General features: G+C 37.1%; 13 protein-coding genes, 1 non-coding gene and 3 pseudogenes across 21 annotated transcripts; 9 read left to right on the forward strand and 8 right to left on the reverse strand.

Annotated features, from left to right (window-relative positions):
* Nucleotides 1-8,741: 8,741 nt before the first annotated feature.
* Nucleotides 8,742-15,298, forward strand: LOC103999157 (probable glucomannan 4-beta-mannosyltransferase 3). 3 transcript variants are annotated; one of them, XM_018818473.2, is made up of 10 exons: nucleotides 8,742-8,969; nucleotides 9,034-9,365; nucleotides 9,449-9,547; nucleotides 11,452-11,704; nucleotides 13,052-13,162; nucleotides 13,413-13,549; nucleotides 13,958-14,071; nucleotides 14,154-14,353; nucleotides 14,524-14,718; nucleotides 14,807-15,298. In XM_018818473.2, the coding sequence occupies exons 1-10, from the start codon at nucleotides 8,876-8,878 to the stop codon at nucleotides 14,967-14,969; spliced, it is 1,698 nt and encodes a 565-aa protein (XP_018674018.2). In that variant the 5' UTR covers nucleotides 8,742-8,875; the 3' UTR covers nucleotides 14,970-15,298. The 3 variants fall into 3 exon arrangements, with proteins under 3 accessions (XP_018674018.2, XP_064940250.1, XP_064940251.1); XM_065084178.1 differs by lacking the exons at nucleotides 8,742-8,969; nucleotides 9,034-9,365 and adding exons at nucleotides 10,018-10,277; nucleotides 10,384-10,490 and having other exon boundaries at nucleotides 9,466-9,547; XM_065084179.1 differs by lacking the exons at nucleotides 8,742-8,969; nucleotides 9,034-9,365 and adding an exon at nucleotides 10,018-10,277 and having other exon boundaries at nucleotides 9,466-9,547.
* A 2,096-nt stretch (nucleotides 15,299-17,394) lies between these two features.
* On the forward strand, nucleotides 17,395-19,871 carry LOC103999158 (uncharacterized protein At5g39570). Of its 2 annotated transcripts, none has more exons than XM_009420820.3 (2): nucleotides 17,395-18,017; nucleotides 19,568-19,871. In XM_009420820.3, the coding sequence occupies exons 1-2, from the start codon at nucleotides 17,439-17,441 to the stop codon at nucleotides 19,646-19,648; spliced, it is 660 nt and encodes a 219-aa protein (XP_009419095.2). In that variant the 5' UTR covers nucleotides 17,395-17,438; the 3' UTR covers nucleotides 19,649-19,871. The 2 variants fall into 2 exon arrangements, with proteins under 2 accessions (XP_009419095.2, XP_009419097.2); XM_009420822.3 differs by having other exon boundaries at nucleotides 17,396-18,017; nucleotides 19,571-19,871.
* Nucleotides 19,872-25,598: 5,727 nt separating this feature from the next.
* LOC135594409 (patatin-like protein 2) lies at nucleotides 25,599-27,717 on the reverse strand. The gene is made up of 6 exons (XM_065084785.1): nucleotides 27,422-27,717; nucleotides 27,144-27,325; nucleotides 26,873-27,059; nucleotides 26,439-26,600; nucleotides 26,056-26,358; nucleotides 25,599-25,978 (listed from the first exon to the last, which is right to left on the reverse strand). Exons 1-6 carry the CDS (start codon nucleotides 27,701-27,703, stop codon nucleotides 25,730-25,732), a joined length of 1,365 nt encoding a protein of 454 aa, XP_064940857.1. The 5' UTR covers nucleotides 27,704-27,717; the 3' UTR covers nucleotides 25,599-25,729.
* Nucleotides 27,718-29,195: 1,478 nt separating this feature from the next.
* On the forward strand, nucleotides 29,196-29,302 carry LOC135594548 (U6 spliceosomal RNA). Its single transcript, XR_010480102.1, has one exon. It is a non-coding gene; the product is annotated as a U6 spliceosomal RNA (small nuclear RNA).
* A 277-nt stretch (nucleotides 29,303-29,579) lies between these two features.
* On the reverse strand, nucleotides 29,580-37,312 carry LOC103999160 (uncharacterized). Its single transcript, XM_009420824.3, has 8 exons — nucleotides 37,164-37,312; nucleotides 36,637-36,725; nucleotides 35,547-35,610; nucleotides 32,038-32,115; nucleotides 30,585-30,661; nucleotides 30,438-30,504; nucleotides 30,237-30,344; nucleotides 29,580-29,793 (listed from the first exon to the last, which is right to left on the reverse strand). Exons 1-8 carry the CDS (start codon nucleotides 37,233-37,235, stop codon nucleotides 29,764-29,766), a joined length of 585 nt encoding a protein of 194 aa, XP_009419099.1. The 5' UTR covers nucleotides 37,236-37,312; the 3' UTR covers nucleotides 29,580-29,763.
* LOC135594543 (U2 spliceosomal RNA) lies at nucleotides 34,744-34,863 on the forward strand (annotated as a pseudogene).
* A 5,988-nt stretch (nucleotides 37,313-43,300) lies between the features above and the next one.
* LOC103999161 (cyclin-dependent kinase inhibitor 1) lies at nucleotides 43,301-44,424 on the forward strand. Its single transcript, XM_009420825.3, has 4 exons — nucleotides 43,301-43,696; nucleotides 43,774-43,826; nucleotides 43,897-44,064; nucleotides 44,175-44,424. Exons 1-4 carry the CDS (start codon nucleotides 43,358-43,360, stop codon nucleotides 44,239-44,241), a joined length of 627 nt encoding a protein of 208 aa, XP_009419100.2. The 5' UTR covers nucleotides 43,301-43,357; the 3' UTR covers nucleotides 44,242-44,424.
* An 8,538-nt stretch (nucleotides 44,425-52,962) lies between these two features.
* Nucleotides 52,963-53,556, reverse strand: LOC103999420 (calmodulin-like protein 30). Its single transcript, XM_009421178.2, has one exon. The coding sequence runs from the start codon at nucleotides 53,554-53,556 to the stop codon at nucleotides 52,963-52,965; it is 594 nt and encodes a 197-aa protein (XP_009419453.2).
* A 1,348-nt stretch (nucleotides 53,557-54,904) lies between these two features.
* LOC135593866 (protein TIC 22, chloroplastic-like) lies at nucleotides 54,905-64,290 on the forward strand (annotated as a pseudogene).
* A 1,491-nt stretch (nucleotides 64,291-65,781) lies between these two features.
* Nucleotides 65,782-69,590, forward strand: LOC135593867 (galactoside 2-alpha-L-fucosyltransferase-like). Its single transcript, XM_065084180.1, has 2 exons — nucleotides 65,782-66,190; nucleotides 67,961-69,590. Exons 1-2 carry the CDS (start codon nucleotides 66,040-66,042, stop codon nucleotides 69,418-69,420), a joined length of 1,611 nt encoding a protein of 536 aa, XP_064940252.1. The 5' UTR covers nucleotides 65,782-66,039; the 3' UTR covers nucleotides 69,421-69,590.
* A 4,842-nt stretch (nucleotides 69,591-74,432) lies between these two features.
* LOC135593868 (galactoside 2-alpha-L-fucosyltransferase-like) lies at nucleotides 74,433-79,264 on the forward strand. Its single transcript, XM_065084181.1, has 2 exons — nucleotides 74,433-74,888; nucleotides 77,701-79,264. The coding sequence occupies exons 1-2, from the start codon at nucleotides 74,606-74,608 to the stop codon at nucleotides 79,155-79,157; spliced, it is 1,740 nt and encodes a 579-aa protein (XP_064940253.1). The 5' UTR covers nucleotides 74,433-74,605; the 3' UTR covers nucleotides 79,158-79,264.
* Nucleotides 79,265-81,215: 1,951 nt separating this feature from the next.
* LOC103999164 (protein WEAK CHLOROPLAST MOVEMENT UNDER BLUE LIGHT 1-like) lies at nucleotides 81,216-86,653 on the reverse strand. Of its 2 annotated transcripts, none has more exons than XM_018818624.2 (3): nucleotides 85,813-86,653; nucleotides 83,813-84,335; nucleotides 81,216-83,271 (listed from the first exon to the last, which is right to left on the reverse strand). In XM_018818624.2, the coding sequence occupies exons 1-3, from the start codon at nucleotides 85,977-85,979 to the stop codon at nucleotides 81,439-81,441; spliced, it is 2,523 nt and encodes an 840-aa protein (XP_018674169.2). In that variant the 5' UTR covers nucleotides 85,980-86,653; the 3' UTR covers nucleotides 81,216-81,438. The 2 variants fall into 2 exon arrangements, with proteins under 2 accessions (XP_018674169.2, XP_009419104.2); XM_009420829.3 differs by having other exon boundaries at nucleotides 83,813-84,299; nucleotides 85,813-86,638.
* A 683-nt stretch (nucleotides 86,654-87,336) lies between these two features.
* LOC135593870 (sterol carrier protein 2-like) lies at nucleotides 87,337-91,533 on the reverse strand. 3 transcript variants are annotated; one of them, XR_010479860.1, is made up of 5 exons: nucleotides 91,170-91,533; nucleotides 91,014-91,074; nucleotides 90,812-90,911; nucleotides 90,521-90,699; nucleotides 87,337-87,453 (listed from the first exon to the last, which is right to left on the reverse strand). XR_010479860.1 is itself a non-coding variant. In XM_065084184.1 (4 exons), the coding sequence occupies exons 1-4, from the start codon at nucleotides 91,290-91,292 to the stop codon at nucleotides 90,618-90,620; spliced, it is 366 nt and encodes a 121-aa protein (XP_064940256.1). In that variant the 5' UTR covers nucleotides 91,293-91,533; the 3' UTR covers nucleotides 90,427-90,617. The 3 variants fall into 3 exon arrangements, 1 of the variants encoding a protein (XP_064940256.1); XR_010479859.1 differs by having other exon boundaries at nucleotides 90,507-90,699; XM_065084184.1 differs by lacking the exon at nucleotides 87,337-87,453 and having other exon boundaries at nucleotides 90,427-90,699.
* A 658-nt stretch (nucleotides 91,534-92,191) lies between these two features.
* On the reverse strand, nucleotides 92,192-98,989 carry LOC135580777 (bZIP transcription factor TRAB1-like). 2 transcript variants are annotated; one of them, XM_065084183.1, is made up of 5 exons: nucleotides 98,832-98,989; nucleotides 97,480-98,534; nucleotides 96,313-96,384; nucleotides 95,677-95,706; nucleotides 92,192-92,498 (listed from the first exon to the last, which is right to left on the reverse strand). In XM_065084183.1, the coding sequence occupies exons 2-5, from the start codon at nucleotides 98,512-98,514 to the stop codon at nucleotides 92,424-92,426; spliced, it is 1,212 nt and encodes a 403-aa protein (XP_064940255.1). In that variant the 5' UTR covers nucleotides 98,515-98,534; nucleotides 98,832-98,989; the 3' UTR covers nucleotides 92,192-92,423. The 2 variants fall into 2 exon arrangements, with proteins under 2 accessions (XP_064940255.1, XP_064940254.1); XM_065084182.1 differs by having other exon boundaries at nucleotides 97,480-98,871.
* A 9,097-nt stretch (nucleotides 98,990-108,086) lies between these two features.
* On the forward strand, nucleotides 108,087-111,095 carry LOC103999168 (G-type lectin S-receptor-like serine/threonine-protein kinase At5g35370). The gene has a single exon (XM_009420835.3). It carries the CDS (start codon nucleotides 108,194-108,196, stop codon nucleotides 110,906-110,908), a length of 2,715 nt encoding a protein of 904 aa, XP_009419110.1. The 5' UTR covers nucleotides 108,087-108,193; the 3' UTR covers nucleotides 110,909-111,095.
* A 1,909-nt stretch (nucleotides 111,096-113,004) lies between these two features.
* Nucleotides 113,005-114,694, reverse strand: LOC103999422 (mitochondrial phosphate carrier protein 3, mitochondrial-like; annotated as a pseudogene).
* A 4,767-nt stretch (nucleotides 114,695-119,461) lies between these two features.
* Nucleotides 119,462-122,118, reverse strand: LOC135593871 (probable auxin efflux carrier component 1c). The gene is made up of 6 exons (XM_065084185.1): nucleotides 120,798-122,118; nucleotides 120,457-120,730; nucleotides 120,275-120,360; nucleotides 120,020-120,177; nucleotides 119,859-119,935; nucleotides 119,462-119,773 (listed from the first exon to the last, which is right to left on the reverse strand). Exons 1-6 carry the CDS (start codon nucleotides 122,020-122,022, stop codon nucleotides 119,707-119,709), a joined length of 1,887 nt encoding a protein of 628 aa, XP_064940257.1. The 5' UTR covers nucleotides 122,023-122,118; the 3' UTR covers nucleotides 119,462-119,706.
* Between the last annotated feature and the right edge of the window lie 6,230 nt (nucleotides 122,119-128,348).

The following is a 128,348-nucleotide window of genomic DNA, read 5'->3' on the forward strand; positions in this document are numbered from 1 at the left end:
AACCTTCTTATGGGTTGTCATCGCCATGTTGGACAAATGTACACCGCATTGAAGAACACAAGTCCAATTAAAATGTGAAGGTATTAATGAGACGTCAGTTTAGGATATTTTCTATAATTGTTGTTCTTTATGATCGACTCTTAAATTCGGCTACATCCAACTCCTCCACTCTTCCAATATCGTTAGCTTTTAATCTATTTATTAGTGTATTCATTTTCAATGGTTGGTCATTTTTCTTTATGTTTAGTACCATATATGTTTAAAATATAAATAATTGGATCCAAATGCCAAAGAGGTGTATGTAATTATTAATAGAAAATAAGTAGTTGGAGTGTTTATCTTAAGAAGAAGCATTTTGACAATTAACAAATAGTTTCAAGTCATTATGGAAATATTAGTTTATTAGGATATTAGTTTAGTGTAAACATGAGAGAATTAGCAAAATTTAATTTTGACATTTAACAACCTTCAATATATCCTAAAAAGTGGAGTTTGTATTGGCTTTTATATGAAAAATGACAGAAAAAAAGGGACAACAACACCTTAATTTCATTCAACTCAAATCCAAATTGACTAATTATTTAGATTCAAACATGAGTTCAAATATCTAATTATTTAGAATAATTTCATTCTACTTTTGAACTGAGATCATTGTAAGTCCCTGAAAAGAATGCTTGGATCTGCTTAAATATCTAATTCCTAATGAACCCATTCTAAACCTTATTAAAATATAGTTTCACCTTATTTATTTGAATCTGAATATAACTCAAATATCTATTTTCCTATTCAAATTCATATCAAATCCCATTAAAATATGTTTTGCTCAATTTAATCCTCCACAAGCAATTAGTAACAAGTAAGATTGAACATGAAAAAGGTTTATATATTTACATACATACATACATACACATGTATATATATATATATATATATATATATATATATATATATATATATATATATATATATATATATATATATATATATATATATATCTCGTATACCCCTAATATTGTACTAAAATAGGAAAACTTTGACTTGAATATCTTTTATGAAGTATATATATATATATATATATATATATATATATATATATATATATATATATATATATATATATATATACTTCATAAAAGATATTCAAGTCAAAGTTTTCCTATTTTAGTACAATATTAGGGGTATACGAGATATATATATATATATATCTCGTATACCCCTAATATTGTACTAAAATAGGAAAACTTTGACTTGAATATCTTTTATGAAGTATATATATATATATATATATATATATATATATATATATATATATATATACCCCTAATAAGTTGCACAAGAATAGGAAAGCTTTGACTATAATATCTTTGCAAGGATGGTAGCAGAAGTCAAGTCACTTGAATCACTTTGTTGACGGCATCAAATGATACAAATTGCATTAACACGGAGGAAGCGACATGTAGAAGAGAGAACCGCAAGAAACAAACGCAGGACCGGAGATTTCGGTCATCCAGACGAAAACATACCGTTGAATCCAATTCGATCCATAATGTCATAAACTATAAATTAATCTTAGATTTGTATTTTTTATTGAAAATAATAAACTATAAATTAAATAATATTGAGAAAAGGAATCTCATTTACCTCTTAACGCTTAGCGAAACATTTCACGTTGTGAACTAAATGACACACTGACACAGCCACAGTTATTTAAGTCGAGGTTCCATTTCACGTGCATGGATGGATGCATGCATGTGGAAAACTAGTCACCGTACTTACGTTTATTGCTGTTATTATTACTTCGGATGACTGGCTGTGTCAAGGTTGTGGAAAGACTCATGTTCGCAAGAGTCAAATGTCTCTTACGAGCTCCAAAAGACGAATCAAATCGGTTTCACAATTCATTTTCAATTTGGAAATACACATAATGTCGAGTGAAAACCTATAATTAATTTATTAACCTGTTAGTGTCTCTGGGGAGTCAGCATGGCTAGGTTCAACTCTCGACGAGTAAGATTGTTCGGTCTAGCACTCGGGTCTCAGGGGTGGGCGTCGATCTTCACAGTCCGACATAGCCTTTTGTCTTCGAGTCCTCTATGCACAAGGTCTCCCACGTCGACGCTCGAGCGTCGGGTCGAGTTAGTTTCAAGCCTCATCCCCCGAGCGCGGTGTTCTCTCTTAGCAAGTGCCCCGCTTCTCCATTGTTGAGCTCCTGCACGTAGGTCCAGATCGGGAGGGAAATTTTCGAACTCAACCCTCTGAAGATTAAATTAGCTTTATATGGAATGAAAAAGAATTGAGTGTTCGAGAGGAAAAGCCTTGCAAGCGATGAGTTTTTATACCTACACATAGGGGTCGATTGTATCTAGCTTGTTAATAGCCACCGACCTCTTAAGCAGCGAACCCATACTCTTCATGCACATATCGATAGACCTGCAAGGATGTGATAGGTTAGGTTTGCACTGGGAAATATGTCATATTTGATCCTATTGTTCGGTGGAAATCTAATCAATCAAATCGTGTTTGTCTTTAAGATTGGGTTTGGCTGGGATAGCCTGGCCCAAGCTAGTATTAGCATCACATTTGAGCAGTTCGTGCACCTGTCAACGTTGAAGTACGTATATCGAACTAATCCACACATCAAACACAAGTCTTTCAATCAAGTTAATGCAGTGCCATAAGGGTAATGCAACGTAAGAATTCATGCGATCAAGGAAGAGTAGAGTAGTGATGGTCTGCGAGACAGCGAGCCAGAGAACACCGAAACCGAAGAAGCAACAACAGCCATGGGGGGAAGAGATCGCAGGCGATCAACACCAAGTGTTCGCCAATGGTTGTATCCCAGCACAGATTTCAGCGCAGGCGAGTAGAGTGGGAAGCTATAGGCACTGTTCTCGGCCTTCGATGTCATCGTACCAAGAAGGAAGGAGTCAGGGGTTTGATAACACAGAGAAGTGGACGAGGCTAGGTTGTGTTGCGCCCTCTCGACTCCTAACGATGTGCGTAAATGATCTATTCGAGTATTGATTCTGGAAGAACTTTCTTTGGAATATTTGTGCCTAATTTTGTTCGAGTTGAGATGGTATCTCCTTAAAAGAGTGGGCTGCGTTTGGGTGTCTATGAACTTTGATCACCATGGCAGTAGCTTATATGCTGGTATTGTTGATATTAATGTGTTGGTATTTTATGAAGCGTTAGAGACAATTTAAAAAATAAATTATTAATTAGTTTTTAATTAATGGGTTATGGAGAAAATATTTAGAAGCATTGTTGTAATTTTATATTGAATGAGAATAATTACGTAATTTGTTTGCCTCCTTTTATCTTATAATCCAAATCTAGTTCTATAAATCCAATATTCTTCATCATATAGTATCAGAGCCAAAGTCATTCTCGAAGACTCAAGTTACTAGGAAGAAAAAGGTTCATGGAAGATCAACCCTTTCCGCAAATGATAGCAACTCAAATATCAACATAAGACTCCGATGTACTAATTCGTAATGATGAGAACTATGATTTCTGATTCGTGATGATGAGAACCACATTTCTTTTACTTGATTTATGATATTTGACTGAGAATTTTTATAATGATTCTGATAATATGAGAACCACAATAAGAGATCAAATAATTAGATTAAAAGAAAATTAATAAAGAGATGTAATGACTCTCAGTAAGATTCAATAGGGTCTGTCTTTCAGATGTAATCTTTCCTAAGATTATGAGATCTTTTGTAAAAAAATTCAAGAAGATATAAAAGTTACAGTTATCAAACTTCAAACCTTAAAAAGAGAGTTAGAGAACATGGAATGAAAAAGAAAGAATGAGATATTGAATGACTTCTACACAAAGCATTGTTGGCTACTTCATTACAAAAAGCTTCATGAAAAATAAGAGTAAACCTACTTTATACACTAAAATAGGAAAAGATTTAGGTATAAGTACTGTTGCACTTTATATTGATGATTATAGGAAACAGTACAAAAATGATATGGTGAATAAATATGAAATGAGTGATAAGGGAATGCTAAGTCACTTTCTTGGCATTGAGATATATCAAGAGAAAAATGATGTATTTATTTCTCAAAAGAATTATGTGGATAAGATTATGTAGAACTTTAATATATCTGAATGTTATATTGTCACAACACCATTAGTAGTTGATGAAAACCTAAAGATTGATGCTACTCTTTATGTTTTCTAGATCCTAATAATTTATTTTGGAGCTGTTATGCATATTTGATTGTAGGTTATAATTTTGCCATCAATGTCAACAGCTAATCTTTGTGAAGTAACAGTAGTTAGAGAGAGATTGTGCAAGGTTTTGCAGGAGTGCATTCTAATTATTTAAGTTGAGGTTGACTCCACTCATCGCTTGGTGGACATCCTCAATCGCAAGTGTACTCTTTCTTGATAGTTCTTAATGTAATTAGAAGATATTTTTAATTTATTATCTTCTTTCGATGATGTTTATGTTACTATATAAATAAAAATTTATATAGTATACTCATCAGACTCATATAAATCAATTATATATTTTTTTTTTTAATGTAGAACTAATTTAGGTGTTACAAAAACTTATCTTTATTTGAACAATAAAAACACTTTTTTCCTAAACAGCTGTGGAATTCCAACTGAACTGAACCCACCTGCAAAATAGAAGACAAATTAACACTAATTTGGGTCACCAGAAAGCATATATATATGCAATATCTCATTCTTTCTTTTTCATTCCATGTTTCTAAGAACAATCTGAAGCCAAAACCAGAAAGCATTAATGTTTCTAAGAACAATCTGAAGCCAAAGGCTTTCGCCACTGCCAATAATCAATTAGTTTCTTCACCATCTCTCCTCAGTAGGATTGCATCAAGTTGATCCCACGTTATTTAAGGATCTTTGACAGAAGGAGACAAAGAGGACTCGATCCTCCATGAACTCAACATAGTTACATGAAAGCATCACCGCTTTCCTGTTCAGAAAACAAAGGCTTCAAAAAACAGCTACGAAAGGATCACGATCGAACACCTTCCAGTGCTCGCCCATCTCCATTCATCAGCTGAAACCTCGAGGGCTTGGGCTGGAAGTTCCTTCGCCGCCGGAGGTCGTGACTCGAGGGGTTGATGATCTTTAACAGCACAGCCCTCACTGACCTCGCCTTCGCTTTCGCTGCTCCTTTCAGCTCCTTCACAGAATGAGCCGTCGACTGGCTCGATATCTTCCGAGTGCTTCTATGGAGGTTGCACCTGAATGACCCCGGATGCGTGGTCGGAGCGCAAAGGCAGGTCCGGGTAGAGGAAGAGGTACTGCGAGGTGGTCTGGAGGAAGGGGATGAGTAAACCGAAGCCATAGGCAGATTTCTAGAGCTTGTAGTCATTTATGTGGCGTGAAAAGCAAACTCCGTGGGCTTGGTTTGGGGTGATATATATATGAAACTTCCATGGATGGGCATGACGACGAAAATTAGAGCCGCCGCCATGACTTTTTGTAAAGGAAGGTGAATCGACTATGACAGGAAATGAGTCACTTGGCACACTTTCTTTGTTGGCAGATGACGAAGACTCGGCCTAATCATTTGTCCTTTGCAAAGATCCACTGTTATCCATGACATCAGAGTTATCTAAAGATGTTTCTAGTGGATGAGGACGAATCGAATCAGACAAAGAGCAACATGAAGATTTCATATACGGAAAATTCACCTCCCAACAAGTGGAGGCCCAAAGCTATCCATATATGTGAGACGATCAAGTGCCTCCAACTTGTGGAACTATCATAACACCTTCAGCTCGTGACCGAAAGTGACGACGCCTTGAGCATTATCCCTTGGCTTAGCAAGCAGCGAGACTACATGTTCATCCTCCCTCTCTAGGACAAAAGAAACAACAAATTAGCAGGCTCAGGTCCGATTGACATGAGCTTCCTTCTACAACTCTCTCGGGAGGGTAACACACAGTCGTCTCCTTCATGTGATGGGCTGCGCAACACATTGGATCTTGACCGGTCCGCGGTCAAACGCCAACTGATGCAATGCACCATACGGTCGAGAAGCTGCTCGTTAGGACGGACGCATTAGAAGCTTAAACGTATGGCGACGTGACGGCCATTTGATAAAGACCGATCGTTGGCACGATCAATACGTATAATATTCGTCGACCCTAACTAGTCTTCGGAGATTACGTGTCTTGATAGAGCTGATTGAGACAGCATCCACGAGTACCACATGGATGGCTATAGTATTATATTCTATAACGAAGGTCTGGATGTGGTGGCTGCCGTTCCAATAGTAGCAAAGAAGAGAGAGAGAGAGAGAGCATGTGTTACGATCAAATTAAGCTACCTAAGTCAATGCATGGGTAGCAGCACATGATTATGATGAGTTGGTTTGGAGATCCATTTTGTTATATATATATATATATACATATATATATATATATATGTATATATATATGTGTATATATATATATATACACATATATATACACATATATATATATACATATATATATATATATAAATATATGATTCGGCTATTAATTCGATAATTTTTAAGTTGGTTTATATGAGGAAAGAAAAAGATAACTATCTCACATTCAATCAAGGATTTAAATCTCAAATAATATAACTTTTTAACAATCAATATATCTATAATTAGAGTATCAAAATATGGAATGACATATAATAAGTTAGATTTGGATTCCTCAAGATATAGAAACTTAGATTTGGATTAAACTCTTGATATTATCACAAGTTTGGATGTTAGGAAGATAAAAGGGTTTGACATATGACTAAAATTATATCAATTCATTGATATGCTTGATAAAGGTTCATTCGATGTTTAAGTTAGTAATAAGTTAAGAGGAGTCGAAAATTACGAGAGGATATTTTCTTAAACAAGATCAAGGATGGATCATTAGGTTTAGAAAGTGTTAATTCTATAAAATGATTAAGTAGAATAGTCAACCGTCATTCAATCATAATATCACGATCCAAATCATAAAGTAACTATTCTCGTTAGCACTAGGTTACATTAACATTAGGGATCGACTAAATGAACCATTCTATTGGTATATGACTCGTCATCTCAATCAGATTATGATTCAACTAATTAGTAAGGTTGTTTATATGTTAGAGACTTATGTATAATATCATCAATAATATAAATAGAAAATAAATAATAGTTGAATCTGAATGGCATTGATAAATATCAATTTTGGATAGCATCGATAAATATTGGTTGATACATATTACTTCGATCATATTTAATATCTTAAAGATTAGGGTGAAATGCCACAATTACCCTTACCAAAGCACTTGTCAAAATTTTGGTAATTCACCTACAAACCCATGAAAGAAAATTATAAGATATTTATTTAAGAGGGAAAACACACATGTCTTTAGAAGAAATCAAAAATTAAAACACAAAAGTGGTTGTGTTCTTGAGAACATGCAAGATTGTAAGGAATTGGAAGCCATCTACTAACTCGATGGTGGGACTTTAGTGAAATGACATCAAAGATTTGGGTTCATAAAGAAAGAAGTGGCAATTCAATTTCTAAGCAATTTCCTGAACATAATGGAATTATATAATGTGCATAATTTTTCCTCTTTTTTTGTCCAAAAGAAAAAGTAGAATATATTAGCTCAAGTCATGAATATTTTTGTATTATTTTTTACATGTATGAATAAAAAAATAAATAGTTACTAGTTTTTTATTTTTCATGATAAAAGATAAATGATGAAGACTGAATTCGAGGTCGAAAACTTATGATATAATATCAAATCTTTATCGGTCATACTAGTTAATATTTTAATTTTATAATTCTGCACGACCTAAGATAAGCAAATTAAGCACACCATTACCAGATTAATCATACTATTATATTTCATTAAAATAAATTAATTGCATAATCACTGCCAACCATAAGAAGAAGATTTTGATTTCAAGTACTGCAGAATTTGCATAGCTAATAATATGAGATCAATGTGTACAAACTCAATTGAAAATTCTTTTATGGTAGGTAGGTTTGATATTTTTCATAGAGACTGGATGTTGATGTCAATTCAAAAGTAGCATACTTCAGTTACACATATTATAAGCTTATTTAAATGTTTGAATAGATATAATGAAATAATTCATTTGGGTACCTCACTACTTAAATGGTGCCATGGAGAAATATTTGATACATGATCATCATGTAAGCCTTTTTTAGTAATAGTACGGAGAGGCCATTAAATATTTTGGGTTTTTCATATCAAAGTTACTCATGACAGTCACTGCAATGACCTATTTGTGGTCATCACATATTCTTCATGAAGACTGCATTAGACAACTCTTGCTTTATTCCACTTGAGAACATCCAAACAATATAAATAACATGTACAGAAAAAGAACATATATATACTTTGAATTCATTTTATTCAGCTTGGGTGGAAGTCTCTTCACCTCACAAAAATGCAAATGCTGAATAATGTCAGCTTGGGTGATGGAGACTTATATAAGTAAGAGGCAATAGCGGAATAGGCCACCGCGGGAAAGAGGCAAAGTTGGTTCGACCACACCGTCGCTTTCGGGTCAAATGCAATCGTATGGGTTCAATCCAAGCCCAACTCATTTCATGGCATTGTGGTCTCTTTCGGGTGCCTCCGATCCTTGAATCGACCACACCGTCGTGTTGCTTTGCTTATGAGTTCGGTTCGGAATGTGGCGCTGCCGCCACCATCTATTTATTTATCCGTTTATTGGTTTCTGAGGAGAAGAGAAAAAAGGCGCCCTCTCCTCTCCGCTTCTCTCTTACCCCTTTTTAAGGTTTCCCAGCTTCCTTTACCTTTGGATCATTATCTAGGGCCAGAGCCAGAACAAGACCCAGAACGAGAGGAAGATTAATGGAACCTACGGCCGCTGCCGCCCCCTCCTTTGCCGCTGATCTCTACCTCCGCAACATCTCGTTTCTCCTCTCCAACATACTGCTACCCTCAGGTAGGTGATCTACAGCAATGTTCCTCCCGTTATGCTCGAGTAATGTTTGGTGTAACAAACTCAGACGGCGTTACCGTTCCCGGCGTGCTCGAGTTCCTCAAATGGCGCGAGGGCGGCGAGTTCCTGCGCTGGATTGGGGGCATCTGGCGGGAGGTGCGGCCGCGGGCGGTCGCGCCGGCGCTGCGGGTCGCCGTGGCCGTGTGCTTGGCGATGTCGGTGATGCTACTTGTCGAGGTGGTCTCCATGGCCGCCGTCAGCCTCGCCATCAAGCTCCTCCGCCGCAGCCCAGAGAGGCGCTACCGCTGGGAACCAATCGCGGCCAGGGATGACCCGGAGGCGGCCAGCCTCGCATTCCCCTTGGTGCTCGTCCAGATTCCCATGTACAACGAGAGAGAGGTAGGCCGGTGATGCAAACGGGCTCGTACGAATTTAAATTCGTTTGTAGTTTAATGGGATTGACGGTGTGAAGAAATCCGCAGGTTTACAAGCTCTCAATCGGGGCCGCCTGCGCGCTCTCCTGGCCGTCCGATCGGATCATTATCCAAGTGCTAGACGATTCCACAGACCCTACCGTCAAGGTATTGTTACTGTTTGTAACAGTTTATAACGCTTTCAGTCTCTTCCTGTGGTGATTATTCATGTACGGGCATGGGTGTCTCGGTTCGCCGGTAAGGGACGGTCCATCGTGTTACACATGTCAGCATGGACAAAAAGATACAAGACAACAAATAAGAAAATATTCATAATGGCTATTACTAAATATACTTTTGACTTTTAGTTTGACAGTTTTAATAAAAATAAACAAATTTTAATTTTGGTATAACCAAATTTCACGAACATATCTCTGAATCTTTATTGTTCTGATTAATAATTAATGTTTTTAGTTGCTACGATGTTAGGTTTCGCAAAGAATGATTATTATTTTCCAGTTTTATAACTGTTATAATGGTAAGCTATGAAAGGTTCTATTTGGTATTTAAAACTATACTTTGGCAACCCTACGGACGGTATGGGGAATATTAATTTATCGAGTGGCTGTGGATCGAAGGCCAAAGTAAATACTGTTGTGCTGTTTCACATGGAAAGCGTTACTGCTACACTGATCGGTCATTCCACGTGAGGCTGGTGGCCCATTCACGTACAGGCTGTGTCTTGGAGCGGAGAATACTCTAGTTTTTGGACTTCGGTGTTCGTGCACATAATATAAAGTAGGAGTGGATTGGCGAGCTCTGGCACCTTCTACCATAGTTTTTGGACTGTCTTCGCAGTCAATTATCATACGATTTGGCGAGATCTATCAGATAACTGGTGCGAATTACGAGACATTCTACTTCATTCTTATTAACTGTTAGTTAATTATTATAGATGAATAACTGATGCATGCGGCGGTTGTTATTTTCATATATGCATTTAGTAACGCGGACACGAGGGAATACTCTGGATGTCGCCACGTTGATCAGCACTTGAAACAATCTTCCATTGTATGAAGTCTTTAGAAGATGTATGCTATTGGCGTACCGGGTAGTAAGCTGAATTTTCTTAGTATTAAAAATAATAAAAGAAAATACTATCAGTCTTTAGTGGGGTTGATAAATTCTGATCTGTAACCGTGCAAATGATGTTTGTAACCATAGTCATCAGCAGCATATTGATTCATGAACCATGACTATATTAGATAGTAAGCCTAATGTATACTTGATCATTTAGTTGCTTGGATAATATCCTTGCTTTTGTTTTGCTTGAAATTTTGCTATATATTATGCTTTCTACATATAATATATATTGGATTTGGATTAATCAGTTTCATTAGGTCATAGAATTGGAATTGTAACTAGGAGTGGTCAGCGATGAATGATTGGTAATTATCGGATCCATGGTATCGAATTAGATGAGAAAAATAATTTAAAATTCAAAAATATAAAATTACAAAATTAAAAAAAAGAAATTATAAATTGTAAATTTTTTTTTTATAAATATGTAAAAGCACTAAAATAGAACATGTAGAAATATTAGTACTATGTTAAATTTTCATGATCATTTATTTGAACTATATCACATAGCATATTTGTAAACAAGTTGATAGATTGAATCAAATTATAAAGCATAATATTGGACAGACTTAAATGCCACAAAAATCAAACTGTTTGCAATTTTAAAAATAATTTAAACATTTTTTATTTTGTTCTTTAACAATAAAATATTTAATACAGTATTTTTAAGATTATATAATTTTTTATAGTAAAATATTCTATTTAGTCGTTTTAACAATTTATGTACCTTATAGTATTTCTAATGATATAACTATTCTTATAAATGTTTTATATGTTTTATATATTAAATTGTAGTTTTTGAATCTTCGTTTGTTTACCTTCTACTATTTTTAATGCCCAAGAATGGTATTGCTGCACCAAGTTATCTTATGTTGCTGCCATTTATTTTCACTAGTATTCCTACATTTATTTTTGCTAAATTTTCATTTCAGGACATGGTGGAGGTTGAATGCAGCCTTTGGGCAAACAAAGGAATCAATATAAACTATGAGGTTAGGGAGAACCGGAGAGGGTATAAAGCTGGTGCCTTGAAAGAAGGAATGGAACATAGCTATGTCCAACAATGTGAATTTGTTGCTATCTTTGATTCTGATTTCCAACCAGAACCTGACTTTCTTATGAGGACTGTTCCTTTCATGGTGCATAATTCAAAGATTGCACTTGTTCAAGCACGGTGGCAGTTTGGTAAGCCTGTATTCGATTTAAATATATTTAAATAAGAGGTTGTTTTACGTTCTAGGGCTTTCAACAATTTTAATTTATTTCACATCTTTTTAGATGTATTCACCTTGGGTAACTCGGCACATTCAGTCTAGATATTTTACTGGTCAAAATGAATGGTTCCTATATAAAATTGGGCTAGAAGACAAGGTAGAAGATACTTCCAGCAAATTTGCTCCTTTAGATCAACCTTGGTTTGTATAGTCAAATCTGTACTAGATTCAAGCAAATTCAGTCAAAAGAAGTTTAATCCATATCCGTAGAAGCATGGATGCGTTGACAGCATATGATATAGCTTAGAAGACCTCCCCCAAGTTGAACTAGGGATCCCACATGGGGTGTTTGATCATTTCGAGTAGAAGGGGACTGAAGCAAGGTTGCGATTGATAGACAAGAGTGATACTATCACTACCTTGCACGGTTCCTGTGATGAGCCCTTGAGTCTCCTTTACCAGTTTAGTAGAGTAATGAAGTGGGCAGCGGAAACACCACATATTAGGTCTATTTGATTGTTTTTCCATTAATATTATGTTATTTAATGGATTATTCTAAGCCAGTTGACATTCCTAATTAGATTAAGAGATTTACGTAAATAGACAAGCATGTAAGCTATTAAAGTCCATGTCTTGGATTGTTTTCTACTTTATTACAGTAGAAGTATCATTATCTAGAAGTTATCTGTTCAGGTTTTTTTAACTACAATGAAAGATTGGCAATCTTTGCTAATGTTGGAAAAATAGTTGTTTAACACGTGGCTAGTTCATTTTACCTAAGTTGATTCTTTCATTTTTTAGATGCTATAAATATCTGAAATGTGTGATGATATATCTTATACCATACAGAATCCAATTAAGATAAAAAATAACTTATAAAATGCTATTTGGTTTTAGATTGTCAGTGATTAGCACAGATAAGAAACTTAAGCTATTTATATATAACAAAGTCGTATATATTTGGCAAACTTATTGGCTGTTCATACTGAAGGATGATATTATCTGCTTGATGACACTATTATTTAATTGAGCATAGAGTGTAGTCCTTATGTGGACAATCGATGTTAACACTGGTAGCCAGATAAACAGGATTGGAAAAAATCATTATAAAAAACTGAGCTGCCTATCAAAGAGCAAAAAAGTAAAAACAAAATTTGATATAACAGAAAAGAAAAAAACTGCGATTATTTCAGATGATAAGCTGGAATGCTATGCTTTAAAACTTTCTATTAGAAAATATAAGTCTATTTATTCTGATATGTCCTCTTCCATAATGACAGGAAGTTGCTGACGTGGCATTTCATGGACGATTTTGCAGTGAATTTCAGTGACTGTCTTATGACAAGGATACAAAAGATGACCTTGGATTACCACTTTAAAGTGGAGCAAGAAGCAGGATCATCCACATTTGCATTCTTTGGCTTCAATGGTAAAGCACATAAACCCATGACACCAAAAATATCAATTGTCATGTCATCATCCTAAAGATTCTCTTCGATCTATTTATCAATTTAAATTACACCACGAGTTTGATTCGAAATTTTCTGGCTAGTGTATATCAAGGGAAGTTATTCATTCTAATAAAAAAGTACTATTAGCTAGTATTTGTTTTACTTTTCTAAAAGGCAGTAGCACAACCTTGTTTTCATTCTCATGTTCATTAAAACACAATTTGATAGGGACTGCTGGTGTTTGGCGAATATCAGCAATTAATGAAGTTGGAGGTTGGAAAGATAGAACCACTGTCGAGGACATGGACTTGGCCGTACGAGCAAGTCTGAAAGGCTGGAAACTATTGTATGTGGGTGATCTAAAGGTATTCAGTGGTCACCTTTAATGGCCATTCAGATCTTATCTATGCTGCAGAAAATTTAAATGAACTTTTCTGGATTGTAAACATTGATGTATTCATGCCTGCATAAAGTGCTTCACAAAATCATCTACAACCAGATAAAAAAATGAGACCAATAAAGGCCTCCTAGTTTACTACATGAAGCTTTTAATGGTAGCCTATTGTTGCTATTGTTGTTGAAATAAGATGGTTTCAGAAGTTCCTACTTGGGATATCACTCATTGTTGTACCAGGATGGCCATAAATGAGCTTCCTTTAATCCAATCTTACCTTTAAACAAACCATTTGTTATATTGAAAATCATCTCAAGTATGCTTACCATGATTAGATCCTGACTACAGGATAACTTGTTGATTCTTCAATCTATTATAGGTCAAAAGTGAATTGCCAAGTACTCTCAAGGCATACCGGCACCAGCAGCATCGTTGGACTTGTGGAGCTGCACACTTATTCCGAAAAATCATAGTTGAAATTTCAATGGCCAAGGTAGTATTTATTTGAGGCAGTGTAAGAGAACCATTATGGAAGCGTGCACTCTCTATCTAACGTTTTCCTTTATGTCAAGCAGGAGGTATCATTTTGGAAGAAGTGTTATCTGATCTACAGTTTTTTCTTTGTGAGGAAGATTGTGGCCCACACAGTCACCTTCTTTCTATATTGTATTGTGATCCCAACATCTGTTCTGGTTCCAGAAGTCATCATCCCAACATGGGGAGTTGTGTACATTCCAACAACAATTACTCTTTTGAATGCCATAAGAAATCCTAGGTTAGATACTGTTTAAATTTCTTCAGATCCTTGCCTGTCATTCTTGTTTTTCTTCTCATTAACTAGTCTTCATTAGTTGCTTTTGGAAAACATCATTCGAGTTACGTAAATATAGCCATTCAAATACTATCATGCTTTCCTAACTACTCAAATTTATATGCTTGTCACAGCTCTATACATCTTATGCCATTCTGGATTCTGTTTGAGAATGTCATGTCTATGCACCGGATGAAAGCAACAATGATTGGTCTATTTGAGGCAGGAAGTGTAAATGAGTGGGTCGTGACTGAGAAGCTGGGTGATACTCTCCTGGAAAAAACTAAAATCCCGATACTTGAAAAGCCATCGTCCGGGCTAAGGGAGAGGTAACAACAAAAGCTTGTTTGACGTGCACTTCTGGTTTACATAGAGCTAATATCAGTGTTATTGATAGTCTTTGTTTCCTTTCCTCAGAATACACTTACCAGAAATTGGATTTGCTGTCTTCCTCTTTCTTTGTGCAAGCTACAATCTTGCCTACGGAAAGAATTCCTTTTATGTTTACATCTATCTCCAGGCTGTTGCATTTTTGGTAGTTGGTTTGGGTTATGTCGGCTGCTTCATCTCCAACACATAATGATTTTGATGCAATTTGCTGTGCTTCTCTAACCATCAACTAACTTGCTTTTTCATGTGAATTCAAGGCGCGATGATAAAAAAAAAGCTGCTGTCCTCGAACAGGTTTCATAGGAAATTCTCACCCAAATCCTTTTTAGAAATATGTATTATGTCACATTATGATGGCCAAGGTTTTGTAGAGGTCTCATTGTATCAATTGTACTCAAATATTGAATTACAAGATTTTACTGATTTCATGGGACCCTAAATTTGGATCAAGCGCCAGAAAAGTCTACGTTGAATTGAAATTTGGTATTCCTGTTAAAAGTATCTTTCATTCATCTCTCATATTGCCTGACTTGGTAGCTTATTCATGTTGGATTTTTTAACTGCAGCTCGTTTAGTAATACCACAATTTCAGCTGATCTTTGTAAAACATGCTTTTGTGGTTTGCCTTATTATTTGCATGAAAAAATTAGTCTCATTTTTAACTATTTGTATTATCACTGTTTGGCAAAAACAGTAAGATAAATTTTGAGCTGGCTGGAAGTCTTCCGAGGTTAAGCGAGAGTAATACTCCTTGAGAAATTGGGAAGTAGATGCAAAATAAGAAATACTCCATGGACTCGATATAAATGCTTGGAAGGTTTGACGATTGCGAACAAGCTGCCAATATTAATATTATATTGTAACATTGTATTCGGTATTGGATAAAAAGTTGAAAGAACATATGTACTAATTGTAGGATAGTTTCTGTCATGTGTTGGAATTTTTTTTTTCCACATGATCACATTATCCTAGAGTCAAATAAATAAATATTTTTTTTATTTTATATATATTATAAATATATATTATAAGTTAATTATTTATCAAAAATAAAAGTAAATAGATAGTTATAAACTTTATTCAGAAATATAGTACTAAAAACTTAAAAATAAAATTCAATCGATTATACCTAGTGATAGAGAAAAGTCTACTCTCTATTAAAATTTGATTTAGTACTATTAAAAAATTATTTCAAAAAATAAAAAAAAATAAAAATTTTCAGTAATATGAATCTTTATAAATCAATTATAAAATAAATATATATCCAAAAGTTAATTATCCTACTAGTGTATATTAAATACCCGAGGAGCATTAGAACGAAGACAAATCCATATCATACTTGTAACGATGGATAAGTGGTGTTTCTCATTTACCAATGTAGAGATATGTTTCTGGCGTAGAGGAACTATTCAGTCGTTATGTCGTTACATTTGACGGCTCGTTAATCTATAAACAAAATCACCTTTGCCAAAAAAATAAAATCATCACATACTAGTCATATCTATATCAAGATGAAATAAATATTGAAACATCTCAATTTATCTTTCAAGCATCATTAATGTCAAACATTTAACTGGTTAAAACCACTTGACTGGTATAATTTAGATTATATTGGGATGCTTGCCCCATTTAGGGGCTGAGTTGAGCTAGTCTATGAGCTTGAGTATTGGACTTGACTTGAATTATAATCAAAACATCTAATCATTAGCATTGAGTAATTAAAATATAATAAATAATAATAGATTAAAAATATAAAATTACATAAAGAAAGAAATAATATTTTTAATCAATTATTGTATAAGTCTAATAGAAATCAAGTATTAGTAAGCTGAAAATTTTAGAAACTACATATAAGATGAATAATTATAATATATTTTATTTAAAAATAAAATTTTAAATACTTGAACGAATAAAAGAAAATTTTAAAAATTACATATAGCATGAATAATTATAACATATTTTAATCCAAAAATAAAATTTTAATTACTTGAAGGATTAGAAAAAACTACATATAGCATGAATAATTATGATATATCTTAATCTAAAAATAAAATTTTAAATAAAAATATTTATTTTTAGGAAAGATAAAATAATTATCTCTCCTCAATTTTTTGTTGGCTTGATTTGGTAAGAAATGAAGAATAGAAAGAGGTGAGCCATCTACCTAAGATAATAATTTTTTTATTTTTATTTTTATATTTATTTAATTTATTAAAAAATAATATCACTCAATTTAAAATATTAAATATTTATTTTTTCAATTTTTATTAATAATAAAATAAAAAAATAAATATATTTAAATTGGAGGATTTGATTACGATTTTAGTATATTAATAGCTAAACTTAAATCGAATGTTTCCATAACTTGTCTGGGCTAAGATCTTCTTTGGATTTGCTTGAACGATTCTAATAGTAGAGACAAACCAATTACCTTCTACCTAATTAATTCTAATCTTCAAGCAGTGGATGATCTATTTTTTATTTTTGTCGTAATTATGACTTGGATTACGTCAGCAACTGCGCGACGCGCACCTGTTACGAAGAGAGACAGGGTCCACCCTCACGTGTTGGGGCCCGCAGCGTAGCAACCCACCCAATTCTTTAACCGTTCCTGTCCAGACTTCCGATTACTCGCTGAGAATTTTGCTTGACGAGACGTGAGATGGCGGCCGCCTGGAGAGGACGCGATGAAGCGGTGGACGACTTCGACGAGTACGATCCGACGCCGTACGGCGGAGGATACGATCTCAGCCTCACCTTCGGGCGCCCCCTCCCGCCGTCAGAGGAGATCTGCTATCCCATCTCCTCTGGTGCCTCCGGCGTCGACTACGAGAGACCTCACTACTCCTCCGGCTCCGTCCCCTCCGCCTATGAAGCTGACTACGGGGACCCCTACGGTCGCTCGAGGCCCAAGCCGCAGCCGGCTTACGGCTTCCGACCCCAGCAGGAGGTCGAGGAAGGAGGAGTAGGCGATTTCGGCGCCTACGGTGGTGGCAGGCGCCCCCAGCCTAGACCTGAGTATGGCGACTACGGATCCGAGTATGGTGGGAGGCCCAAGCGCGACGAAGAACCTTCATACGGATACGAGGGCTACGGATCTTACCAGACCGACGAGTATGGCTGCGGGGCGCAACCAACATATGAGAGGCCCGTTTACGGCGGCGAAGAGGAGACCGGAGGGTATAGTAGGCCGAGCAGATATGACCCAGATCAAGGTGAAGGATATCGCCGCCCTAATTATGTAAGTCCTGCTCTTACCTTGTTCGGTCCTGGAGAAGTAACCTATATATATAGTTCCACTGTTTTGTGCTCACATGTTCATATGCTCTTTTGTGATAGTTTCTGTTCAATGATTGCTCATGGATTCTTGAAGTTTTCTGCACGACCCTCCCGATCGACACTCTTGCTATAACTTTGACTTCCCTTTCTACCTGTCCTCGTAACCACTGTTTTCATGGATCATCTTCATATGCAACCTTTTCATATAATTTCCATCATATGAAATCTTTTCATAGTGATTTCTTCGTCTGTAAGAAATTGGCCTTGATAGGGAGGGGTAAAGGATGAGTGAAAGAATCGAAATCTTAGTTACTCATTAAGGTTTAATTTGCTTCGATAATTAGAGTTAGATGGGAATATATAGTTCGGAGGCATCAAACAAAAATTTGTTTATTTGCTTCAACCTTTAGAGGAGCTCATTCAAGACTTAGTCGAACAATTACTCAATAGAAATGAGAGTTTTGGCTTCCTCTCATCGAGATAGAGGAACATAAAAGCAGCTGAAATCAGCCTTCGTGAGCTGATCTCCAATTAAAATGGCTGATCCGAGTGGAGGAGGTGAATAGGGGAAGCACAAAGAAGGTTGATGACTAATAAAACATTTACAGGTCATAGTTTTTTGGTTGGTCAACAAATGCTAGTTGATTGTTTGCCAATCATTCCTTCACAAATGGTTTGTCATCAATAGGTCCATCGATGTCATCGATTAATTAGTTACCACCAACATATTCAAATGATCATAGCGTGTTGGTGGCAGCTTCATGCTTGAGGTTCATTCTATTGCTACCATATCTGATAGTTGACTAAACAGGGGTGTCTGCCTCGGTTGACCTAAGCTCTCAAATCGCTTGAAAACTGATCAAAGGTTGGTTGATTCTTGGCGACTTTTGACACTCTTTTACATGGATTATACTAATAACAATTCTTACATCTTTGGCATGTTCATCAAGCCAACAAAGTGAACACTGCAAAAAACAGACTCTAGTTATTTGAAATCTGAAAATTTTGAGACTCAAATTCGTACCAGCAAAAAAATGTATCGATGCTTCAATGACATTACTTACACGATAAATGCTTTATAGGCAAGGTGTCTTCAATTTTTTTCTTTTTATTTTAAACCTCATAATTATTTCAAATCATAATGAAGTTATTTTATTATTGTTTAAACTAAAAACTGTTCATTCATTCATTCATTAGGAAAGATGGTTAAGAAAAACAGGTACAGAAGGTACAAAAATCGGTAGGTAGAGAGATCATTTCTGTAGGAATGACAAGTACCCTAAGCAGAACAAAATGAACCAAAACATGAGCCTCCATGTTAGCCTTATGTATAAATGGCCAGCCGATTACATTTGTAGGAGACATTTTATGATTCGTTGTTGTCACTGTATTTAACTTATATTTGATAGAATTAAGGTTTTGTAGCTGTTTTTATTTGTTATGGATGAAACTTCGTTTGCATCGCAACTCCGGCGTAAGGTAAATTTAACACTTGAATTTTGGATCCTTAAGCAGGGTGATGATTCTGATGAGGAAAAGAATCACAACTATGGTAAGCATCACCATCACCGCAACTATGCTGATGATGAATGAACGGTTAATACTGTTCGCTTCGACGTCCTCAACACTTAATAGTAATAAAATGAAGTTGAAAAATCTGATGTGTTAAATGGTTCTTATTGTGAGACGTTGGGACCAATGTCTTCTCTAATATATGTATGTTCTGTGGAGGCACTCCTCATATTTGCTAAGGTGATTGGACTTAATATTTACTTGAACATGCTTCATGTTGCTGTTATATATTTGCGTTTGGTCATATTCCGTCTATTGTGATTGGTCTTAAATAGATGTGAACACATCTAAAATGTTCGTCAACGTTTCATTTTGTCTTATAGTGTTTCAGTTTTTTTTACTTTAAACTTAATGCTGAATTGCGAATTTCTATGGTTTTAGTTAGTTAAACCGACATCAAAGTTCTGAGAACTCTAAATTTAATGGATTGTTCAAACAGTTGACCACAAGCAACACGTCAAACTTCTATGGTTGACCAAACGTGCCACAAATCTCTTTCGCAACCAAGACAGGAGGATTGCACAAAAGATTGGTCAACCACACCCATACGGTTCAACACGATAACTTATATGAAATGAGTATATCTTCTTTTTTATTTGAAAAATATGTTTAAGAATATTAGAAGACAAATTCTAGCGTCAAATAGTTACAGAGAGAGTATAAAGGATTTTTCTGTTTCTTTATTTTTTTTATTAGAAAAATTCTTTATAAACATATCAAAATTTTGTGTTTTACTAACTCCCCATTCTAGTTTATTTATGTAGAGCCCCTGATACTAAATTAATTGCTCTAATCCCACCACCTCCCAGTACCTCCGCCCCACCATCACAATTCTTCTCTCTCCATGCATCTTTCTCCTTGATCGAATCTTAGCACCATTGGCTCCCCTTCGTGAGTCCTCCCCCTCCATCAGATCTTAGCACCACCAGCTCCCCTCCTCACGTCCTCCCCCTTCGTCGTATCTCGACACCATGGGCTTCCCATCGAGCTCGCAACTTTGTCTCTACCATTGCGACAGGAGCAGCGTCGCCATTGTCCATGGGCCTCACCGCACAGTCTTCGACTATTAGGGTAGCTTTGAGAGGCATGATGGTGAGGGATATGATGGAAAAATGGACATAGTGGGGGGAAAGAGGAGGACAACATGGGGTTTGCAAATGATAAGGGGAGGGGAGGGCAGTGGCTATCATGGCGATACAGAGAAAAGAGTCGATTGACGATGGAGAGGTTGCTCCTACTGTTATGGTGAAAACGTGACTACCAACTCCATGGGGAGCCAATGCTGCAAGAGTCGATAGAAAGGGAGGACACGTGAAGGGCCTCCTTAAAGAGTCAATTAGATAAGATTATGTGAAGGACCATAGACGAGGTATTAGATTAGATAAGATATATTATAAATCAAATGATATTCTAATTATGGTTATCAATTAACAGAATGGAAGTCAATAAGATTCCTTAGGAGATGACTTGATATAAAGGACTTTCTCAATTATTTATTTAGACTTTCTGCTTTTGCTTATAAAAGGACAGCACCTCCTAGGAACTTAGTATAAATATATGAATATGTGATATTATTGACAGATTATAGATCTATCTTCTCTTATCTCCCCTTACTCATATGAACCGGTTATTGAGATATTATAGATATTCTCTCATCTCTCCTTTATCCCTAATCTATCGAGGAGAATGCGAGTCTAGTTATTCTTATAGATCGACATCACACTATAGCTTTTAGATCGGATGACGATACACTCGCATATCAAATAAAAGCTTTTGTATCAAAAGATAAATATTATAAATTTGATCTATTGTTATTTGACTTTAGACTTTGACATTATTTAACATCTATTTGTTAGTATCTTTTGCCAACTAAAAGGTGTTATTCAGTTTTTTATTTATGATCCATTTTTTATCTGTTTTTCTATCCAATCTATCCTATCGTCTACTTACAAGCAATGTGAGGTTCCTTATGCTTTATTGATAGACTACTGATAATATCTTACTGTTGGCAATAGTATTATTAAGGGCGATAACATTTGGTGGTCACCAACCTAATCGTGGGCAATGATTGTGTACCTAGTGAAAGTACTATAGGGTTCAGCAGCCTTGCGGTGGCTACGCAGCGCCACCATGTGCGATGGTTATAGGAATCACAATGATCCGTTATTGTTTTCACAAGCTATAATAATTCTAAAAAGTGATGATGTAATAAAAAAAGTTAAAATCAATACGTCAGAATAGTATTTAAGAACTCATTGGATTGCCTAATAATTATAAAAGAGTCTATTATATAAACATACCTACAATTATAATATCAAACGATATAACGAATTCATAAAGAATTCATCGATTATAACAAGATATTTAAAAAAAAAAATTAAATGAATTCATTAAAAATCATTGTGATATTAGTGGCTCATTATGATTTTGAGTTAATCATATGATATGTAAACAAGTTTTTTTAATGGGGCCTTAGATTTATATGGCTTAACCTAATATATTTATAGAGAAAATAAAAGAAATATAGAATTTGATATATAAATTTAATAAATCTATTTATGACCTTAAATAAGCTTCTAGATAATGGTATATAAAATATCTTGATATCATTACTTTCTTTAGATTTAAAATAAATACTATTGATTAGTATTTATATTTAAAGATTAGTGAAAGTAAATTTATTATATTAGTCTTATATATAGATAATATTTTGTTTACCAATAGTGGTCTTAGTTTATTATACTAGATAAAAAAATTTCTCATTAAGAATTTTAAGATGGTTGATATGAATGAGATATATTATGTTATTGGCATTGAGATATTCAAGAATAGATCTTAGGATTATCTTATAAAAGATATATTAACTAAGTCTTGGAGAGATATAGTATACAAATTTGTTCAATAAATAATAAAAGTAAAAAATTTTAATCAATACAAGTATTTTTAAATTAAGTTAAAAAAGAATCAAATTAAAAAATATTATTTGTGTATGTGTAGTTTAAAGTCTATTATATGCTCAAACTTATATTAGATCAAATATCAGTTTTATAATTAAAATACTATGTTGATATTAGAGTTATTTAGAAATAAAAATACTAAATGACTATAAAGAAATTAATAAGATATTTAGAAGGGACAAAAGATTATATGCTCATATATATGAAATTATATCACCTTAAAATTATAATATTTTCATGCATTGATTCTATAAATTACCTTAATAATAGGAAAACCACTTTACGGTTTATATATATATTAATTGGAGGGATAATTTATAAAAATAATATATTATTATATTATTAACAATAGAAGTTGATTTTGTAAAGGTTTCTAATTAAGCTTTATGAATGTAAAATTTTATCTCTGAGCTTAATATAGTCATACTTAAGTATTAAGTCGCTGAAGATATTTTGTGATATATTATAGTAGTGTTTTTTTTTAAGAAATCTTACACAAAATACTTAAGTATTCTGTGAGGTCACTGATATATTATAGTACTATTGAAACCTTATATATTATGAGATAAAGTACCTTATGATTAGATAAAAAGAGTCCAGATATAATTAATATCAATTAAATTTTTTAATTCTATTGTATTGATTGTTGACCCATTCACTTAGAACTTATAGCCTAAAGTATTTGAACAAACATATTTTTATGATTGGGTTTGTGAGCAATGATGAAGTATGTTTGAGTGAACATTATAATTAACATTATTATTTATATAATTAAAATTATTTATTTTTACTATCTAGTATTATGGTTGAATATGAATAATATGATTATTTTGATAAGATAGTCATTTTGGACTATTTTAGAAAATACTAATAATATTGTATAATATACAAGGAAGTATAACATTGATGACATACGATCGACTCGTATTGCTAATAAGATTTATTACTATTACATTTATTAGACTTATTGGCCCTTTTTTTAAAAATTCATGTATGTATAAATTATTTTCAAAATTTTAAAATTTATTTGGGTAAAATTATTTTTAAATAAATTTATTTTATTTATTATTTATTTTGAACCCTTTTATATTTTATCAATTAATAGATAAAGTGGAAGAATATTATATTATGTGATTCTATCTAATTTGGTACGATATATTATAAATCTGATTGGATTTTAATTATGATTATCGATCAATAGAAAGAAAGTTCAATTATGATAAATTTTCTTAGGAGATAATCTTGATTGGAGGAACTCTCTTAATTACTTATCCTAGACCCTATACTTTGTCTATAGAAAGTAGAACCTACTCATCTTCCATTTATATATATATATATCTAGAGACGTGATATTATTAAAATATTATATATCTTTTCTCATCTTCGCTTAATCATGTGAACCAATATTATAAATCTACTCTCATCTTCCATTTGTTCCTAATCTATCGTTCATAATGGCTCTATGAAAAATAGAAATATAGAAAAAGACGAGTTTAGTTTACCTCAAATTAGATAAAAGCTTTCTGAATTACGTGGAAAGATACGCATTATAAATTTGATTTATTATTATTTGATTTGAGATATTAATATTAAAATTTTGTATATAGCAATAGCATAAGGATGATTTTTATGCTAATACTAAAAGTTAAGGATGATTTTTATGCTAATACTAAAATATATTAAGAACAAGATGGACAAAGATGTGGCAATAGTGATTGATGAGAGGAGAAGGCCATTGGGCAACAAGACAGATGTAGTGACCTACAAGATGTATGTAGGTTAATGATAATTTCATCTTTTATAAAATAAGAAACATTATGTATGAAGAAAATAAAAAAGAAATATTTTATCAAAATAAGTGAAAAATTAAAGTTTTTTGGAAATTTATCCTATTTTATTTACATGATATTTATTGCTTACATTTGATATCTACATAAACCATTTTAGTCATAAAGAAATTTAAAGATCTTTCTCATATTAACCTTAATATTGTATATTTAGTATCTTGATATTTTAAAACTTTAAACCCAAGAGAGTTGAATTGAGTCCAAGTAGAGTTTGACTAGTTGGTACATTTACATATCAAGTTCCACAAACTGACCATATAGAATACAACCGTGTTGGAATTCTATCTTACATACCTATCTTGTCACCTAAGATCATAAATACACATGTGGTCTTAATAGCTTCATAAAAATAGAACAATGTAAACATGATGGCTGCTCGCCAACACGGACAAAATATTATTATGGCGGCTCGTCAACAAAATTACCCTGTTTGACCTTCCAAAGGTCAAGTCAAGAGACTTACTCTTTGTAGAATGGTTGTTTTGATTAATTTGGTTGATTGTTAGGTGACACTGTTACTGTAACTTAGTAGACTTAGTAAATGTTGACTAAAGTTTATCATATCAGTAAAATATAACATAAAATTAGGAGTAAATCATGCTCGGCATAGATATGAATGCATGCAGCAAAACATGTACATCTATCGTATGTGTATGTTGAGTAGTAAAATTGGTGATGTGATCGATTAATTAGAACTTGGATATTATGGTCACTTACATGCAAATTAAGAACTAATATAACAGGTGATTAATTAGGTAGGTCTTGGGTTCCTATATGCACACTGTACAGAGGTCTTCAAATATGTATCATACGTATGTTCATAGTTCAACCTTTAATTGTCTCTTCTATAATAGATTACCACTTTTCACAGTGAACTAAAATGAGTTTTTTGACCACCCTCAGTATCTTTATCTGAATTCTTTTGTTGACAACATAGGCGAAAAGATCATTTCTCTCTTTAATAACCTTCACAAAAATAGTAGAATCAGTATGTCCATAAGACTCATTAATTTCTTCCAACAGTTGATGATTCTTATTGATTCCACTGTCTACATATGTATCCATGTCAGGAAAGTAGAGGGAGTGATACAACAAATCTATGTAATAAAAGAATACATTAATTTCCTAAAGTACATGAATCTACAAGAAATCAATAAACCATTCCCGAATTTGATTTCTGATCTGTTCATCACGATTTCATGTGAACTGCGGACAGGAAGAAGTGATCAAAGTTTCAGCTGATTTGATGCCACCCACACACATCCAACTTTGTCACAGAGAACGGCGCCAATATGATTTCAAGGCGATTTCACGCTTGGAGATCGTAATTCACGGAGCCGTCTCTCATCTGACAGAATCGTAGCAAACCTTTTGAGTGCATCTTCGTTTGTTCCTTCTCCGTTTCCCACTGGCTCATAGATGCCCGTCTCTAAGTTCACCCTTGAGACCGGCTTCTTCAAGAGCTGCTCTCCTATGTTCACGAGATCCGCAAGGTTCTCTTTTGTGGAGATATCAACGGACGACACTGTCCCAGATAAGGTGTCATCCTACGAAGAAGAACATCATCATCAGTAGTGTCAGGTATACCAGATTGAATTCAGACAACACCAAGAACAGCTCATACCTCGATGCGAAGGTAATTCGATTTTGATTGGAGAGCTTGAAAGACGACCGAGAGATGTATGTCAACCATGTCAGCACTCGATTGCATGAACACATCAAACAAAGGATTCGATCCACTACTAAGCAGCCAACCCAAAACTCCCCACTTGCTCGCGCGTTTCGCGCTAAACTTCCCTTCGACCTTGGCCGATCCCGTACCTAACGATATCAGCAGAATCTTGCGGTAATCCATGGGCTTGTAGGGGAAGTAATCCGGGTTCTTCTTGTGTAGCTCCTTCGTCACTTCTCCGACAGCAACCAGTGCCTAGAAAATCCAGTTTGGAGTGATTAGCACTAGTAATTTCTACGCGGATGAATGTCGAATGATTCAGGAGGAGCTCTTACAGGATTGTTAGCGGCCACTCCACCGTCAACCAGGTGGAACTCCCTAGAGCTTCCTTTAGAACATTTGGTTTCGAAATAATGGGCTGGGAGGTAAGTAGGAGCTGCAGTTGTGCCGATACAGATGTCGGAAAGGCGAGCATCCAAAATTCTATTACGCTTCACCTGCAAGAGATTCAGGACTTCAGATCTCCGGCGAAGGTTGCCGACGAAGTGCACATCCATGCACATTCTAACCTTTGTTTTGTGTTGTTGCAGCATGCATAGACTGGTAGTTAAGATTGCGGCTGCGGTTTGCAGCAACTGTAGTTTTATTTATTATACATTCATTGTCACCATATAAGCTATCTTAAATAAAGAATAGCAATATATATATATATATATATATATATATATATATATATATATATATATATATATGAATCTAGAGTTCATACCTCGTAGCTAGAGAAGATGATTGGGTGGAGCTGCTTGATATCGAAAGTTGGAATTATCACGTTGGTTAGGGTTTGATGCAACCTTACACCTCCTAGTTTTTCCTTGATAAGCGAGTGCAAATACTTCCCATTGTACTTTGGTCCCCATACAGCTTGAAACATCCTTCTGACTCCAGCCAGTAATCCTCTGAAAACGAAACATAAAATAGTGAGATTTGTGATCAGAACCACACACACAATCGAATTCATTCGTTTGAGATAATTCAAGTACCCAATCTGGGGAAAAATTTTCGAGCTGTGTTCCAAGTAAAACGATTTTATGTCTTTGGCTGCGAAGAGCGGTCGATTGTTGTCATCAGGTGCAGTTAACATTGCCGTAACGAGACCTCCAGTGCTTGTTCCGGAAATCACGTCAAAGTAGTCTGCAATCCTTGCATCCTCGCCATCAAGTTTCTGCATCGGTTATTGAGCGAGTTGTTCATGGTAATCAAGATTACAGTAATTGAATTTGGAATCGATATGTCGACTGATGTTTGATGCGTTTCATACCTGAAGCTCGGACTCCAAGAAGCTGAGGATGGTGGCAGGGATGATTCCTCTTATGCCTCCTCCATCTATGCTTAGAATGGTGATCAGGTTCCCGAAAGTAGGGGCCTGTATCTGGTTGATCTTTGATTTTGATTTCTCCATGAACACTGAAAGCTGTTGATGAGCAAAGATCTGGATCGACTCCGCGAACCTGCAATTTGTTCCAATCGCTGCAAGGCTTTTTCTTGCAGTGATAGATTTACTTTTTTTTTTCTTGTTATCAGAGAAGAACAAGATGAGCATTTATATAGGGGAGAGGGGAATCGTCCATCAGGCTCCTTTAGGAGTTCCAGCTGAGGCAAACTATGAGCTAGTACGAAATTGACTTGTCGAGATTTCGATGAACCTTCATGTAAACGTGTAGTCATCGCCGCCAATTCATGATCATTCCAATGTAGCACATCCACATCCAAAATGATTTCAATGATTCTGAGAGGTAGAACGAAGACCAAAGAAAGTGCTGGACTTGCAGGTAGATAAGACATTGCTGGACGTTAGGTGGCCTGCATGATGTTGATTTGGGTCTTCAAATGATAACGTATGCGGTTCCTCCCTCATCTGAAGTTAGAAGAGTCATTGCGCAACTTGTGCAATACCCCCAATCTCTTTGCTGCCTTTGATCATGCTTATTCAAATCAAGCAACCACAGCTGAAGCCACCCATGCGTGCAAGGCGAAAGAAATCATAAAACACATTCACACATCAGTATTGTTTTGAGATTTAAAAGAAGGACTCTTCTTTTAATTCCAGGATGAAACTGTCCTAAGCATTTTGAAAGCTTATTCTGAAGATAATGTTCTGAAAATAATATGGGAATTATCTGTAAGAAGAATAATAAGTTCTATGTTTCCTCTTGGAAGTTTATAGCACGGCTTCTGGAACAAAAGAAGAAAGGTCGACAGTCTTGTGGGAGATTCTGTAGATGTTACTGCTAAGCTACATGACAACGAAGAAGACCAGAAGTTGGATCGGGTCTTTCTATGATTTTTCTCATCGATATTTCCTTTGGTTTATTTCAGTGTCTTCTGAGGACCGGCATGAACAGTTGATTTTGGGTTGATGTTTGTGGATGCATGTTGGTGTTAGGGTTTTAGTGTGACTTGTACGGGTGCTGAAGATATTTAGTTGTGTTAGTGAACCTTTACATCGTGGTATCGTGGTCGAGGTGTCAGCACAGCTTAGTCCGATTCCAGATGTGCAAGATTACTCACACAAGGTCACTCACTTTCTTCGTAAGAACGAAAAAAGTGAGATATAAGATACACGAGTGTTTTTTGTTTCATGCTAAATATTCTTCCACTCACAAGTCATATTCTCCATTAATTTTTTAATAATTATAAAAGATTTTGATCGCCGTTGTCTATTTATCCGTATCTATGGTCAATAATATATAGCTGTATACCTATTTATTCCGCGTTATTTATCACGTGGACGTGTCATGGCTCGATGAGTTCTGATACAAGATTTCTTTTTCCTTATTAGCCACGAAGGAGAGATCGGTCAAATAAAAGAATAAGATTTAGATACAAGCTGTTCATCGTCAGCGGATGGATCTATCTCATACGTATCTTTGATCGGCCACACCATCTACGGCCGACGTACGAAGGCAAGCACGACCCATGCATGGCAACCATGACAGTGCCTAATCATACCCTTCGATCTAAGATATCAATAAAATAATTGATCCACCCAATGCACCATTTAGACTATGCTTGTTGTAACATTAAAATCATGAGTCTCTTTCGAGACATCCTATATAAACTTGAAACGATATATATAGAAGATTAGCATAACCGTACACAAATATGACATGCACAAATCAAAAAAATGATCTAAAATTTTAGTAGGTATTAGCTTGCTTGATCATTGTAAGAAAAACATTATGTTGTTAACACAACGACCGACATGTTTAGGAATGTTGTATGGTCATATTTGCTAAGATGCTGATACATATACTTTAGTCACCAAATAGGAAGTCAGAAGACTCTTTCCATGGGCAAACAAAGAGCCTACTGACACACTTCCTGAGATGCCACTGACCGATGTAAGTCATTAGAATCATGAAGAATAGGTGAAGACACACCAGTTCATGAAAAGAACCAACGGTTCTTTACAAGAATTCAGATGAAATCGGAGTTTCATAATTGCATCATACGATCAACGTCAGCTTACACACAAAGAAAGACATCAACTTTTGGAAAGTCATCGAGAATATCGTCATACATTTAGTGCTGCTGTCCAAGTATTGAAAAAGTGCATCAGGATTGCCCCACTTGATAGATAACATTAGCTAGCAGACGACATCAGCCTAGTCTTGCTTCTCTACGGAGTACCTGAAAGAACACGGAGAAGTATGGCTGATATCCATTCAGCTGAAACTTTAACGTGTAGCACAGTCTAGCCATCTTGGTTCAACCTTCAAATAGATTCACACATTCTCCGTAGTCACATGATATCTTATAGCCATTGACATTCTTAATTTCGTACTACCATAATTATGATACATCTTGTTGATTTCTAGGAACTGTGTTATTTGTTAATATTTTGGTATATAAATTTCTTGCTTGCAAATGATATGTAGTATTGGGCTTTCTTTTTTCTCATTTCCATTATTTACAAGAGCTTTTGTTGGTAGCTTTAGATTTTTCATTTTTTTCATTTCTCTGATTATGCATTCAGAACATCTAAATGAGCCTTCAGTGCTATACGGAAATGAAGACTATAGGCATCACATTCTGATGAAAGGAAGTTCATAGCAAAAGAATGTGTAACTGACCTCTTCTGCAAACTTTATCAAAATTGTAGTTCGTGGTCGCTGTTGGCCCTCCATAGGGACAAAGTGCGCCGTCACGACAGCAGGAAAACCTGCATTATCTAAGACACCCTTCGTAACAATCAAAAAAAGAATAACAGATAATTAGTCACTGCTTACAATTTAGTAAACTAAAATAAAATACTATTCAGCAGGGTATCATACCTTGACAATTCCAGCAACAAATGCCCCACAATTGAATGCTCCCATGTCCTTTGGTATGGATATAAATCTTATAAACCAGTACAAAATTCGGTTTAGTTTTCTGTACTGATGGCAGGCAGCAAAAGAGCCACAATAGTGATTCATTACCGGTTGACCAGAAGCTCCTTTTCGCTTATCATGTACTCATCTTCGTGTTCAGTTCCTTTCTCAAGCGAATCAGCCACCTAGTTGCATGATATAGGAATTATTATGTAAATAAAACAGTGAAATTTCTCGCTCAAAGCCCAAACAAAAAGATTTAATATGTTATTCTGAAACCTTCATAATCACCTCATCATTTTATGATAAGTCAATTTAACAATTTAAAAACATGTAATAGGAGGATGCAGCTTTTTGATAAAACCAAGGAATACCCTGGGGTAATCACTCAATCATTTTATGATTATGTCATCCATCTTGTCAAATAGAAACTCCAGTTACATATCAATATTTTCCTTTTTTCTCTTTCTTTGTTCTATCCTAATGCTTATTTTTCTCACTATATGTTTTTTTATTTATTTTTAAAAGGAATTATTATTTAGGTCATATGGTTGTCCACATATGTGCCTTTATATATTTGGGCATCATTTATCTACAGATACCTACCTCTATCGATACCAGTTTCATGGTGAAAATTAAAGCAGCGATGCAACACAAAAAAATTTAAAAAACTTAGGTAAAAGATAAGTTTTGGGAAGGATTTTAGGATGATTTGGAAAACTTAAAAAAAAATTAAGCCTACCCACCTATGTCAGTACTCTAGGCATATGGTTAAGATTGAATGGTGCACTAATATTAATTAGACAACTGTCATATGTTAAGCAATTAATCCAAGAGTTAACAATGATATCATAAAGCATTCTATACATAATCAATAGAAAAATGGCATCTTAAGTATAATTATGTAAAATTTTTCATGATGGAATTACAAAAAAAAAAAGGTATATCTTAAACCTAGATTATCTTTCAATAAACAGACATTTAAGAATATTTAAATTTGTCCACCGTTTTTAATGTATTCTAGATTTTGCATAACGCTTCTTTATACTTATAAACCACCACTAACTCTGTGATTTAACCTGTGGCTATTGCAAGCACCATGTTGGCTGGTTAGAGTTCATTCTACTTTTAAGTATTTTTAATGGTTTCTCATATCCTCATCCATAAGCCCTCAAAGATATATACATGAGTGTGTTTACGAGTCAGCATGTCAGACACCCTATCAGCTTTATAAAAATACTATTTCTATAATTTTTTATTCTAAGCTTTTATGAATAGAACTTCCATTGTTTCACATACAACTTTAGGTCATCATATTGCTGTCTATTTAAATTATTCTCCATCCAAGTGTTTCCATATGTCCCTTCTGTCTCCTTGTAGAATAACTGTGCATTTGTATGAGATCCCCCATGTCCTCATCCATGCAACAGCGGTGAAGTGTGCTTCTAAAGCTCTAATCACCATAACTCAAATTTCAAAAAATTTCTTTGCATAACTATATCAAAAAATCTCTTCAGAGAACAACAGTCATTAAACAAATAAAAAAGGTTGATATAGCTACCTTTCCGAAAAGCACCTTCCAAACTGTGCTATGCACAAAAGATAAAATCCCAAGTAATCGTGTCTCCCTTCTGTTACCCTATATTCAAGGTTAATACATAGTCAATAAGATTACTTGTACCAAGTAGTCATACAACAGAAACAAAAAGTCAGTATGTCCCAATCAGTCATACATTACCGAATTGCTAAAGTTATATTTAATATCTCAAAATGAAAATCAAAAGATGAGAGTAAATAATAGTCCAAGATCAGATTATTTTCAGAAAATTTGCAGAAAACCTTTTTGCAGAAAATTTGCTAAGTGTACCTTCAGTTATTAAAGACTTTGCTAGTAGTGTATACCAAATTATTGTCATGGACAACTGCTTCATTGCCTAGGCTAATATCTAGGCAATAGGCACGTCCCAGGTAAATACCATGATTCATATTTACATTATCTTATTCGTTAATTAATAGCTTCTGCAAGCTACAATATATGGTGAAAATGCTAATTTTCCAAAATCCTAGAACACGCTCATGACAGCATGTATTGACTAATCAAGACGATGATGAAGTGACTGCTCCTTGATTATTTATTTCCTTCACTGCATTTACTGCCTACACGATCACTTGAACGTTAGATCATTGCCTAGGTTCATCTAGGTTATTTGACTACTAAGGAAAAAATATGGCCGAGATAATGGTTGCATATATAAAATATTTAATTGCACAATCACACAAATTATATTGCAGGTGAAGGGTCTTTAACATAATATGTTGTATATTGCCTGCTGCAAAATAATACAAAGCTCTGCCTGAAACTAAAGGAGAAGTTTCTTGCTTTTCCAATTCATAGAAGGTTCAATATGATGGAAGTATTCAAAACATCACAATTTCGTTTACACGGAGCCCACTGAGAATGAAATATTAGGATTATGAAAAAATCATAAACTATCTTTTATGTAGGTTAAAAAGATAAGGGTGAAGAATAACTTCAAGTGATGCTATAGTATTATATCAGACAATGAAGAATTTGGTGAGTTACAAAAAAAGCAGATGTATAGAAGACATTGGGATGGAAAAAATCTCATGAAACATCAGAATGCTTAAACTTCAAGATTTGTAATAACTGATGACAAAATTAGCATGAAATCCAAGATATCATGGTTCACTGGATGTGCCAGATCTAAATAAAAAAAAGCCGAATATTGGGGAATTGGCCAAATCAGAAAGTTTTGTTAGGTAATAACTCAATGAATGAGGTGGTGGACTGGAACTAAAACACAAAGGTTCAATAAAATTTAAACAAACTTAAAATATAGCAGCTTATCATATTCACATGTACTGATGTGAATGAATTCTTCAGTTGTTCTTTTATTGGCCCATACATGGTTTCTATTATTGACAGAAGAACCCATCCACGTCGGTCAAATTCAACTTAAAGGGCCAGTCCACCTGATCCTGCAGGTTCCAAGTATTTCTAGCTGCTTCTAGTTGATTCCAACTGATTCTAAATGGTCAAGGAGCATCTGTGGGCTACTGTTGTTGCTCTTCAGATTCTAACATAATTTTTCTGATTTCCTCAATTTTTATCAATTTTAGCAGTTCATATAAAATTTCGGCCAGTTTCATGCATATTCTGTCCATTTCAGGGCCAATTTCTGCCAATATAATGTCAACTTATAATAAATGAAAATTAGCCTTCAATATCTGAATCGAACAGTTAGATCAATCTGATTAAGCCTAAACTAATATGTCTATTTCCAATCCACTTCTGATTAGTGACACTTGCAATGTACAAACAAGGAATAGTTGTTCAAACTTGCATCATGTAAGACAGAGGTTTTCATTGCTAAAACTGAAGAGAGATCTTACGGCTTGATGAAGACCAAATAGAAACCCCAAATCAAGCCTACTTTTTTTTTAAAAAAAATATTACTATCTTGATCATCAAAAGGTATTGATACTATGATAGTAAGATCGCAGACCTAGGGTCACTAGTAGTTTGTTGGGAACCTCATTACTGAGTTTCTATAGCGATTGAACAATGTTGGAATTAGCAAACTTGAGGTTCTCTCGTTTGTATTTTTATCATTAGACAATTACAATGCTGATGGTTGCTTGATGAATCTCGTTTATCTACATTACTTTCATGGTCCACTTAGATGCTAAACAAAGGCAGGTCAATAAGACAAATAAGGTTATAATGATTGTACTCATAGAGGCAAACATTGATAACCTAAATTTGATAAATCGAAATTGTACGGTCGAAGTGCTTTCTGGTTAGTTTCTGAAGCTGATAATGGTCTACGTGATGTGTAGAGAAAAGTTGAAAGTTGTTAATTGCCGGTAATGACGGGTAAAGGGGGAACAGGTAAGAGCCAATCAGCATAACTAGCACTATTGAATCTACAGTGTAGCTTAAAGTGGGAACAGGTTTGGTTCTTGATGGGCATTTTAATAGCCTAAGGATAATGTCAAGACAAAAGGGAGACCAACAAAAAAGCCTTCACTGTTGTTAACAACAAAAACTGGAGAAAGAATTACAAATTCAAGTTGGTGCAAAAACTCAGTTGGGGAACTTACAACTGTGAGAGAACACCAAACATCTAAATCTACAACTGCAGAACTGCTATAAAATGGTTGCTTTTAGTCAATATTTTTTTAATAGAAATCACACCTTAAATTCTTATCAGTTTAACACCTTAAATTCTTATCAGTTTAATAAAAACTTTCTCGGCCTTTTGGCTAAGATCAAGTGTAGTATCTGTTCTTATCAGTTTAACACCTTAAATTCTTGCATGCCCTAAAAGAAATCATGGTGTTGCTAATGGAACACAAAATATTTCATAACACCAGCAAATCTAAAGTCATCTGTAGATGTAATACATGAGATTTCAAAACAGTTCAGCTGAAGACAATTTTACTTTTGGGGGTCTTACAACTTACAAGCAAAAAGAAACAAGCACATTATCGATATAACAGATCAGTTTCATTTTCATTTCCAGGGCTGTTTTAAATGCTTCTAAGAGATCCTAAGCAACTCTTCTAGTTAAAGGAAACACATCGTTTTTTATGTCATTGTTATGATCATATAAGAACTAAAATTTAAAACTAAATCTAATCATCAGAGGCACCGACAAGAAAATGTTGGAAGTTTCAAACAATTTCATAATAATAGGAATAACAAGATAAATCAAACACTGATGGTCCTTTCTCATATCTATATGGTTATTACAAATTAAACAGAGGGAAGAGTTCACAAATTCAGAAGAAAGAAAAAAGAAAAACACTCACAAAAAACCATTTGCAGACAAGCTTTTATCTGTGAAAAATATGCTTTTCTGAAGTCATATTAATCATGACAATCAGCAAAGTTTGTCACTCATCAGCATGAAGTTATGCTTTTATGTCCCAAACAGTTTGAGCAGAAAAGAAGTTTATATTCAACAATCTGAACATAATCGTCAAAATTACACATAACTCCTCTGAAACGGAGCATCTGTACAGGCACAAGGGCACAACTCATACCTTCTCTCTATGGCAAAGAAGCTCAAGAACTCTTGCACCAACAGCATAGCCTGCATCCTCAAGCCTGCAACATTTAGTGAAGTTCTTTAAGGATCACACATGATAACTGAAATTGACCAAAAAGAAATAACCACAAATGTCTAAAGAATAGCAAACAAGAATAGCTCGAAAATAAAGAATGTCCATATAGAAAGGTATAAAGAATATACTAATGGTGAGTGTTCTGTAGATTTTAAAACAATTATTCATCCATTCCATATAGTTTTGTTGTGTCCGTTCACCATTGTTTTCATATTGTTAAGGACACGAATTCTTAGTTTTTAATTTATCAACGAGATCATAATAAAAGGTAGCGTGGTTAAAAATATGAACCACTTCCATATATCTTGAGATTTTACTTTAGCATATGATTTGATTTTGTTCCTATTCATAACAAGATGTGGCTGAGAGATTATGGAAACGTTGTTAATGAATGACAGCAAAAGAGAAATAGAAGAGAAGAAAAAGAAAATATTTAGGTAACAACTTCTTGTGTGGGGTAATCGAGTCAAGTTACAGGTGAAACTGGAAAACTTCAAATGACATTCCTGTTGCAGAAAACTTGTATTCTGCAGAATCAGTCATTGAATATATTTTTATTCAACATTTTGCCCACTTTCCTGCATCAGTTTATTCTGTCAATTTTAGGGAAAATTTTGAACTCAGTCCTCTACTGCTATGTTTTGTAGCACTTGCAGATCATGGTAAACAAAAGTCACACATGGATGGTAAACAAAAGCTAATTTTCTTCTCCATGAATGATTACTTCTAGAGGATGTGTAGGATCACTAACTCGTTAAACTGTTGAGCCTAAACCATTGGCCCAAAATGTCTAAGTTATCTCCCACTTCTTATGTGGGTATAAATCAGGATATTGCACCTACAATTCATAAAAAAATTTAGCCTTTATTTTTAGAGACACTTCAAACAACAAATTGCTTGTACCGAATGTCACAATTGAGTTGACCACAACACATGAAGATCAGAAGTATCGTGCCTTAAAACTTATATAACCAATTTGTTACCAGCAGCAACTTCAAGTAGCATTTACCTTCTCTCTAGCTCTGCAATATTATCAACTTGAGTCTGGTTGTACTGAACTAACTCTGAGAACAAGAATGCAAACGCACTCAAGCTGACCTGCAAGAAACATATTTGGCTTAACAATCACAATAAATCACACCATACGCGTGCATTTCCACGGCATAGCGTTCGTTGAATCACAGTAGCTGCCCTAAGTTCAGTTGAATATTGGCTAACAACAAATGAAAAAAAAAAAGAAGCCAAATCTCTTCAGAAACTATTAACATCTTCCAGCACGAACTATGCCACACTCCTAGATCGTGCACTTTAACTTGCAAAATCACAAAATATCTATCTTGCGGAACTAATTGATCATAAGGAAATGAAATATTTAATGATCAAAGAAGACCCTTGAGTTCTTGAACTTCGAAGACGAGATCTGGATATAAGAGGGACCATTTCGAGGGTAGCTCGAGAAGAATCGACCAATGGTGACTAATCAATCAAAGACGAAATGAGGGCGAAAAAGATCAGGGGTCGAGAAGCGAATCTAACCTCCTGACGGCCTCTGCTAAGAGGCTTTTCGAGCACGTTGGCGTACTGCTTGATCTTTCCTACGCCGATCATGGCTCTTCGCCCTCTCTCTCTCCCCCTCGATTTCGTCTTCCAAGCACACAGAGAACACCGCCTCCTTTTGTATATGATCCCAACATGATCGACCCGGTGAAGGGTCCTTAACGAATAGGTTCACCTCCCGCTAGTTTCGGGTCGGATTGGTAGATTCGGATCTAACGTTAATCTTGGAACGATTCGATCTCGGGCCTAGAATCCGACCCATTACAGATATATTGCCTAGCAATCGAGTCCAAACGCAAGATGCTTTATTGCTATTATACACTTAATCGTAATGGACTATAAACGGGTCTGAATTGAGGTTGACCCGCCACTCCAAACCTCCGAACCTCTTTCTGATCGTGACAGGGGTAATAATATATGTTCAATTTTGAAGTGAAAATTTGAATAATTTTTTATAAGTAGGAATAAGATTTCATAATTATATATCTTTAGAATTTTTTAAAAAAAATTAAATTATTAATTTTTTAATAAAATATTTAGATCTCAAATATTTTCTAATAATATTACTTATTTTGGTGTTTCCCAAATAGTATCTTAATTCAAAAAATATATATTTAACTATCCACTTTTCACCATTGTCCCTCGATCATCATCGTCACTCCAATTATTCTTTATTCTCATTATAAGATTTCATTACCGATATAGAGAGGAGGACAAGGAAAGAGAAAAAAATGATACTATAAGAAATAATGAAAGAGAAGCGATGAAAAAAAAAAGAGAAAATAATTGATGAGAAGGAGGGGAGAGAGGGGGGAACGATGGGCTATAACGGAGGAGGCAACGAAAAAGGAGGGTAGTATGAGAGTTTTTGAATTAGGATATTGTTTTGAGAAATACCTAAAATATAGGTATTTTATTAAAAAAATTATTTTTTTATTTTCTTTCATTATTCATTAGTTTTCTTAATGGAATCCATATAATTTTATTACTGCATATTGGCAATGTAAGGTGATATCATTGAATTTTAAATGAGGAACTAATAAGCAATGAATCTGTTCAAAAATTATTTATTTTTATAAGATCTGGATTTTTTTGTATTTCTTATAAATTTAATGTTTATTTTTGCATGAAGGTAATATACTTTTGCAACTTTTTTGAAAATGTTTAATTATTCACTATTCTTTTAGAACAACTCTATTTCAATATCAAAAATTGAAGAGTGGCAAATATGATAAAGGATCCTATACAAATTTCTTAGATGGTTAAAATTATCATTTTATTGTTTTTAAGTTTTATATTAAAACAAATAAAATTTTAGTTGAATGTCTTACTAAATATTTAAATAAGACTAAGGTGAGACATTGGGGTATAGACTTTATCTTAAAATGAGTCATCCAACAATCAGAGTGCATATATAAATATAAAATAGGATAAATTTCATAAACATAACCTAAAGTTATGAAAGAATTGGGTTGCTTTCATATCCAACCTCATATGTGTTTCCTCTTACTAATTTGACTCACATTCATCTGATTTAAAAAGTTTAATGTCATATTGTAGCTAAGGTTCACCAAAAAAAATCATAAAATCTTAAAAAGTAAATTATCGTTTAGTTTATCCTTATGGATAAGATGGGGATGATTGAGTCATAAATGAATGTGGTCTTATAAGTACGGTATTGACAATTTAGTTGCATAGAAAATATTAAGAAAATATTCATGAGGGATATGATGGGGATATAAAGAGGAATAACCTTTGTATATGAACAAATACTAGAAGACCATAATACGCAGCGGAATAAAATGGAAACACAATCAAACAAAATACCAAGATATACGTGAAAACCCCTTCAATGTGAAGGGTAAAAACCACAGGCAAACTAGAGATAATCTACTATGAGAATAATGAATATACAAATCTCAATCTCTTGCCCAAAACCCTAGCAACAACCACAAGAGAATAACTAGGATATAAGGATTACGTCACTACCCACAATATCTAAAACCTCCCTAAGTAATCACAGCAAGAGTCTACTGTAGATTTGATCTAACCTGAGATGAGAACACTGCTAGATGATTGAGAACAGTCTCTCTGCGTTGTCCTTGTCTTCTTCCCTTTCTTCTCTCTTTATTGCTACGAGGATGTCAACGTTGTTGCCCACGTTGCTATCTTTTTCTGCCTATTTTCTGCTTCTAAAACGTAACCCCCACACCCCCCTTATATTCTTATATTGATCTAGGGTTAGGTCAAAGGGGTGTGGATTGTGGGCTGATAAAGCCCACCATGGGCTGAACCCACTTTGGGCTGCCAGCCCAACATGATGAAGCTTAAAGAGATAACTAACAAACGTCTTATATTACTTAAACACTATAAGAATTGACATATATTAGGAGATTAATGTCCAATGTGATATAATTCTAATTTTTTTACTCAAAAAAACTTTACTTATATGTTCTATACATGGTTACTTTTATAAGAATAAAAAATAAACAAGAGAAAGCTAAACTCAGAAATGGAATAGCATAGAACTCTTCATGGAACCTCAATTCTGCTGAGAAATTGAGAAGAAACTATGTTATTGGGTATAGTAAAATGTCTAGATCTAAAAGAAAGAAATGAAACCCAAAAACCATGAATATTGTTTTTACTATTTCTCTTCATGTTATTTTTTATCTTGTATTTTTTAAATATATTTTTATCTAGGGCTATTTCCCTAGAAAATAGCCATATTTTGGGTATTTCTCAAAAGCTACCACCTCTTTTATTTTTTCTTAAATAGTACCCATAATTTAAAAAAAAAACCCAAAATATCCCTATTTTTTTCATCAATTTTTTTATCCATTTTTATCAGTTTTAAATTACTAAAATATTTTTATTTGACTCATTACAGTATTTTAAATAATATTTATATTTTTTATTAAGGTATTGAAAATAATGTAAATGCCATTGAAGAACACTATTTATATTTTTCATCGTAGACCATTAAGGTATTACATTTTTAGGCTTATATAGTTGGTTTGATTAAGGTTAAGAGTCAATTTAGATCATTTATAATATCTTCGAGTAGAGATTATAGTATTTTTATTGTGGTGGCTAAAACATCGTAATAAGTTAATTTTTATTTTATTTTTTTTAGGTTCTGTTTTTTTCTAAACTATTATAAATAACTATTTGAATCGTAGTATGATATATCAAATAGTTTTTAGTATGTTTTTTATTTCATTTGACTTATTTATAATATTTGTAAGTATGTTTCATAGTATTTTTGTTATGGTAGTTAGAACATTGGACTAAAACATTGTAACAAGTGAAAAAAATTTTAAGGATGGTTTAGATTTTTTTAAAATTAGAGGTACTATTTAAAATAAAATAAAATATCAATTGAAAATTTATCTAAAATATAAATATTTTATGGATAAATCGCCCCTTTTATCTACAAGTAAAACAAGTAATATAAGGTAGAATACAATTAAGGTGCTGTCACACTCAACAGGACCGAACACAAAAATGGACTGAGTGCAGGTACTTCTCTCGGACATCAAAGGGTCTCCACCCCTACCTTTTTACCGTCCCATATTTTTCATCGTCATGCATGCATGAACGTACGTGATTTCTTCGTCATCTTTTTCTTTGCATGGAATCAGGCCATGGAAAGCCTTTCACATGAAAGGAAAAGAGACTCGATAGTGCATCATTGATGACTTCTCTTCCCTAAAAACAGCTCAGAAAAATTTGGAACTTCTTTTTGGTGAGGACCACGTACTCTTTTCGTGCTAAAAGAAGCACATCAGAAGGAAGTCACTGAGCTTAATGACTGAACTACAAGTCTGTCAAAGAACCAGTTTAAGTTACTATTGTAGCAGGCGTTGTGGAAATCACACTGATTTTTTCCTTTGTATGAGTGTTAAAATTTATATTCATTATAAAAACTTATATATGTGATGCATAAAACATTATGGTAGATCAGTAAAACCCATGGAACCAACTCGAACTTGTGTTGTTCCAAGGCATTTAGTTCGACAGAAATGAGTCCTGTTGGGAGAGGAAATGTCATGTGATTGCAACAGTACAAAGCTTTACAAAAATCCAAATGACTGGCGATCATTCTCAGCTGTAGGAAGACAAGATATGTAGCAGTCTAGCATTCATCAAGAAGTGTAGGAGGTTCAGCGAAAGAGGGATAAGATATTGACTGGTCGGAGCTGACCAGCGAAAGGATCACATGCATGCTACAGCATGTTGAGTGCCCAACTCATTAAGCTTTTACCAATGGAGGTACACTCTCGAAAGTGAGATTAAATGTCAGCTACTAGATTGTTTCGGACTCTCAGTGACAACCAGTACTCTTCTAGTAAATCTCCAAGTCACTCCACAACACCATCAGTACATTAGAAGACAGAGAATGATGTCTTTTACACCAAGAACATGGGTTGCATGGAAGCTTTGTACCTCCTCCACATACACTACATTTTATCTCTCCGGCGTATCCTGAATGACGTTGTGGGTAAGTAACTACAATTCTTGAGAGAGAGAGAGAGAGATAGAGAGAGAGAGAGAGACACACAAACCTTTTTACCTGGGGCAAGGATACACGGCACCTTTTGTAAGCCTGTGCATGGAAACAGGAACCTATTCATGGACAAGGATTTCCGTCCCCGCCGGTGCAGTGTCTATGTGCGCTCCTAGTTGCACCAACCAACCTTTATTCCTTGGTCGACTCTTCAAGTGTGGGAGTGTCATTTTATCTACTTGTTGTCTCGCATGGGGCCATTGTAAATAATGAAAGTTCATGTTCTTAATATGTATCAAACTCTGAGAAAATTGGTGAAAAATAATAATAATAATAATAATTTATAGGCACAAATTATTTAACGAACGTTACGTAAGCGGAATTTAGATCGAGTCGACCATTTCATGGCTACTTGGATAAGGTTGAAGGAGCCCCAACTTTGCTTCTGCGCTGCGCTGAGCTCGTACTTCCATGGCAGGAGAGAGCTTTTATTGTCAGGTTGTAACCGTCATCGCAGGGGAAGCAGCCATTTTTTCACCACGGTAAGAGACCACGGGAGAACGTTGCCGTTGTACTCTGCAGCATGGAACAATCCGTCCTCTTCCTGCACAACAAACACATCCGTCCATGGTAAGTGACCGCGGACACCCATGCGAGAGGCCAACCGGCTAGTGTTTGCCCCTCCTCACTCACCCCTCATTTTCTCAACTCCATTCGTTAATTATTGGATTATTTTCAGAATTTACATGCACATTTGATATATATATATATATATATATATATATATATATATATATATATATATATATATATATATATATATATATATATATATATACTGCTCTGACCTCCCCCAAATTAACCGACGGTTCTTTCCAATCGTACGGTCCGAGTTGTTGCTATTCGAAACAGGAATGTGGGGCCTACAGAATGGCCACTCGGTGGCCCCCACTGTCAGGTACCCGGAACGCCGGGACCACCAGGGCCGTGGTCCCCAGTGGACGGCTGGTGTGGATTCCCCCCAACCACCACGAATCGCGTCGCGACCTTTTTAAAGCAAAGGCCAAGCTTCGTCATGATTACGCCTCTAATCCATCTGGGCCGTACGATCATCTAGACGGACGGACACGTAACGCACCTAACGGCTAGCGGGTGTGAAAAATGTCCTTAAAGCGGAACGACGTTAAGTATGCAATTATGTAACATCAATGCAAGCCGTTAATGTCGGTTTAAGTTCTTTTTTTCTTATGTTATTGTCGTCGTTTTAAATCGAATCAAAGTATGTCACAGGAAAAGAAGGGCACTTAGCGGTCGCGAACGTGTTGTAGCCGTTTGATGTGGGTTAGACGGAAGGAATTGCGCGAGTTCACTTGACCGGTTTAATCCCGCCCGATCCATACCATTCGCACGGGACTCTATGCGAATCTCGAATCAGCCGATGGACCAGAAATGGGCACTGACCCGCACACACGTCGCGTTCCACTTGTCTCAAAATCCCAACGGCAAGATCCTCCTAACGGTGCCGTAGCGCTACAATTAACGGGATGAGCATTCAAAAGTAACGGAAACCCAGCGGGAAGCAAACCTAACCGTCAAGTCGGATCAGAACACCTACTTCTTCGCCATAGTCCTCATTTTCAGTGTCAGAAAATTAGGGTGAGGGATGGGGAGGTACACGACGAAGTGCAGTAGAGCAGTCGATGAACTCGCGGTTATGGAGGTGACCCAGGATGTGGGAGCGAGGACGAGAGCGAGGACCCTGGCCCTCGCCTCCGCCGCGGCTGTAGCTGGGTCGAAGCGGAGAAATGCGGCTGCGCCGCCCCCAGAGGTGGTGCAGACGTCGACCTACCTCCAGCTCCGTAGCCGTCACCTCGTCATGATGACCCGGGGGAAGACGCAGCGACCGGCGAACTCTTCTGCCTCTTCAAATCCCGACCCCTCGGTGGAGAGGGTCTCCCGTTGCTGCAGCAACGCTTCCAGCGAGGTGGTGTTCAACGAGCAGGCAAGTCGGAAACGTAAATTATGGTGTAATTCAAACTCGTCGTCTCGAATTGGCTCAGTGCTCGTTTCTTGTTTTAGGATGGCGAGGTTTTGGATAGCTCGACGTGCAACTTCGATTCCAGACGAGCGAGGTTGGTGGCTTCCAATTCTTCAAAATTCCCCACCCCTGCTTCGGTTTACGCCATACTGCCTCGATTTCAGGAGGGAGATGCCCCCCTCGAACGAGGCGCAATGCGAAGCGGGTGATCTGGAATCGATGACGGAGGCGTGTTCGAGTTGGAGGAAGGCAGAGGCGACGCCGACGCAGGCAGAGATCGAGGAGTTCTTCGCTGCAGCGGAGAAAGAGCAGGCGCAGCAGTTCGCCGACAAGTAAGCTCCTCTCACTACAGCGCACGTTAGCAGGGCGGGACTCTCCGTTCGTCGTCATAAAATTGAAGCCTTATGATGCTTATTACTTTGCCCGTTCCGTTTCGCCGCAGGTACAACTACGACGTCGTCCACGACGTTCCGTTCGACGGCCGCTTCGAGTGGGTTCGAATCAACTAACCAAGGGAAGCAGAAAAATAAGGAAAAAGGAAAAGAACTTTTATCATTTTATCTCTCTTTTATCTGCTTTTTGTATAGCATCGCGAGCTCCACCTCCTGTGCGACGAGGCACACGGAGCGGAAGAAAACGAAGCTTCCATATTCTCTTGACAGACCTAATAAATTCTCTTCTCCACTGCCCCATCTTATTTCCATCGTCTGATCTCGATCGCACGGCCCTTTATGGCCGATTATTTTCGATAAAGGGCGGAGAAACCGAAGGAGGCACGGAAAGGGGTAGCAGCTCTCGGCGGGTGGTGGCGTGCCTGATCGTTGTGGGGCGAAGGGTGCGATGCACATTGTACGAGCTCTCAAGAAGACCTCCGCCGAGCGCCGCGTTCCGCCACGTGACGGCGATCCTCGTGGTGGAAGGCTTGGTAGAGCGCCGCGATGCACGTGGTGAGCGCTCCTTCCCCTAATCCTCTCGTCGCCTGCCTTTTCTTGTTTGTTTTCTCTTTCCGCTGGTTTTATGGCGACCGATTTAGCCGGATCTTTGAACCACTCGTTCCTTTGTTGATTTGCTATTCTTGGGGGTGCATCGGATCCGGTGCATGGGTCATCATGAGGTAGAAGAATGGCGGCCAGGATGGAAAGAGAGGGGTGGACGGGAGTGGAATGTTAACATCTTTGAAATTAGTGCGCGTCGCGTCCACCGAAGAATGAGATAGAAAGTGATGATTAAAATACAGAAAGATAGAGGTTTATCAAAGCAGAGAGAGAATCATGGAGAAGAAGACTGAGATCCGTGCTTTGCGGCGGGATATACCGCATCCGAGGTGATGAAACAACTTTGAGTTGCGGCATGGAGTTTGCCGTTGGACTTTTGGGTAGAGGCAGGGGACGACGATGATCCCTAAGACGCGTAACATTCCATGAATAGCACAGGATAGAATAGTAGCCTATATCTTCTTCGACGTGTTGACTCTGTACGCTGCTTCTCGATCCGCCAGGGGCCTCGAAAAAGGGTTCATTTCTCGTGTCAGTGGTGGTGACTGTAGCTTGATGCGTACAAATGGAGAATGAGAGCATCAGCAAGTTTACTGTGTGAGACAGGTTAGTTTGTCTATATCAATGGAAAATATATGACGATTGGGGGTGGGGTTGGGGGATGGTAACGCTGAGCAAGTTTTGATCAAATGAGTTGATTTGGACATTGTCGAGATGGAACTCATTATTCCTATAAATAATTGCGAGGTGGGGATTGTTACTTGTGGTAGTAAGTTAGATTTGATGGTCACTGATTAGCATATAGAGGAAAGAAAGTATTTAAAATAGGAAAAAAGAAAATAATAATCAAAGAAGCTGCATCTACTAAATGCATTCTAATTAGTAAGAAAGTTATGTAAAGGTTTTCTCCATTCATCAAATTAGTGTTACGTTTGGTTGAAGATTCCTTGGTGTTATGAAACAAAACAAAGATGATACACTCTTGCAAAGAACAACAAAGGTTTAGAGAGAATACAAAGATTGAGGAGTAAACAAGGATAAGATATTGAGATATGAATGGTAATGTTTAAGTGCCAATAAGAATCATGAATGTTCTATTTGTTGAATCCACAAATGTGGGAGAGGGCATCAATCTTCGTTGAATCCACTTAATTATCAAATTAAAAATAAAGGTCGAGTGGATTTTATCCTACTCATATCTATCCCAAATTTTATCTATGAAAGTCCTATTACGGCTTAAAGGAGTTGGATGACTAAGGTCTAGAAGAAACATGTTAAATAGTTCATCACATTTAGAAATAACAATAGAATTCTTCCAAATATTTGTAATTCATGGATGCGTACATGTTGCTTTATGGGCTCGTACAATGGGTTCCCAAGGAAAATTCCGTTAGGAATTATACATGAGCATCGTATACTATAGAATAGAGCACCTATCCACCCTGCCCAGATTAGGCATACAAGCGGTTTTGATGGGATCAAATGATTTTTCATGTATTTTTATCTTTGAAAACTCAACCAGAGATTCTTTTACTTGTATATATTTTCCCATATGATCAATTATCTCACGACATTGGGATCATATTTGCGTACCAACTTAAGATATGCATGTAAATACTAATACCATTAGCTATATTGTTGGAAGCCACAACACGTGACATCACATGTTAGATTAGCTCGAAATCGATGGATAAAAGATAATTTTGACAGCAATGATCATTGTGTTGGGAAACCTAGCACATTGCATTTGTTGTAATCCAAGGTGAGCTAAACAACAAACAAATCACCATCCAAGGTGAGCTTCTAACTCTTAAATCGCTTGGCCCACTAAGTTCTAGACATCATACTCCACTCTCCTAACTAGAATGTTATGATTGTCGTTGACATTCATCATATACACATACATCCTCACCCCTCATCAATATCACAAGAACACATGATCCCATCAATGCTAGTTCAAGGTTTGTAAGCACCATCATGTTGGCCATATGCAAATAGGCCACCTTTGTTTTCTTGAGAGCCCTTGAGATCGCCTTCATTACTATCCTATGGTCGATCACATTGCTAGTGCTCGGATGCGTCGATTATTCCTTCGACCACCTATTTGTTTCCGAACCCTTTCTATTGCAATCCATGTTGTGTTCACTCCTTTAATCATATAGAACTACTTTTCTTCCTTGCAACAACTATCATCGAGCTCCTGCGAGATATTAGTGGAAGGCTCACTGTTGTTTTGCGGGTGGTCCCAATGTAGCCCCTTCAGCTCCTCTTAGGATGGCTAGATGGAGATTGGCGGGTAGGTAATTGGTGGCATCGAGGCCATTGATGGAGTTGCTATTGGGATTAGTGACCAAGTTGAGGTTGGCGATGAGGTTGGCAACTTTGCTGCCATCCGAGTTCTTAGAGGTCTCAGGGGGTGTGGCTATACAGCTAAACTTGGTATTAGTTATGGAGAGGTACTTGGTAAAGCGATGGGTGAGAATAGGCATAGTGTAGTTGTGATGGGCATCGCTGTGGATTGGGAGGCACTGGGATAGACTATGATAGGAGCATAGTGGGGAGAGGGGTGACGACGTTGGCGTCGGAGCTAACGAGGTAGGGCACCTATGAGCCGACGTAGATAAAGGAGTGCCCAAGGCCCTCGTTGATAAGCTCCGAGGTCACAATGATCGTAGTAGTAACGGTGTCGACGAGACAATCATTATCCTGAAAGTAGTCGTCCTATCGTGATTTAAATTATCTTTTTTTTCTATCAGTTTTGTGTTAATCCAACATGCGATGTCATATATTAGATCGTTCATTAGTATAATTGACGATGTTAGAATATTTTTTTATTATATAATTATAAAGATTTTAATTTACTTTTTTAAAATATAAAATTCGTGATATTATATTAGTGTAAGTACATAGGATAACATGAAATTACGCTGGTATTTGATGATTATGTCTACATGGTATTCGATCTGAATCAGAGAATAGTGGGATTCGGATCTTCAACTCGATCTTATGATTCTTCCACTCGACTGTGGTCCGGAACCGTAGGTGCGTCGGTCTCGAATTCCACGCTCAGCCAGCCGCGGAAACACGGTGTCTCCGGGGACTTCTTTCTCGTGGGTGCCCAACCGGAATGGCATCACCTCCGCCCCATGTCGTACCTGTAATCAATTAACTCCCACATGTGGCTGCCTCACGCACTGCCCTTTTGTCACATTCAACTCAGGTGAGGCCCATCTCACGAGAAAGTTGTGCTCCACCGTCACTTCAGTGATTGATCGCTCACGCTACTTGTACGTTTTATCATTTTCTATACCATAATGGTTTGCCATTCCTGAAAAAAAGGCATTCTAGAGGGATTCGATTAAAAGTGGAGAGAGTTTTCTTTTGGTTTCCGTAAAAGTTGCAAATCTTTGCTAGAATCTGTGGCTTTCTTTTAACAATCGGATCCATTTCTAAACATAACTATGATAATGATGTTTGATAAAAGAATCGGATCCATCGTTTGATATTAGAGCCTTAATATTTTACTTTGATTTATTCACAAAAGAAAATAAATTGGGTATCCTATTAAGACTAATTATAAATTAATTTATGTAGTTAGTTATCTTTAATATTTTAGTTTTTATATTTTAAAAAATTATATTGATAACCTTATAATTATGAAAATGAAGTATCTAGGCCTTCTTATCCTAGCGATATTGGTTTTACTAATATAAATATAACAATAAAAAATTAAAAGATAATTTTAATATTCCAATTAATGATGACAAATGACATTAGTGGTGGTGGACGATGGTACTGCTAGGGGTCACGAGTGATTGTTGTAGATGAGAAGAGTGACGATAAGAGGTGAGAGTCACTCTATATCGACGTCGACACTGACATAGTTGCTGAGCAACTCTTTCGTCGCTCCACATCTGCGTTGATGTCAACATAGCTATCGAGTGATGAAAAGATCATTGATGCAAATGTCGAGCGATGCTGCTCAACAACTACATAGACGCTAACACATATGTAGAGCGGAATTACTCGACATCTACATCGATAACCTTTTCATTGCTTGACAATTATGCCGACACAAATACAGATGTTAAGTAGCCCTTTCATTACTAGACAATTACGTCAACATCAACACAAATGCAGAGCGGCCCTCACCTCTCGTCACCACTCTCTTTATCCACAACAACCACCCCCGATCCTTAGCAGCGTCACCGTCACTCTCGTCATGACCCCATGAACGGATCCATAGATTTCAATCTCTCCACACAATACGTCAGGTGGCCGAGGCCATTAGCTAACAACATGAATATATATTCGAGTTCATGGGAAAATATTTTATATGTTGTTTATTGCGATGAATAAAATGTATTTTTTTAAAAAAATAAGCATCAATTTTTTTTTCTCAAAAAATATCATCTTTCACTAGGCATATCGATTATAATTTTCAAAGTCCCATAAGGAGCATGAGGTTCATTTTAGGTTTCCGTGGGATGAATCTCAAACAGCTACTTTTTGATGCATACAACTTTCAACATTTAGAGGAACATTAGGCTCATTTTGTAACTATTTTTTTTATGACTATCAATGAATTTTTCCCACACATACAGCTGAATATTCTCATGTTAAAATTTTCTTAAAAATATATATATATTACTCAACTATTATAAATACAGAAAGAGATATGTTGATCGAAGAACAAAAATGATATGACTAGAATGCTACTCTTCTTTTAAAAAAAAATATAAATCTAATTATCCTTGTATATTGAGTTAACTAATTCCTCGCCTTTCTATACACTTGAAAGATTAAATAAAAATTAAATATATTTTAAAAAATATATTAGATATCCTTAATTTCATTACATAGAACCCATGGAGACGGGATTGTCTTGCATGACACCATAACTAGCATCTCGGAATCAGACTCCACATGAATCCTTTTGACTCCGTCTTGTACAGTCATATGAAAGCCATCTCTCATCACTATAGCCTCTCGACATTTCTGCGATCAACCGATATCATCTCTTAGCAGAAAAATCAATACCATCGGACTCACTATTCACTACAGAATCATCAGAGTTAAATTTGGTTCATTCGCAGTGAGGTCTATCAAAAGAAAACCTGTCTTTAAACTAAATCTTACCTACATAACCATTATGTTGTCTGGCTATGTCACCAAGTTAAAGTTATGTTGCTACCGAATTATAAGCAGAGAAGGTAGGCCAATGAATTTTGTTCTGATCGGTCTCTTACAAGCAATAATTCAAGCATGCTTCTCACATGACTCACTTTTGGGAGTTTGTGAGGAACACGATCACCAATAATTTTGATGCCATGGAGCCATACATCTCTCCCTATTCTTATCTTCAGATGATGCACGATGTTGATTCCTCCTGTCTCTTACTCAGCTTTATGCCATCTTATCCTCTTCCTGGTGTGTTGGTGCATGGTCAAGCTTTTTGCAGTCAATCCAAAGCAGTGCAGTGCAGTGCACGCATGTCTTTTCTCTCACCAGGCAAACTCAAAAGACACCGCAAACGAGTTCTTATTTTGCGCAGTATGTTAAAAGGAAAAAGAAGTGGAATTACCAATGGAGAAATTACAGCTTATGCAGTCAACATAGGAATCTGGATAACCTAGTGATCGTGAGATGCCCAGTAGGCCTTTGCATGGAGCAGTGTCATGCATGTCATGTTTCTTGGACATTATCAAGTGAGAATAAAGGCTCCGAGAATATTTGGTCAGGTGGTCACTTCAGTATCTTGTTCTTCCTGCCAGTTAACCCCCCTAGCTTGAGAACAAGCATAGAACTGACAAGTAGGTTTTCTGGTTGGCCAACATTATTTATGTTCGGTATCTATGATTTGATTTCACTCCTCCATTTCTCTCACTCACCTGTTAGCCAAACATTGTAGAGAAATAATATCCAGAGACAAAAGTAAGATTCTGTTGGGTTAATAGATCTAAAACTTCATGGAGGAATAACCTGAAACATAGTTAGAAGAATGTTGCAGGTTCCTTTTGGGATGAGGATGAATACATGAGTGGGAGCACTATAAATAAGGTCGAAACCAAAGAGCAGATCATAGCACATATACCACCACCACCACCATATATCTTTCTTCTTCGTTCAATGGCGACCGCTCATTTTCGGACTCGAGAAATCGTGGATGCAGTTCAGAACAAGAATTTTCTTCAACGAGCTGACGCTAACAACGATGGAGTAATAAGCAAGGGTGAGATCCGCAAAGTTCTCGAGGACAGACACTTCCATTTTAAGAGCATTAGGACTCACTTTGCGATGAAAAATGCTGACCTTAATGGTAATGGTGTCATCGATAGTGAGGAGGAAAAGCACAAGTTTTTGGAGTATGCTGAGAAGAAGCACTTTGCCTAAGCTGTTTACGTTCAGCCCGATCAAGTATATCGTCTACGACGTAAGACTCTCTATCTCTATCTCATGCAATAGCGTTTAAAGGAAGAAGGTCATATTCCTATGTATCATTAGATGTCGAAGTGTACTTTGTGCTTCTGATACAAAAAAATAATCCAAGGGCTGTTCTACCTTTTCTCACGTGTCCTATGGGGAAATCTTTGTTGTGTCTCTCTATGAGTATTCAAAATCACTTCTAACATTGGATTGGGTTGCTTCAATTCAGGAACACCAATCTTGAATCCTGTAATATTGGATTCCTTGATTGGTTTTTTACTTTCTTTCGAAAAAGAAAGAAGTTCTACAAAAGTTCAATCTAAATATGACGTAGATGATTGATCGACGAAGCAAAACCAATGATTCTAATGGATGGATAGCAATGCTTGACGTTGTGTTCATCATCTATTGAGATGGTTAAGAGCCCTAAATTCCATTTGGCTACATGGTGGAGAATCTTAAGGTGCAAAAATCACAATACTAATAATTTGATATCTTATTAAACTTCTTTTCTGTAGTTATCTAAGTCCAAAACCAAGAAAAAATACACTAACAAAAGTTAATCATCAAAGGATTGTGTAAACAACTTGTAGGCATTCCGAAAAGAATAATTTTACATTTCGAAAAAGATCTAGAAATCTTGAGATACAAATATGCTATGTTATCGTCACCATATCGTATTGGAGTGACACACTGTGAAGTGTAATGACAGATTTTGATCTATATTTTCTCTTTTTATTGAAGAGCTATTTTTGGCATCATGATAAGATTATGATGACATGGGAATTTGGACAATAGAATGACGTAATAATATGCTTGATATATAGTCATGTGCATGAAGGATTTCATATGGGTTATATTCCTTGTGAATTATCAAATTGGCACTCATAGAATGAACATGTTCAAAAAAAAAAAAAAAAGGGGAAAAAATAGGACTTTATATTAATCTTTAACCTCTTTATTGTTATTTGATCTAATAGGTCATCATGATAATAACTATAAGTATTTGTATATGTATTTATTGGTCATCAAGCAACTATATACCATTTGATGGCCCAATAAAATTATACTTGCCTTCACTACTCTTTCATCTTTTCTTCGATTTTTAATTTTTATCCTTTTTATTATAAAGAATAAATGATAAAGACGAAAATGAAATTTAGGATATTACGATAATCTGTCAAAGTCTTTACCAATTAAATTAAAATAATCAGCATGTTCAGATTATTCCTTGCTTTAGTGAAAATATTTCATTAGCATATTGAGCGGCTTACCTAAATTAGAATTTTAATTAGACAATTTTGTATGCATATGAATACTAACTCTTCGTCTTTTCAATCTATCACTTACCCTTTGCCAATAATAATAATAATAATAATAATAATAATAATAATAATAATAATAATAATAATAATAATAATAATAATAATAATACTAATAATAATAATAATAATAATAATAATAATAATAATAATAATAATAATAATAATAATAATAATAATAATAATAATAATAATACTAATACTAATAATAATAATAATAATAATAATAATAATAATAATAATAATAATAATAATAATAATAATAATAATAATAATAATAATAATAATAATAATAATAATAATAATAATAATAATAATAATAATAATAATAATAATAATAATAATTGAAAGTCCGAGGTTTCCAATATACCGCATTAAATGAACATATAAGTAATATAAATGATAGACATGATGAATAATCTGAATCATGAAGTAAATACAAATGTAATCAGTGTTGCAAGTAGATATCACAAATACAGGAAATGGTTCAGGGCAATGCTATTGCTGAGGAGGAGGGCAATCGGCTCAGCTTCATGGTTCTGGTCATCATTGCCATGAAATCATCCATGCCCACGAGCCCGTCGCCATTCTTGTCCATTTCCTTCACCATTCTCCGGCACTCCTCCAAGCTGCAGTCCTCGCCAAGCCTCCCCATCATGTCCTTTATCTCCTTGGCGCTGATTTGTCCGTCGCCATCTTGATCGAACATCTTGAAGGCACTCACTATGTCGCTCGTCCACACGCCTCCCTTCCTGTGCACCGCCATGAAGTCGCCGAAATCTACGGAGCCGTCTTTGTTCGAGCCTACCGTCTGCAGTATCTGCTTCGCCTCGTGGGCTGCATCGTGAACCTTCAACCGTTCCAGCAGCGCCTTCATATCTTCGAACTCGATCTTCGCCTTATTGTTCGACATTTTGTCGAACACCTGCTTCATCTCATCCTCGTCGGGCTCGTACCTGCGCATCAGCCCCAGGTCGGAGACTTGCCTCTCTCTGGTCGACATCATCTTTTCCAGCCTCAGATTAGGCTTCTTGGACAAGGTTGACCGAAGATTAAGGCACAGGATCATCAAGCATGACATTTGCCTGTCTCCGATGAAGGGGAGATACAAATGAATTAGCACCTGCTGCTGAAGTGATGAGCATTTTTAGTCTCCATCCATATCCATGAAACATATATGTGATTGGCGATAGAGTAGGAGTCCTGAAAGAAGCATAAAGGTTGAGGATTCTTGTCCCGTGCACCAAGGATGACAAGTTTCCTTAAAGCTCGCGGTAGGATGAAACATGAAGCATGCAGATATGGAGGGCAAGAATAAGAATCTCTGGCAGCCTTCAGTAGCTTCGAGGTTTCTTCATGCCTTTCCTCTACTTAAATGCCAGTTCCGCAAGATATAGGAAGGTAGAAGATGTTAATCCTCAAAGATCATTATACAGCATCAGTTATGTTCATAGATCTGCAAACTCTCCATTGGCATGCAGCAACGTATGCATCAAACTGGTGTGGAGCCTTGCATCACCTTGGAATCCTTGCCACTTGTCATATATTATCTCTGTAAGGTCTCTTAATTCTATCAACTCTTTCTTCATCCTTAAATCCCAGCAAGCAACCAGGGAGATTTTTTTAAGTTTGTGGAGTCGACGATCATTAACGGATCACTCGTTGGTAGGTATAAAAACTAATCCCCTAACCAATATCAATGGGAGGATTTTGAGCACTCAACTTCTTTTTACTCCGCTTTACACTAACGAGATCTAATAGAAAAATCTCTCTCCTCGATTTTGACCTATGTGTAGGAATTTAAGGACGAAGTAGACAACCGCCAAAGGAGAAGACTAGCTTCGGAAGATAAGGCTTGAACCCAACTCGACGTGACGCTCACTTTCACTATCCAAGTATTCGCATGGACAACTTTGTACATCTGGGATTAGACCAAGCTATGCTAACACCTCGGTCACAACGTAAAGATTTCCTAACACTAATCAACATGTACCCTTGTAATGCATAAAAAAAAAAAAAAAGATCGAATGGGGTTCTTTGCCACATATTAAACTCTTATATTATAACAAATGCAGAGATATATAACTATTCTAACAGCAGAAAAAAGAGTAACACAAAATGACAAGGAGATAAAAGATTTTGTTAGATGAGACTGTTATTTCGTGATTACTACTCTTTATTAGCCAATAAAAGAACAAATTCTCTTATTTAAGTAATTAACCAAATAACCAAACCGTTTGAATTTTATATTTACTCCTTATATTTAAATATAATACATTTATTCCTGCAAATCACAGGAAATTGCATATATATATATATATATATATATTTATTTATCTACATATACTGTTGTAGCAATTCTCGGTGCTAAAACAGACATATTTGAGACGTTAATTAATATTAATTCCCCTTCAAAATATCTCTTAAAATATAAGAAGCGAGAATACACAGTGAACGAGAGGGAGGGGGATGCCGATCGCTTCTACTACTCTACCCCCGTCTCCCGCCCCAATGGAGCCGTGCTCACCGCCCCTTAACCCCTTTGCTGCCGCCGCCGCCCCGCGGCCCGCCTTCGCGTCGGCCTTGGTGGGGGCGCCTACCGCGCTCGCTCAGGGGAAGCGCGCGTTCGCCCTCGCGCTCTGTCCGGACTTCGTGGCAAAGACGCTCGCCGGGACGGCGATGTACACCGTGAGCATTCGAACAACGAGTTCGTCCTGATTTCCGACCCTAACGATAGCCTCCGGTCACTCGGGATCCTTTGCTCTCGGCAAGAGGATGTCCAACTTCTTCATCCTCTCTTCATTCTCGGTATCTTCTCCTTTTAGATTCCGTCTCTTCTTTGCTCCTATTCTTGATTTTGAGGTTCTTGATGTTCTGTAGACGTGGAAGCTCTCTTAAAGTTTGGAAATTCCTTTTATTTCCCCTGGTTTTCCAGGTTCAGCTTCGACAGCCCATTTTGGGTAAGGGAGCAAGAGTCGTGGCCTTGACCCTCGATCAGGTTATTTCTTAGTCCTTGTTTGTTGATTCATATTACCAAGATCAATCTTGTTTGCCCTGCTATGTGATTTAGTTGTTCTAAATGTATTTTTGGTCCTTGAAGTAGAATGGCATTTTGTTGATCGATAAAATGTGACAAAGAAAGTACACTGTCTTTTCTGGAAACATGATTGTTCTTAGGGTGCAAACACTAGACTTCTGAGTTTAGTTATAATGGTTTAAATTTCCGATGTAGTTACTTGTTCCTTTTCCTTTAACTATTTTAGGAAAATTGATTGTAGTTACTTGAACTTGAATGATTATTTATATCTTGTATTTTTTTTTTGGTTCAAACTTCAAACACATCAATGGATTGTAGATGGATAAAATGTAAAGGATTATCATGATAAGTAATGAACCTAGAAGCTTAAAGTAGGTTCATGAATTGGTACAGGGTGTTTCCTTCACATCTGCTCATGTTTACATGATAGGGGCTTATGGTTTATCAATGCTTAAAAAATATGTTTTCATAAGATTGTTCAACCATTCAGATAATCTTTGTAAATTTTATGTATCCACTCCTTTATCAAATTTTCTGAAATTTAATAGCTACTTGTTTCATTTTTTTGCTAATGCAAGAGCATTAATTTTGTTGAAACAAACAAAGGGAACCTTCCCATAGTTATTTTTAACAGATTTTACTGTATCTGTTCTTTTAAACTGCAATTGTTTGTAATAAGTTTTGGAAGGTTTTCAGTTGGACATAAGTTACTTTTCTGGTTCTTTTAACTGTATATTTTTCTGCTAACCTTTTCACCTGCACTTTATCACATACTTATTATCATTACATCTGGTAGGTTTATATGCTAAAGGTTGAAGGAATTGGATTTCGCTTTTTACCTGACCCTCTTCAGATAAAAAATGCTCTAGCAGTATGTTTTTTGCCTCAGTTTTACCTAATCTTATGTTAAAATATCTTCAAGTTACCCAATTATGCTAATTTCAGCCTTTAATGGTTACATTAGACTTTTTGTGAGATTTACAATCTTGATACCTAAATTTTGTTTTAAATGGTCTAATGTAACATGTACATTTGGTCAAGGTATATATTGTATTTTTACTGCCTATTGCAATGGAAATAAATGCCTTTTTGTTACATGTGCCTGTTTTATTGCTTAGCTTATTGAGCATGGTTCATTCTCTATCGTTATTTTCTTGACATATTTATTCTTTTTTTTATATTTGTCTTTTTTATATACTCATCCTACTATAAAATGTTTATAGTTTTCTTCTTTTATAGTTTTTTTTTTTCACTTTTCTAAACTAAAAGCTAGCATGGAAGCAAGCGTTGGAAAATATTCTAGAGTTAGTGAAGCACCATTTCTTTAACTTTATAAAATAATATAAATTATATTATAATATTCTCATTTAGTATATTTTTTTCAATACTATAATTAACCCATTAGCTTGGTGAATGTAGGATCTCACTTCATGCTCTATTACTCTTATAGAGCTGTGTGAACACATGACTTTTACAATGAGATAAACAATACATGCAAAATGTTAAGCACAAACATAATATCAAATCACCAACTGGCTTACTTTCAACACTTGATGACGTGGTAGAATATAATTAAGAACCGAGATTTGTATCTTTTGGCTTAATATATATTATAGTGGTTTAAATAGGTGCCCGAACGCTCAGGTGAGGCGAGACGAGGCCCGAGCACCTTAAGGGTGGACCAGGTGACACGCTTCAGTGATGCGCCACCTGGGCGCTCGCTTGAACCCAAGCACCGGGACCTCGGGCGAGTGCCTGATTCAAATGAAGCAACCGAACCAAACTTTTAAGTCTGGTTCGGTTCAACAGTGGCTAGTTGGTTCAATTGAACCAACTAGCCACTTTCTTACCTGCAAAAGTCAACCCCTCGCACTCCCGCATGACCCCGAGCCATCAACCTTAGCGCAGCTTCTGCTTCTACCGTCGACGCTTTCTACCGTTGCCTCCGCCATAGACGTAGCGGATCGAGGCTTCCTCTGTCGTCGATGAACATGTATGACGTTCTAGTCTTCATCTGCAACTTCCTTTTGCTGTTGCTGCTTCCTTTTGCAGCTCCTTCCACCATCGAGGGAGAGGAACAAAACTTCCTCTGCCATCGACGAACACCTATGAAGCTTCCTCTGCCCACGATGTCGCCGTTCGTAGATTCCGCCATTGTTGCCGTCCAGAGCTTTCGTCGCTATTGTTGTCCGTAGATTTCGCCGCTGCCGTTGCTGTCGTTTGCAACTTCCTCCATCGCCATCACTATCGTCCTAAAGTTCCATTGTTGGTGACATTTTTCCCCCTCTTAGCAGTTCTTTTCTCTCACTCTAATTACTATTAATAATAGTTTAATATTGTATTTTTATTTCTATAATTATATTTATCAATTATATTATATATTATTTATATTTTAATATTTCAGAGCGTCTCGCTTTGCTTGAGTGAGTATCTAGGCAAGCGCCTAGTGCCTCAGACATCTTAGGACTTTAGCGTCTTTTAGCACATAGTGCTTTTTAAATCACTAATATATAAATAGTTAGGGTCATCTTGTTCTAAGCTACAACAGGTGTCCTTGTCTCGTTATAAGTCCTTTTATTATGTCCACGGAGTTTATAGTACCACTAGAGTCAGGAAAGCCATCTTAGGACATATGTCTAATAGTCAAATATTAGAATAATTTGTTTATGTTTTTATGTTATGCTTCTTTAACTTGAAGGTTTGCCTCTTTAGGTTCTTGTTCCGTTTCCTTAGCGCAAAATTTTAATCCCTTTTCACCATTTCTTTTTAACAGATTTTACTGTATCTTTTCTTTTAAACTGCAATTGTTTGTAATAAGTTTTGGAAGGTTTTCAGTTGGACATAAGTTACTTTTCTGGTTCTTTTAACTGTATATTTTTCTGCTAACCTTTTCATCTGCACTATATCACATACTTATTATCATTACATCTGGTAGGTTTATATGCTAAAGGTTGAAGGAATTGGATTTCGCTTTTTACCTGACCCTCTTCAGATTAAAAATGCTCTAGCAGTATGTTTTTTGCCTCAGTTTTTACTTAATCTTATGTTAAAATATCTTCAAGTTACCCAATTATGCTAATTTCAGCTTTTAATGGTTACATTAGACTTTGTGTGAGATTTACAATCTTGATACCTAAATTTTGTTTTAAATGGTCTAATGTAACATGTACATTTGGTCAAGGTATATATTGTATTTTTACTGCCTATTGCAATGGCAATAAATGCCTTTTTGTTACATGTGCCTGTTTTATTGCTTAGCTTATTGAGCATGGTTCATTCTCTATCGTTATTTTCTTGACATATTTATTCTTTTTTTTATATTTGTCTTTTTTATATACTCATCCTACTATAAAATGTTTATAGTTTTCTTCTTTTATAGTAATTTTTTTTTTCACTTTTCTAAACTAAAAGCTAGCATGGAAGCAAGCGTTGGAAAATATTCTAGAGTTAGTGAAGCACCATTTCTTGAACTTTATAAAATAATAGAAATTATATTGTAATATTCTCATTTAGTATATTTTTTTCAATACTATAATTAACCCATTATGGTGAATGTAGGATCTCACTTCATGCTCTATTACTCTTATAGAGCTGAGTGAACACATGACTTTTAAAATGAGATAAACAATACATGCAAAATGTTAAGCACAAACATAATATCAAATCACCAACTGGCTTACTTTCAACACTTGATGATGTGGTAGAATATAATTAAGAACCAAGATTTGTATCTTTTGGCTTAATATATATTATAGTGGTTTAAATAGGCGCCCGAGCGCTCACCTAGGCGCTCAGGTGAGGCGAGACGAGGCCCGAGCGCCTCAAGGGTGGACCAGGTGACACGCTTCAGTGATGTGCCACCTGGGCGCTCGCCTGAACCCAAGCACCGGGACCTCGGGCGAGCGCCTGATTCAAATGAAGCAACCGAACCAGACTTTTAAGTCTGGTTCGGTTCAACAATGGCTAGTTGCCTCCATCGCAAAAGCCACTTTCTTACCCGCAAAAGCCAACCCCTCGCACTCCCGCGTGACCCCGAGCCATCAACCCTAGCGCAGCTTCTGCCTCTGCCGTCGACGCTTTCTACCGTTGCCTCCGCCACAGACGTAGCGGACCGAGGCTTCCTCTATCGTCGACGAACATGGATGACGTTTTAGTCTTCATCTGCAGCTTCCTTTTGCTATTGCTGCTTCCTTTTGCAGCTCCTTCCACCATCGAGGGAGAGGAACAAAACTTACTCCGCCATCGACGAACACCTATAAAGCTTCCTTTGCCCACGATGTCGCCGTCCGTAGATTCTGCCATTGTTGCCGTCCACAGCTTTCGTCGCTATTGTCGTCCGTAGCTTCCGCCGCTGTCGTTGCTGTCGTTTGCGGCTTCCTCCATCGCCGTCACTATCGTTCGAAAGTTCCATTGTTGGTGACATTTTTCCCCGTCTTAGCAGTTTTTTTCTCTCACTCTAATTACTATTAACAATAGTTTAATGTTGTATTTTTATTTATATAATCATATTTATCAATTATATTATATATTATTTATATTTTAATATTTCAGAGCGTCTCGCTTTGCTTGAGTGAGTATCTAGGCAAGCGCCTAGCGCCTCAGGCATCTTAGGACTTTAGCGTCTTTTGGCACATAGTATTTTTTAAATCACTAATATATAAATAGTTAGGGTCATCTTGTTCTAAGCTACAACAGGTGTCCTTGTCTCGTTATAAGTCCTTTTATTATGTTCACGGAGTTTATAGTACCACTAGAGCCAGGAAAGCCATCTTAGGACATATGTCTAATAGTCAAATATTAGAATAATTTGTTTATGTTTTTATGTTATGCTTCTTTAACTTGAAGGTTTGCCTCTTTAGGTTCTTGCTCCGTTTCCTTAGCACACAATTTTAATCCCTTTTCACCATTTCTTTGTTCTCCTTGGAGTGTTGTGCCTTACCTCATATTAGCCTTGAATCTTCAGTCCAGCATGCTGCAAATCCTTGTTTCCTATGTGATATTTGAATTCCAAGTTATCTGCCTACTGTTTTCTTCTAGTGGTTCTTGCTATATATTTTTCCTGGCAAAGATATTTGTTCCTTTTTCCCTTCGTCTTTGAACAGCTTGCTGATAAGTTGTTTGGATGTCAGTTAAAATCTGCAAATGTCTCAAGAAGCTTTGATGGAGTTCCTGTTTTTCAGGTATGCATTTTTTTTTTCAGCATATTTGATTGTTGATGGCTCTTAAAATAGATGAAATTTTGGAGATTGAATATTGAATCCAGACTATGTACATAGTAGAAATTAAACCATGAAATAATTTCTAGATATTAGTTATCATGATTGATAGAAATAGCAAATGAAGAATTTGTTTAGTTGATCATTTGTAGTTTGTAAAGAGTGTTGGTTAGAAATGTCATTTGAACCAGGCAGCCTGGTGGTTGTGCACCCCCGGTTTCTTTCCTCATATCGAGGATTTGAATCCTCGCTTTGGCGCATTGGTGCACTAATCCTCTCCCTCTGTGGTAGTATCTCTCCCCCTTCGTGGGGTCTGATGCATCAAATTGCACAGAAAAAAGGAAAAAAGAAAAGAAATGTTATTTACAATGTATGACATTTCTCTGCATGGTAATAACAAGTCTTAAAGAGTTTCGTTGGATACAGGCCTTATGTCTGAAGCTAAACAATAACTAGATTATATGGTGCTTATTCATGATATTAAAAAGTTCAGCTGAGCTCCATTTTGCTTAATTTCTAATAGTGCTTGAAGCTGCTGTGTTAACAATTTTAGATTCTGTATAAAAGTGCAAATTATTGAAATGTTCAGTAATATGCTTAGAACTTTTCAAAGTGCTCAAACCTTGTTATTTGTACAGTCTGCTCCATGGAATGCAATCTCATCTTGGACCCTGTACTGGTCCTAGGCTGGACCGGTATGTATTGGCAGTACCAGTGTACCGACACTTGGTACATGGGTATGTACTGAACAGGAGAAGAGGAAGAAGAAAGAGAAGAAGGAAGAAGAGGAGGGCATGGAGTAAAAGGAGGAAGAAGGAGGAGGATCAGGAAGAGAAAAGAGGAGGCGGTGGAGGAAGAAAGAGGAAGGGGAAGGAGGAAGAGGAAGGAAGAAGAGGAGGCAGTGGAAGGAGGAAGAGGTAGGAAGAAGAGGAAGTAGTGGAGGAAGAGGTAGGAGGAGAAGAGAAGGAAACATACTCAAAACCATGTTGGTGGCACACGATGGGCAGTGAGGAGGCAGCCGGTGACAGACTGCAATGTTTCGTGCCTGGAGAAGGAGAAGTCACGAGCCCCAATCACGAGTTCTTTAACTTTAAACAATTTTTTTAGTGGATCGAATGTAATGCTCGAAATGAGGACGGTCTGAATACTGGTTCATGCTTGGACCAGTAAATATACCAACAGGCACGAACAGGTCCGGACAAAATTGTAATCATTGATCTGCTCAGTGCTAGGACTTCTTTCTATGTAATTATGGGTCGCAAGTCAGCTTATGTTTATGACTTATTCCTGTAGTTCATGTTTGTATCCCAGAAGTGACATCATATGTTTTTGGTGTGCAGTCAGACTTTCTGGTTAAGGAAAAGAACAAGCAGTATTGCCCCCCATATACTTCCAGAAGGTTGGATATTTCGACTGCAGTAAATTATATCGGGTGGGAATCTGTATGAAGTAGAGGAACTTGATCAACTTTTTTCTTAATGCAGGAAGATATAGAAAGAGAGCTTCTCAAGGTTTCCAAGGCATCAAGAGGATCAGAATTTTCTCACGACATTATGGTATGATCCTTTTGTTAATGTTTTAGTTTTTTGAACTCACATGACAATTTTGTTAATGCTTTATCCATGCAGGTGGAAAGTCTGGAAGATGTTCTGAAAAATTGGAGGTAAGCAATCTTCACTAGTTATTTTTTGAACCACTTCTTTAAACTTTTGCAGGATCCAATTTTGTTTCAATCTGATTGCAGATGAATGACAAGAATTCTGGATGAGATAATTTGATCTTCATTCCGCCTGGTAAAAGTTGCACTGAACACATTAATGAGGTGTCAGCATGATGCGCATCACACAATAGTGACACATGGCTCAGAGTACCCTGATGTGAGTTGTATGTATCCAACTCCAGTTCTTTACATATCAGGTCAGACATCACCTCTAATCTATGATCTGACTGATTTTTACTCGCTGTAAAATTTCAATTTCGAACTTAAATGGTCTGAGTTTATTCTGGAGGTGTAGAACATGGTTTGGCAACGATACTTGATTCCAGGAGACATTTAGGGTATATTATACTGTTTCTTTACAGGAATGAATAAATCACATTCTTTTTTAGTTTCTTTGGTTCCGTAATTTGTGCAGATGCAGTCTTTTCTTCTATGATTATGACCAGAAACTATCTTATTATGCAACAATTTGGCTTCAATCTTATCTCAACTTTCTGCATTCAATTTGGACAAAGGGCATTCCTTCTATTGTGAGAAGCTTGTGATAGACAAATGTTGGGTTTTCATAGACCAAGCTGTCTTTAGAAGCTAATTTCTCCACCACAGCTTTTATACTTGATATGCTGAAAATGTAATTAAGATCTGAATATTCCTTTGATCCTTATTTTGCCATGTACATGATTTTGCCATATACAACAATGATATACTGAAACTGGGAATTGCTGGATATCCAGACAAAGTGATCTGATCAAGAGCCAATTGGACCATTATTCATGATATGGTAACAGCATGCTCTAATCATTGCTACTTTTGCAAACTGCTACAATGCTTTTACTTGTGATAAGAAACAAAGTTGAGGCATTTTCCAAAGATGAAGATTTGCATTGGCATGTGGAGAAAGGGTTCAAATGTCTGTAAAATCTGTAGTTGCATACCATGTGAAAAGTGGTCATTACTAGATGTGTGTATCTGTGCCATTCATCTTTCCCTGCTTGCTTTGCAATTGTTCACATGGCTTTCAGCTGTTCCTAGATGCCATGCATGTCAAAGTGTTGGGGGATGTGATCTATCCCACAAATTCTCAAGACATTGACGTTTCCATTCTGTTGATTTATGTCTTGGTTAGTGAGACACTTCAACTAGGCAACCTCTGTACTCTGTTTTTTTTATCAATTTTGATTGAAATGGAATAACTGGCGTTGCCTATGAATCATTTCTCTATCATTGAAGACTAACATAATACTTTTATAGGATACTACTCTTCACGGTGAGGGACCATTTTGGCAGTATCTTCGCTGCTTTCTTGTTCTCGATGACTTATCTCGACAAATGTGATTTCAACCTCTCCTAAGAGTTGCCAGCCAGCAGTTTCAAGAAGAAAACGATGGGTGGCTCACTGCAATTGATTTCTCCTCTTCATTTCAGGTCTTCTTGCAAGCTGGAGTATGGAAAATTGGTGGCAGTATGCATCTGGAGAGCTGTCACTTACTAAGCATACTTTCTGGACCTTCTTTCTACTGGCAAACCAACTCAAGCGCCACCTTGTTGTCAGCTAATACTGATTTCTGCCTTCCCTGGTTTCAAATCACTCTCTCATTCTCACTCGCTGCATCATTTAAACAAATCGAGATGCTTTAGGCTACTTAAAATACAGTACGATGTTTGGTAGGTAGCCATCCGGAGCTACAGGGTGATGTAAATTTAGTACATCTGTTCCAATGTTCCGTGCTGTTAAATGGATTGACAATTGCACAGGAAAAGAAGGAAGGTGCTACCTTGGTGTCTTTATGCCTCCCATCATTCTTGCTATATAATTCAAATTCAAGTTTCTAACATTATGCTTACTCCTGAATTTTTTTACTTGTGTCTGTATATATACAAGCAAATTCACTGGTCAGGTCAGTGCATCAACTAATTAAATTTTGTGTGGTGTTTTCTTGATGGGTGATAAAAAAAACTTGATGAACATCATCTAGAACCATATTCTTATGTTATTTAATAAATGTGTCACTTTGTCACAATGGTGGAGATTCTTTCAACTAAATCTATGTAAAAGATAACAAAGCATGTTAGCATATTGTGCTTATATAATTCAATAGCACTCCACTTGACCATGTGATCACATGCAGTGACATGCTTTTCTTCTTTCTCCCCCCCCTTTTTGTTTTTTTCTCTTCATAGCATGATCCCATCTCGCTACACTGAGACCGGACAGCTCTTTTTCTTTTTCCCCTCGACAGCTGAGGAGAAGAGGAGTTCAACCGGAAGATGATCCATTCATTGCTTTATATCTTGGTTTAGATCGTAACTGTGTTTACTTGGTCAATATAAGACTATATTTTGCATTAGACTATGTTATTTGTGTTGACTATCGATGTTTTGATCATTCTAATGTGATTCATACTATGTTATTGTATCCCGAAAGAAAAGTATCGTGCTCTCGAGGTATATGAAGATCGAGTTAAGAATTTGAGATGAATTTAAATAGTTTAAAAAAAATCTTTTATATTGGATTTAAGATTTTTTTAATATTTTAGACGATGACATTTTTTTTATAATTGTCTTTCTTGAATAATGATTGATAATGAGATTTGTTTTTTTGTCTATTGTGAATTTTCGTCCGCAGATGGACAGACGATTTGGCTGATACATAACAATCACGTGTTAGATGATAAATGATGGGAGATTCCCTATCAAAACCGAAACCTCTCTCGATCCCACCACATCAAGTCTGGAAAGCGTTTACCAATCTATGTGCTAGTTTTGGTCAAGAACGAGTCCCCCCTTGCCACCCTTCAATCCGTGTCGGCCGACCGATTCCTGCCTGTTTCCACTTTGCCGCCTCTTACCACTGCCAAGACTTTTCTTCTCGTGAAATCAGTCATGCTCGATGAGGAGGCGATGAGGTTTGGCCATTTAAGGTGCGGAGAAAAAAATTTCATTAATTAAAATATTATTTCGTACATAAAAAGATTCATAGAGCCTTTGAGACATGACAATTATTTTTGTTGAACTCAGTCAGTTGTGGCGTCAGTTTCAAATTGAAATCTCTCTCTTAGTATAATAATACCTTTGATCGGGTTGCCATATCTCATCGTCACACTTGAAGTCTCTTGGACTTGTCACGCATGGAATTTACATGCCGAATGGTTGATGGTTTCACCCGTCTCCCAATAATGAATTGGTCAACATTGTTCATTCATTAACAACGCGGTCAAATCCCACAATTTTTCTACTCCGATTGCTTGGAAATCAGCCAGCTTTGCAAATGGAATCAAGCTTGAGCTGCACTGCGCAAATCCAATCAACATCACAATCATTGGACTATCAACATGCAGTAATGAAGATGGTTCACATCGGCACGTAATCGCTTTGAACTTGCATTTGATCAAAGCCACCTTACTTTGATTCCCAAATGACCTGTTCTTGGGAGGTTCGGTGGCGGCCTCCCACCTCCTGCCCATAAATTTCTTTCCCGTTGTTGACGAAGCGAGCGGTGTCGGAGATGAAGCGGATCTGAAGGAAGCGGCAAAGCAGCAGCTGCAGGGTAGCGCCGAGCCACCGGAGGAGGACGAGGAGGAGTGCTGAGCTATGAGGGATAAACTCCTCGGCGCTGCGGCGGGACGGCCACTTCTGGTGGTGGCTGCCCTAACGATCGTCCTGCTGCTCATCTTCCTCTCTGGAGCTACTCGGAATCTGCCGCTTGATCTACTCACTCGTAGTTACTCCGCCCCAGAAGAAGGTGAATTTTCTTCCACTTCATTCATATCCTTCTTGCTTTCGATCGAAACCCGGAGGCTTAGATCACTTTCTGCTACTTAGTCGACCTCTGTTCTTTGTTGGCATCCAATCGCACCAAAAGTAGGATCTTTTAGATTTTGACCATTGATTGATTGGGGGAAACCTCTGTTATAAATTTCATCTGCTTCTTCATCATCATCTATAAGTTTCACTAAATAAGAGGATCTCTTTCAGCATTCCTCCTGTCCTCTAAGATCTCAGACCTCTTGTTCACTAGCTTCCTCATACGATCTCTACTTAAAAATGAAACATATGATTTATAATGTCTCTGCTGCATCTTTGCTCAAAAGCTAGATAGATAAAAATCGAAGCTACATCTAATCAGAAATAAATTCCAACCTTCTGGTTGAATACAGGGTTATTGTGCCTGACCTTAATCTAAGAATATTTGTGTATAGATTTGTAGCAAATCTGAAAGTCTTGTGGCACAACTACATTGATGGCTCATGTTTGAACTTAAATCAAATATCCCGTAGAAAACTTTAGCACAGCTGACCAATTAGGGAGCCCACAATTTACCTATTATAATGTTTAATGATTTGAACATCCGGATGTAATGTTCATAGGAGGTTGCTCGAAAGTGGCCCATAACATCGGCACCCGAATGTGGTGTGGTGTCAAGTAGGCAAAGTAACTTCGAATATAAGAACACTTAAAAGGGAAGGGATAATAATTGGTATCAATTGTTACAAATATATAATAATAATTATTAAAGGTAGCAATTTTATTTTTATTTTTTCATTCACTTGCTTTTTATTCTTGTCTCTGATCTTTTCTGTTCATATGATTCCCCTTGACTATTTCTTACTCGGAGAACAAATTAATGTCCATTTTCTCACATTTCATCAACACCATCTCCTAAATGAATGTGTTATTCATGAATCTCCTGTGGTCTCTACGGCGGGCTGGGCTAGAAGGTATAGAGCAAATGAGAATAGAGTTGGTAGCAATGGGTTATCGGCTTTTCCCTAAACTACTACCTGCATATGACCAGCATAACAATAGAAGAAGCTTCGATGAATGGTGCAATCTAGTCGATATCATTTTTTTTCTTATTCTGGTGGTAATTCGGATTTGTTAGAAAATATTCATATATGAAGAGAGATTAAAAAGATGGACTAAAAGAGTACAAGAGAGTCGAATGATATATGTCCGAATCTAGTCCACAATCTATCAACTAGGACTGATGTTTGACTCAATGTATGTTAATTATGATGCTGATTTAATTAGAATGCAGTCTGTCTTAGTTAGGAAATAATTATCAGATTTCACAATTAATATGTATGATGTCTCTAAATTGGTTTTATCTAGTAAGATTCTGAAAGAGGAAGTAAATCAAATTTAAAAGGGAACAAATGATGCAGAATGAAAAAAGAAAGAAGAAGAAGAAGAAGAACATAACAAATCAAATGGATTTCAAGAGATTCTGAAGGAGAACATAAGGTTTCAAGAGCCAACAATCCTGCCAGACAGAAATGACAATCTATTACTTCATTTGCTGTCAGATTTCTTGTTGTAGATTAGCCTGTGTTGGAATGAGAGTTGGGCATCAATGTCTTCTGCACATATCTAATGTGTTTTTGGTAAGAATGGTGTTGTAGTCTACATTTCTTTCATAACCACTTCATGTCTCTCTGCAACATCCCATTACTACATCTCATTCAGGTTATGTGTACGCTAAAACATTGCCGTCCGTGTTCTCAAATCTCAGGTCCCCAGAACTGCTCATCGGCATCTCCGATTGAGCCAGCCAAGGACAAGCTCCTTGGAGGTCTACTGAGCCCTGCATTCGATGAACCCTCTTGCCTGAGCCGCTACCAGTCCGCACAGTTCTGGAAGTCATCGAACCACACGCCATCGCCGTTCCTCTTGCAGAAGCTGCGAAGCTACGAAGCCCTCCACAAAAGATGTGGCCCGCTCACCGATCTCTATAACAAGAGCATCGAGCAGCTCAGATCCAATCGCAGCACAGGGCCTTTGGAGTGCAACTACGTGGTGTGGCTGCAATCCGGTGGATTAGGCAACAGATTGATGAGCCTGATCTCCACGTTCCTCTACGCGATCCTCAACAACAGGGTGTTGTTGCTCAGTGTTCCTGATGACCTCCATGACATGTTCTGCGAGCCATTTCCTGGGACTTCGTGGGCTTTACCTTGGGATTTCCCCATCAAGAAGTTGGAGACCCACGACTTTTATCGCGCATCTCCTCAGAGTTACGGAAACCTGCTGAAGAACAAGGTGCTCAGCAATGGCATGAACACCACGCTTGCTTCGCTGCCGGCTTATCTCTATCTCCACCTGATGCACGATGCCGATGACTCCGATAAGATGTTCTACTGTGAAGATGCTCAGCCGCTGTTTCAGAGCTTCCCATGGCTGTTCCTGCGATCAAACCAGTACTTCGCGCCCTCTTTGTTCCTCATGTCGCAGTACAACGACGAACTACAGAAGCTCTTCCCGGAGAAAGAGACCGTCTTCCACCATTTGGGCAGATACCTTGTCCATCCTACTAACTCGGTCTGGGGCTACGTCACAAGGTACTACGAAGCTTATCTAGCCAATGCGAAGGAAAGGGTGGGCATCCAAGTCAGGAACTTCCCGAACGCGCCGGTTAAGTTGGAGCTCATGCTGGATCAAGTAGTCAATTGCACGCTGAAAGAGAAGATACTGCCGGACATCAAGGTGGAAGTTCCTGCGAACCTGACGACAAGCGGAGTGAAGCCGAAAGCTGTGCTCGTGACCAGTCTGCAGACGGGGTACTTCGAGAAGCTCAGGAACATGTACTACGAGCATTCGTCGACCACCGGAGATGCGATCGGCGTGTACCAGCCAAGCCACGAGGAGCTGCAGCGCACGGAGAACCAGAATCACAACACGAAGGCTCTCGCGGAGATGTATCTGCTGAGCTTCAGCGACGTGCTGGTGACCACTGCGTTCTCCACGTTCGGCTACGTGGCGCAAGGTCTAGGCGGACTGAGGCCGTGGATGGTGCTGAGGCCGGACAACCAGAACCCACCCTGCCGCCGGGCGCTGTCGATGGAGCCCTGCTTCCATTTCGCGTCGGCGTACGACTGCAAGGCAGGGAGGAACATCGACAAAGGGACGGTGGTGCCGCACGTGAAGCACTGCGAAGATTTAGATTTCCGCTGGGGTCTTAAGCTGTTCGATTGAAGGACGACGGGGTGGCAGCGAGAGAGCAAGTAATCGATACTGTAGATTCTATTTGTTACGTATTTTTGTTCATCGCTGAAAACGCAAGGAAAATAAGAAACGTTAGCCGAAGTACTGTTTCCGTGAGGTTTAGTACAAATTACTATTTCTTGTGGCTGCCCTTTCGCTTACTGTCAGGATTTATTTGCGATCTTTGTATCCACGAAGTTCATGTAGCCGAAGAATCCACATCAAAATATGTATATTTCCAAATGTCTGTCTCGATTTTGATGTCATGTGGAGGCAAAGATTGAAAGATATGCCAATATCCTGAGGAATAGGTGGAGAAGAGAGATGTTCTACATTACATCTCAAACTATTAAGTCTGGTGGTGGTGTTCAAATCGAATTAAACGGGGCAATGATTTGGACCCATCTCTTTACGAGAGTGGTCCGTCCATGCTGTTTGTAGATCTAATGAGAAAAGAACAAAACAGTACTTTTTACCTCTTTCTGTCCTCACAAAAGGACGTCCTCCGCCTTTTAATCAATAATCTTAGTTCAAATCATTTAATGAGATTATTTTTGAGTAATATCTTTAATTAATTATTTTTCATCAAAAAATAAAACATATTTAGCTCAATAAAATGATTGTAATATCTTAAAATCATGCTTTAGTTGCATTATCGTGTAATTCCCAAAATCCAAATCTCAAAAATTAATTGGGCCATCTAATATTTTAATCCTATGATCATATATTTTAACATGTCCTTCGAATCGTTACTCCGATATCATATTTATAAAAAAATTAAAAAATTATTATTTTATTATTCAGAAGATACTTTTTTTCATGTTTAAATTCAAATCCCTATCTTTATAATAGCAAATCTTATATTAATAAGGAAAAAATAACACATCTTCTTGGAATGGCCGATGAAAAAGTCTCTTCCACCCAAACCTTAAATCTATTATAAAATAGTAGATTATTTTAAAAATAAATATAAAATAAAAACATATTAACAACCATAACCTTTCAAAAATCATAAACATAATTTTTAATATTTATGAAATATATATATATATCAATAATTTAATATGAAATGATAATATATCAATTGATTATAAAATTAATGTATTTAAAAAATAATGATAATTTTTATATGATAAATAAAATCATGCATTAATCGCATGCAACATATATATAATAGTCAGATAATAAAGGTATATATCACACCCGATGGTGCACTCTCCCAACAACGGATGAAAAGAACTCATATCGTATCTCCAATAATGGATGAAGTGATATCTCTCACCTACCCAACAATTGATGAAAGAATCATCTAACTATCATGTCTGACGATTTGCTAATCTTTAAATGAAATCACCCTACATGCCCTTGGTAGGGATACATATACAACTATGATCATTTATTTATATTCATCTATTCAAGAAATAGTATTATAAAATATTATGAGAGACCATGCTTAATATATGATCTACTAGACTATGTCCATTGGTGGCTCCACACTATGATAGACTCGTAACTCCTTTCATAATTTACACTTTTAACGTGGACCACTAGCATAGTTATATATATTGTATGATAACAAACATATTAATATTATAAACTTAAAAAAGTAAAAAATTGATAATTATAAATGACACCTTCGGATAAAACTTTGAACTTCATCAAATCATAAATACATGAGATCAATCTCTCAATGGTCCTCAATCAACCAAAACCCTAATTGGAGTGTTATAATTCATTTAAACCAAACTCAATTAAATTAAAACTTAATGGAACCAATCTCAAATCATTATAGGACTACTCTAATTTAGATTTTATTAAATTCAATTGGGTCAAATAGGTTTAAACTAGTCAAGTTAGTTTGGAATTACCCTAAACAAGTTTGAACCGATTAAATTAATAAGCTCAAACATATAAAAGGAGGTGAGTCTTAGATGGGTCATGTGTGACGTACATGCTTATCCCAAGTAATAAGTTAGGCTGAGGTACAACAAGATGGATAGAGGAGCGACGATGTGTCTAGCATCAATTACATAATTGGGTGGGCTTAACTTTACATACCGAATTGAGCTTCACTCATAAGTTGGGCTGAGCTTGATTACTAAAATGGGCCATGCTTGGCTTGCAGGTTAGGTTGTGCCTAGACACATAAGTTAGGGTCGTGTATGATCATATTGATTGAAGTGTACTTGGCTAAATGAGTTAGACCATGCCTAGTCACATAGATTGGGTCGTACAAGTTACATGAGCTGAATTGTACCTAACTACATGGGCTAGGTCGTATATGACTATAAGGGTTGGATCAACCCTATGTAATATATCACCCTGACTCAAGTCAAACTTGAGTAAGATTTCTCTTATCAAATTATATTTTAATATTTTAAATTATCAAAAAAAAAAATTAAATTCATAAATTAAATAATTTAAATTCATGATCTTAAATTTAAAACTAATTAAATCATATAAATTCATATATAATTCTTAAAATATAGATATATTTAATTAAATAAATTAGACCTATTTTAATCAGAAAATAAGAATTTTAATAATTAAATCAATCTTAGATTCATTTAATCTTAAGAGATCATTATAAATCAAATAATTAATTTAACGTCACCAATCAATTATTATTATTTATTAATCATAAAAAAATTAAAATTAAGATATTATTATGCATCATAAAATTATAATAATCCTAATATCAAATATTTTAAAATATAAATCAAGAAAAGAAATAGATGATCTTATCATCCTGGAATTCTCTCTTTAATCCTCGTACTATCGAGCTTGGTAAAAAATGAGAGAGGAAAAGCCTATTTTATATAAGAGAAGATGAAAGATAAGTAATAATTTAATTTATATTTTAAATATATTTATATTTTACTTTTATATAAAAATATAAAAATATAATATTTATTTCTTATGATTCATACACAAAAATAGAATATAAACTATTTACTTTCTAAAAATCACATCATTAGGAAATAAATTAATCAATAATTTAATTAATTGATAAAAAAATTTAACTAACTTATCCATGTGATTAAGGAAATCAATTTTAATCATTTCCTTAACCATACTACACAAACAAAGAAGTTAAAATATATTATTAATTTATGTCAAGAGAGAAAATTATTGATGATTACAATTGGAGTGGCAGTGTTGAGTGCATCCCAAAGATTTTTTGCAAGATCTGTTATCGAATTCATTTATCTTCCAACATCAAGTTTTTAACAAAACTGGAACTCAAATAATGATCGATACTAAAGACAACTAAATTCTCTCCTTTCATGTGGCCAAATTCATTTGCTAGTGCCACCATTATTAAGGATGGTTATGAGTCGTTCTTTTCAGATACATGTACTTTTTTTTGGGATCCGCTTAGTTCAGTTTAGGGTAATTCTAGTTTTAGATATGGAAGGATAAAAAGAAAAAAAAAAAAAAAAGAGTTTTTGGGTGGGATTCGAGTCGATTACGTCTACAAGAAATCTCAATCGATGCAAATATCTTAAGAAATGTAGTTGATTTCCTATCAAATCCATAAGAAAAAAACGTATATTTCTACGACGGATGTAATGTATGAGCTTAACACGTGAGAAAAAAAAAATATTGAATCTCGAACCCAACTAGTTCAGGCCGAGCATGAAAAAACATGATCGATTAGCTCGAGTCGAATGAAATTAATTAACTAACTAGATCAGGATAGTAAATTACATCTGATCCAAGTGCCCAAGCCCACTCGACCCTAGGCTATATCAACTAAGCTCAACTCGAACCTAAGTGCCACCCAAGCTCGAGCCCCAAAGTTTGAATTTGACTCGACATTACTCAATTGTGGCTCGACCCTAAAACCCCTTACCTGAGCTCACGCATTGGATCAAACCCGAGCCCTAGGCTAAGTTACAATCTCGATGCATGCGACTCGACCCATGCAAGCGCTAACTAGGTTAAAGCGTCCCTTTATGTGCGATGCATCTATCCAAGGTAAAAAATATTTAGCATGTTAAATGCGATGACCTAATCCAAAAACTCTTTCTATGCATTATATTTTTGCCTAGGACAAAAATTTATTTGAAATACGATTGACTAGGCTAAAGGGTTTCTCTTTATGCATGATATAGTGCCGGATGAGGTTGATTTAGCCGAATCATTCATCGCCCGTGATACATCCATCCTAAACAGAAAAAAGAAAAAAAAAAATCAAAAGCACTTATTAACCAAACCATTGTATCTCTCTCGTGCGCAATGCATCTGATCAAGATTAAAAAAAATATATTTGAATTACATTGATATGCTACTATCAAAATCAAAATGTCTTCCTTAGATACATTCATTTATGCGAAGCAACCAACATCATTATCCAGACAAAGACATCTCCTGTTAACTATATTTTGACACAGACAAAAAGAAAAAGGTTAAGATCTCTAGATGAACATTATGTTTCATTTACAATATCCTTTTGATCCTTATTGGTTTTAATATTTTGCTCTTATCACTAATAACAATATAGAACTTATGGCTTTATGCCATAAAAATCATCTCCTCAAACTCAAAATTGATAGTGAATTGACTAATTATTTTTTCCATCTATTAATATTGATTGGACCCATGCGCAACATGCCACATGGCTAGTTATGTAACATGCATCGACCCTTATCCATAAACGAATTGTTTACTCAGTGCAGCACATCGTTGGATCAGATCCTTATTTCGCTCGCCAATCAAACTTCAACTTCGATCACAGACGCATCGGATCACAGATTGGTTCGGTTTAATTGCCCCGCAACTCACATTTTAAGCTTGTATTGGACCGGACCGAACCGAACCGGGTTTCGATACGTATACGCCTACCCGCCGACACCCGAGTTTGAGATCCGCCCACCTTTTATGGCAGCAAAGCGTCGCTTGTCTTCTTCCGGCCATCGATTTCTGACTTGGGAGGATGAACGAGGCAAATGGAAGACGTACAAGTCGGGACGGTAAGAGTTTCGAGGCGATGCCAATCGTATTCTTAAACAAGAGGCATTGGCACCGACTCCGTCATCACCCCCGAGAACTGTTCTTCTACTCCCAGGAGAAGAATTATTGAAGGAAAGGGACATTGAATGCAGTGTCGCGGAGGGCGGCAGACCCCCGAGATTGCCTTCCATGGGCGTGAGATTAATATATTCAACGTGGGATGCTGAGGTTTTATTTCTCCGATGCTGAAGCGGGAGATGCGGTGATGGAGATGAAGCAGATGGGAATGCAGCAGCAGCAGATGCCGCCGCTCGCCGGGCGACGGGAGACGAAGGCCGAGGGGAGTGGCGGAGCCCATTTGGTTGCTGGGTTGGGCGTCGTGAGGCCGCTTGTCGTGCTTGCCTTGTTCACGCTCGTCCTGCTCCTCACTCTACCCTCAGTGGCCCGTCGCCGTCACTCACTCGATCTGCTTCTCTTGCATCGCCCAGCAGCATCACAAGGAGGTTACTTTCTTTCCCCTCCACATTCCTTTTACTGATGATATATTATAGCATCCTTATATTTCTTGTTTCATTTTCCTGCTGCTTTCTGGGCTTTTCTCTGTGGAATATCCATCCCATGTCCGTGTCATTCTTTCTTGGTGGAGAAACGAAACCAGGAAAGATGGATAAGATTAGGATTCGTTGAGCTGTGAATGGAAGACTAAATTGATTCTCCGAGTCTGAAAGACTTGCAGTAAGTTCATGATTTGGACGAATAATCAGTAGGATGCTGGCCGGAGGCCTTCGTCTCCGAGGAGAAGACAAGAATGGAAGGTGGGGTTGGTGATTTGGGAACGAGAGGCACTCCGAAGGTCGACAAGCAATAGTTGGACCCAAATTGTTTGCTTCCGCCGTAGACCGACTGCCACACCCACCAGTAGACGAGCTCCCCTGGACCGGGCCCCACAGCTGGTCCGGGGTGGGCCGACGGCGGGGCAAGTTAGAAGCGGGTAGATAACACGCTGCGATTCGTAGCCAAATTGGGGAAGAGAAAGTAGGATTTGGGCTTAATCTATGCTTGAGATCGATGATGAAAGGGACGACAGAATTCTATTCTACGGCGCGTGCATGTGCTCGGTTCTCCCGTTAAAACGCATCATCGGTTAAACTATACTCTTTAAGCACGATTTCTAAGGCATGAAGTCAGGGAGGGAGGAGGAGGCAATCTTGTCAGGACAAAAATACTAAAAAAAATAAAATAGTAAATGTTATAATACAAATTGATAGGACAAGAACTGGTCAACTTAGACTAATGGGCAAACTAGTGTTAGAACAATCGATTACTTCATGATAAGAAGAATTTGCTTGAGAGTTTTCTTCTCAGCATAACTCACATAATCGATAGTGGAGGTGGTGGTGCTCTTAACAGTGTAAGACTATGAGTAGAGGAGATAATTTGTTGTCAGATTGTGAAATCTAGATCATTTTTGGTGATGAATGAGACCTTTTTGGTCGTTGGAGTTGTTCATATGTGCTTTGTATTCCAATCATGTGTGCAACAAACATAGCATAGAATGGCCTAGAGCTGCACCAAGGATAAACAGCATTCATTTGGATAAAATGCATCGATCAAGCATATACATAAATGTTCTGTTTGTCTTTCTCACAGGGACAATGTAATTAACTGATGAAGTCAATATTTTAGAATCTTGTGGTCCTTTTACTTGATTACTTTGTGCCTCCCCAGTGTAAAAATTCTCTTAATTTTGCCCACTACTCTTACAACGGGGGTTCAACGGCCAAGGTTTTCATCCTTTTGGTCATGTGAGTCATATTTGTGATCCACATTCTTGTCCTCACAGGATCAGGAGTGGGTCGAGATAGGTCATTGACAGCTCTAGTTCAATGGACTCTCTCTGCTAGAGGGTCAGTATACAACATTACTGAATTGCAAGTAGGTCGTCTCAGACATCCATGATGCATCCCTTGTAGTGGATGAAAGCATTTTGCATTGAGCTTAATTTGCTCGTGAGTTTCATTTCAATCGGAGAACCATTGTGCCATTAGAAGATATTACAAAATTAGTAATTCAGGGTTCTTAGCTAACCATCTAAATGGATTTAACTTTCTTTTGTTCTCCTTAGTTATCAAATATTTCCTTCTCTGATGGTGTCTCAAAGAAGTCAACCAATTGCGAGCTACTTGGCTAACATCAAGACAAACTTAGTAGTACACACTAAAGTGCATTGTAGTGAAAGATGTCAGCTAAATTTTCAATATGATGGATAGAGAAACTTTACATAATGATTATGATTGCCAAGGCATCATCACAGGGAATCTTAATTCTATAATCCTTCTTGGTTGTCAACTGAGATGATAATGTCCTCAAACCTTAAGCACTTCAATGTTACCAAATGGAGTATGACATTAAGTCCGTAGTTCTTCATGCCTTGAGCTTTCGCCCAAAGAAGCCAAAGTCTCTTGTGGTACATTTCCTTAATAAGAGTATAGAGGATCTGACTTTTCGAATCATCCTTCACCTGATTAGCAATCTTCAGTGTCATGATCATGACCCTACTGAAGTGTTATTTCTTTCATACATCCTTCTTGTTGTACATTGCTTTAGATACTCTTAAGGCCAACTAATGGCCAAACATCCTGCACTAAGCAGAGTGTCTTAAATGGAAAACAAACTATAATTGATGCAACTATCAACACATCTATCTTTAGTTATCTGCCTCCTAATTACTTTCTCATTTCCCTATCACCACATAAATGTCAGCATCGACTTCATGAATTTCAATGTGCTCAATTGTATGGAAAGAAAACATATCCATAGATATCAATTAGTTACTAAATTCTTTGTCTGTATATTGTTGAAATGGACATTTACGATGGACATCAACATGCATCAAATATGTAACATGTACATATTTGAGTCAGTTTTGTATACAAATGTGATTTTTCTTTATGTTCAACTATAGCAAATTGGTCGAGTGATTACCACCATTTTAGAAGATAAAAAGAATATAATTGGAAAAAATGATGATATGCTCCATAGAATTATTGAAGGGCCCAAAAGGAATCTATTTTATACTAACAAATCCAGACCAATAATGGAATTTCTTACTTGGCACATGTAGTGTAATATCTCATGATATTAAGAGACAAACTTAAAGATTCTCCTAATTTGAAAAAAACTCTTTTGTTGCAGCCTGCCTCATTCAGATTGAGTGAGCTCATATTATGCTTTTTCTTAAAGATTTAACTTATTTTCTGTCTGGTTAACTAATATGAATACTTTCTTTTTTGGTATTCTGCGCTCAATATTCAGTCTCCAACAGTAGTTGTTCTGCTAGTTCTTCCACCATTGAACATCCAAAAGACAAGTTACTTGGAGGTCTGCTTTCCCCGGTATTTGATGAAGCTTCCTGCCTGAGCCGCTACCAGTCTGCATTATACTGGAAGGTTTCGAACCACACTTCTTCAGCTTACCTTGTGGAGAAGCTCCGAAGGTATGAAGCTCGCCACAAAAAGTGTGGCCCTGACACTGAGCTCTACAAGAAAGCTGTTGAACAGTTGAAGTCCAATCGCAGCACAGGGCCAATGGAGTGCAACTATGTGGTATGGATGGCGTCTGATGGCCTGGGAAACAGGATCTTAAGTATTTCCTCAGCATTCCTCTATGCTCTCCTTAATAACAAGGTCTTACTGCTCGACCTTCCTGGAGACATGAAGGGCCTATTCTGTGAGCCATTCCCTAACACCACATGGGTTCTCCCTTCCGATTTCCCTATCAATAACCTTAAATGGGTCTGGAGGTTCGAGAAAGATCCATATCGTTATGGAGATATGCTTAAAAAGAAGGTGCTTAGCAATGACATGAACCCTGCAAATGCTTCATTTCCACTACCAGCTTATCTCTATCTCCACCTGGTTCATTCTAATGATGACTTCGATAAGATGTTCTACTGCCAAGAGAGTCAGCTCCTACTTCAAAAGTTCCCTTGGCTATTGCTAAGATCAAATCAATACTTTGTGCCTGCTTTGTTTCTCATTCCTGAGTTCAAGAAGGAACTGAGTCTGCTATTCCCAGAGAGAACGACTGTCTTCCATCATTTGGGAAGATATCTTTTTCATCCGTCCAACTCAGTCTGGGGCTATGTAACGAGGTATTATGAAGCTTATCTTGCTAATGCAAAAGAAAGTTTAGGAATGCAGATCAGAACATTCGCAAAGGTCGATCTTGATAGCCACTTTAGCTCTATCATGGGTTGCGCACTGAGTGAAAAGTTATTGCCTGATGTTGATCCGAAAGATCCTGCTCTTCCAACCATCATCGGTGTGAAGCCAAAAGCAGTTCTTGTTACCAGTTTGAACAGTGGGTACTTCGAGAAGCTAAGAGACATGTACTATGAGCATGCAACAACGACGAAAGAGGTGATTGGCATCTATCAACCGAGCCATGAAGAGCAACAACACACAGAGAAGCTCAGTCACAATATGAAGGCCCTTGCAGAGATGTATCTGTTGAGCTTGAGTGATTCATTGATGACTAGCCCATATTCAACCTTTGGGTATGTGGCACAAGGTCTTGGTGGTCTAAGCCCGTGGATTCTTATAAGACCTGATAACAAGAATCTTTGCCTCCATTCCATGACCATGGAGCCCTGCTTCCACTTTCCTCCATCTTATGATTGTAATGCTAATAAGAAGGATGACATAGGATCAGTGGTTCCATATTTGAGGCACTGTGAAGACTTCCGTAAAGGTATTAAACTGTTTTATTAGGATATGAGATTGCTGTAATACATGTATAATGTACATTCAACAATTTCTTCTTATCTTGTGGTGTTGAAATTTGACACTGGTTCTTGATGACAAATTTTCTTAGATAATTTTGAAGCTATTAGTTGAGCATGATCTGAGGAGTAAGTCTTTAAAACCTTGAGCCATGTTGCATTTACCATTACTGTGATCAATAAGTTTCTTGCTTTTGAAATTGTTTAATGTCTACTTTTCAAATGAGTTGTATGATTGTGATAGCTGTTGCCTCTGCACTACTTTGAAGCATAAGGCGACTTGCTGAGTTCAGTATCTACGAAAGTCTGGATGTTGAAGAAGGGATAAAGATCAGCTGATGAACAATGAATGACCAGCTTCCTTTAGACCTGTTTGTTTTCTGGACATATGGAACTCTTCTCGTCTGATTGATAGTAAGAACAGTTGATGGTTGGAATTTGGTTTTTGGATTACCTACATTCTAAAGTTTTGTACTTTTTTTGTGATAAATATAAATATAAATACTGTTATTTACACTCATAAATATAAATACTGTTATTTTCTCTAGGGCCATACTTTTCATCTGTACAAGTTACGTTTTACATCTAATTTACAAATATTTTCTTGAGGGCCATTTAGAAAAGCCCTAAATCTTTTTTTTTAAGTGCCCTTCTTTTGTTTTATTTCCATAGAGCATTTCTTATTTTTTTCTAAAAGATGAGATACTCTTAGCATTCGCTTCGTCGATCGTCACCTTTGCCCTACTATGATCGTCTTCATCCCTCATCCGTCAATATTATTATGCCCTCATCCTCTTTAGTCTCACCCTTGCCCATCGCTCTTGAGCATGCTATTCTTATCCTCTTTTGTCACTTATCCTCTTTTGTCACTCTTGGGTATGTTAGATGCATGTATATGGGACACGACATGACACGTATACCACAACGTATCATTGTATCATTTTGTAAGAAAATTATAGTACAAGGATACGCACATATATATATATATATATATATATATATATATATAACATGAGTTTTATAGTATCTATACATTTAAAATTTATAAACTCAGTAATATAAACAAATAATAATATGCTAAAATAGGCTAATAATATGTAACAATTTAATCAGCGGTAAAAAACCAGATTAAAAAATAAAATAGGTTAATGTTATGTTAACACTTTAATCAAGAGTAAAAAAACCAGATTAAAAAAATAAAAAATAAAAAATAAAAAATAAAACAGATTAATAATATGTTAACAATTTAATCAGCAGTAAAAAACCCAGATTAAAAAAATAAAAAAGGTTAATAATATGTTAATAATCAAATTAAGTTTTTTCAAAATAAACAAAATTAATGTATCGTCGTCGGACGCCGGACGTCTCTGACGAAGATGGATCGCCGGACGCCGGTTAAGTCGCCGCGGGCCCGAGAGCGCGCGACGACAGCGCGGTCGCGGCAGAGAGGGGCTTGGGGCGGAGGGTTGACAGCGCGACGGCAGCGAGGTCGCGACAGCAAGGGGCTCGGGGCGGAGGGTTCGGCAGCGCGATCGCGGCAGAGGTGGGCTCGGAGCGGAGGGTCCGACACCATGATGGCAGCGCCCGACGGAAGAGAGGGGAGCTCGGGGCGAGTGCTCGACAGCACGGTGAGGAAGAAGCGTTCGGTCGGGTTCTGCGGTTCTTAACGCCGATCCTCCCGGAATCCGGAGGAAGAAGGATTCCAGACGCCTCCCGCTCGCGGTGAGAAATCCTGGTTTCACGACGCCTCCGCTCCGCTCCGCTCCGCTCGCGGTGTGGAAGAGTCGGACCGCCAACCCGAATCCGACTTAATTAAAAATAAAAAAAATGAAAAATGATTCGGCTGCGTTACGTGTCCGACCGCTTCGATGACGAATCCGTGTCTGACACGTGACACGGATATGCCTCTGAATCCAGCGTGTCCTTGCTTCATAGCTGCCACGCATGCGCTTACCCTCGACTTGCTCCTTCACATTCTAGATTTAAACCTCCGATACTATAAGAAATATATCGTCCCCGCCCGTATTTGCCTAATTTAACACTGTAATTTAGTCACTTTCTCAACTTCAAGACTGTAATTTAGTCACAAAATGTCTAATTTAACAAGTAAACAGATTACTTGGAACAGACAATATGAATCAGCATAATACCTGACACCGAATTCCATGAGTTCTATCGACGCCATGAAACTAGTTGCAGAATATTTAGCAGGTCCTACATGCAACACAATGCAGAATTGCAAGTGCATTGCAAGATGTATGTGCTTCTGTCTACTTCAATGACTGAACCTTCTTTCTCGCTAGGAACGTGACTATCCGGGGAAAGAATGATCGTGGCCTCCGTTCTGAGCCAGGCATGGCATTTGTTGTGTTTGATCGTGCCATATGCACCCTCGGACTTCTTGTTTGACTACCTGCTTCACTGGCAATGCTTTCAGTGTCTCCGAGGGCAACAAGGTTCGAAGAATCAGAGAAGCTTCGACGGATGCCACCCAACTTTCTCTGCTGTTCATGATCAGCTCTCCATGTTCGCAACTCCTGCTCCACACCCAGCTTGCCCTCCCTTGCCTTTTTAGCCTTGTCTACTGCAGCTCTTTGTGCTTTCTTCTTCTCCTTGATCCTCTTATTTGCTTCCTCCAGTTGTATTAAACTCCTTGACTCAGATTCTTTGGCTGCTTTCATTTGCTCGATGGCAGAAATTACCTTTTTGTTAGCAATCTCCTCGGCTTCGTTGGCTTTCTTGCTCAGTCTGTAGTATTCTTCAATTGGTAGAGTTACTCCATTTGATGAGTCCTCACACTCCATGCTTGCTTGTTCACTTTCTTCCAATGCTTTGACTGCTGAGATAGCCAATTTCTCTGATGCTTTAGCTGCCTCGATCTCCTTAAGAGCAGCACTTAATCTTGTCTCCAGTGTGCTAGCTCCAGCTTTGGCATATTCTGCTTCTTCCTTTGCCTTCCTCAGATCTTCACGTGCCAAGTCAGCTATTAATTTAGCTTGGTCTGCTTCCTCAGCTGCTTGCTGCAGTGCCTTTGGCAGCTCCACCAATTTTTCTCTGGCTTCCTTCTCTCTGATCAAAATTAGCTCTAGTTCAGTGTTTATCCTAGTGAGCTCAGCTTCAAGAGATGAGACTGATGCAGATGCCACGCCTTCCCTCTGTCTCACCGTGGTCAGAGATGCTTTCTCTCTTTCCAGCTCAGACTTTAGTGAAGAAACTGCAACTCTTAAACAGTTGACTTCATCATTAGCGTTCTCAATGTTGAACCTTACTTCCTCGAGTTCCTTTGTGGTTGTCGCTAATGAAGCTTGAACATTTGTTTCTGTCTCATTGATGTCTCCTGTCTGAACTATCGGATTCAGTTCTCCTGCGCTATTGACCTCCAGATTTAGTTTTGACTCCATGTACAAAGCTAGTTCAACTTTTAGACTAACCAGTAATGAAGAAGCTCTATCTAGTTTTGACTTGAGATCATTCGTTGCAAGGAGTTGCTCATTAAGCTGTTGTAATTCACTTTCAGCTTGTTTCATTTCCTTTTCCCAGTTCAATTTATCCTGCTCCAATGCCAAGGCTGCACCAATTCTTTGTTCTTCGGCTTCAAGATGTGCGGAATGAGCAGATTCAAGCAATTCCTTGGTTGTGATGAGCTCGAGTGTTAGGTCCTCAACAGTCTTCTCTAACTTCTTTGATGCAGAAACAGATTCTTTAGCTGTCCTTATTGCAATGTCCTTTTCATGAACTAATAAAACATACCTTCTTTGCATTGACTCCAGCTCTTGCTTTACTGATATCAACTCAGCAACTGCACTTGCATGCCTTTCTTTGGCGACCTCTAGTCGTGTCTTGGCTACAACACTTGAATTATTAGTAATTCCTTTCTCTATTTCTTTCAATCTTAGATCAGCAAGTTCGGAGTCCTGCTTTGCTTGTGCTTCCTGCGTTTCTGCTTTCTCCAGGCTCAGTTTAAGCTCCTCTACCAGTCTCTTTGTATAGTCTAGCTCCTTCAACACTTGTCCTTTAACAACTTCAGCAGCTTCATGCTGTTCTTTGCACGTCGGAATTTCTTCTTGTGCCTTCTTAAGTTCAAATTGGACTTGCTTGCGCCTCTGTGTATAACCAAATGAAACAATTTAGAACCTCCAGTAAAGGAGTTTATGCTAATATATGATACCAGAGGGAGAACACATCAATTATTCTTCTTTCAGAAACTATTGCAAAATCACCACGACAGGATTATCATTGGAATAAGAAGACTCGTCCATATTTACATAATACATATCCAGTAATTTTACTGTTGCTAATGATATCCTTTTTAACATTATAAAAGATATAGCAAGTCCTAAAATTACATAGCTGCTCATTTCTAGATCACAGAAGCAGAGCAAATATTCTATAAAGTTAAAGTAACATTACTACAGAGCATTAAAATACATAATGATGTCAATAAAGCATAACAAGTAATTGAAATTAGTAAAACTGAGTAAAGGACTTCAGGATTCAAGTTAAGCCACAGATCTACTTCAAGTGGATCCTATTATGAGAGAACAATATTATCATCACTGAAAGAAATACTTTGCTATGAGTCATGAAAAAATTAATATCAAAGATAAAAGAAAAAAATCAATTGCTAGATCAAATGAAATTTACCTCTGTGATCAAGGTCTTCTGTGCTTTCCAATCAGCAATCCCTCCAAACTTTGTTGCAGCCTCTTTAACAGATTCAAAAGGTGCTGTAGTATCAACAAGTACTCGGCTTGCATCATATTTCTTTAAATTCTCTGATACGCCATTTTGTGGTGTCCCAAGCTCATTTGATTCATTGGAAGAATAAGGTGCCAATATTCTATGAACATTGGGTAAATCGACCTTTACACCCTCAAGTTTAATTACTGGTTTATTCACTGATACAACATATCCTCTTTGGTCTAGAGTTGAAGTGTTCAGATCATTAGTAAGAAATGGAATTTTGCCATTCTTGTCTAATGCTCCATGCTGTCGATTACCATTATCCTCTTTAGAATCTGGAGCAGAAGAACCATCTGGTGATGAGAAGGAATTGGCAAGATAAGAGTTTTTTTTGGTGTCCATTGCTTCCTCCATTTGAGGACAGTCTGAGTTATTTTGACCAATTCCTCTGTAAGAAAATAGACGAAGGCTAAGGAGCAAATGACTGAGACCAGAAAAGTTAATAAGAAAATTTACATTAGGATTGTAAATTTGCCATGCATATTTTCTATGATGACCATACAAAGGAAATTTGAAGTTACTTAGCATCAACTAGAAGCATGAATTTATGATATTTGGTGATTGAAATTCATACAATAGATAATTATGTGATAGCCACCAAACCATATAAGATCATTTGTAATTTGAATAAAATAGTTCAAAGAGCAAGCAGAATCACAATCCACTCAAATTTCACAGGCACATGCATCATGTGTGTCTAAAAGCCAACAGAAATGAATCATTGCTAATGAAAGAGAATTGATGATATATCAGTGGTACATGGATATAGATATAATTGTATAAAAGTGGGCAATATTTTACATTTCCCCGACACATGAAAGATGACACAGAAAATGTAGATAGATCAGGAATGTGTGAATATTAACTATCATAGCTTTGTCTTTATTTTGATAAATTACTTAAGATTGTAGATTGTAGTCCTTCAATTGAACATGGAAGCGAGTCTGTAGTCCTTCACTTAAACGTAGCAAGCAAGATTCATTTGCTTTCCTAAGAGGCCTCTCTTCATGAACTTCTCCAAATGTCCACTCGTATATGTAATATGATATCATTACATCCTTCTCATAACCTATTGCAACAACATAGGACATGTTAAGTTGTGGACTTATGAATCAGTAGTAATTGGACAAGGACAGATACTTCACCTAAGATCTTCATTCCATATATGAAGTTAAGCTCATGGATATGATGTGTCTATTAATATTTAATGAGATGACAATTAATTAACATGATGTAACTTATATTGGCCTTTGTAGTTCCCCTTGATGGCATTTTTAAACAAAGGAGGCATAGTACAAGGTCTTGAGAAGAAAAATATACTCAACTAGATAAATACAGTATTCATTTATTAGGAAATAAACCTTCAAAAAGTTCTAGTAGAATTATGTGTTTAAAAGAGTAAGGAATAAGGTGTATCCACTCTTGAGGTATATAAATCAAAACCATTGTCAAACAGAAGTTCAAATTATGTGTATATACTATACTGTCGCCAAGCGAGATTAATTTAGACACAGAATGTTCCCTCGAGAAAGAAAAAGAAAAGGAAAAGAAGTGAATCTTTAGCTTTTGACAATCTGTAACAGCAGTGATGTTGCAGTTCTTGAAGCACCTAAAAGTGAGAAACTTTTCGACTCAAATTTGACTTCTTAAAATCAATTAGGAGGATTGAAAACTAAGAAGTAACTTAACATGCAAACAATGAACGCCTTAATTCAAAGAAACATTTAGGAGGATAAATCTAAAGTTCAAAAAAAAGAAGAAATAGGAATCCAATGAAGTTCGTCAGAATATATTCCGCAATGATTAATATTGCATCCGCAACTAATACGACATTATTAAGAACATACAGCACTAACAATATTAAATATAAAGCGAGAAGAACAGAAAGAAGGAAAACTCACAGGAAGTTTTTGTTTCCACTTTCAACTCCTCCGTCAGGAGATCTGGGAGCAAAATGTGGTTGCTGGATTGCACAAGAAGGGAGAGAAGGGGAGGAGAAGTCATCTTTGAGATCAGCGGACGCCTCAGAACTCTCTCTATTCCAAGTCTGCCTCTGCCTCTGGGCCATGAATATTTTATCCTTTTCTTATGGCTTACAAGCTCCTCCTTTTATTCGCACACTGAATTCGCGATTTGTTCGAGGTGTTACGAATCCACCATCTCATAATATCTTTTAGAGTATATGGATCAGAAATGACATCGAAATCGGGAGAGGCATTTCACGAATAAAACAAAAGTATACTTCCATATTGAGATGAAGCGAGGCAAAGGAGAGGCCAGGCGTTATGATCGGTCTTTGTCCTGTTCCAACGTAAGGTGCCTATGGTTTCTGGCCATGCGGAGTACAGGTACAGCAGCGCAATAGCTCGGAATTTGATCCGATCCGTCAGCGGACCTGACCCATCGGGTTGACGGGTCAACCCGATCCGTCTCCCTGAAGCCATCCCCGGCGATCGAGGCAAAGTTGACGACGGAGAACGGCAAGGAGGAGGGCATCGGTAAAGTGGGAGGGAGCTGAGGGCGACTTCGGGCGCCAGTCGACGAAGACGGGAGGGGGCGGAATAATGGTCGGCACGAGGCACGGTAGTGGCAATAGCGGTACTGGCGGCGGAAGGGGCCGAAGAAGCGGACAGTGGAGGAGGAGGAATGTCGTCTAAAAAATCTTGGCCCCTATTTGACCTAACGGGTCAAGGGGACGACCGAACCCCGACCCGTTTCAGTAACCCACCAAGCCTTTAACAGGATCCGACCCGTATGACCGATTTCTTCTTAAGCGGACATTTGAACATTAGTCCCGTCGGTGGATGCGTGCATAGATTATACATGATGATGTGTAATATGATGATAGAAAGGTAGGAATCAGATCAGTTCACGTCAGTCAAATTGTCCAATTCTTTCATCAATTCCATTAAATTATGAAATATGATCGTTAACATTTATTTATATGCGATACTAAAGTGAGATTTCTTTTTCGTAACAAAATTAGGGTAATGGTTCTCCTATTGTTCTCTCATTGACTTCATGTCATGCATGTTAGTGGCCTTAACTTGAGAATTGAAAGGGTGGTAGCAACAAGAAGAATTGAAGCCAAGCAGAAATGTTCAATACAAGGAGCTGATAAGACGGGTTTTGAAACTGATGCAAGCAATCCATAGAATCCGATAAAAAGTGTTGACTTGTATTACAGATGCCAATGGCAAACATATGCTAAAGAAAGAAAGAAAACCTCGATGCAGTTTAATTTACAGACATCGAGTCACATTATATTACGAATTCCTGATAGAAGCTTTGTCACAATTCTATGCCTAATTATTTGTAAAACATAAATCATATTATAGGTAAAAGACTTGCAATTTGATAACAGAAATGGCAATTCAAGTCAACACTGAAATGGGGCACACAGGATTTAATCCGAGTGAGAATGCTTCCACTAAAAAGATCTGAAGCAGCATGACATAAATTTAAATTCCGTTGTCCATGTTCTATAAAAGGATCAAGCAAAAACAAACAAAGAGGATAACACAGTCCTTTTCTTAACATTCCTGCACAAACAAGATGACACACCAATTGAAATTTCAGTAGTGTTTTGATGATACTCATGAAAAATTTGTGCTGAAACAACAAAAGAAATAAAATGCAAATAATAAAGTGGCATATGGAAGATGAACTTCATTATCACTATAAAGTCCATTATATGTCAAAAGATATAAAAGATACTATTAGCTAACATATGATAGGAAGGTAGATGATGGCATGTGATGTCACTTATCATGCACAACCAACAGTATTCTAAAAGAACAAGCCCTTGGTAGCTCAAGAAACCTTTCGACTCCATTGTTATAGACATCTTGATATTAAAACCACTAGCTGGATCTGCATGACCACAATCAACCATAATTGACAACCACTGTTATGAGTGTCAAATGATGTGATTATAATTTCAAGCTCATTCCATCATCCAGTGTTCTAGTCCTCTGTCATTGGAGACACAGATCATTGGTTAGTCAAGATTAAAGAAACTATCCCTCCATCTGAGTCACAGTTCAACCCATAAATTATTTTCCTCGGCGTACCACAATATTCTTATTTCATATCACACATGCCTCACTCATACCCAATGATACTGCCATCGATAACACAGATGATTAAACTAACTCATCTCTGTCCCTAACTCAAACACTTCAACCAATTAAACCTGGAAGATGCAGGAGTTTTGCGAGTCCTATGATTCTTTTCTTGGAAAAGTAAGTTTAAAGAAGTCGATTACTCCCAAAACAGTAACACTCTAATCTAGCAACAAGCATCAAGTAATCAACAAAAACATTAACTATGCCATCGAAAAGATCAAGTTTTTAAGACTTCTAGAACACTATCCTATATTTAAAATATAGTTCTGTGTCTTATTACATATTTACGTGACTATGAATTTGATTGATATTTGAATATCAGTCATCATAGAATTTAATTCATAAAGTGGATTCCCCTACAAAAGTACATTAGTCTTAGTATTTCCGGTACCAGTAGCATTGAGTCGCATATTGTACATCAGTCAAATATGCTCCTAACTTTCATTAACATTGGCTATTGTTTGAGCATCCTTACTTTAAGTTCAACATTCAGTCAAATCTCATATATAGTATACAAGTGCATGCAATTAACTAGTGCAATTTCGCATAATTCATACTGAATTCAAATATTCACATGTGACAGTCAGCATTTTGTGATGATACTTCTTTCCTGATAAGTAAACTGGGAATTCAAGTGACAAGTTTCATCCTCAAATAAGATGTTGCCCTGAAATACTAACCCTGAAGTAAATATCAACATAGGTGTCAACCTAAAACATCATGATCAGAAACAGGTTTCTCAGGATGTACTTGGTCTTATCTGGAAGCACTATTTGTTATTTTTTCAATCATGATGCAAAAAGTTTTATTCATTTTTCAAATACTTTGGTTTTGTGATACAATTGAGACAATAAGAACAAGATGAACAAACAACTAAGAAAAATGAACAATAACCTGACATTTGATTTAGATGCTAGCCAAGAAAAATCTAAATAAATTTCCGAAACTTATTGATGTTATCCAAATAGATCTTGTATTAACTATTGCAAATTGATAGTTGATCATAGATGTCCATCTCATAGCAACGGGCATGATGCATACATCAATGAGATCAACTAATGAACTCTCAAATTTTAGGTGAATGCTATGAAGCCTAGCACAAGACAGGCCTCATGCAGGTGATTGGCCTTAATGTGTAACTGCTGTTGTAAGTATTGATCAACAGAAAACACATACAATCGATGCAGTACTACCTCAAACTGACCTCCATAAAGATCCCTTAAAGTTATTCATTGAAGAAAGGACGAAATGTATAAGCATCATTTTCTTTAAAATCCATAAAATGTATACTCCATTCTACAAGCTGTTACTTGGCAACTTTTTGTATAAACTTTCAAATCCATAAAACCCATAAAAAGTATACTCCATTCTATAAGCTATTAGTTGGCAACTTTTTGTATATAACTTTCAACAAAGATGTAGCAATGAAACTACAAGACAGTGAACCTAGATGCTTCTGAGTTGGATAGTTTTTTCACTTAAGATGAGTGCAGTGCATATTTCATGGCCAAGTTCTGAATTTCAGTCATCATAAAGTAATGATTGACAACTGGCATGTTTATACAAGATCTCAAGTGACGAAAAAATGGATAACTTACTGACAACACTAAAATGATCATATTTAATTTGCTTGACTGATACTGGAATGACAAAAGCTTTCTTCAATGTAGTGGGGCAACTTTGAAAGATATAAATGAAAGATCATACAACTTAAACATAATGTATTACCAGAATGTGATATATAGATATCCATAACATTACTAATCCACTCCATCATGGCTGCAAATTCGTTAGATTTCCCATATATCATAAAAAAAAAAAGATCTGGACTGTTAGATATTTTATGGGAATATTCTTTCAACCATGTGTTTTTCTAATCTAATGGATATCTTAATTAAATTCATATTTTCTCCACAGAAAGTCCAATTACTGAATCTTTCAGACTTAGAATAATAACAATGTTAAGAGTATAGGTAGGATAAGCATTAATTAGTATCAGATTTAGCAGTAAAATCATTAAGCTTTATTATGAATCATTTTAGTGAAAGAAACCTTAGAAGAGCTATTTACTTTCCATATTTTTTTTATTACAACCTAGTTCCCATTGCAACAAGGCTAATAATTTTAATATAATCTTTACATTGTTTGATTGCAATAGTTGTGATGTTGTTGCCTTTGTTCATCTTTTTTTAGTTTCCTCTACATGGCAAGAACTTGTAGTTGTGAAAAGTAATAAAACTCACAATATAAAGTAAGGAAGATCTTATGACCAAACAGGAATAGAATTTATTGTAAATCTTAACACTCCAACACAATCATGTAACTGATTAAATAAAACAAGAAACCTAAAGATTCAATTTGAGCTGCAAAATAAGTTACTAGAGGACATTATGAAGAAATAATCAATGGATATAATAAACTTTTAATGCATCATAAGAATATGCAAAACCTATCCATGTTCAACCTACTCATATAACATTACTTGGTTCCATGTCTGATCCTTCCATAACAGGGCCATAAATCAAAAAGCGACGTTATTTTATTGTCCATAAAGAGAAAAGGACGAATTAGCTTCCAAATTAAAGCTTCGAAGGTTTCGGGAAGATATCTGGAGTGAACTTCTGCGCTGCACTTATACTACCCTTGATCTTCATAGCTCCCCTGCAACCAACAAAAGAAAAACACCAAGAAATATCAATAATCAAGCAAATGTCTTTCTTTTTTCCAGATGAGAAAGGAAAGAAATTATAAAGGAACAACTAATTGTAATCACCTAATGAATGCGATCTGCGGATTCATCTTTCCTGTAGCAATAGAGAGGAAATCCTTATCGGTGAACGAGAAGGTCGCATCTGGTTTTCCATCATACGGGCCTAGCATAGACAAATCACAAAAACAAATACATCAATTCTACGATCTCTATTAACCAAACAAGGAGGCAAGGAAATTGAAGGGGAAGGGGCAAAAGGCGAGACCTTTGGTGACCTTTCCTTGCTTGAGGTCGACGACAAAGATCTCCTCATCCACCCCAATCTTCTGCAGGCCCCAAAGAGCAGGAAACAAAATTTAGGGTTAGCGTTACGGTTTCCAGCAAAAGGGAGCATCGACGTCAGAAAAAAAAACATAGGGACCTTTGGGGCGATGTTGAGCTGGTAGACGAGGCCGATCTTCTTGGTGACCTCCTTGCCGGCGTCGGTGGAGAGATGGATCTTCATCTGCTCCAAAAGGCCTGCGGATTGCAACGAGCTCTCCATCTCTTCTTCCGCACTTACCGAATTCCTCCCCGATCGAACGACCGACCGATCCAGAGACGCACGTAAGAGGTGGCAGAGGGATGGGATGGGATGCTTTGCTTGCGTTTGCGTGTAGACTTGTTATTGGGAGGGAGAGGAGGAGGGGAAGGGGGTGGAATTAAATGCGATGGCGATGAATTGCCTACCGGCGCAGTAGGGGGAGACGGAACTGACGGGTAGAGATTGGTACCACTTAGCCAGGGAAAAAGGACGAGGCCAGATAATAAGATCGTCTTAAAGCAAGTAACTAACAGTTGTCGTACCCGAATCCGGACACGATCGAATATTAACATATTTACTGTTTAATTTTTTTTATTTTAATATAGAGTTTTTGATCGGTAAATTCAAATCTTATTTTTATCACATACTATCAAAAATAAATAAATATTTGAATATACTTAATTAGCTTCCTCATTATGTATTCTTGATTACTTCGTATCCACTGTTCCTAAGCTTATTCTTTCCGGACATGTATGGTTATCGAATCTAGTATCCATTTGATATTGAAGTCTGATTGGAAGGCTAAGTTGATTTTGCACAATCTAATCCATCTTTTATCCCTAGTGATTATTAGAAAAGATTTATGGGCTGATACGATCAATTTGAAGAGAGTATGCGGTTTAAGGAATCTCTAACATTATATTCAACTATAGCGAAAGTGCCATATATCCCTTTGAAATTAATGGTTTTTTTGTGTTTTAGTTAGGACATGTTGAATACATTTTGAATTCCAGGCACAAACATGTATAATGACTCACCACCAAAATCTAAAGGCAACATGTGAATTCAAGAGATGGCTCTTTGCAATGTATATCAAACTTGAGTGGGGGGAATGGCCCTTTGAGAGCAAACAAGCAAAATAAGATGGATGAGAAATTAATTATACAAGATCTGGATTCTACAGCAAGAGGTGCAGTTCATATACACAACTGCTCTATGAGCTAAAATACAAGATATTCTGGTTCAACAACTATCATTTTACACATACACATAGTTCAATGATGAAAAAAAAAGATTCATTTAGTCGATCTCAAATAGTTTCACACCATGGATTTTTATTGTTTGATTCACCTATTGTCATCAAGTCCCGCTTTACCATGGACCTGTTCGTGTCCTCCTCAACCGATGTTTCTTTTGTCCATGCTGCCGCTTGATCACCTGGAGGACCTGATAGTTCCGACTTTAACCTTCGTAAGTACATTCATTTTCCATAGCTATCGAATGTGAAAATATATATTTGAGAAGAATTCAGAATAAAAATATATGTATGCAAAGATAAAGGGCTTTAAAAAAAAAAGCAACAAATAGCTTTTTCTGAGATGCTCTTTCCAAGTTACAGATACATGTGGATTTCTGAGTAATCATTGTATCTTAGAAGGTATCCATTATCACTGTCGGTCAAACTACGGAGGATATTAAATGTTGCTTCTTATGAGACTATTATTTAGTGTGTCACCTTATTACTCCAGGTGAAATAGAAGAAAACTATGTGCTGGCAGACATTGGAACAACTACTTTGAGAAGCAACATAAAAAAAATCACGTGTTTACAGTATAACATTTTCTTGTCATGAATGCAAAGAAGTATTATTGAATCGGATAAGCAACAAAATGTACTACTCTGTGCCATAGTCATTCAAGTATAGGCTTTAAGTTGCACTACTGAGCAAATTTTGAAGTACTATCATAAACTTAAATTTAACTTGGAATAAAAAAAGCATCAACCTATGAAAATTCTGTTTGATAGATCAGAAAGCTCAAACGTAATAGAAAAAGTAACCTATAATTCTGTGTGTCAACTTAATGATGTGAAGAACCTTGTGACTTTCATAACAATAACTTCTATAAAAACAGAAAGCACTAAATTGCCACAAAGCCAAGATTAGAGCATGAAATTTCTATGTTCATTAAAAACAATAAGAATATAGATATTATGCAAAAATATAAAAAATTAACCTTTAAAATAGCTCGCCTATAAATCCTGCAAGCAGCAAAAAAGGATCTCTTTATGGTGCTGACCTTGTCTAGCATGTTTTTGGCTAATTTCTCACCTTATAATCAGAAATTCGGCAAAATTAAATAGGTCTATCCAACTTAACTAGAGTTGGTCGATTTAACTCAACTCTATGTGATTTCAGGCTTACAACGACAAAAAGGAAAGAAGAAGTAAACGGAAATAAAGGAGAAGAGGCAAGTCATGTGGAAGGAAGGCAAAATTTCAACCATCACCATGAAACAAGATGCCATAGCTATTATGTTCTCAATTTGCTGCAATTATCATATTTGTTAATTATCACCGTTGTTGTAAAATTGTACACTACCAATAAAACAAGAAAAACATATCAAGGATAAATTGTTAACCTCTACCACAAAAATGAAGGGAGGGTAACATCTATCAAGATTCATACAACACAATGAATTTTGCAATTTTCGATCGAGCAACAAAAAGATACATGTTTCTTTAATGATGATTCCACACATCAATACAGGAACAGAGTTGAGAACAAAAGTTCTAATATGAAGTCACCAAATCATCTTTGTAATTCTTGCCGCAAAATAAGTTACAGTCAGTGCCTTACAGTTGCATGAAAATCGTCAATCACATTAAGCAAAAGTAGGGTGAAAAATGTCAAACCAATCAATTTTCCTTTTAGTAGTAGAAAATGGTCAGATACCATTTCCACGAATTTAAAAAATGGTTAAGACGAATCACTGGTGATAAGGTTTATGCAGGGTGCCAGGCCACTAAAGATTTATGCTGCCAACTAATGCCAGTACAGAACTCTCAAAATATTCTCGAAGAGCTCCCAAAATAGTTTACTTCATTCAAAAATCGATTTCTGGAAAACATGTTGATTATGTCAGATTTAACTCTTTTACATTACAGATTGGCATTCCTCTTCTTGATGAATTTTGTCACCCATGAAATACTTCATAGTCATATAGAGCAGAGAAACTTAGATTCTGGCTTAAATCATAGCCATAAATGACGTTTTCGAACAAAAATCTAGCTTTTGCCAACTATTTCAAACAAAACTAAGATCAAAACTATAACTTTGAGATAAGGGCTAAATGGTTGCAAGGGAAATTGTGGAGAAGAATTTTTCAATGATAAATCTTCTCATTAAAAAATTAATTAAACTTCTCTGGTTTGTCGGAAAGGGAAATGAAATCTTTTGATTTTTCTTTTCTTAAATTTGGAATGCAGAAAAAACTGAAGTTAACCTCTTTTCTCAGAATCTCAGTGTTGTTGGAAAGTCATAAGAAGATTTAGGAGAGCTTTATTTTCATTTTCCAGAGAAAAAAATCTGAAAAAAAATTAAATTAAATTGTCCTAGAGATCCAGAAAACTATGTCCGCCTTTCCTGTTTACCTGTCAAACAAACATTGGAGAAGAATGTTTCGTGAAACTACCCATACCGTCAAACATAACCTCAACAATGCAAGCATCACGTACACTAAGACATGATAAACAATGACATTATCTAGAAATCTAGTGGTTATAAGTGATATTGAATAATAAATGTGAACAGGGGAGAGAAGGGAGGTTAGAATAGGAGATAACAATAAAATAGATTCACTGAGAGAGAGAGAGAGAGAGAGAGAGAGAGAGAAGCCCTTTTCTAATTAAAAACAGCAAGCAGCATTTACTAGTTCAACAATATCACAGGTATCAAGTCAATCCATGAAAGGGTGTGCAGATCCTTGCTTGACTCATACAGAATCAACCAGTATAAAAAAATTGATTCCTTGGCCTCATACACTCTGTTCATTCTCTGTTTTGGGTTTCAAGTTATAAGAACTTAAACATTTTAGAGACAGTAAGGACAACAAAATAAATGATTTATCTGTCAATACTTCGGATATTTCCAAATAGATATGCAGTAGAGAAGGATCAAGGACATATGGGTGTTTGATGTTCCATCAACTCATGCGTGGACTATTCCTCCTCATAAAATTTTCTTTATCGTTTGAAAGCACAAGTCATCTTATTTATGTTTTCCCCAAATTGCTATTCAACGTCATGTAAAATCAGAGAATAAAATAAGTTAATACAGTGAAGAGAAGCATATCTGAAAGATATTACCTTCAGTCTAGTAACTTGAATGGAAAGCTTATCCAATTTATAGAGAAGAAAATGTTCCATCAATAATATAACATAAAAACTGCACAACTAGTTGTCAAGAAAAGAATGCAATGCAACTAGAAACTGCCAAAGTTATCAAGTTAATCAACTATACATTCAAAACAAAAAATATATCAGAAAAATTGTAAACAGTGAACAGAAATGGCTAAATGTTGAAAAGAAACCTACATAACTAATCATTATAAAGTGAAAGAATTACCTGATTCTTCTTCATCTCCATCATTTCCACCTGCAAGCATCAAAGAGTGTCATCAGAAGTTCAATCTTTCATTTTGCTCTCAAAATTGTAAACATAGTCTTCATATTGATCTTTTAAGAAAAGTACATGTTGTGATGCTGAAACAGAACATACATTGATATGGGGCAGCAAAGCCAACACAGAAGTAACGTTCACAAAAATCAATGGTTATGACGAAAGCGTCAAGGTGAAGGTTTTAATCGTGACATTTATTCATCATTTATCTTATTATGGAACACAATTACCATAGAATTGATGACAACATCCAGTAACATTTGGAATTTGGTGTTTCTAAGCCACAAATATCAAATCAGGATACCAAAGAAAACTCAGTCTTAATTTGATCTCTACCTTTTAATATCCCTACCACAAATGGTTGCATAGAATCTGTAAATTTGGTCTTATAAACATTCAAGTGCAAAGACAAGGGCAATGCTATTATTGGCAATTTTACAAAACCTACATGAAAATTGTGATGATAGGCAAGAAGAAAATGTTGGGACCCCTATTTTTATAAAAAGATTTTGATGAAAAAATGAACAATGAATTTTGGTTATCATGAATCAGACATGTCGAAGTACCATTAAGAAGAACTACCTGTTTTTTCTGCAATTCTTGGTTTAGCTCTTTGAGTTTTGCCACTTCAGCTTCCAACTCCACAGTATAAGCCTAACTCAAATAAAATGTACATAAGTAGAATGTACATAGGAAAAGTCATGAATAAAGCTAATTATTATCTACATAATATCTATTTAAGGGCAACAACCACCAGAACTCCCTTTTCTCTATTTAAATGAAAAAATAATGATAGATAAGAAGCATGGCAAATGTATGATCCTGAAAGTTCTACTGTCCTGTGTGCCAGAGGTTCTAACAGCTTTATTGTTCTATAGCCTCAGTTATGTTTACAATAACAACAACATATTCACAATTGTGGGTCAATCTTTTACTTCTTTTGTCATGTTATTTCCAAAATCCATATTTTGAACAACATATTCTTAAGTCTCAACATCTTAGAACTATTGACAAATTAAATCTAGTTAACCTACTGATCTCTTCAGGTAGTATTATTTGAAAAAATAAGGGAAAAATGTGACTCTCAAGTTGGCAAATTTAATTGAAGTATTTGGCATAACCATCGTGCATGACTATCAAGCACAGCATTGTGGAGAAGTGAATGTGTTACAACGAAAGGAAAAGAGAAGTTTTGCTTATTTTTCTATAAAAGCTGTTTTGTAAGCATGTTGATCAAAACATACCTCTCCAAGGAATTTGATGCATTAAGATAAATTTAGATGAAATGCCTTCCAACAAATAATAACTCATCATAGTTTGTCACTGCACTAGGATCATGCAAGTCATCCATCTTTTAGAAGAATGTTGTCAATATTGACAAAGAACAGAAACTAATAATATGAAGTGTGCTAAGATAAAACCTCACTTTCACTAGCATTTCGTGGTTGGTTCGGAACCCTCAATTCTTTGAAATTAACAAAAAAACCTAGGTAGAAAGATAAACGAAGAGCAGCAAAAGATGGATCAAGTTACGAAAACTGAGATCAATGAATTGCCAAACAACAGAGTCTCATGAAATTCACACAGAGAAGAAGTCATCTAACTAAACAAAATAATTCTATGTAAATGATACTATTCTACCATATGTATGAGAAACACAGAAAAACAAGGAAAACTATATGCAACTATGCTAAATAGCATAGGCTATGAATTAAACCAATTTCTAGAGAGCATAGTAAAACAGATCACCTGCTTCCGGGCACGTGATCTAGCAGCTGACTCCCTGTTCTTGATCATCCTCCTCTGCCTCCTTTCCACAACTTTATCCAGACTCCTATTACGCTTCCTTTCCCTCGGCCCACCATTAAACACATATGGAACAGGTGATAAAGAAGATAGATCCCCGTTGCCTTTAACAATTTCATCTGAAGACAGATGGTTTTTTGGCGACCCTGACGCTCCCATGACTCCAGCTGTGCTCAGACCAACCATCCCCGTCATCAATCTGTTGTTCATCCCGACGTGGCCAAAGCCGCCAAGTTCTCCGCCTCTCATGCCCTGCGGGCTCACCAAGCCCATGCTATCTCCCAGGGGAACTGGAGGCGCAAAAGGTCTCGCAACAGTGGATGTCACCCCCAAATTAGCAGCTGAACAGTGAGCAATTGGAACGTTTGCCATATTTCCATTGCTTCGACCCGGTGCCTGATTGAACTTGAGTTCCAGCCCAACCGAAGTGTTCACGGCCGGCAAATCTCCATAGTAGATATTGGTGTTGTTACTTTTATTGCCGATCGGCGTCGGTGGTCTCGGCGACGGAGCCATATCCTCCCGCACCACTCCGGCCCGCACCAAGAACTCCTCAAGGGTAATCTCCCCGAGGGTGGGTTGCCGCGGGAAGTCCGTGCCGCCGCAGCTGGCGGCCGCCCCTTGGCCGGAGGAGGAGGGTTCGACGAGGCCCCGCCAGACCTGGTCGACAGTCTTCTGGCTAAGGGTTCTGGGCAAGGTGAGCGAGGCCTGCCGCTGGAGGCCGGCCCCGGCACCAAAGCCACCGCTGCCGTCGCCGAGGGCGGCGACCATGGCGTAGCTCTCCTCCGCGGTCCATATGTTCTTAAGGAACTCGTCCATGTTCATCGACCCGAAGTCCTTGCCAAGCCCCCCGCGCGTGCTCTGGAACTCGTCGAACGTCAGCGAGTAAATCGAACCCTGCCGCGACAGCAGCGTCGGCGGCGGTGGTGGCTGCGCCTGTCCATCCTCTCTTCCTACTCCCAAACTCTTGGAATTCATCCCTCCTCACCAACTTCAATCTTTCCTCAAAAACCAATCACACCAACAACAAAATAATCAAGATCAGACTCCATACAAGTCTCCAACAATCACAACCAAAACCCAAAAATTCCCACAAAACACAGACAAACCAACAGTACTAACACTTCCTGCCACAATATTTTACACAAATTGGCATCTTCAAATATCGTCCTTGCCGAAATTGACAATACACACAAGATTCTTATAATTTTCCTAGGGAGTGCGCGCAACATATTTGTGCAGATGCGCAAGAAACAGAGTGAAAGAGAGAGAGAGAGAGAGAGAGGACGACGGACCTGTTATGTCTTGATACTTGGAAGGCAAGGAAACTCCGCAGGCGATCTCGCGATGGAGGCCGGCCAGGTGTCAGGACGCAGCGTTGCGCGGAGATGTTGAAGGCCGAGGGGGAATCGCATTAAAACAGTGATGGACTCGCGCGACGTGGCGTGATGCGGAGCCGGGAGCGAAGCTTGATGACGCTCCCACCCAATTGGAAGCCGCATCATGGTGCGATCTACACCGTCGGTTTTGCGACACGACAAGGGCGCTTTGGACGGTCTGATTTGTACTCCGAGTTCGTAACTGGGAGGATGACCCACAGGCTGAGTGGACTCGCAGGACGGTGACGTGCACGAGTTGTCGTCCTCCCTACGACCATCGGACGGTGATGCGACGTCTTGTAGGGTGGTGATTATAAATTGTGATTATAAATTATGATATCTCTATATAATTATGAAAGTAAAAAAATATATATTTTATTTTTCGGTGATTCTATTGAGGTAAGATATCGTACTGTCACTTGATGTTAAAAATAAAAATAAAAAAATATATTTATATTTTATTTTTTAAAAAAATAATAATTTTACATGAGAATTACTTATGTAAAAACTTTACTATCCTCCGTCTAGGTGGTAGAGAGTTATCGATCTTATATGAAGCCGAAGGCATTAGATAGAATAGCAAAGTAGGAGAAATAAGACACCATCGTTACCATTAGGTAGGCCATCCGGAAGGATAGCAAAGTTGAATGGGAGAATAATAAAGTAGGAGAAATGGAACGGTGTAAGAGATGGGGATCGCCACCGGCACCATCGTTCGGTAGGCTATCCAAAAAGATAATAAAGTCGGAGGGGAGAATCAGTCGAAGGAAGGATATCAAAGCTTTCATATAAATTATTGTTATCTGAAATTAATATTTTTGAACGATAAAAATAATTAAATTATCTTTTTATCCATATTTTTAGTGTTATTTTTGCACGTGACAGAACGTATAGTATTTATCGTCAGTAGAATCGATTGCGTGAGGAGAAATAAGATTAGTGATATTATAATAATTATAGTGATACTAATATAATTTTTAAAATATAATAATAGATACTAAAGGTAGCTAACTACGTATTAGTGATATTGTAATCGGTTGATGTTATTAGTGATTTAGATTTTAGAGTGAAATGAGGATCTTGTTCTTGAACTTTTGGTACTTAAGCTTTTAGCTGATTGCATATAAGTGTAGCTTTTACTTGCGCAGATCAACGTTCATGATTCTCGTGGCAAAAAAAGAGTCATCATGGACCAGCTCTGTTGCAAGTAAGAGACAATGATCTCCACGGCACATCTTATCGGATTGGCATCATCCCGTGTTATCTTAGGCCACACGAATTGGCATCATCCTGACAAGGATCGTATCGAGAAGCTCGGGACGGTACCGCATGGCATCGTTCCACACATACCGGGCGACGATTGTCCAAAGGTACAAACTCGTCGCCCAAGAAGTTGGCCGCCATGCGAAGATTGCATAGACCGCCCCTCAAGCACTAAAATAAAAGCCCCCTGTCAACATCTAGCAAGGGGCAAAGGATCTTTGATAAAGAATTCCATTAACTTAATCTTTGAAGAAGCCTAAGTCGGGATTCCCCTCCCCATCCTGACCTAGGCCAATGTGCAGGAATCTAACGATGACAAAGGCGGACGAGCTCACTGAAGAGGCACATCCCAACCAACCCTAAGATCAACCCGACCAGGCGATGATCTTTTCCCTAGGATGATCCGGTGGTTGAGAATTTTCTTCGAGATCATTTCAAAGGCACTTGTATGACATAACTCCAATTTCTCAGTCTATGTCTATTCACTTATTTTATTTTGGTTTTCTCTTAAATTTACGTTTTAGAAGAATTGTGAAAATTATATTCAATAATAAATAAATGATACAACATGATAAGTGAAGACAAAAAATAATAACTCTGATTTTTCGATAAATATAATTTTTCTCGTGAAGCATAGGTGGACGAATGCTGGAATGCCTTCTAAATTTACTATATAAGATATCATTCTCTATAAGGTATTACTCCTAATTTTAAGAGAATCGAACCTTGATGTTAATTGATGGAATCGATAATTACAGTAAGAGCGGGGGAAGGAAAGTCATGGCAAGTGTGTCTTGGAGAATTTGGACCGGTTGATTCAACAGTAAAGAGGTTATATAAAACCTTTTATATTAATTTGATCAACAAAAATAAGATTGAAAAGATGTTGATCTTCATGCCATGACATGAAAACAAAATCGATATAACGAAAGTCTATGATCTCAAAAAAGATGGAGAGTGAATATAAATTAAGAATTTCGAACCAGTATCTCTTCACTTGTTTTATTGTTCATTTAGATAATTATTTATGTTTCTTTATCTAATTAGTGTTAAGTTAGATTTTGATTGTTTGATTTAGATATTGATTCAGAGTCAATGGATGTTTTTTTTCACTTTTGTCGCGAAAGATCAATGATCAATTTGTCCTTATGCACTTGAAACATGTAAAATTATGTCGAAAGTATTTTCGACAAAGTCTATTTGAAATTTAAGTTAGTAATAAATTCAAAAGATTCAACTAGACTTTTAGTAGAAAATATTGTGTATTTGAAATGCAATTGAAGAGTTTTTTTGATGATGCACTTCTCCCGAGCTTAACTATTGTCGTAGTATATCGAATCCCAAATGTGCTAACGTCCATCGTAAACAACACGTGCTTATGTGCTAATCACGTGATGTCGAATATCAGTCACATGATGTTGAGTTATCAGTCACATGATGTTAAGATATCAGCGTTGTCATTATTCTCATATTAATTAGTTTTAGAAAAAAATTTTAAATACACTTACAATAATTCAATAAATAAAACACAAAAAAATAAGGAGGATATACCAAAAGCAAAAGCAAAAGTTTTGATAGGAAACTACGTGATGGCTATCAAGAAAGTAATAGAGAAGGTATTGGGATGAAAAGCCAAGAAAAGCCAAAAGCAAGAGACAAATAAAACATTTTTATCTCACGTATATGGGCAAGTATAACATGACACATATGCATCTCAAATTAACAATGATAACTCTAAAACTTCCTAAAGAAAATTTTAACTAATCCCACAAAAATTCATGATAAGGTAGATACAAATTACAATATTACAAATTAGTTGCAAAAAAGATCATATTAACTATCAATCTCAGTTGGTTATATTAAAAATGATGAGGTCAATAATGGCCGATTGATATTCAACTTATTGTATATTATGTATGTGAATAAAATAATTCTTTTCTCATTTTATTAGTTATGAAATTTAATATCAAAATATGTGGATTTTGTGTCCTTTTCTTTTTTTTTTCTTGTATGTACTCACGTAATGACAAGTGAATCACATCAATACAACCCTTTTATCATTTTCCTTTTGTCACATCAAGCTTAGGTTGTGAGCAACTAGAATTCGTTATTTGATTGCTTTATTTCATGAGTCTTGAGTGGCCAAATAATATTCACATGAATCAAGTAATTCTAACCACCCCCCCCCCCCCCCCCCCCCCCCAAAAAAAAAAAACTATAGATGTGTGGGGATTATGCACCTCAATCACAAGGGTTTACGAAGAAGAGTTCAACAATAAGACCCATATGGGAAATGCAAATGCTTGTGGAAATATATATATATATATATATAAACTAATGTTAGAAAAAATATTTGCTCCAATATGAGCTCAACATAAGATAGCCCAATCAATATAAGTGGACAAGACATGTCTCACGTAAATGTAAGCTTAAGAGAGACGGTTACAGATTATCTTCCCTTATTGTTTATATGGACAAGAGTCTATTGAGGTAATTATGCGCTATCTCCTCATAAAATTTTTCACAAGATATTTTATCTCATTTTACTTGGTATACAATGCTACTTTCGGCATGATAAGGTGCACATGTGACGCTTATAGGGCTTGTGGGAAAGGAAAGAAAAATGATAAAATCAAAATTAGTGAGATTATAAATATTAAAAATATTATTTTATTAGTTTTTAAAAGGGTTATGAATAATAATGAGTTGTCAATAGTGAAAAAGGCTCAAAATAGTTGTTAGAGGAAGAATCAATGATATCTCGATGAGCCCAATGTAGGTCAACTAAATGATGAGATGCCACTAGAGGTCTCCCGAGGTCCATATGAGTGCTCATGAGATTTGACGATGACTTACATGAAGATGAGGTTGGGAATAGGTTTCTCAACCCAATTCTTCTAATAATAAATTTATCTTATATTTCCAAATCAAAAAATGAAGACATGTAAACTATTGAGCTAGGTTATGGTAATGATAATTTAAAAGGAATTATAATACTAAAATGCAAACTAGTTCAAATAGAGTCGACATATAAATATCGATTAAAAACGAAGACAAGTACAATCATTTGCATATAAGAAAAGTTCAATCTTGACTTGATAGATTCAATTAAAAATTGGAAGTAAAAAATTTTTTCTTCAAAAATAAATATCTATTAAGTCTATTGGTACGAGTTTAATAGAAAGGTTAGTATTACGAGAAGATAAGTTTGAAATTTGGGTTAACTTGATGCATAGGGTTGTGTAAGATGCCTTCGAGATGAAAATGTAATCGTTATTATTAAATATCTTATTTAATAATAATATAATAGTTCTCATATTCACATGAATTTCTTTATTTATTATAGTTTAAATGATTTCAATTTTTTATTCGTTATAAATGAAACTGTTATTATTAAATTAAATATTTAATATCATTAAAATTCTTCATGGTCCAAATGTTATAAATTTGAATTAATTCTTGAATGTTATGAGTTGGTGATAATAAATGTTCTTGATGGGAGAACATCTATATAAACGAGGATTTTGGTCCTTGGGCTCAACATATCTTTGAAGTCAAGGATTTCCTACACCATCTAAAGCGAGAGTTCTGAGTTGAGAAGTGTCAAAGTTCAAGAAGAAACCGCTGTAGAAATTCTTGACAATAATGGTTGGAGATACGCTATTTCATTTTAGCATCAATTTTTATTATGTTTATATTATAATGATTTAGAAATATATTTTAAAAACTAAGCTCTCGAGATAGTTGTTGAAGAAGTTGTACGAGGTGTCACCTATACAAAAACCAAGGTCACGAGAGAATTCTCAATCTCATCCCTCCAACATCCAAATTAATAACTAGAGATAGATATATGCAGTAATAAATAGTAAAAAGTGACTACTTAAATATATTAAAAGTAAACTTTTGTACCTGATAATAAAAATGATATATTTTATAGAATATTCTTTCAAGATAATTTTTAATTATCTTTAATAATCTCGATTTGACCTCTTTTTCACGTAAAAGATAAGGAAGAAGGCAACACATAATTGCATATCGATGTCCACACGGGAGGGAGGGACATCTTCTATCTCTTTTTTTCTACTTGGATACCATACGAAATATATATATATATATATATATATATATATATATATATATATATATGTTTGATTGATTGATTGATAATATTATCAATTAGTATCCAAAAATTAGGAAGCTTCAACTCTTCGTACATAAGAAAGCTGGAATCTGTTACCGTGTTCGGCAATAATACATGACAAGAGATTAAATTGCCCAGGAAAATAGACAAAATTAATAACACTCACTCACATTAGAACTAAACCTTATAATTCCATCTCCAAAGCCTTCAACCTCTCGGGCCATGACTTCTGATTGCTGATGTAATGAATGACCTCCAATGCATCTAATTTGACACACATGTTTTGTGTGCGTTGGCTTTCAATCTTGAATGATCCTCGATGATAGCTCTTCCTCAGCCTACTTAGGCATCTTCAACTTCACAGTTAGTACATCCAGCAGCCAGCAGACCTCCCCTTGCGTCCTTAATGGAATGAAAAACCATCACATTTAATGAAGTGAATGGAAATATCGATTAAATCTGTAGTACAAGCTGGATGGAAAGATAGAACTCATGCTAAAAATATAGAAAAACAACATTTTCTTGTTCTCATATATTTTATCATTAAGATCAGAGGTCATTCTTGCAAACCATTCTGATAGAAGATGATGTATTTAAGCTTTTTCACTTCTTCAATAAAGCTTCTTCGATAATTGTTCTTCTATTATTTTCATCATGGTATTAGAGTAGTGAGAAAAGCGAAGCTTCGCTCTTGCCTTTGGCCAGCGACCAATGCCGTTGAGAAAAGCAAAGCTTCGCCCTTGCGTTCGATCAGCGACCAACGCCATTGCAGCCAAATTCCTAAGAGGCTCCGCGCTAATCCTTATCTTCCTCACTGCGATAGTCTTCGTTGATCTGCCAACAGTCAGCGGACTTAAGGAGAACGAAGGACAGACCTCTACTCACGAAGCCTCTCGCTCGTAAACCATTCTTTGCATCGATCCAAGATTGGTATTCTTGACAGGAGCACCATCTTGCGGGGGCATGATAGAAGATAATGTATTTAAACTTTTTTACTTCTTCAATAAAGCTTCTTTAATAATTATTCTTATCTTTTATTATTTTCATCACATTCAACAACTAGGTGCAATAGATCTTCGAATATTACACAACAGAACAGCTAGAATTGTTTGAGGGTAGACAACTTAAGTGCGATCACATAATCCTCTATTTTAAGCACCAAGAATCAGGGCCTCAACTATTCTTGATGGATGACATGAAACTTCTCCATGGCTGCAAGAACTTTAGCATGCAACCACACCACTAGACTACGAGTCCTACGATAACTTCATGGCGACCTTCACACGATGGCCATCATAAATATTCACATATACTGTATTCAATAAACTCAGTAAACCAGTCTTGGAATTGGAATAATTAATACATGCAGTCTTACTCAACCAATCATAATTAATGTGAAAAAAGAATAATTTCAAGACAAAGAATGGTTAAATTTTATAATACTAATACATAAAATCAGATCTGGAGATGGAAATATTCAAGTTTCAAAGCCAGGGAAGATGTGTTTCGCCTGGTCAAAACAAGATAAAAGAAGGTGTTAAATAGTCAAAAAGAATCGGTCAAGCAAACAAATGTGATCATATTTTATATCAATGGTCAAAAGAAGCTATCGAGAAACCATGCGGCTTGTGATACGTTACACGCAACTCCAATGTGGATGCTTGGCCTGTTCTCTAGAGATGCCAAAGAGCCAAATAAAGAATATATCCCTTGCGTGTAACACGGGGTTCATATTCTAAAACAATGGCTTATGCACAGTGTTCTTTTAGTTCTCCCATAGGGCAATTCCCTTAGCAACTTTCTTTTTCTTGGTTATATAAACCTCGTTTATACCTAAGATTCATCTTTATAGACTGCTTATATAAATGGGAGCGGGTTAACATTTTTTGGTATTCAGGATTTTTTTTTTTTATCATAGATTGATAGAAGTACAATTTCAGATATCTCAAAGAAATGAATTTCTTATTTTTTTTATCATTCCTAACGGTAGGGTATCTTCTAGTATCGTCCTATGATCATTAGTTGACAGTCACGTTAGAGCCAGCCTAGAACCTCGAAGCCAATATGGTGCACGTGTGCCAATGTGATACCTCAGATCCCTACAAGGCGATGGGCCATGCCTGCGTCACTCGAGACTATACGAGATGATATCGCATGGAACCACCCGAGAATGCGCAAAACGACACCACATGGCATGGAACCATGTAAGTCGATCCGCATAGTGTGGAGTGTACGAGCCAATAGCCCGAAGCATCGATGACCATTAATGAATCACATACAATCGACCCTCCACTATAGGTATAAAGGTGACCCCCTGGCCAGCTCCAGGAGATCGAACCTCGGATGCTAAAAATACCCTCAACTCCATCTCATATTGAATTAAGTTTCGGAGGGTCGAGTTGGGAATCCCCCTCTCAACTTTGACTTATGTGCATGAATCTAGCATAGAAGAGCCCACCTCATACTATTCTACCTTGGGTTGATCCGACTGACGGCACTCCGACCCGACCAGATACCGACCCCCTCGCCTTAAGAATCCACGTGGATGATATTGTGCCTTTAGGATCGAATCAAGTCATACTGATTCCTTGACCACGATGTAAATACCAAACACAAAGAAGAAGAGATGGCAAAAGCTTGAAGTTTAGTTTTTTTTTTGAATTTGTGATGAGTTCATATGTTTAGAAAATAGATATTCTATACGAATTTAAAGTGAAGCAAAATACATGAATGCTATGCGTGTTTGTTGCCTTCCCTAAAAGTCAAGAGGGAGCGAGAGAGAGAGAGAGAGAGATTAACTTGTAATCAACAGGGATGCATGCCGTGGTTGACGGCAGCCGGCGGTGGCATGTAGTGGAACACCAACTCCTTCCAAGCTTTCTTCTCCTTCATCTTCTTCTGCAGATTGTTGCGTGCTTCTCCTCCATTTACCCTGCAACTGATGCACCACCCCAGCTGGGATTCCACGGTTCACCATTTGGAAGAATGGCTGGTCTCCGCCATGGAGGGTACACACCCGGCCACCATGGCCCGTCGCCGGCGTCTACGACGACTGTGATGCCCGACCGCTCGTGCTCCGAGCTCATGAACTCTGTTGCCGGTGGCCACGGAGAGATACGCCATCTCTCCTTGAGGTTAAGGGGTTCCGAGCTGCTGCTCGCGGATTGTACTTACGGCAGGACTCAAAACTTCTTACTCGTAATAGTGTTAATGTCCTAAAATATCACTCTTACTGCGTATCAGACTATTTCTTTTCTTAATTTTCTTTTATATTAATTAACATAGTAAAATAAATAGTTTTGTTATATAGCAATATTGCATTGTAAATTACAATGTATCTATTTCTTTATGTTGTATACTAAAAGCCTATTATGATTTTTGAGCTTCATATAAATAAAATATATCGGATGTTGGATGAGATTTAGAAGCTCAACTTTTGATGAGTGAATTTGAAACATCACCGTTAAATTGATATTTTATATTTTATTTATCTATTAACCTTTAATTTGTTTTAAAAAAATATATTATTTTTCAAATATCTCAAAAATAGAGAATTCTATAATATTTTCTAGAAAATAAAAAGATTAATCATATGATTTTTTTTCACACATTTAGTGTTATATATATAATAGTTCTTTTTTTGTGTCACAAAATTTGAAACCTTAAATTGATGTGAAGTCAATAAACAATGAAACTGAAAAGACCGGTCCCGATGTCACAAACCCACATAAACTCGGGCCGGTACGTACTTCCCACCGCCGCACTTCTCACGACCTCCGACGAGTCAACGCCAACCCAAGTCAGCACCAAACCACCCTCATCTTCTCCTTCTCCACCTAATGGAGGGAGGCTTCACACTGCATCCACAACGCCAATGCCAACCTCCTCTTCGCTCTTCCTCCTCCTCCTCCTCTTCCTCTTCCTCCTCACCCGCGACTCCCTCGCTGGCCCCGTCGCCACCGAGTTCCTCTACCCCAACTTCACCGCCTCCTACCTCAACTTCGTCGACAACAGCGGCGTGTTCCTCGCCTCGCCCAACGCCAACTTCGTCGCCGCCATCGCCAACCCCGGCGGCCAGCAGTCGCGCTTCTACCTTTCGCTTACCCACTCGGCCACCAGAAAAGTCGTGTGGTCGGCCAACCGCGACGCGCCCGCTCCCAGAGACGGCACCGTTACGCTCTCTACACGCGGCCTTGTCGTCTCGCACCCCAACGGTTCCGTCCTGTGGTCCACTCCCCTCCTCCCCTCCCCCGTGCGCGCCCTCCGCCTCCTCGACTCCGGCAATTTCCTCCTCCTCGATGCCGCCAACGCCACCCTCTGGCAGTCCTTCGATCACCCCACCGACACCCTCCTCTCCAGCCAAGTCCTCCCCGCCGGCTCCTCCCTCATCGCCTCGGTCTCTGATAATGACTTTGCTAGCGGCGATTACTCCCTCGTCCTGACCACCGGCGATGCCATCATGACCTGGAAGGGCGGCGCCCAGCAGTACTGGAGCCTGTCGAAGGACGTGCGCTCGTTCAAGAATTCCAATTCAGGAGTCGCCTACATGGCCACCAACGTCACCGGCCTCAACCTATACTCCACCGAGGGGAAGGTCGTGTTGCAGGCGTTCCTGCCGACGTCGGATTTCCGAATTGTGAAGTTGGACCCCACGGGGCGGTTCCACGTTTTCAGCTACTCGGCCGCCAACGCCTCGTCGATCCTCGACGACGAATTCACCGCGCCGACCAGCAACTGCGATCTCCCGTTCCCCTGCCTGTCGCTCGGCGTTTGCACCGCAGGAGCCAACGGCTCCACCTGCAACTGCCCGGCTCGCTTCGTGCAGTTGGAATCTGGCAATTGCTCACCGGCCAACGGATCTCTACCTCCCTCATCCTCTTCCTCGTCTTCAGCCTCCTGCGGCGGCGATTCGGATTTGGCCACCTCTTATATACAGCTCGGGAGCGGAATTGACTACTTCGCCAACAAATTCGCGAGTCCAGCGACCTCCGGCAACGATATCTCAGCGTGCCAAAACCTCTGCACAGGGAACTGCACATGTCTCGGATTCTTCTATAGGAATTCTTCCAAGTCCTGTTATCTCATGCGTAACACACTTGGTTCTCTCTTCAAAAGAAATGCCGGCGAGACTTCGAGCTCCATCGGCTACATCAAGACGCTGGTTTCAGGATCGTCGCCACCGACTTCGGGCGGCACGTCGAAGACCCACTTGATCGCGATCTTGTTGCCCACTGTAGCGGCATTCTTGCTTATTTTCGTCGTGGTCTCGGCGGGGATCATATGGTGGAAGAGGAGCAACGACCCGAGACGCCTAAGGATGAGAAGGCCATCAAAAAGGCTGGCAACGAAGGAAATAAACTTAGGACGCCACAAGTCGTCCAAGACGCAGTCGTTGGACACCGATGATGACGAATCGACCGATGAGAACGATGGCGGAAGCGACACTTTGATACCGGGCCTCCCGACCAGGTTCACCTTCAAGGAGCTGGAGGGGGCGACAAACTACTTCAGGAACAAGATAGGCTCCGGGGGGTTTGGGGCGGTGTACAAGGGGGAGCTCCCGGACAGGACGACGGTGGCGGTGAAGAGGATCGAGAGCGCGGGGCTGCAGGGGCGGAAGGAGTTCTGCACGGAGATCGCCATCATCGGGAACATTCGGCACGTCAACCTGGTGCGCCTTCGCGGGTTCTGCGCGCAGGGGAACCGGCGCCTACTGGTGTACGAGTACATGAACCGGGGCTCCCTGGACCGCTCCCTGTTCGGTGTCGGCCCAGCGCTGGAGTGGCAAGAGCGGGTGGACATCGCGAGGGGCGCGGCCCGGGGCCTGGCATACCTGCACGCCGGCTGCGACCACAAGATCATCCACTGCGATGTGAAGCCGGAGAACATCCTTCTGCACGACGGGGGGCAGGTGAAGATCTCCGACTTCGGTTTGGCGAAGCTGCTGTCACCGGAACAGTCGGGGCTGTTCACAACGATGCGGGGGACGCGGGGCTACCTGGCGCCGGAGTGGCTGACCAACGCTGCCATCTCGGACCGGACGGACGTGTACAGCTTCGGGATGGTTTTGCTGGAGATCGTGCATGGGAGAAAGAACCGGTCGGGGGGGAGCGAGGAGTGTGAGGAAGAGGAGGAGGGGAGTGGGTCAGGATGGTCGTCGGCGGCGGCGGCAGGGGGCGGTTACTTTCCCCTGGTGGCACTGGAGGGGCACGAGGAGGGGCGGTACCTGCAACTGGCGGACCAGAGGCTAGAGTGGCGGGTGAGGGAGGAGGAGGTGGCGCGGGTGGTGAAGTTGGCACTGTGTTGCCTGCACGAGGAGCCCTGGCTGCGGCCGAGCATGGCGGTGGTGGTGGGGATGTTGGAAGGCAACATGGAGGTGTGGGAGCCGAAGGTGGAGTCGCTAAACTTCCTGAGACTCTACGGCCGAGGGTTCATGGAGCCACCGGCAACGGTGGTAGGCGGTGGAGGAGGATCAGAAAGAGTAGAAGGGGTGGTGGCTTTGGCTGGAGGTGACGATACTGCATCGCGTACGAGCGCCGTCACGGGGTTTGCTGTGGATGGAAGCGGGTCCTCCAATAGTTGCTGCTGATGTTTTTTTCTTAATTTCTTTTATTATTGATTTGCTTCTATAAATTATGCAGATAGATAAATATATATTGATTTCATAGTTGGGAAAAAGATTAGGGGCATTAGTTTGGGTTAGAAGATGTCTTGAGACTGAAATATTGAATATGAAATGCATAGAAAGAAGTAATGCTTCATAATCTTAAAAGGCAATACATGTACCACTAAGTTTTGGAATTCATGAGGTTGACCTATATTGGTACATGAATATATTGATGTCGTTATAGAGGTATTACACGATGGAAAGAATATAAGATAAGAACAATTATTGAAGAAGCTTTATTGAAGAAATGAAAATGCTTCAATACATTAACCGCAAGGCGATGAGGAAGCTACAACAGAGGTGCAGTAGAAGAGAAAGCTACAATAGAGGCACAGCAGAGGAGGAAGCTGCAACGATGGAGACGGCACAACGGAAGGGAGTTGGTACAGAGTGGTAGTGGAGAAGATAGTTGTCGTTCGCCAAGGAGGAAAGATTTATCGCACCGATGGCCTAACGATGGAAAAGTAGTAGTAGAAAGCTTTTTCTTTTGTTCTTTTGCCGCCGGAGGTGGAGAAACAACAGATGACAGCGAGAAGAGAGTTTGCTCAAGGCAAGTGACTCTAATACCATAATGGAAAGAATAGAAGATAAGAACAATTATTAAAGAAGCTTTATTGAAGAAATGAAAATGCTTCATGTTCCCTCTCCTATTTATATAGATTAGGAGAAAGAATTTCTCTCAATAGAATAGAGGATTTTCCTCAATAAAATAAAGAGATTTCCTCGTATAATTAAAGAAATCTTATCTTCTATAATTGCATTCAAGCAATACCAAAGATGTTCTCCCTAGAAAGAAAGATTGATGTTCACTTTTTCCTTGGGTCTTGGAAATGCATATTTGTATATCATGTCAAAAACAATTTGAAACGAGGCAAATTTCATCAAATTATCTGCATCAAGCAAACTCATATCAATTTGACATAAAATCTAATCTATAACACTTTGGGTTACATGCGAGACAAAACTAAGCATTTAAAACCACAAAGGCTCATAAGCACAAAACCACCTTAATCATCAATTAACTGGGAATAACTATAATTCGAGAAACAACTAACAACAATGCACTAGTAAATGTACACAGCATAATAGGACATAAATATCCAGAAGGTAATGATATTAAATTTAAATAGGGACATAAATATATACAAAACCAAGGGTTATTATAGAATTTACACATGAATTGGAAGGCTGAAAGGTTCATTTTGAAAATCAAACTCCCAATTTATTCTCATAGAAAACTTGTCCTCCTATGCCATCACTTTCAGCATCTTCGATCGACAAGTTTGCTTACCGCATGATTAAGAATGCACCTTTGTATTAGTCTTTCACTAGAGGCCTTACAAAATGAATGACCTATTATACATTTACTCTCATAAGTCTTGTTTCCCATGTGAGAGTTATACAAGAAATATGACAAGGAATTTTGCTTATTGTTTATGTAGTAGTCAATCTGGCTTTCAGAAGATTGCTACATAGCAAGATTCCTTCGCTTGTCCATAAAGAGGCCAACAAGTCATACAACTTCCAAATCCTTGGGGATGAGCACACTGATGTTGGAAAAAAATGCATAATGATGTGAACGGAAAAGATGCTAGACAACCATATGCCAAACACAATTGGATTGATTATGGAATACATAGCTAAGTCAATGTAATTAAATAAATATTCAATGCACACACTACACAGCATAGAAAAGCTGCCAGACATCCATAGCTAAACACAACTGAATAATGAAAGACATTGTAGCAATATATAATCTTTTGCATTTGTCTTTAGGTTCAATGACTACTGAATTATAAATGATTACCGGATCAGTAACTAAACAAGCAGATTGCAGTGACAGGAAAATTGAAGCATAGAGAAAGAAGTATCACATACCCAAATCACAAGTATGGGTTCTGCTAAAGCAATATAAAAGTCTTACGTTACTAGTTCAGTACAGAAAATTGTCAAGATAAAGGACAACATAAGCCATCTGTACTACAGATAGATGTGCTTGCATCTGCACATTTATTTATCCAAGCATTTATAAAGAAAACATATAGCACAACTCGTAAAATGCAATTATCATGCAAAATCTTGATCAATCAAGATTTATCGACGTTTAAAACTAGCATTCAATTGCTTTTTTAATTCAACATACAATGATGAATCTCTTGATAAATCAAGCATTCAGCGGTTTACCAACACATACAATGTCAAGACAGATAACTTCTTACACACCACAATTATTAAGTGAGAAAACAAAGATAACACCGACCACTTAATATAAACAGAGAGAGAAAAGGAGGATAATTTTAGCTTACAAGTAAACCCTGCCCCCAGAGCGGAACTATACCTTTGTATAATCTGCAATAAATAATTTCGAGGATAAATAAAGTAATTACAAAAGAATAAAACAGAGGGAGAAAGGTAAAATGACAAAGAAAGAAATCATACCCCAAAACACCTTCAGATTTTACAAGCTAAGGTAATCCATCACGCAATCCCCTTGCAAATCCAGGCTGTGTCTGGACCCGCACCTTCACTGCCTCGAAGGGTCAGAGAGAAACATCAGCAATTAATTCAGCGGAAGTAAAACTCGCAAGGTAGATCAACATCTGATACTTGGTGGCATACTCTGGGCCAGCTACATCTGAATAGTACCTCTTGAAAAACTGAGAAAACCCAATCTTGCACGCCGCTAGCGCACTTAACCAAAGCAGGGTAGGTGCCCATCCCCTGAAGAAACCCCTGGCCCCTTGTTCTTTAAGCACGACCCCAAATCCTGAAGAGATGCTCTGGTACTTAGCTGGGTCGATCTAAAAAAAACTCCAGCAAAGACTTACGGTCAAAATGATACAATGAATAAAAATTGAGATCAACATCAACCCTAGTCAACAGAACTAATTCATTTCAAGAACGTATTCCCCAAATGGAAGAGTCGAGACCTTAATCCAGCCCTACCGAATCATTTTGAACAAAAACTGTACATTTGCTGCTAACACATGAAAACTGTTATGATCTCACAGAAACAGAGACATTTGCACCAAAATAAATCACACGAACTATAATAGAGACAATAAACCAATGTTGCCCAAATCCAAGGCATGCAGCAACCAAGTCGATAAATAAAAATCTGATGGCCTGGATCAACCATCCTAGAGAAGCTCAGATTTCCGAAATCCGAAACCATCAATACGATAGCATTTAAGAAAACAAAATCTTGAATTAAATTGTACAAGATTATATCACGACATTTAACGTTCTCATTCCACAAAAAAGAATAAAAGAAATAGAAAAGAAGAAGAAATAAGTGGTGGTGGAAGATCTTAGTAATCCGCGAGAACAGTCGAGGAACCGAATGGACTGGAAAGGAGTAATTGCCAAATGCAAGCATCAAGATCTAAGCGCACAACAAAGGCTTCCGGTTCTCACCTTCATGTTACACTTCACAAGGTCTAACGGGTGACGGCCATGTGGGTGAGGCCGTAAGCGGCGATGCCTCCGGCCGTGCAGGCGGCGGATAATAAGCGCAAGCACATCTCGGACTTTCCCGGCTCGATGGGCGCCTGAACAACAACGGAGATCGGCGATGGGCCATAGCCCGCGTCCGCCGGCGAGGCGAGGCAAGGGTCCGGCCCAGGACCAGGTCCATGGAAAGGGAGCGGAGGGAGAGTAAAGGAAGCTCGGGAGGAGGGATCAGCGAGAGCCCTCAAACAGATCCATCGCGGAGGCCAGACGAGCAAAGAAGAGAACCCATGCGACGGCTAACTTCCCGCGCCTGCGAATGGGACCGATTCTAAGAAGACTGATCAAAGCCGTTCCTTAAGGTTGTCGGTGATGTTATTTACACTATTAAAATAACAGAAAAACCTCTCAGATCTTCACATAATTACGAATTATATGGATATTATTTAATATATCAGCATCAGATAGAAAAGTTAGGGATCGAATATATGATAAGTTATCATATCTATAATTCTAGATTTTGGATCGAGTTAGTTAAGGTTAAGGTTTGAATTAGAAATTGTCAAGCTAAATATATTTATTTTCATGAAATATTTTATAGAGAAAGGAGTATTGATAAAAATAAAATTAAATAAATATTTTAAATTTTTTTAAACATTTTTTTTACTTTGTTTGAGGAGTTTAAAATGTTACATGTGATCAGAAAAATAGGTTACAATTTATAGGGGCAATAGTTGTAATCTTTTTTAAGCAATACGTAGATTTCTTTAGAGAAAATAGTGATATGGATGCAAATAAGTTATCCTAACAATTACATGATTTCCTAGGAAATTTTTTCTATAAGATGTTATATTATATTTCAAAAATTATGTGTGTGTCAAAAAAAACAAGAGGTAATTTGAAAAAAAAATAATAAAAAAAACCTATTAAATACTTTTATAGGATTAATTATAGATTATCCTATGTAATTAGTTATCTTTAATATATCAGTTCTTATACTTTCAAAAATTATATTAAGATCTTTATACGTAAACATTTAACCTCGTTGTTCCAATAAATTTTTTTTATTTTTAATTTTATAAAATTATCTTTTTAATTCTTATAAAAATCTTAATATTTAACTTTCGCAAATATAAAGATTTTAATATAATTTTTAAAAATATTAAAAATAACTCGTTACAAAAGACAACCTACAATTAACCCTACCTCCATACCTCTCAAGCTGGATGGATAGATTATAGCATGGGAATAGATATCGTTATCCTCTCTCTCTCTCTCTACGGGACACAATCTAGTCCAAAAGAGAAATCCAAAGCGACAGAGACTGCACGGCCATGGCGGCCATAGAAAGCGGCACCCACGCGCGGAACGGAGGGGGGGAGGACGATGGCGGCAGCAACGGTGGTGGGGTTGGCATGGAGCAGATCACAGTCAGTTGTATTATTATAACCGGCCTAAGCTCGTCGAGGTGGCGAGCGATGTCGATGTCGGCCACCAGCTGATGTCCGGTCGGCCGCGGCCTCGACAAAAGTGCTTCTTCCTATCCTGGTTGCAGTTTCGCAGCGCCATCATCAAACAAGCAGTGCAAGCTCGTCTTCGACCTTTGCAAGTTCGTAGCCCGTGGCATTTTCTGTCTTTTATTTTGCTGCTTTGGCTTCTTAATTTTTATTGAAGCTTTGACATGTTATTAATTATATCACTTCGAATATCTAAAAATATGTCACATATATCTCACTCCTTTACTCGTAAATCCACTAACTCAGGTTAACCACCTATAGATGTGATGATCATTGACTTTAAAATATTATAATATAAAATACCTTAAAATATCCTTTTATACTACTTCATCGAAAACTTCAATATAAATGGATAAATACAAAAGAACTATTAATTTGTGATAATATTTGTACTATCTCTATCCATATTAATGTCATTTAAAGTGTCAGCGTCTTGATGTTAACAACCAATCAACGAAGATTAACTACAGTCTTTTTGTATAATTTTTTTATTTTTTGGGGATATATATATGCTAAAATTAAATTTAGATGAACACACACACACACACACACACACACACACACACACACACACATATATATATATATATATATATATATATATATATATATATATATATATATATATATATATATTATAATTTTACCCTATCATAAAAAATAAGTAATCTGTTAGCTATGAATTTGTGCTAAAATATGCCATCAAAGCATAATTATCAAAACCAGATTGAATCGAATAGTCAAACAAAAAAAAATTAAGAATCAGACCATTACATGTCCGATTTAATTATTGGATCAATGTATTCAAAAATCAAAATGAACCCATTGACCTCATTGGTCTTTTGATAACTTCCTTGAAATGTTGGACTATATAAAACTGATTTAGTTTTGTAACATAACAAAAAAAATGTAAATATTTTTCAAATAAACTTTTTTATATTTCTTCAAGAAGATATTTTCATCCATCATCAAATTAGAATTGATACGTGAAAGAAATTAAAATTGATCCAGCTTTCATGTAATACCACCAATGTTGGTATTATCATTCAACCTAGTTGATATTATCATTTTTATTATTTTTTAATATTTTTAAATTTTTATTATACATAATTTTAAATTATCTAATATATTTTAAAATATTTTTAATTAAATATACTATCATAGACTTAACTGGTTTTACCTAAGTCATGAGATATCGTTGTGAGTTCGTCCACAAAAGGTTAGCTTTTTCGAAACATCTTATTTCAACAAACACTTCATAGACAATAATAATTATAAATATAAACTTTATAAACTCTGTACAATTGCGCGATAAAATGTCCAAGGTAATTCATCTCGATCAAAAGTCCCCATAAGTGCTCACATAATATTATTATGGAACAAGACAATGAATCAATCCTAGACACTATCTCAAAAGCTTATCCAACCATATACCACTCGGGTAGCTCTTTGATATTGTATTAGCTAATACTCTATATTACTCTATGAAGCTAAAAAAACCCCGAAAATAGTTATCTATATGATCTTTTTTAGAAAATTTTACCTCTATACAACAACTGTATACAACCTATGTTAACAAGCCTACAATAATCATAAAAGCTAACTAAAATAGAGTTACAAAGTTTATTACAAACTCAATATATGCTGTGTAAAGCATGAACAAAATTGAAAGATATAGTTTTATATGAGCATTCTATCGAACAACCTATTTATAATATTGTCCTTGATATTCTCCCCCACTTATTCGATTGAACATCTTGTTTATCGACTCAATTATAATAACTATCCCTAATGGTTGATATATTCATATATTTATATCAAAGATGTTTTAGTGATTAAAACTTATACTTTTCTAAAATTTTATCACTGAATATCTTCTCCTAAGCATTTCATGATTAATAATATGGTATTTTTTATGTTGTTTTTTAGCCCACTATAAAGAGATGGTAAATAGTGTTTAATCCTAATAGAAGAAAATGTGAAGAAGGTATGGCTGACGGTGGTAACACGTCACCACCAACTTGCAGCCACCTATCCTTTCTTAAAGGAAACTGATCACCAAATGTCAATTCCCTGTTGAGACTATTTAGCTTTCTATGTTTCTTTGGTTGCTAGATTTAGCTACATCTTTTTTTTGTCAAATAAAAGCAGAATAATTGATGATGATTCTTTATCACCAAAGTCAGAATCTTGGAAATGCATATCCAATCTTGCTACCCTTTTCCCGTATTGGCTTCAAAATGTCAGTATGCGGTAGGCACTAATTTGCAGTGACATACGAAAATAATCATATATCGTTTTCCATTATGATCCTCATAGAATCAAATGACAAATATTTAGAACATCATGCTATTTGTGCACTTCTCATCCTTGTGGCGTTTTTTGCTAGATGTGTTGTCGTATTTCTTTCATATTTGATTTGATTTTATTCTCGATTTGTGTGCTAATGTCCAAACATTTTCTTGGTGACCACATAATGCCCATCTCTGAGTTAGTACAGGATTCATGGTCGGGGCTGCCAATCTCATCACTATCTCCTTGCCGGCGACGTTGTCCTCGCTACAGCCACCACAACATCAACTCTTCTGCATCCCACCTTCTCATTGATGGAGAGCGAAGGAATCTCGCAGTTTACTGGTTTTAGAGAGATAAGCTTCATATCCCCCTCATTACAAACTCCCCCTCACCAGCAATATGGTCCCTCCAATAATACTGTCCTTGCTAGCGACATAGCAATTAACATGATGACACCATACTTCTTTGTACTCCCATGTCAACTCTTCCTCTTCCTTGTTGGCTTCACCATCGACATCAGTCGCCCAAAAAGTTTCTGCTTAATCATATTTTTCGAAAGAGGGACAGACAATCTTATCTTTACGGGTCAAGGAGGTTCTTTTCATCACTTTTCAGGATGGGCAAAAATTTTCTCTCCATCAGAGAAGCGTTGTTCGTCTATATGGGGATGGATGAAGTCGATCCTACCACACACGAAAACAGAAGAGGACATCGAGATCTTCCTCTCGCACTGAATTAGAAGGTACTCCATCGGAAAATGCAGGAAAGAGAGGAGGTCTTTGTTGAAGTGGAGCAAATTTCTTGTGTTCTGTCAGAGAGCAAACTCCAAGGGGGAGTGACTGGATATTGATTCCTTGCAAATTACTACTGTTAGATTCGAATTGTGATTGCATGTGCTATAAATGAAAAATGAACAAAGAAATCTTGCTAGTGCTACTAAAATAGTTGTAGCAAGAAGAAAGCTTTGGAGTGTTCAGCGCCTGAAGAACCGGGCAACATCGCGGACGATCGAGAAATGACAGCAGCAGCAGTAGATGGCTGCGTCGGGTGGTTCGGTCTGTCGATGAATATGCCAAAGGGGTCGGTGTCAAACCCCGAACGGGGGAGGGGGCCTTATGGACGGGAAAGAATCAAACATCTCATCCGCATGCCCCACAACACTTTTCACTCGCAAGAGCAACTGAACCATCCATTCTGTCTAATTCTGCGCTACTGTTCACAATGATGTACTGCTACTTCATTCACAACCAACAAAAGCATAGCAAAGAGGAAAACAGCAACCACAAGTTCGGGATTGAATGGCACACAGGTTTTACAACAAAATTCTACTTCCCTTTCTGCGGTTTCTGGTTGCTTTCTCTTTTACTTGTGTCCATTTTGTCCGCTGCAGCTTGTCTGCCGGTGTGGTGATGCGGTCATGACTTCCTCCTTCCTGTCGCTTGTGTCATGCTCTTGACATCATATGCCCAGTAGGATGTAATACACCAGTGTGATGGGCAGGGCGATTAGCATTCCAAAGATCACTCTGCGGCAAGAGAGCATGAAATTTACCTGAAGGAAAACAATGAAGCAAGGCAACAGAAAAAGAATGCCGGCTGAGATGTACTCACGCTGTGCTAAGGATATCAGGATGCACATTGTACTCCTTGGCAAACACAAAGGGAACGATGCCTTGAGGCAGCGCTGCCTGTCCATGACAAAGAGAAGGAAAGAAGAAAAGTCATGCATTTAAGTGGTGTCGGGTGAGATGGAGGAGGGGTCATAAAAGTACCTGTACAATGGCGATGCGCAAGAGAACACCACGTAGGCCGATGGCTAGGGAAGCCACAGCCATGACAGCCGGGCCTGTTAGGAACCTCACCGCCATGGCGAAAGCTGCTGCCTTGTTCCCACATGCTATGACCCTTGGCTGCAACGCCATGAACAGACCTGAAACCCCACTCCGACAGCAATCCAAATCCCGATCAGTAAAATCAAAGAAATAGGGCACGTGAGACAAGATACACAGAAACACATGAATACGGACCAAGGCTGAACATGGCCATTCCAAGGCCAGCATCCGACAGTATGGAGATGGACTGCAACACGATCGCAGGCATCTGAACATTCCATCTGCAGTGCCAGCAGAAGCAAGGTAGCATGAGTTGGAGAATTGTAATACGAATCTTTACTATTGATGTAAGGGTGACACTGTTCCTGTTCGATTACCTGAAGCAGACGAGAGCCCAGATGATGCCGATCAAGCTGGAGTAGGTGTTGGGATTGCGGATCAGCTTCCGCCAAACCATGATCAGTATCAGCCTGGTCATGACGCTGGTCGGCGGCATCGCTGTCACTTCTCGTAGCCCTCCTTTCTTGACCTCCTTTACCTTCTCATCTCCCTCATGCTGAGCTGTGCCATCTTTGTCCATGGCTGCCCTGTTGCCAAAGCTGAAATCCTCTCGCCCTACATACTCATCCCTGTTCTCCCTCCGGCCATCCACTGTAAACCAAATCGGCTCCATCGAATTGACCCTTTCCATCGAACCAACTGAAAATAACTACTTTACCTTTGCCGGGAGAAACTGCCACCCTGACATCTTTTATACCGGTAGGATCTGTCGACGGCACACCGTACTCCTTGCCGTTGCCGAACACGTCGGAGACTGGAGATGCGCTTGAGCTCCACAAGAACATGTGGAGGTCCTTCCCCCCTCCGTCCTCCGTCTTCGACAGATGGGGTTGTCCATTGGCTCTTTTAGGCCCGCTCGTCCTTGACGCCGCCTGAACGAACACAGCTGGATTCGGAGCCGGGTAGTTCGGAGATGCTGCGGTAGTAGTAACTGGAAATTGGTTTTGGATCCTAGGCTTGGCACCCGCAGGATTTCCGGCACCGTGCTCCTCCTCGTAGTTGGACGGTCTCGGTGTCGTCGCCGCCGCCGCCGCCGCCCCTGCTCGCACCCCGTAGACGTCGGCCGCCCCGAAATTGGAGCCCCTGCCGGCCACCATGGAGTAGAAGTCGTTGTGGTTGAAGCTGGAACCTCTGGGCGTGGGGTTGCGCGACGACTGCAGCGAGTAGATCTCCGCGTTGGTGAGGTTGGACGGCCGGGGTGTGGCCGCCGAGAAGCCCATCGAGCGCCTGGGGTAGACGTCCGACCGCGACGCGTTCGACCGCCTCACGGTGATGTGCAGCTTGCCGTCCTCCATGACGTGCGCCTCCGTCTCGAGCGCGTCGCGGCCGTCGAGCGAGACGACGTCGGAGTCGACGCTGATGGAGGCGATGGCGCCGGCGGTATCAGGGAACTGCTCGGCGATGAGGAGCTTGGCGGCGCGGTACTCGAAGAGGAAGAGCATGAGAGTGTACCAGATGATGCACTGGAGGACAACGATCTGGACCATGAGACTGTGGGAGACCTCTCCATACATGCCCCGAAGGAGGGGGATGCCCATCACCAGGGTGTTGGGGAGGGTCCCGAGGGCGAAGGTGGTGATGGTCCAGTCGAGGCGGCCGCGGCGGCTGAGGACGCCCCAGGCTGCGAGCCCGGCCAGCACGATCAGCTTCTGCAGGGTGTCGGCGGCGATGAACCGGAGGTTCATGGTGTAGGGGTCATTCCCAGAGATGAAGTGGAAAGAGAGGAGCGGCACGGCGAAGAGAGCAACGAAGCGGTTGATGCCGGAGCACTGGGTCGGCGTGAAGACCTTCCACCACTTCACGGAGCCGTAAGCCAGGATCATGGCTACGTACAGCGGCACCACCGCCGTCATCACATTGTAGAAATCCCCCGCCGTGATCATCTTCTTCTTCCTCCTCTTCCTCCTCCCGCAAGTGCGTCTTAATAGCTGCGTTGGACTAACGACCTCCTCCTCTTCTCTAGGCTAAAATAAATTGACACCTCTTAGGCCTTTGAGCATCTTGCAAATAAGCCCCCCTTCTACTAGAAGCTTTTAGTCCATAACATTTCACTATTTAGTCTATGATTCTTAGTATCATATATATTATTTTGTCCTCATCAGCATCAAATAATGTCTATCAAAATAATATAGAGAAATTTATCAAATGGTATTTATTGACAATATCAAAAGTTACAAAAAGAACTAAGTGATATCAGATAGTCAACGAATATCCATTCATGGGTGTGTACAACAGTATTAAATAGTAAAAGACATGATGATATTTATTGCAGCATTCCTACTATAGGATACTGTTTGTCCTCATCAGTCTTATTAACTAATGGATGTGAAATACAACAAAACAATAGAGGTGATATATATATATATATATATATATTAATTTCTCAGAGTTGGAGGGATATCCTTGCGATCATAGCTTGGTTAGTGGCATGATTGAATGTTTTCCTTAGCTAAAGATTATGAATGAACTCAGATTCTTATTGTTCATCGTCTTCTTCTTTTTCTATGTAATCGACAAGTCAGTAAACATATGTGGTTGGAGACGAGCGAAGAAAAAGGTGTTTGACTCTTTGTAGATGATGTTTCTTGGGGACAAATTGTATATTCTCACGCTGGGCTTCGCCTGTCACGATCATCTCCCAAAACCTTCGCTGCATTCCATTTTTTTTCTGCTATCGCAGTTTACGAGAGGACATTATGTACCAGAGCATACTGTAAAATAAGTCATTAATTATGATTATATTTTATAATTAGTTATCTTTAGTATCTCGATATTTATCATTTCAAAAATTATATTAAGATCTTTACGAAAAAATAAAATATTGAATCTAATTTTTTTTATATCATCGACTATGCTGATAAAAATATCATAATAATAAATCGAAGATAGATAAAGTCAACATATGTTTATTAGTAAACCCTATGATATTTTCATTAATAGAATCGATGACGTGAGTAGAAACGAAGTTAAATATTTTACTTTCAAGATCTTAATATAACTTTTGAAAGTATAGGGATTGAGGTAACTAATTACAAGAGATAATATGTAATTAACTTCTAATTTTATGATGAAAACTCGATAACGATTAGAGAAGAGTCGGGCCTAGTATTATCGAAAAAAGAAAAATAAAAAAGTAAACTAGGATGTCATGGATCATCTCCCAAAACCTTCGCTGCATTCCATTCTTTTCTGTTATCGTTTGTGCAGTTTACGAGAGGAGTACTCGAGCATACTGTAAAATATGATTATCTTTTGTAAATCTTTATATTTTTAAAAATTATATTAATTTTTTTATAAAAGTAAAATATTTAAAAAAAAATTTTATATCGTCGACTGAGACAAACTCAGTACGTGTTGAGTGGTAAACCCTATAATATTTCCGTTAGTAGAATCAATGGTGTGAGAAGAAATAAAATTAAATATTTTACTTTCATAAATATAGAGATCCTAATATAACTTTTAAAAATATAAAGATCAGGATACTAAAGATAACTAATTATAAAAAATAATCTATAATTAACTCGATAACTAAGGATCGGGATACTATTGTATCATTGCTTAACACAAGCATTTCATCCTATCCTCTAGCAACTGAAACTCGGGATTCGGAAACAAGGGTTGATGTAATTGAGCTAGAACCATTAACTTCAAGGCAAAAAAACTACTATCGGTATTAAACAAGAACCAGACCAATACTTGTCAACTTCAGACTCAACTCGAAAGAGTCGTCTAGTATTATCGAAAAAAGAAAATAAAAAAGTAAAACATGAATCATATTGACAAAGTTTTTTTTGTTTCTGAAGTAAGTATAATTATATTTAAAATCTGTGTTTTTTTATTTCACTTTCAAGATCTCTATGTTTTCTTTTAAATAAAATGGATATATTTTTTTTAAAGGAATGCAAACATGAAAATGTATAATGGTAACTCCATCATTAGCTACTTCGTTTTTATTTATTAGTTTCGTACTTGTACTAAATATTAACTTTACCGCATTAAGAACACGTTGTACGGAGATAGAATTTATAACTTGATGTGTCCTCTAGCCTAGCCTAGTAAACAAAGATTTATTTCTGTGGAAATATTTAAATGGATATAAGTGTCATGAACTTACAGAAAGAATGAGGTTACCATCATCTTGGAGTTTGATGCGATCGGATTCATAATTGAGGTTACCATCACCTTGGAGTTTGATGTGATGGGAATCATAATTGTTTTGAAGCTACAATCTCCCAGTGTGGAATAGTGTTGTTGGTGTCTTGGCAAAGAAAAGAAATATTGAGTGCTGACAGAGCTTCTTGTGATAGTTCAAATTCTACTGGTATAGTTTTCTTGGTAGTGATGACTTGGTAGTGTTAGCAGTCATATTTTGAGCTCATGGCTTGATGCTATCTATCTAATATGGTTTTCTGAATGTTCATATTTGAGGCAGATGGCAAATTGATCATTGACATATTAGCAGGCAATATTGAATTCCTTGACATTTCCTCCCAATCTGTCAACATCATTCATGTCCAATTGGCTTCAAGTTTTTGCATCTATCTTTCATTACTGCCGATGCTATGAGCACTGTTTATATCCGCTCAGCGTATCAACAGCAGCTTTTCAATTTCCTTTCAGGAAAAAAATCTCTGATTTTATGGCAAGCTCTCAATACAACAATTAGAAGAATCAAATCTCTAGTTCTTAACTTCTATAAGATCAATTGGTTAGTCGATTTTATTATATCTCAAAATATTTTGAATGATTCTAACTTCATACAAGTATCTTAGCGGTCCTCGTCTTTTCGAATGTTTATGAGACTCGATAACGTGCAACGTTAGTAATTGTTTGTTCGTAACGCTTAATTTCGAATGTTCATGAGACTCGAAAACGTGCAACGTTCGTAATTGTTTGTTCGTAACGCAAAAAGTAAAGTCAATGCAAGTGGGATAGAATAATAAATTTAATTGTGGTTTCTTTTTTTTTTTAACTTGATTATTGGCATGAATACCTTAAGGGTTCTATTTTTAAACCTGATTGACTAGCTAAATATTTTTTTTTTTAAAATAAAAATAAATAAATAAAAATATTATAATCGATTTTACGATATCAAAGAGTTATATCGATTTTACGATATCAAAGAATTAAAGTATAACGGTGTTTCCCGAGTAAGTATTTATCCAAGCCAAAGAAAAATATAGAACAATCATGCTTTTCTTAAATCTCTTCTTTTATTTCTCTCATTCGCAAACATAATTATCGGTTTACACTTAGATAATAAAAAATAAAAATCAATTGAATTAGGCTCGATTAATTGGCTCTTAGTGAACAAAAATAGTCCATCTTATAGATTTTAAAATGTCATTGTGATGAGTAAAAACCTGTTTTTTTTTTGTATTTATAGTAGTTATTGGATGGGAACAATGTTAACAAAAATAGTATCTAAAAGCAGAATAAGACCTAAAAAATTAAATTATAAGTTCAAATCTCAATGATTATGCATATTAAACCACAGTTACTTTGTCAATTATTCGGACCCAATTACCCTCTCCATTAACCCAAAAAAAAAACATAAATTGTTGGTCAAATAATTTGGTCATTCGACCAATAAAGTCAATTACAGCTCATACTGTTGATCCTAATAATGTAATCAAGATTTTGTTAACATGATGATATAACAGATAATGACGGATTAGAAAGTGAATCCATCATAAGCTGCCTAATAATTTCAACATCCAAAGTAGACACCCTACACAAACTCATTCATCAAATACAATACTATTGCAAGGTTTAAAAGGATTTGATGAATATAATAATACTGATTATTTCTCATTTTGATATAGGATTAAACTTGTGATCTTACCATCTCTCAAAGGGTTTGATATCGAATCAAGTCATTTAACATTATGATATACCTCTATGGATAATTCTTTTCTATTTGAATACCTCGACCTCAAGTCATTCATCATAATCAAATTATTTAACTTAATGAACATAAATTATTGATCGAAAATATTTAAACTAAACTAAGATATTACACATCTCATATAATATTTCTACTTCCAAAGATTAACTTGCATGATGTATAGAAGAATAAAGATGAAAAATGTTTGCAGCATAGAAAACAGGCCATCATGTTAAAGCAAATTGATGGTTGCTAGTCCTTCTCTTTACCAATTATAAGCATGCACTTTGAATAATTCAGAGGAATAAATTCTGTGATAATAATGAATCATTATAGCACCAAAGACTTCCTTGTCAAAAATGTCTTCATTCTTACGTGGACTTGCCAATTGATCTTTGCAGCTGTAGTTTGCTTTTCATGACAAGGAATAAAGTATCCAAGTGCTCTTGCCACCCAACCCACCACTAGTTTGATATGACTTGACAAAGGGGAATCGAAAGCAATTAAGAGATAAGGTAGAGTATCCTAACACCTCATTAATCGACTAATTATGGGATTCAAAGTCGAAGCAAATAGAATTGATGATAATAATGCGAAGTATTGGAGGATATTAAGAGAATTTGGATTTTATAGTTTTAGTATAATTAGAAATCCTATTAAATTTTATTAAGATGTTACCTTATATATATAATCTAGCACTTTGTAATTTATGCGTTCTAGATGAACAAAATTTTAGATTTATTAGTGCATATTATATTAGATCTTTTGTACTAGTTTTTTATGTGGAATCTTCTTAGAATTGATAAAAAAAAATTTAAGTTTTTTAAAAAACAAATAAAAGAAAGAGTTATGTTTTGATGAAGAGAGAGCAATATGTGAGAAATACTTATACTCATGATTATCACCTAAGTATTTATAGAAGTTATCCTCTATGGTTTCTTAAAAAAAAAGGGAAAAAATATTTTTTTTAAAATTTATATGAAAAAATATATACAATAAGGTTTGTACTTAGTGAAGATAACTCAAATAGTCTCGTAAATAATCTTATATGATAAAGAATTTAGATTTATCCATAGATATAAATAGAGAGTTATCGAACCATATTAATCTTGTATTGATCTTTTTGATATATTTTTTAGTATTAATCTTTGTGATTTTTTATGGAAGTCATCTATCCCTCTCAATTAACTTAAAAGATCGGCCAAAAGTAAATTTGATTTTGATAAACCATCTATGAAGGAAAGTGATACAACTACTAAGATTTCTAGAAATTAATGAATTTTCTTGAATATTTTAGTGTTTCTTTATTTCTATAGGTTTAATGGAAGGGATTATTAGATGTGGGAAATTAAGATGAAGGCTTTATTAATATTATAAAATTAAAAAAAAATCTAGGTTTGAAGGGCTTCAAAGAGGTAATAGATAATCCACAATTTGAGAGAATCACTGACCTAGTTGTTAATATTAATAAATGAAATATTTCTTTCGTAGATCTATGTGTGGTGGACTACAAGATAATTTTAATTCATTTTAAAATATATTTATGAAAGAAAATATATTTTATCATGTAACACCATATGAACATGAAGCTAACTCACTATAAACATAATAAAAAATTGTGAAAAAAAATAAAGATACATCTAGTAGAGAAATTATTTTTAGTCATAGAGACCAAAAGAGGACAAAACAAAAAGGAAGAAATGAGGAATGTTGATGGAGTCAACTTTTGCAACCACTTTCAAAATATTGAAAGTTATATCGATTTGATGTGTTAAGGTAAATCTATAAATTACGTGCGAGGATCAAAGTTATATTGATTTGATGTGTTTAGGTGAAATTTAGTTTGCATTGATCGAGATACTAAATCCAAGATTCAGTCAATATTATCTCTCATGAGAAAATGACTTGACTCGATCTCTTTCAAAGAACCAAGTAGAAAGAAAAAATTAAAAAATAAAAACTTATGAAAAGAAGGAAATTAAGGAGTAGGAAGTGTGTTGATCTTTATATGAATACATTAGGGTTGTATAGGACACTATCTTTAATGCTCAGGAGCATGTTCCATTCATGATAATAGTTACTCTAAATTCTAAGTTTTTTCTAAAAATATTTTCAACATCAGCAAAGTCCGAGTTATAAAGTTGAGGCTCAATCAAGCATAACTAATTTTTTGATATTTTTTTGTTGAGTTTGATGGCGTTTACTTCATGCATAAAAAGAATAAGATGAACGGAAATTGATGATGGTAATAATATTGATAATGGTAATGTTATTAGTTGGTGTGTTACTTTGATAATTAAAGTGATAATGGTGGTGATAATG

This window comes from Musa acuminata, chromosome BXJ1-9 (genome assembly GCF_036884655.1).
Source record: "Musa acuminata AAA Group cultivar baxijiao chromosome BXJ1-9, Cavendish_Baxijiao_AAA, whole genome shotgun sequence".
Lineage (NCBI taxonomy): Eukaryota > Viridiplantae > Streptophyta > Magnoliopsida > Zingiberales > Musaceae > Musa > Musa acuminata.

Bases quoted from the DNA above. Each gene is read 5' to 3' on its own strand.
- LOC103999161 (XM_009420825.3), top strand. From the start codon at position 43,358: ATGGGGAGGTACACGACGAAGTGCAGTAGAGCAGTCGATGAACTCGCG. The intron at 43,697-43,773 runs GCAAGTCGGAAA...TTCTTGTTTTAG, and splicing joins AGGTGGTGTTCAACGAGCAG to GATGGCGAGGTTTTGGATAG. The intron at 43,827-43,896 runs GTTGGTGGCTTC...CCTCGATTTCAG, and splicing joins TTCGATTCCAGACGAGCGAG to GAGGGAGATGCCCCCCTCGA.
- LOC135580777 (XM_065084183.1), bottom strand. From the start codon at position 98,514: ATGAATTCCAAGAGTTTGGGAGTAGGAAGAGAGGATGGACAGGCGCAG. The intron at 95,707-96,312 runs GTAGTTCTTCTT...TGATGCTTGCAG, and splicing joins AAGAATTGCAGAAAAAACAG to GTGGAAATGATGGAGATGAA. The intron at 92,499-95,676 runs GTAATTCTTTCA...CGGAACTATCAG, and splicing joins TGGAGATGAAGAAGAATCAG to GTCCTCCAGGTGATCAAGCG.
- LOC103999164 (XM_018818624.2), bottom strand. From the start codon at position 85,979: ATGGCCCAGAGGCAGAGGCAGACTTGGAATAGAGAGAGTTCTGAGGCG. The intron at 84,336-85,812 runs GTGAGTTTTCCT...TTCTGGTCTCAG, and splicing joins AGTGGAAACAAAAACTTCCT to TCATTTGCTCCTTAGCCTTC. The intron at 83,272-83,812 runs GTAAATTTCATT...GGTTATACACAG, and splicing joins AGAAGACCTTGATCACAGAG to AGGCGCAAGCAAGTCCAATT.
- LOC103999157 (XM_018818473.2), top strand. From the start codon at position 8,876: ATGGAACCTACGGCCGCTGCCGCCCCCTCCTTTGCCGCTGATCTCTAC. The intron at 14,072-14,153 runs GTAGTATTTATT...TATGTCAAGCAG, and splicing joins TTGAAATTTCAATGGCCAAG to GAGGTATCATTTTGGAAGAA. The intron at 14,719-14,806 runs GTAACAACAAAA...TCCTTTCCTCAG, and splicing joins TCGTCCGGGCTAAGGGAGAG to AATACACTTACCAGAAATTG.
- LOC135593870 (XM_065084184.1), bottom strand. From the start codon at position 91,292: ATGGAGAGCTCGTTGCAATCCGCAGGCCTTTTGGAGCAGATGAAGATC. The intron at 91,075-91,169 runs GTCCCTATGTTT...TGGGGCCTGCAG, and splicing joins AGCTCAACATCGCCCCAAAG to AAGATTGGGGTGGATGAGGA. The intron at 90,912-91,013 runs GTCTCGCCTTTT...TGTCTATGCTAG, and splicing joins GCAAGGAAAGGTCACCAAAG to GCCCGTATGATGGAAAACCA.
- LOC135594409 (XM_065084785.1), bottom strand. From the start codon at position 27,703: ATGCTCATCTTGTTCTTCTCTGATAACAAGAAAAAAAAAAGTAAATCT. The intron at 27,326-27,421 runs GTATGAAACGCA...TAACCGATGCAG, and splicing joins TCTTGGAGTCCGAGCTTCAG to AAACTTGATGGCGAGGATGC. The intron at 26,601-26,872 runs GTATGAACTCTA...AATCTCTTGCAG, and splicing joins TCATCTTCTCTAGCTACGAG to GTGAAGCGTAATAGAATTTT.
- LOC103999160 (XM_009420824.3), bottom strand. From the start codon at position 37,235: ATGATCGGCGTAGGAAAGATCAAGCAGTACGCCAACGTGCTCGAAAAG. The intron at 32,116-35,546 runs GTATGAGTTGTG...CCTTGAATATAG, and splicing joins TTCTTTGCCATAGAGAGAAG to GGTAACAGAAGGGAGACACG. The intron at 30,662-32,037 runs GTAGCTATATCA...TCATGCAACTAG, and splicing joins GGAAGGTGCTTTTCGGAAAG to GTGGCTGATTCGCTTGAGAA.
- LOC103999158 (XM_009420820.3), top strand. From the start codon at position 17,439: ATGGCGGCCGCCTGGAGAGGACGCGATGAAGCGGTGGACGACTTCGAC. The intron at 18,018-19,567 runs GTAAGTCCTGCT...TGGATCCTTAAG, and splicing joins GATATCGCCGCCCTAATTAT to CAGGGTGATGATTCTGATGA.
- LOC103999420 (XM_009421178.2), bottom strand. From the start codon at position 53,556: ATGTCATGCTTGATGATCCTGTGCCTTAATCTTCGGTCAACCTTGTCC.
- LOC135593868 (XM_065084181.1), top strand. From the start codon at position 74,606: ATGCTGAGGTTTTATTTCTCCGATGCTGAAGCGGGAGATGCGGTGATG. The intron at 74,889-77,700 runs GTTACTTTCTTT...CTCAATATTCAG, and splicing joins CCCAGCAGCATCACAAGGAG to TCTCCAACAGTAGTTGTTCT.
- LOC135593871 (XM_065084185.1), bottom strand. From the start codon at position 122,022: ATGATCACGGCGGGGGATTTCTACAATGTGATGACGGCGGTGGTGCCG. The intron at 120,178-120,274 runs GTCCGTATTCAT...GTGGGGTTTCAG, and splicing joins AATGGCCATGTTCAGCCTTG to GTCTGTTCATGGCGTTGCAG. The intron at 119,774-119,858 runs GTGAGTACATCT...CTCTTGCCGCAG, and splicing joins CCTGATATCCTTAGCACAGC to AGTGATCTTTGGAATGCTAA.
- LOC135593867 (XM_065084180.1), top strand. From the start codon at position 66,040: ATGAGGGATAAACTCCTCGGCGCTGCGGCGGGACGGCCACTTCTGGTG. The intron at 66,191-67,960 runs GTGAATTTTCTT...CTCAAATCTCAG, and splicing joins TTACTCCGCCCCAGAAGAAG to GTCCCCAGAACTGCTCATCG.
- LOC103999168 (XM_009420835.3), top strand. From the start codon at position 108,194: ATGCCAACCTCCTCTTCGCTCTTCCTCCTCCTCCTCCTCTTCCTCTTC.